The sequence below is a fragment of the Nothobranchius furzeri genome, chromosome 15 (genome assembly GCF_043380555.1).
Source record: "Nothobranchius furzeri strain GRZ-AD chromosome 15, NfurGRZ-RIMD1, whole genome shotgun sequence".
In the NCBI taxonomy this organism is placed as follows: domain Eukaryota; kingdom Metazoa; phylum Chordata; class Actinopteri; order Cyprinodontiformes; family Nothobranchiidae; genus Nothobranchius; species Nothobranchius furzeri.
The window spans coordinates 24,817,938-24,939,004 of record NC_091755.1 but is presented as its reverse complement, the minus strand read 5'-3'; the positions used below and the strand labels follow the sequence as shown (position 1 = coordinate 24,939,004).

Sequence of the window (121,067 nt, the reverse complement as noted above, 5' to 3'; positions counted from 1 at the left end):
TACAATTATAAATTGTGAAAGAGATCAAACAAAATGGAAAGGATTGAAGACTATGCTTATTCTGTCCATTCCAAGTATGTGCCATAAAATTATTTGAGATAAAGGCTAAAAAATAAATGCTAAAACATAAATAATTTTTTTATATATAAAGCTAAAACATAAAAAATAAAAATGCATAAAACATTTCAATCCAATAAAAATATCAAAATGTTAATGGAATAACAATTGAAGCATAAAAAATAAAGCTAGGCCAAATAGCAGAAAATTAGAGAAAGATACGGTGAAGTAAATATACATTTATACTGCATAAACTGTTATCAAAATGCAGATGTGACCTTGTAAAATTAATCAAATCAAAAGATTCACATTTAAATACAGATCATTTAATTAATTTAATAACTTAACTTATGATGGTGACATGTTAGACTTTCAGTCTAAATCAAATATCAGTGTGTTTGTCAGATTTTGTTGATTTATTTTCTTTACATAGAAAAAACAGCTTTACATAATATTAAATATTAGGATCTATGATTGTATTCAGTACCTGTGGTGACCACATGAGAGCAGCAAAGACAGATTTTTTTCTCTTTCGTTGTTTATTAGCAGTTGTTACTTTCTTTTGAATTCATCTCATCCATTAAGCAAATCAAAGAGACCTTTAGCAGCCAACCTCTAATAAATGTCAGTGAATATTAAGGTAATAAAGTTGGAACCAATTTAAATTACATTTTATTATCAGTTTAGAAAAAAATAACACCAACTTCACTTTTGACATTGAAAATCAATCAAATCCTAAAGGTTTACCTTTAAATTCAGATTATGTGAATCATTAAATTACTTAACTAATGATGTTGATATGTTTGAATCAGTTGTCAACATGTTTGTCAGGTTTTGACACTTTTCTTTCATTTAAGTGGGAAAAAAACCTTTTGTAAGTCAAAATATGACACCACATGTATCTTAAAATCTTAAAATTAACTCATTGCTCTGAGATATAAAATCAGAAATGCACCTGATATTCAAATTAAACATAACAAATGTAATATTTTAATAACACACAGTACCAGTTATTTTGTTGATGAGAGAATGTTCCTCCCCACCCATTCACTCATTCACCCCATACTTTTCACCCTCTATGACTTTGTAAATTACTCAGAAACTCCTCTCTCATCTACATCAGAGCTGCAACAGCAAGCTCCACCCCCTTCAGCACATCTGGAGGAACTCAGCAGGAAACCCACACCAGCAATCTGCTAGAGCAACCAGGATAAAACCACTGAGGACCTGGTTTCATTCAGATCCGCTTAGATCTGGGTTTCTGGTCTCCTGCACACACCCATCGCTGCTCTGAGACAACCAAACTTTACCCTGACCCTTCATCGCTCACCTCAGCCCTTTCTCAGTCAAGGTAAGACACGTGACTGATCTTCCTGCTTCATGTTTGCTTCTAGCTGTAGACAACGTCTTAGTGTTTTCATGCATGTTGAAAAAAAGCACACTGCTCTTTTCTGTTATGATGTTGGAGCACGCAGGTATGAGGTAATTCGTTGGAGTTCATAGGAATACAATGTGGTTATGTAACAGGAAGATCCTGTGAGCAGACAAAGGGGAATGATCTTAGTATTTGATGTGATCACATAAAAGTTACATGTGGCCACATCTAACTCAAAGGTAAACTTCCTAATTTGTAGGAGTTGATCGTCGTCATGCCTCCCTCACACATTCCTGTCCCAGCATGTTTAAACCTGCAGAACTGCAACCAACAAATACGCTAAAGGAGTTTCTATAATTTAGTCCCTACTGATTTAGTGTTTCCCTTCATGGGAACATCAGCTGCTGTTGTCTTCAGCATTCTATGTTGTAAATGTTGCATTGTTTTTATCATTTATCCTATTCTTATTGGTGTTGATTTACATATTTTTGTCTTCTTTTGGATTTTTTTGGTACTTGATCCTGAAGCCTTGGGGTGGAAATGATTTGTTTTATCAGCACTGAGCTCAGTTAAAGATTTTTTAGCTCCATTTGGACTGTCTAGCAGCAGAAGATGAAACTTTTTTTTGTTTTTTCGGGAAGCTCTTAGACATTATTTTAGTTAAATTGACGAATGCAAAAACACTTCTGCTTTTACAGGAATACATCCAGTTTAACAGCTCACAACCACAAACTGTAGTCTTTGCATTTAGCAAAACACTTAGAGACCTTTTCTTTTCAAGTTTCATTTCCCATCAACACTTCTCAGTTCAAGTCATCATTTTAGTTTTTTAAGTGAGAATTTGATCATTAAGAAAATGTAATAAGTAAAAACAAATACAATAAACTGCAATTTGTGTTTTATTTTTACTTCAATCAGCTACAGTTGCAGTCAAATGGTATCATATTCATGTTGCTTTAAAGAACAGGAAACATGACCAGCGGTGATAGGAAATGAGCAATCTGTCTTGTTAGCGTTGCTTTCTGAACTGATCTGAGAATAGGAACTGATCTAAATGCAATTTTAGCCACTTATTTTAATATTTTTAACTAAGCAACCACTCCATGCATAAGACAGTCTGGAGTGGAGACGTAGAACGAGACTTGCTGGCGGGTGTTGTGGTGTAAACCAGTCAGCATAGAGGTGGGAGGATCTTCACAGACAGGAATGTGGAGAATTGACAGGGTGGGTCAAGTTGGGAGACTCGCAGGAAAGAAACAAGTAAAATTTCATAAGAGTTTCACATTTAAACTTTCTGTAACACTCCTCAAAGAGTCGTGGTTTCATTTTAACGTCACATTGACTCCTTTTACTTTTCAAAAGCAGCGGTTTTCATCTCTTTCCCTGAAACACGAGACTGAATTATCCAATGTTTCCATGAATGGTTTTGCTGGCTCCTCACAGAAACCAAAGAAAACTGGAAAACAGGAAATTATAGTGCTGGAAAAGCCAGACTCCCTACAATGGATGTTTAGATGATCTCAAATTCTGCAGGGTGGTTTTTGAAAGGTTGTTCACTGGTCTTGTGCTCTTTCAAAATATGTTTTCTATTTTTCAAGTTAATTCATCACTATTTACAAAATTTAAAGCAGGTTTTTAAATGTTTTATAGAAATTTTATCCCATGATAAAAGAGATGACAACACCTATTTTTATTCAATGTACAACGTTTTTATTGTTTATCCTTCTTGTGAATCTACTTTGCTGCTTTTACACTAGAATTTCTCCACTGAAGGACAATAAAGGTATTTTCTATTCTTTTCTAGTCTTGTTTACTTTCATTCTTTTTCTAACGGCTGCACATAGTTTTTGTTTAGGTGACTTCGTGTTTACAGACATGATCTGGAACAAATAAGACTCAAATTATGGACATCACACCACTAACCATGTGTTTACGTGTGTTTTATGCATTACCATAGGATGCCTTTAGGAGGAGGAAACAAATGTGGCCGCTGTTCGAAGACAGTTTACTTTGCAGAAGAAGTACTCTGTGATGGGCGGAGCTTCCACAAGTCCTGCTTCCTGTGCAGTAAGTTTCCGGTGATTGTAACCATGGAAACCACTGACCTTTTCACACTTGTCATTACAGTCATTTCCTAGAATTCAATTCAGACTCTTGGTCTGTTTTAAACCTTCATGTGTTACAAAATGATCATTTTAGGACATTGGTAGCTGTGTATCTGAACTGCATCACACTTGGGACTTGTGATGCAACAAATTAAAAGTGTAATTTTATTGATTAAACAGAAAATATCTTTCTAAATCGATTTTGCCATTTCTTGCAATTTTGCAGAGAAAGAATAGTTTGAACACAACCTATAAACAATGTAATAATCTCTGCTTTGGTGACTCTACAAAACATTTTTCTACATGATTCGATGTCAATAAAATCTCCACCTCAGTGTGAGTTTTTCCATCAAGACATATACAAGAGAGCAGAGGACAGAAGAGAGGGTGAGGCCTCTGATTACAATTTGAACTCTTTGAAAATCACCTACAAAAAGCACAATTGCAGGTTGAAGACATGCATTGTATATTTCTGGAATTCTGTATCTTTGCCTCAGTAAAAAAGGAGTTTAAGTTCACGGAGCTCTGGCAGAGATTTGGCTTTCTGTTTTACATTCCTGCCCTGGAATTCAGATGAGAATGTTTCTTTAGTAGAATTGCACCATAAAAGGCAGCAGTTGTGCTTATCTGAACACATTAAGTAAAGTAAGTATAGTTTATTTATATAACCCTTATCTCAGAAAAAAGAACCACAAAGTACTTCACAAAGTGTCAGGCGTTCTGGTGAGTGGAGCGGAGGTGAGGATCCACACGCTGGGGAGGAATCAGGCAGATAAACTAGAACAGGTAAAAGTCTTTAATGAGGACAACTTGCTGGACACTGAAACAATGAGCCAACAAGAGACACAGAACTGAAGGGGTTTAAATACACGAGGGCTGGGAAATTGGGTGATTGGAAAACGAGAGGCAGGTGGGAGCAATTAACAAAGACACATGACTGAACAGAATGGGGAGACAGGACAGGGTGTGACAGTACCCCCCCACCCCACCCCCCCACCTCTCCCCCCCCAACCCCCACCCCCCCTTCCCCTCAAAGGGCGGATCCCAGACGCCCATAGGAACACAGAGCAGGGCGGGAGGAGGGGGACACGGAGGGAGGGCCGAGGGGGACCGATGGAGAGGAGGCAGGGACCAGTAGAGTCCAGGGGCCTGCGTCTGTGGCAGAGGACGAGGCGACAACGGGCTCTGGGGGGCCTACATCTGTGGCAGAGGAGGAGGTGACACTGGGCTCTTGGGAGCCTGCGTCTGTGGCAGAGGAGGAGGTGACGACGGGCTCTTGAGAGCCTGCGTCTGTGGCAGAGGAGGAGGCGACACTGGGCTCTTGGGAGCCTGCGTCTGTGGCAGAGGAGGAGGTGACGACGGGCTCTTGGGAGCCTGCGTCTGTGGCAGAGGAGGAGGCGACGACGGGCTCTTGAGAGCCTGCGTCTGTGGCAGAGGAGGAGGCGACAACGGGCTCTGGGGGGCCTACATCTATGGCAGAGGAGGAGGCGACAATGGGCTCTTGGGAGCCTGCGTCTGTGGCAGAGGAGGAGGCGACGACGGGCTCTTGGGGGCCTGCGTCTGTGGCAGAGGAGGAGGCGACAACGGGCTCTGGGGGGCCTACATCTATGGCAGAGGAGGAGGCGACAATGGGCTCTTGGGAGCCTGCGTCTGTGGCAGAGGAGGAGGCGACGACGGGCTCTTGGGGGCCTGCGTCTGTGGCAGAGGAGGAGGCGACGACGGGCTCTTGGGGGCCTGCGTCTGGTGAGGGCAGGACTGGCAGTGACCGGAGGCAGAGACGCCTGAGGGGACGTCCTTGACTTCTGGACTGGAGGTGGCGGCGGCGGCGTCTGGACTGAAGGCGGCGGCGACGGCCACTGGAATGGAGACGGCGGCGGCCACTGGACTAGAGGCGGCGGCGGCCACTGGACTGGAGGAGGCGGCGGCGACGGCCACTGGAATGGAGACGGCGGCGACGGCCACTGGAATGGAGACGGCGGCGACGGCCACTGGAATGGAGACGGCGGCGACGGCCACTGGAATGGAGACGGCGGCGACGGCCACTGGAATGGAGACGGCGGCGACGGCCACTGGAATGGAGATGGCGGCGGCCACTGGACTGGAGGGGGAGACGTCGGACTGGAGGGGACGTCGACCTCTGGACTGGAGGGGGAGATGTCTTACTGGAGGGGACGTCGACCTCTGGACTGGAGGAGACGTCGACCTCTGGACTGGAGGGGACGTCAAACTCTGGACTGGAGGGGGGGTCAACTTCTGGTCCAGAGGCGTCGACTTCTGGACCGTCGACTTCTGGAGTGGTGGTGCAGGACTGGGTGCTGACTGAGCTGGTGGCGCCGGTAACTGGGAAAGCAGGGTGGATAGATTGTCCAGCTGGAGCTCCTGGAGACTGAGGCTCTGATGGAGTTGGGCCAGCTCAGCTCGGAGACCAGCGAGCTTTGCTGGGTGGACTGCGGGCTCGATCCTTTGGCCCAGAGACGAAGGAGCTGCTGACCGGACCGAAACCTTCTCCTGATGATTCGGGGAGGATAGGGTGTCCAGCTGGAACTCCTGGAGGCTGACGAGCTGACGGATCCGGCCAAGCTCCGCTTGGAAGCCGGCGAGCTCTGTCAGCTGGGCTGTAGGCGTGGTTCCTCCACTTGCAGATGACGGAAGCGCTGATTGGACTGGAGACGGGACTGCTGGTCTGACTGGGCGCGGGTCCAAGCTGGCACGCCGAGCCGGGGCAGCGGCGTGCTTGCGGCTCCGTCTTGGGACGAGGGGTGACGGTGGAGCCCAGCATCCTTCCCAACACCGTGGGCCAACTCCGGGGGAGCACACAGCCAGTCTGGTGCCCACATAGCAGGAGCGGTCCATCTGCGCCTCCCCATCCAACTCTCCATCCGGCTCCGGGAGGGTGGAGAGGATCGCCGAGGCCCGGGCTCGGCGGCGGCGTCCGCGGCGAGGCGATGCCGGAGGAAGAGGAGCCAGCCGGTGGTCCGCGGCGAGAAACTGGAGCAGGTACTCCCAAGGGATCACCTCCCCGCTGGATCCTTCTGTGGGTTGGCTCATTCTGTTAGGCGCGCTGGTGAGTGGAGCGGAGTTGAGGATCCACACGCTGGGAGGAATCAGGCAGGCAGATAAACTAGAACAGGTAAAAGCCTTTAATGAGGACAACTTGCTGGACACTGAAACAATGAGCCAACAAGAGACACAGAACTGAAGAGGTTTAAATACATGAGGGCTGGGAAATTGGGTGATTGGAAAACGAGAGGCAGGTGGGAGCAATTAACAAAGACACATGACTGAACAGAATGGGGAGACAGGACAGGGTGTGACACAAAGATCAATAAAACAAAAAGACCATGGAGTCAAAAACCACAAAATATCATAAAACAAATGAAAGATATTTAAAAAGAGAAAAGGTCATTATACAGATGAAAGAACGCAAAAGATTTTAATAAAAACTATTTTAAATAAAAGGTCTTCAGCTGCCCACCGAGTCATGAGGTCTTTTAATTAAGGTGATGTGATCAACAGTGTTAAAAGCTGCAGATAGATCCAACAATACAAAGACTAAATTATCTGTTGTCTGCAGCCATCATGATGTCACTGGAAATTTTAGGCAAAGCTGTTTTTGCTTATTGTTTTATGAAAACCAGATTGAAATGTATCAAAATTGTTGTGTAGTTCCAGAAAAAGTAATAAGTTGATTGGCCACAACTTTATCTAAAACTTTAGCAATAACGGGCAATTTAAAAGCATTAAAGTGCTGAATAACTTCTTGCTCAAAAAAGGCAAAACAATAATATATACATGTGGGTTTTTTTTCTTTCTTTTTTTTTTTTGTAGTGGTGTGTAGGAAGAGCTTGGACAGCACAACTGTTGCTGTTCGTATGGATGAAGTTTACTGCAAGTCGTGCTATGGCAAGAAGTATGGACCAAAAGGCTACGGCTACGGCCAGGGAGCAGGGACCCTTAGCATGGATGGAGGACAGTCTCTGGGCATTACTCCTGAAATGTGAGTGTCATATTAACAAAAACATTTCTTTACATATAAAAACCCTTTATTCATATTTTATGTGTTATTCCCATCAGGCCTGCTGCTCATTCTCCTACCACCAACACAAACCCGTCCAAGCTGGCTCAGAAGTTTGGATGCTCCGACAGATGCCCCCGCTGTGGCAAGGCTGTCTACGCTGCTGAGAAAGTTATTGGAGCTGGGAGTGTAAGAAAAAAATCACATATTTATGCACATGTCCGTGTTAGATGTAACACTTTTAAAATGAAACGTCTGTGGACCACAGGCCTGGCATAAGACGGGATGTTTCACCTGTGCCTCATGCGGGAAAAGCCTGGAGTCAACCACGCTGTCCGACAAGGATGGAGAAATCTACTGTAAAGGTACAGTAGTGATGGATCCCGAGAGAAAGCATGGTGATAAAATGAGTTATAACAAATAATGACTTAGAATTAATACAATATATAAAGATAATCTGTGCTTATTGTGGAAGCTAAAACTAATCTAATAAAGATTATTGTAAAGTCAAATCTAACCTATTTTTATAATGAAATGTTATCATTTTTGTTGTGAAAACCATCTTTGGTGTGAATTAAAATCTGGCTATATGGGTTTGTTTAGCTAAACTGCTATCAATGAGTGATCTGGAAAATCATGTTTACTTCCCAACAGGCTGTTACGGGAAAAACTTTGGTCCCAAAGGTTTTGGGTATGGACTTGGAGCCGGAGCATTGGCGCACACCCAGTGAAGTCCACCATCCAGGTCGTTGAGCTGCTCTTTGCCAGCACCAGGGGGCACCCATCTACATTTTACAGGATAGAGACATTCTTCACACAAAGCAACTTAACAGTCAACTCTACAGCAACACAAATCGTTTTTATTTTTAGATAGAAAATAGGCTTTCCTCAAACTAGAAATGGAAGAAGGTTTGTAAAACTCAGATAATGGAATCTGCCTAGAAGATGCTGATTGGTGCATTTTCTCCTCTTTCTTTTGGGTTAGGGTTAGGGTAATCATCGAGATTTTTAAATGGTCCCCAACATTCTGATCAGAGGGGTAATCAACAGGTGGATTGAACCATTATTCTTTATGCATCTATTACACTATCAGAATTCATAGTTTGCATCTTTGCTTCAAACTTATATAAATGTCAGGTAGTTTTTTATTTGTATTTTTTTTTTGTGTGTGTTTATTTTGCCAGAATTGCCTGTTTAACACATGCTTCCTGTATAGGATGAATCTGATGATAATAAAAATATGTAAATGAAATATCATTAAATTAGTGATTTTGACTCCATGTTATCAGGTAGATTTCTGGAAATTAAACAGTCATCTTTTGGTTTTGGTTTCAGAAAATGACACAAGCACATTCTTATAGTTTACTTCATAACTTTGCGATGACACGCCTCATGAAATCACCAACCTGCATCGTGTGAAAATTTGGGGAATAAACAGCTTCACGAATAACCGCTTCTACACAGGAGGAAAAGAAGTTATAATAGAATTAAGTCAGAATTCTAAATTCCAAATTAAGAAAAAATCAGGACAATGAATGGTTGAAAAACTAAGATTTAAGCAGGTCAAAAATATTTAAACGTGGTTTGATTCATAATAAAAATATTCTAATTGTGGTTTTGTTCACTTTTTAAGCACATTTCAACAATGCATTGTTATTTCTCTCAACACTGACACATTACAGCATTTCCAAAGCAAAAATAAATTCAATAAAAATTTTGTATATTTTAAGTCATGTAAACTGCATTGCTGTGGCTCCAGAGGATTTTTATCTTGACACTGTAAAAGTTTGTACGTCCATGCATCACAGCTTCCCACTCACATTCCATGTCAAAAAGATTAGGCAATACTGTAAACTTGTGTGTGTGTGTGTGTGTGTGTGTGTGTGTGTGTGTGTGTGTGTGTGTGTGTGTGTGTGGTACCCTTTTATAAATCAAAGTGAGGACCAAAACAAGGTTTTTACCTGCAAACTGAGTACATGGGCTGCATGGTGGCGCAGTGGTTAGCACCGTTGCCTCACAGCACGTTGCAGGTTCGAAACTCGGCTGCGGCCTTTCTGCGTGGAGTTGCGTGTTCTCCCCATGCATGCGTGGGTTTCCTCCGGTTACTCCGCTTTCCCCCACAGATCACAACAAGCCCTATAGGTTATAAATTGTAAGTCACTTTGGATAAAAGCGTCTGCTAAATAAATAAACATAAACATTAGTAGCCACGTGAGGACATTTTGCTGGTCCTCACTTTTGTACAATGTTACAAAGCTCTATACTGGTTAGTCTTAGAGAGGTATGGTGTGAATAAGGTTTTAGTTAAGGTTAGGGTAAAGAGTGGACAGGTTATGGCAAGGGTTACGGTTAGGCCCAGTCCAGTCACTAAAATAAATAGAAGTCAATGATCGTCCTCACAACGAATTCTAGATTAATGTGTGTGTGCATGCGTGTGTGTGCGCGCACGTGCGCGCATGCGCTTGCTTCTCTTTATAGGTTTAAGTGGACAAACTTTAACCTGTAGTGTGTGGGCATTTTTACATTTTGTGGGGACATTTTGATGGTCCAGACAATGTGAAGCACCCTAAATCTTGGTCTTAGGGGTATGGTGTGCTTTAGCTTTTAGTTTAGGTTCACCCAGAACTAGAGAGAGAGAGAGAAAGTTACGACACTCCAATAGACTTCTATGGAAAGAATGGAATGCGGAAGTCATGTGGTTCACGCAGCTTCAAAAAGTTCCAAACAGCCCCGTTGCTGCATTGACCACAGTTCATTTTTGGTGTTTCGGAAGGATTTGCTCTGGTAAATTGATGAATTGTCATCATTTTTTTGCATTGTGAAGTGCTAGCTAATCGCTTCGTACCAAAATAATCCAACAATGACATTTTATGTTGCCAGTTTTAGCTAGATAACCTTTAATGAGCTAATTGTGTGCAGCTTGTTGATTGTGAGCAGGAGGGGTTTAGACAAACTTGACGAGATGTAGACGGGTTTATTTCAGTTTGTTTGATTCTACGTTTTAAAAATATTCCCCACAGTTTGAAATAGGTTATAAACTTTTTACATCATTAGTTTTATTTGGGATTTTTTTGTACAATACGTTACTGGTTGCTGTATCAACACGAAAATGCAATAGAAATGGAAGCACAAATGGAGAGACCAATAATAAAGAAAATGTGATTGTGAAGACAAGTAATTATTTAATATTTTTCAGTTAATAATTTTTCCGGATAACACTGACTGCTGAAGCATGAGACAAACAGGATTACGAACGTAAGAAGATATGTTGTTCTATTTTGTGTTCTCAAGTAATAAGAATAGAATTACGACATTTTCATTTCCACTTGCTTTATAATATTAGGATTTGCACTTTTGTTAAGTAAGGAATGACAAGAAATAAGAATTAACAATAACAAAACTATTTTATTTTATTTTTATTTTATTTATTGAGAACCTCATTAGCTCCCACCATAGTGTGAGCATTCTTCCTGAGGTCTCTTTCAAAATTGTATTTTAATAATACCTGTGGCATTCTGAGCCCTGACGTCATGAAAAACCTATGATTCTCCATGAAAAAAAAACATCTTCTTCCCACTTTTCTATTAGAGCAGTGTGTTGCATTACTACATCAAATTTATTGCTATAATATATTATAGTAATGTATGTGGTCTAAATGTGTTCTACAATGCGTTAGGACTGTCGTATTCCTGTAATGTAGAACAGTCACGGGTGTCTGTCTTCCTACAAATGCCCGGAAAAACTAAAAAAATAAATAGGCTATTGTTAAGGAATTACGACATACTATATAATATAATATTTAATATTATTGAATAATTACCAAAAATCGCCTGAGGAAATGTCACATATTTCAATTTTTGTGATTTGTCCCACGCCGTTCAAACTGACTTACGGCTGGGATGTTTGGGACTATTGAGAGCTCCACGTACCAAATAACCCTGAGTCGGCGAGTTCAAAGCGTGTCGTAACTCTAAATCTATAGCTCTGGGTTCAGGCGTTGCAGATTTTCAACGTTAAAACCTACCTACCTGGTTACTCCACATAGGCCTACGTATTTCATGAGCATTTTTTAACTGAAGTACCCCTGAAAGACTTAGTAGTTTGTCCTTTTATCAAAACTTATGTTGAGCCGGAGAGGGTTCTGGGTATCGGTTAGGGTATGAGTTAGGCATAGTGGAGTCACCAAAATGAATGAAAGTCATTGGAGGTCCAAACAAACAAATACAAGTGTGTGTGTGTGTGTGTGTGTGTGTGTGTGTGTGTGTGTGTGTGTGTGTGTGTGTGTGTGTGTGTGTGTGTGTGACAGGCTGACTGAGACCTTCACCTGTACGTCCGTTCAAGTTCTCTTTTACGCGCACCCGACTTTCCTGGGCAGCCTGCTTCTCCTGCCGTCACTAGCCAGGAGGCGGAGGTCCGCGGAGGAGCCGGGCATGTCCGAACACATCCAAACCGACCAGCCAACCTTCCCGGTGCGCTGTCATTAAAGAGGCGTTTCTGCTCTTGAGCGGATATGTTCTGGTGAGTGGCACTATGGATCTATCTGCTGAAGACTGACCTGCTTTATTCTTTACTGAACACTGGTGTTCTGTCCAGTCGCCATACCTTGTCAGACTGTCATACAACACCGGATCAGAGTCGGGATGTCTCTGTCGGTGAAAGTGATCAGAGACGGTTTGTTGGAGAAGCGCAGCAGCGGACTGCTCCAGCTGTGGAAGAAGAAGCGCTGCGTCCTGACGGAGGAAGGGCTGCGCCTCCACAGCTGTAAGGGTGGCGGCGTCGGGGATCCCCCGAGCCCGGTGTGGAGCTCCAAAGCCAAGGAGCTTCGCTTCGAGCTCATGGAAACGGTGGACTGTGTGGAGTACAAGCGGGGGCTGGTGTACTTCACCGTGGTCATGGCCACGGGCAAGGAAATAGACTTCCGGTGTCCGCAGGATGGCACCCTGTGGAACGCCGAGGTGGCTCTGGGGCTCATGCGTTTCAAGAACCTACGGGCCCTGCAGACGAGCCGGAACCGACATCTGTACTCAGCACATCTGGGCAGCACAGGGGAGGATGAGGAGCTCTAACTCCACCGTAAGTGCCCAGTCTTAGTTTTGTCATGCTGTTATTGTTATTATTCCTTTAATTCCATTTCCCTCTTGGATTTTTACATCATTTTAAATCTAGATTTAGCCCCCTTGTCAACAATTTATTTAAACTAATCTTTTTACCCATGAATAAACCCAGTGAGGGAATTGTGATGCAGTGAATCAGCTGAGCAGCTCCAGGGTGCAGATACAGATATGTTAAATTGTTGTCATTTTTAGGAGGGCATCATCTAATTTAACAGTACAGAGACATTAATGAATAGAACGGAAACATTTCAACACTTGGGAACGAAGTGCTCATGTCTGACCATCACCTCCACACTAATCCTGAGCCGAAGGTTATTTACAAGACCTCCTGAGTGTTTAGATGTTCCACTGAGTCCTCATCCTTTCTACTGCAGCCTTCCTTCAACACAAACCACTTCTCCCTCCAGGACATAATTACAACGCAATGTGAGCCTTCAAAATAACATCTGTCTGCCTCTCCCCTCACAGAGGGTATTTTTAAACACCCAGACTTCTCTTTATGCATTCAATTTAAACACACACACACTTTGGACATTTGGAGCAATCGAAAACTTCAATGTCTGTTTTATAATTATATTTTTTTTATTATTTAGATGCCACATTTTAAGTAATTTACTGGAACTGCTGCTTGAAACCTGGAGTGACCCAAGAGTATAACAAGTCTGAACTATGAGTTCACAGATCAGGAATCCATGCTTCCTTAAGAGAGCCGCAGAGGCCAAGTGCCCAAATAAATTCAGTAGCTGTGGTAACAGTCACTAAATGCTTTGTTGATCATATCAAATACTACAAAATTAATAAAATGTTTTTATTTCTTCAGGTTTGCCTGAGAAGAAGGAGAGAAGAGATCAAGAAGTCTGTGGACTTGTTTCTGGGTTGCTCTGCATCTAACATAGATCAAAAGACAAGAACTTTTTTAATGTGACCATGGGGTCAGATTTAATGACAGCTGTTTTCTGTCATGGCTTGGGGTTAACATGGAAAATCAACTATCAAACTTGAAAACATTTGACCCTCTGTGCCTTGCTGTTTCGACACCATCTCCTACTTACTTATCAAAAGCCTTCCTTTATTTTGACACAGCTGAGAGAAAAGTCACATGATTTGTTTAACTAGATCTGTGGGACTCACTCTAGCTGGATTATGAAGAATGGGTGTTTTGATCACATTTGTTTCATTTACATTAAATGTATTTTTGTCTGAAACCATATACAGTATTATAAATATGAGAGCATTAAAACGGTTTAAAGAACAATATGCAAACCTTTCTACTTTGGTTGGCTCTTTTCTAAGCTCATCTGTTTGTTGTTGTGGTGTAACCGTGTTGTTAAAGCCTCTGGAAAACACACACACACACAGTATGAGTATTGCGTGCCTGCCAGAGTTAGGACACCTTTTGTTCTGAGCTGTACGCAGGACTAATGAGAAGTCCTAAGAGCCTCAGGCGTGTGTGCACAGAAACATCCACCCACACATGTTCACCTATGGCAGCACACCCTACATGATATTCAGCTGGGCCGAAGCGTCAGCGGACTCTCATTAGCGAGACACAGCTGATATTGTTCATTTAGTGGGTTGTGTGTGAGTTTTTGAGAAGTCTGTGTGTGAGATATATTTGTGTATGTGTGTGTGTGCTCCTCGGGAATAAAGGGTTGGCTGTGCTGCAGCTTCTCTTGTTACAGTGGAAAACCCTAAAGCCAGCCACACCAGATGAGTCAGCAGTAGACGAGGAGCGGTAGAAGGATTTGTGATGGATCTTTGTAGTGTCCTGTTTGCAGTGAGGCTGCAGAGGCAGGTGTTAACTTTGTGCTTTTTATGCAACTTTAAAATTCTGTCCTGTGTGTGTGTGTGTGTGTGTGTGTGTGTGTGTGTGTGTGTGTGTGTGTGCATGTGCGCATGTGTGTGTGTGTGTGTGCGTAAGTGCGTGCATGTGTGTGTGTGTGCACAGTCCACAGAGGAGATGGTGAAAAGCTTCTGGTTCACTCAGAAGATGACAACACAAAGGGATGTGTGCTTTCATAAACAATTATACATATGGTCAAAGGAAGACTTAGCACTAAGCAGGAATGGGTGAATACGAGGGAGTGTTTAATGTCTGAGATAAAATTTTTAGATTCAACATTGATTTACAAACTAAAACTTCTTTGTAGGCCATCAGACAGAGCTGCAGTTTATGGGTTAACCACTAGAGGGCTCTCTGTCCTCTTAAATATTGAAAGCTACTGTATGTGGTTAAAGCTAAAGCATAACATTGGCTCCAGTTTCCCTGATCCAGATGAGATATCCTATATGGTCCTCTTTCATCAAGGTTTCTGAATTGATTAGTCTGACCCTGTTCTGAGGCCTGTAAGCCGTGAAAGACTCTGGCTGTCACTGAACCCCCAAGATGGCCCTCGTAGGGAATCACTGAGTGGTTCTTGACTAGATAAAGTGGAATGCAAATCTCCACTACGGTCACAAGATTTGGATTGTGACTTGAATGGCTGGAATGTCCTTTATTTAGAAAGACAGAGATTAGAGCCTCAGAGATGATCTGAGAAACTTCCGTCAACCAAGGGAAGCCCAGCGAAGAGCTGCTGCTTCTCGTCAACAAAGGAAACAGATGAGGTGGCACAGGCATCTGATTAGAATACCTCCTTGTCACCTCCCTCTGAAGGTTTTTCAGACATGTCCCATACCAACGGGGATTGGACAGGAGAGCGTTGAGAGGGATGTCAGGATTTACTTCTTGATCTCTGCAACCCAACATTGGATTATCATAAGAAAACATGGTAAAACACTGTAAAGTTTCTCAGAGACATACAGGTTTAAAGTACTACCTCAGAGAAAAGCACATAGCCTAAAAATGACCATAATGATGACCACAGTGTCAATTAGAAGTCTGTAAAGCTAAATCTTCAAATAAAAGTTCTTTAAAACCTTAAATAACCTCAAACAGCAGTTGTTTCCTGTTTCAAAATGGCTTTTAACAGACAACCTCTCTCAGACTCCCTCTTGTGGTGTTTGATCAAATCTCAGGGCTACAAATGAGCTTGTGTAAGGCTGATCATGACGAGGCTTGGTTAATGAAATTACAAACAATAGCCTCATAAATCCCTGGCTGTTATGTAATCAGATACCTGCAATTCCCTTGTGGGATGTTATAAGAAACTAACGCAATTAAGATTGAAAAAATGAGGTTATGAGGCTTTCATTCTACACTCTGCAAAAGTGCTGGCTTCAAAAGCTGACAAGTGAAGAATTCTAGAGTAACAGGAACAGTTTAACGCAGAGTACTACCCCCGTGGGTCGTAGGAAGTTCATGATTGCTTTCTATATCTAGTGAATTAAACAACCCAACTCCAGGTTTAAGTGCTTACCCTGGGGTTAATGTATCTAATCTATGAGAGACAAATGGAGAGGCCAAGATTAGCTGATGGATGGTCTAAAACTATTATTAGCCTTGATGAGCTCAAAAGAAAGAGGGAGCCAGACAATGAGGGGCTGAGATAAATGGAAGGGTACAGAATGGTTGGGCTCATTTCTGATCTGCCCTCCCTCTGCAGTGAGTGCTGCTCTTTCTGCAGTCTCCGGTAAGGTCCCTTCAGGAGTTTAATTTGGAAACTTTCTAGATTAGGATTAGCTTTAGTGTTCATCAATACAACAACAGAGGTCATTAGTTAGCTTTTGTAAATTCGGCGACTTTCAGTCAGGTTTGCTTTGATATGTGGTGATATTAACTTAAATCTTGTCATGCAGCGTAACTTTGCTTTTTTTATTGTTCTAATCGAATATCAGACTTTCAGCAGGTTGAATTGGGTTCATTCTGCACCAATAACTGTATCTGTTCCGATTTGAGGCCTATGCAAATTTTCCAAAGCAGCTGGGGTCGTTTTCTTTGCATCGGCAAGTCGACTTCCCCGCAGAACCCCACAGGAATTTCTGAGTAACTCTTGCTCAATCCCCAAATGATGCTGGGCAGCGCCAGAGCTCACACAACCTCCACAGCTGTCTGGTCTATTTGGGGACACAGGGCGCTCCAAATTCCTCCCACACAGATAATCTTGGGGAGTATAATGGGGATGAAGGATGGAAGAGACGAGTGCGGAATGGCTCTCATTCTGGAATTTTCCAAATCCAGTGCAGATTAGTGTGGAACGACAGAATATGAGGAGGTTTGGTGTGTTGCCATTTACAATTCAGTAATGAAACTGAAAGAGGGATGATGAGATAAGGTCAGATGGGGTGAGAGCTGTTTAGTGCTTGATAAAGAAGAGAGGGGGGTCAGACATGGGGGTCAAGGTAAGGTGATAAAATAAATATCACAATTACAGATTTGTTAAATAAATACCCATTTTGACTTGCGTGAGCTACTTTTCCTGTTTCACTTATTATTATTTTTTATGCATTCATGCTTTAATCATCCTCCTGGAGGATTTTGATGAACCATTTTACTTTATTTCCCTCTTAACTTACTCTTCTTGTGTAATACTCAGGAATATCAAAAACCTTTCTATAGTTTTTTTGTTTCTGTTAGAGAGAGAGAAAGAGAGAGAGAGAGAGAGAGAGAGAGAGAGAGAGAGAGAGAGAGATATTAATCTCTCCTGTATCTCTTCCAGTAGGACCTCTTCAGCAGGATGCCTGAGCATTTGTGAGTGGCCAGACGTTGTTTTCTAATAATAGATCATTTAGTCATTCAAAAGCAGATCTGCTCATATTTGGTCTTTTTGATTTAATGATGTCCCTTCCTTCTCCTTCAGCCCAGAGGTAAGTCCATTTCATCACTCTGATCATCTCTTCACTCGATGCACAACATTGATAATTCTGTTCTGTTCATATAGAAGAAACCAAAGATCTCAGCTTCAAGGAAGCTGATGCTGAAGGTGAGAAACGGTGACCTGCTTCTTCTAGCTTTGCATCATGCAAAATCGATGTTTGGCCAACAGAGGGCAAGAAAGATGTACAAATAGCAAAATGTACCATTTCTGAATCTACGCTCAAAAGCTGCCATGTCCTTTGCCAGCACTTAAGGGTGATTTTTATTCATTTATTTTTTGTACAGAGTCTGATGGTAGCAAAGGCAAAGGAGGAACTGGAGCAAGAGATTCTTCTAAAAGAGGAGGAGAAACAGAAATATCTTGCAGAGAAATCTCCGTCTCTGAACATCAGCGGCCTCAGCCTCGCTCAACTCCAGGTGACCTCTCTGTTTTCCTTAATTCACTTCTCAGTGACTCAAAGCCAAGGAAGCAGGCTCAAAGTCCAGGTTACCTGCTGCAGATTGTGTTCATACTTGCTTTAGAACATATATCATCCACCCATACGTCAGTTATCTTTCACCTATACAAGATTATCTCACAGAGTAACCATGCTCCACTTGAGGGTTTCTAAGGTGTTCTCAGGTCAGAGAGGATATATAATGTTAGAATAAGTCGACCAGGGAGCCAAAATAATACTCAAATCACTTCAGCTGACTTATTTCAATGTAGAGGAGCAGCAGCTTTACTGCAGTGATGGAAGACGGTCATTTCAGCTGCTTCTTTCCACCATGATTGTAGGCAGACAGTAAATCCAGAGGTTTGTCTTTTGGCTCAGCTCCATCTTTACCACAGCATCTCCCACATGGCTGCAGATGATGCTGTAATCTTTATTTTTTCTCTCTCTGTTGAACACAATACTGACACCTAAACACCAGACATGAGCTGATCCAGTGACCATTGAAGGTCATGCATAGCTTGAAGACAGCAACAGAACCTCATCGTCTGTAAAAGGTGAAAAAAAGACCCTGAGGTTCCCAAGTCAGACGCCATCGTTTCCATGACTACACCATGAGATCTTATCTATGAGCACATGATCAGAGTCAGGGGGCAGCACTGGCAGGGTCCTGTCCACATCTGGAGAAAACTTGATTTGATGCCAATAATTCAAATACAGCTGTTGCTTTGAGTTCTTCGTAGGGTTCTCATCTTTATTCAGAAAAGGGCCCTCTGCCTTTCAGTATCAAGTAATCTGTATATCTTACAAATGCATACAATCTAATGCATGTGCATCTATTGAATGTGTGAAGGATCTCTGCAGGGAACTCCACTCCAAGATAGACGTGGTTGATGAGGAGCGATATGACATTGAAGCCAAAGTCATGCTCAACACACGTGAGGTGGGAGCACGTTTTCCCAGCTCGCTTTCAGTAATACAGGAAATCATTTCAGGATGCAAGCTCATGAGAACCTCCTGCAGCTTTAACAGTAAAATGTCCCAATACTCTTTATCTGCATCAGATTAAAGACCTCAACATCAAGGTGCTGGACCTCAGGGGGAAATTCAAGAGGCCTAATCTTCGGCGCGTTCGTGTGTCAGCTGATGCCATCCTTCGCTCGCTGCTGGGCTCCAAGCACAAAGTCTCCATGGACCTCCGAGCTAATCTCAAGTCTGTCAAGAAAGAAGATACGGAGAAGGTGTGTGCGGATGCTAAAGCATATTCTGACACATAAATACCCCGTACGCACAGAAAACCATGAACCCTCCTCACTCAGGCTGTTGACATGGATGCAGCTGCAGATTTTCATGACGTCAGGGCTCAGAATGCCACAGAACTCTTAAAGTTGTGTTTATAAGTGTGTGAAAGGTGTGTTTGAGCTGTAAGATATTAGACCAGTACAGGGCAGTGACGGTGTGTGTGAGAAGAGGTGCAGCGTACAAAACACAAAACAATGATCCCATTGTACACAGGAGAGTAGCTTTTGTAGCATTGCTCACCGGCCAGTTTGTGTGTATGTGTGTGTGTGTGTGTGTGTGTGTGTGTGTGTGTGTGTGTGTGTGTGTGTGTGTGTGTGTGTGTGTGTGTGTGTGTGTGTGTGTGTGTGTGTGTGTGTGTGTGTGTGTGTGTGTGTGTGTGTGTGTGTGTGAGAGAGAACCAGTTAAACGGGTATGGTTATGCAGATCTCTGAGGGGATTCTGGTTCTATGGAAAGGCTTTTAATGGCTTAGGGAACAACAAGGAGAGTCTCTAAAGCCGTTCTTCTTTACAAGTTCAGATAAAACTGTTCTTTATTCGTTATCTGTTCTATCTGCAGAAGAGGCCAGTGGAGGACAGCGACTGGAGGAAGAACGTGGAGGCCATGTCAGGAATGGAAGGAAGGAAGAAGATGTTTGATGCTGCCAAAGGTTCTGCTCAGTGAAAAAAAAACATTTTCTTCCCACTTTTCTTTCAGATTCTGTTTCTATTTCATGGAGAATCATAGGTTTTGAGCCTGTCATAAAGTAAAACACAATATTTTCATTACTTTGTGTGTAAACAAAGTGAAATGATCTGGATTCTCTCCTAGATGTGGCGTCTCAGTTAAAGATGATGTAATCATTTTAAATCGTATTTGTGCAATGAAATGTCCAGTTAATTTTTTTAAATGTTCATCTTGAAACTTGGACAGTCTTCTATCATGATTAACCCTGTCATGCATAGTGGTCGCTAGTGGGCAGCTTACTTTGGTATCACTTGTAAGTCGCTTTGGACAAAAGTGTCTGCTAAATACATAAACATATAAAAATATTTTTTATCTGTCATATTCATGTTTCAGTCAAAATGCAAGTTTGAAATCACGTATGTTGCTGCACAATGAAGGAAATGTCAAAACTGATGTTTGTTTTTAAAACCAATTGAGTTATGAATTTGTTTGTTTATTATGAAAAGCTCCACAGTGCAAATAAAGCAAAACAAATGTCCAGGTTACCTGTTTTTTCTTTTTGAGACAAAATGCAAATTATTTTCTTTAGTTTTTCTCCTTCAATGCAAAATAGATTCACATGATTTTAAAATAATTTATCTTTTTTATTATTTTTTGTTAAAGAGATATTTCACCCATAATTGAAATTTTGTCTGTAGCCATATTTCCCAGCATTAGATAAGTAGGTAAAACAGTTTTTAACCAGCCCAGTCGTTCTCCTGACCCTGCTGTACACCATTTGCTTTAGGTTAGCATACAGCACACAGTAAGTGAATGGATCTAACTAGAGTTGTGAGTAGAAAAGACCGTAAAATCACTCTGTAGTGATCCCAATTCTGTGACCTAAATAATCAGACTGACTGCAGGTGAAAATAAATAGTAACCTAAAGGAATCACAGATGCCAATTTAGACTTGGGACTACTTTGTGGCAAATCACAGCCTTAGCAGCAAAGACACCTAGACACGTATGTACAAATGTTAGTGAACTGAACCCCCATAACTCTCTCACACACACACACACACACACACACACACACACACACACACACACACACACACACACACACACACACACACACACACACACGCACGCACGCGCACGCGCACACACACACACACACACACACCTATCAGTGGAGCTCCAGGAGCTCCTGTGTGCAAATGTAATGTGACTATTTGTTCTCTGTCACTGTGTGTGTGTGTGTGTGTGTGTGTGTGTGTGTGTGTGCGTGCGTGTGTGTGTGCGTGTGTGTGTGTGTGTGTGTGTGTGTGTGTGTGTGTGTGTGTGTGTGTGCGTGTGTGTGTGTGTGTGTGTGTTAAATGTTTACAACAAGCAAAATGCAATGACAATAAGTCTCCTTTGACTTATTTTGATTTGGTTCTTGTATTATTGCTAATACTATTAACTCATCGTGCACGCATCCTCCTTGGTATTTTCCTTTACAGATAATTTCAGTATTAATCAACAAGACATCAAGTCTAAAATGTGTTCCACCCAAAAGTGAACCAGGACTGTAACTGTAGCTCAGACGTTGTTACTTAATTCTGTAAAAACAAGCAAAAGCTTTCTGATGAGAAACGGCACAAACTGACTTTCTATGTAAACAGACGATAATTGAATTAAATGCAAAAAATAAGGTTAAAATCTTTATATCTGATTTATCTGCACCAAAAATGGATTTTTAAAGGAAGCTCAGAGCACAAATGTTACCAAAGCAAATAAAGGCAAATTGCAAAACACAAAAAAGAAGGAAAAATTAGCATCAAATCAAGAAATTCATGTTTCTGACACAGAGGCACTCCTCATGCCTCAGAGAAAGCAACATGTCTGAACATTTCAGCAGATATGCTTCTACTGTATGTCACTTATCCTCACAATCATAAAACAGTTATCTTCTGATTGTTTTGCATGACCATAAAATACAAAACTTTCCTCTTGCATGCTCCTTATCTATGCATTTGTCTTTGGACAATTTATATGAAACTCTGAAAATAAAAGCAAAAAGATGATTTGCTAATTACTTTCAGCTCGATTGGTGCCCACTAATAAAACAAAGAAAAGTCAACTGTCAAAGTATTGGATGACAGTCTGCAGGGTGATGTGCAAAGATGATCGATCAGATAAATCCTCTAAATATGAAGCAGGCTTGTGTTTGAACACAGAACAGACACTTCGATGTTCATTTTGATGCAGGAGGAGGTGTGATGTATACATATATTTACATATAGGAGGCTTGTGTGTGTAAAAGCAGATGGGGTGGACATTTTATGCATGTGTGGTTGGGACTGATACTGGGTCAGAGTCCGATATACAGCAGGGAAAAGGTGTGGCTTCACACCAGAGCAAACACTCTGAGTCATTGAGGATAGACTACTTGCCACCTGCAACAAAGATGTTCGTTAGAAAAACACAAACACACACACACACACACACACACACACACACACACACACACACACACACACACACACACACACACACACACGCACACACGCACACACACACGCACACACGCACATGCACACTCCATTCACATTCCCATCAGTTGCTGCACTTCCACCATAAAAGGAAAACATGCTGCCTTCCCCCTCCCTGTCAGGTGAAGAGCTCACCTTTGTGGTCATGTGATCCCTGACTGAGCTTCACCCGACTAAAGGTGGATACCTTTGTGCTGCACCGACTGTAACGTTTCCTGCTGCTGTCAGAGGCTGTTGACTTTTGCCTGTCATCTGCGACTAAAGTGGAAACTTGTTATTTTTTCCCTCAGCATGTCCATCAGTCGGAAAAACTGGTTTGCTTTGTCCAGGTAAGGTTAAAGCTGTGAGACGTTAGTGACACTTGAGCTTTGGAGCATCGTCTTTAGCTGCTGCTTTCCTGATGGCACACTTTCACCTTAAACCCAGGATGATCACATAGAAAGTTCATGCAACAAGTTTTCTACTTAGAACAACAGTTTTGACTCATTTTTGGTGGAACTGTCTCAAAGTAACATGCACTTTTACCTTCCAGATGATTCTATGAACAGTTGACCTCTGAGTTGATGTGACTTTTTATTGCTTTACAATCATGTTTGGTTTTTCTTTTAAATTCCTGGTTCTTTAACATGGACGACAATAAGTTTTAGCAGGAAAGAAAAACATATAAAATCTGCTGCAGGTTGTCACTATTTTGAGTAGATTTATCTTTGTTTTTGCCCCCGTGCATTTTGACTCAGCCTTGCACGACAATGGACGATGGAGGACGAGGAGGAGGTGGAGAGGGAGAAGAGGAGGAGAGGGAGGAGCAGCAGTACTGCTGACCCAGATGCTGACTCTGACTCTCTTCCCAGAACTCCATCCAGCAATGGTGGCACATCTGGGACTAAACCTTCCGGTGACACATCTCTGGATCTCAGCAGGTTTTTACAACTTATTAAAATAGATTTGCCAACACACATGTGATTCTGGTAGGAGACTATCCATTCCTCCCTTTTGCTTATCTTAGACAGTTTTCATCCCTTTATCAATGTACAGTATGCTACAATAATTGGGTTTGACAGCCTTTTTGGAGGATTGATTAAACAACGATGGGAGGTATGCCATCTTAATACTGTTTAAACACGAGAAAACAACCGACACCGTAAACCATTAAAGGCTTTCGAAAACACCAGCAGCAGAGTCTCTGGAAACAAAAGGGAGAGAAAACCTGTGGAGGTTTTTATTACAGAAACCTGATCTGACACAGATCTGGAAACCATTCGTCATCAATATGAGAATTTTTTTATGTTTCATCAGCGTTGAGCAGCTTCAGGTAGACTTTGTGGAGATGCTTCGAGCGCGAGATGAAAAGAGGAGGATGAGGCAGGTGGAGACGCTGAGACGGCAGAAGGAGGAAGAGGAGGGTGATGAGAAGGAGAGAAGTGGAGAAGAAGGAGATGGAAGGGTCGTGGTGCTGGGGGAGTTGGATGAGGGGAAGGACAGCGTGTTCAAACCACAATCTCCTTCAAAAAGTACCTCTGAAAGCAACAAATTCAGCAGGAAAGCTGCAACATCAAGCACACTGGTGAGTTAGAACCTTTTAATGTTAAAAATCTGCTATTTTACCTGATTTTTGTTTAAATTAAAGTCTATTTATTACATAATGAGGTGAGTCATGTCACCTTTCTGATTATTAAAAGAGAAAGTTATTAAAGTGACAGTATACTGTATATATCTCTGGAGACATTTCTATGCAAAACACCCACAGATATGCACGTTTTATCATCCTGTGGTTATCTTCCTGCTAAAGAAAGGGGCTTATTTCTGCGCACCTGCCTCTAAATGTACCTGTGAAAAGAACTGTTTATTTTTCTCCAGTTCTTGGGCTGCAGGTGAAAGCTGCAAGTGCCAAAAAAATAAATTCTGAAATGTTCAGAAAGTGAGATGAAAAACGAGGAGTAAATGAATGGATGTCGACATTAGCTAGATTTATTAAATGATCAATAAGATGTGATATTCCATATAAATATGAATTATTAATCTAATTAGTCTTTGACTATTTGATTTAATATTATCTTAGGTTATTTGGACTATGCAGGGAACACACACTTCATATTAATTCAGACAGAGTCAAAGATATGCTGTACACATGACAAAAACCTTGTTCTGTTCATTCTAACTCATAATTAGAGCAAATTGAAAATAGATTATTGAATATACTGATATGTACTCATATTCATATTTTATTTAGTTTTAATTGGCTCTAAATGGAATTAAAACATCTCCAGGAGAAGATCCTGGAGACAAAATGTGTTTATTTCTGACATGAAACACAAAATGTGATCAATTTGAAAGATAATTCATCCTTATCATAGTTAGAATAAAGGCTTAAGAGAAGTGTTTCATTAAAATACAAAGTATTTAAATATAGTTGATGATGTTACTAAAGTATTTACTTTCTTGTTGGTCGTTGTCAGAGTTCTAGTTTGTAGCCTTTTGTTATTTATTTATTTTTTACAGTTTAGCTCTAACTGCTTTGATGATTACAAAGAGCTCAGTTTATCTGCTGCAGCCATAAAATCATGAACGTGTCATGAACAAACAGCCTATATCAGTTTCACTTTAGAGCAACCCTGAAGCATAAACCTTTTCCCACATCCAGTTCATTAATGCTTTACTAAGTTGTAACTCACAAACAATGACTCCTGCTGAGAGGCTGATCTTAGTTAACTATTACCCCACGCTGGGGGAGAGGTGTGTTAATCATTCTCTACTTAACAACAAAACTCAACACATTCCAGGCTGGGAGCTACTTCAAGCCATTTAAGAAGGAATTACATCATTATGTTGAATTCTGGAAGCAGCTGACCTCCACCGAACTGGTTCTGGTTCAGTACCGGTGACTTGATTAGCTCTATGAGCTTATTAGATCCAGTTTGGTCAAAATTAAACAGTATAAACATATTTGAAGAAATTAGGAAGCATCTATGATGTTCAGGTGAAAATATTTGTATCAACTGGTGTAACTGAGCCCTGTTTTCTCCTCTGGTCTGCTTCAGGTAGACCAGATAAAGCCAAGAGTTTGGGTTGAGTTATAAAGGAAACATCCTTAGTGTTTATTTCCTGCACTTTCATTGGAGTTGCATTGTTTCTGGGAATTAAGCGGCCAGGCAAATCATCTGTAAAACCTTGATAAGATGTGCTGAAGGTCATCATTTGAACTTTATCTTCAGCTCCAGTGTATCTGCAATGAGCCCATATCCAGTTATGCATATGGCTTATGTATGACCCAGGTGTCTCATGTTTATTTGAACTAAAGCTTGTAATCTGTGTGCACATGCTGACTGTTTTCCACCATATTTTTTTTTCAGCATGAAAAAGAAGAGTCATTAAAAATGGACCCTGAGTCTAAACCAGAGCCCCGTCCAGCTCGCAAGTTTGTCAGGTTAGCAATGGCAGTTGTTGATAACCAACGTCTTTTACAGTTAACCATAACAGACTGGTTGGTTTTGTGTGTTTGGTTCACAATTCATCTGTTTATGTGTATACACAAAAAAAACTGCTCAGAAAGGACATTAGTAACCAATCTGCAATGAAAGTTTTTATTTTTATTACATGTGCTTGCAAAGATCAATTTATTATTGTTATTATTTGATGTATTCTGAAGGTTTCTGAAAGGTTTTCCTTGGACTTTGGCTGCTTTCTCCACACACACACTATCCAGTTCTTATACGAATGCCAGCTTATTCTGAATTATGCTATAAAATGTAGAAACATAGACAAGTGGAGGACAACAGAAGGCACGATCTAAAGAAATCTTTTCGTAGCCGATGAACACAATCTGAAAGTCTTTATGAAACAGAAGAAAAAAACAAAGACCAGAAATAACTTATTTAATCTGCTTTAGCTCTTTACGGCTAAAAGCTAACATCTCATATTGAGCCATTAGAAATATTTTCTTTTCTGAACAGAAACAGGAGGATCTAGTGTATTTCTGACAGGCTGCTGGCAAGAACGTGCCTGAAGATCCAATCAGAAGTTAGGTTTTAACACTTGTTGAGTTTGTTGAAATCAAATCAAAGCTCTTAGTTTGTCTCCCTTGGGAGACATTTGGTTTTAGACATAGGGGGTTTCACTGCACCATACTTCACACATCCAGAACATAAACAAAATAATAATATTAATTAAAAACATACTCAGATTAATGATAATGAGATTAAAATAATAGACAGAAAAATATAATCTTTAAAAAGAAAATGCACAAGTTCAGTTATCACCACATAGTAGGCCAATTCACACCCACCTCCCAACCTCTGGATGCAAACTTCTGGACTAAATTCATGTTTACCTGCCTAGGTAAAAGCTTGTTCTAATTGACATGTTCATCTTGTGTTTTTTTGTTCATTGATGACTTTAACTGATAATGGGAGAATGGAATGTTTGCACCGGTTGTGATTACAGAGGAAGATTCTCTATCTTGGTTGTGAGTTTAGTAAAATATGTTCAGAGTGTAGAAAATGGGAGAGATCTGTTAAGAATCAATTTCCCTGCTTTAGGATGGTCTGTTTAAACATCTGTTGAGGTGTTAAGGCACCAGTTGAACACAATATCTTCCCAGCCATCTTTATCAAAGTGAAAATCTGAGTCTTTGACTTAACAGTGAAGTTGCCAAACCAACATGCAATGTTATATCTCACAATGAACTCACTGGTCGCTCTTTAGAAAATCATCAGAGCAACAATTGAGTCTATTGCGTTGAGTTGGACATTTTGAGACCTAACAAGTTTAACGCAATGAATGATTGAATGAAACATTTCCTCTCAACTGTATGTTTTTAGAAACCTGTCATAACTCCTCTGCTATAGTTGAAGATCTGGTGTGTGAGACCTTAAGTAAATGCTGAAGCAAACCAGTACCTCTGGTTTCCTCTATGGAGACAAAAGGTGCTTCCGATCTTTTTATTATCTGGTTAAAAAAAGATTATGAAGGCCTTTACATTTCTTGTCCTGCCCTTTCCTTCTCTTTGTGTGCATTTAACTGAGCGCACAGATCTGCAGCCATCTAGTAGTTTTCTTTTACTGCTTTGAGCATCTTTTTGTGATTTAAAAACATTAATCTGTTTCTGTTGTTGCAGTTCTGTGTCCATCTCTCTTGACAAGCCTTCCTCAGCCAGCAGGAGCTCCACTTCCATGAGCCCTAGCTCTCCGACGACCCCCTTGTCGCCACGTGATCACTGGCCTTCACCCTGCATGAGCCCGTCACCTCATCAGCCTCAAAGTCCAGTAGAGAACAGACACTCACAGGAGGTACAAATGTACAGACATACATGATTTACAGTTTTCTTTCTAATTCATCCCAAATTTTTGTCAAGCAGAAGCAAAAAGATTAACTTTTTGATTTCCTGAACTATAAAGCTTAGAAGACAGAAACAGCGTCCTCTGGTGTCTGAAGGCTAAAACTGAAGGAAAATATTTCACTGAAGCTCATTTAAAGTTTAAACCGGAAGATTTAAATATTAGTTATTTTCTAAAAGTTCTCTGTGTTTGATTTTAGACCTGCACCAATGGGCCCTCGAAAGATGGAAATTTTGAACAAACAACCAAACCTGCCTTTGCCAGACAGAGCTCCAGGACTTTATCCTTCAGGGTAAAACACACACACACACACACATTCCAAATGTAAATATTAACTTTTGCCTATTTTACTTTTACAACACATTTAATCTCATATCAGTGTATCAGCTCTAGATAATTTGCTTGCTGAACTTGATCTCTGGGCTCATGCTAACAGCTGACGGAGTATTTACAAGCTTTTATTGCTGACTGACTGTTTCATTAACGTCCAAACACATCACGAGACATTTGGGACATGAGATGCTGCTGTTGAGACACCTGTGAGGACTAACACTCTTGCTTTGGGCTTCTTCTGACACAGACCATGAAGAAGAAAGAGGAGGACAGCTCGCCACTGCAGCGAAGGTCCAGAGACATTTTTTCTGTATATTTTTAGGTTTATAGGTTTCTACCTCCTTGTGTTTGCTGACATTTTATTGTGTTGCAGTGCAAGTGTGAGGATAGCCTCCAAGAAGTTTGAGACCAACACAGTAAGATGATACATCTATCCTCCTGAATTATGAATTGTTTTCTAGTTGATTTTTTTTATTAATTGTGTAATCAGTTTAAATTGTCTAAAATGAGCATTTCTGCTTGTGACCAGGACCAGGATGGAGATGAGGACAAAAGATCATCATTCCAAAGAAAGTAGGCAAAAATTGTGTGTTTCCACTTTTGCTTCTAAATGTTTGATAATTTTATGTTGGGGGGGGGGGTTAAAGAAATGCATATAAGGATTATATTTATTTTTTCAGCTCTAAACAAAGAATATCCTCCAGATCCATCAAAGAAAAGATGGAGTTACTGGCTCGAGCAGCACAGGTCAGTGAATACTTACTTACTTAGTTGGTAAATGGTAAATGGGACAGCAGTAGCTCAGGAATGAGAATGGGTTATCAAGTAATCTGAAGGTTGTAGGTTTGAGCCCAGCTCCAACCAGAGAATGCTGCTGTTGTGTCTTTGGGCAAGACACATAACCCACACCTGGTGGTCACCTCTGTCAGTGCACCCCAGGGCAGCTGTGGCTACATTGTAGCTCATCCCCACCAGCGTGTGAATGGTTTAATGACTGACTGGGTTGTGAAGCGTCTTGGGGGGTTGTGAAAACCTAAGCAGGCACTATACAAATACAGGCCATTTACCATAACCAATGCTGATCTATTCCTAACTCTAACCTTAAGTAAAACTTAAGTCGCTCCATACGTTTTCAAAGTGAGGCTAACAAAAATGTCCTCACTTTCAAAAATTACCTCACTTTGTTGATTAACACCTCATGATGGTTCTCGGTATGTAGTAAGTACAAGAACAGACACTAAAACACACACAACCTTGTTTGTAAGCTTTTGCAGTCAGGGACTGATTTGATCATGCTTCTTCGGGACCAGCCTTTCTGTGGGGTTTATACAGGAATTTGAGGGACCAACCTGACTATTTGGTTATCTCACTGAACTTCTTTTCATTGAGATTAATGCAAACGTTGTGGGGACTGGGGACCAAGGTTTTGGTCACCACAAAAATTCAGTCCTCACATCGTGAGAATGGTGTCTGGCTGTGGTCCCCACAAAAGTGCAAAGACACACATGCACACACACATACAGCCATGTTTATAGGCATTTGTAGGGACTCAGAATTTGATCATGTTTCTTCGGGACAGGCCTTTCTGTGGGGTTTTACAGGAATTTTGGGGACCAACCTGACTATTTTGTTATCTCACTGAACTTCATTTCATTGAACCTAATGCAAACATTGTGGGGACCAGGGTTTTGGTCACCACAAAAATTCAGTCCTCACATTGTGAGAACGGTGTCTGGCTGCAGTCCCCACAAAAGTGCAAAGACACACACACACGCTCATGCACATATTTATATGTTTGTGTTTGTCTTAGTGACTCCACTGTGCCTTACTGAACTTGACAATGCTGCTCTGTTCCTAACCCTAATCTAAATGAAAAAATTGTTCACACCGTACCTCTAAAACCGCATTTTAAGGTATTTTGTTATTGTGTGGAATAGCCAAGTGTCCACATTTTTAACCTATAGTGACAGATTTAAATTTAAACGTTAAAATTTGTACACGCACACACACACACACACACACACACACACACACACACAATTGGGTGACTGGGAGTACTAATCTGTTGCCTAATGCAAGAAAGACAAATCAAAACTACAGTAAAATATCATTTAAGTCTCTTTGAGTGTGTTTTAAGTTACAGTTTAAAATGCTGTAGCAGTTGTGTGACTTTACAACTTTTAGTGTGATTAGTGCCAGTACTTTTTTCATCCGTTTTGTTTGATTTTGTTTCTATCATTAAATATCATTTGTCTTTTCTTTTTGGGTCTCTCACTGCAAACAAATCTTTAAAACAAACAGTCAGAACCTGGAGACTTTAATTTTCCAATATATATTTTAATTTTGGTAGATGTTTGTACATTTTCTTTTAAATAAGGTAGAATGCTTAACAAAGCCACAAGTACAGGTTTAAAGACAAATGGGCTCAACGCACGGGAGGCAACCTCTCCTCCATTCATTTTGAATGAGGCATGTGCAACAAAGTGATAATCACAGGTCTCCCTCCTGCTAAACAAAAAATGTGCATGTAAAATTTTGTGTTTGTGCATGTATTGTGCACAGGTGAGCCAGCTACGCAATCCCAGAAAGTTTAGAAAATTTCAAAATTTTCATTGCTGGCACTCGGACAAGGACCAGTCAGCGGAGGTTTCATTGACTGGCCATTGAGCAGACAGGATGATTCTCAGTACATCTCCAGGCAAATATGAAGGGAAAGCTGGGGAAAAGTTAATACTTGCCATGTCGGATTTCCCAGAGGTGTACAACATTTCTACAAACTAATACAGAAATCTTCACAAAAAGGCAGTGGCATGGGAAACTGTCAGTGAGTTGTATTGTTGATGTAGTCTCATAATCATGGTTTCTTTTTCTATTTGCAATATGGGATTAATCCATTCATGTATTTTTCCCTTTTGATATAGTAAAGTCAGAAATCAGACTTCACTTAACTCTAGCAAAACCTTGTGAGACTTCATATCTACCAATTTTTCAACTCTGAACTGCTTCAATAACCCAACATTCCCTCCAATCTGATGGGGAATAAAAACAATGGAAGACTCACTATTCGCTCTGGAACAGAGCGTGTCATTGGCTTTGCCACTGGCTGCTGCTGCATATCACCTCCCGTGTGTCAGGTTATCAGTGCGATAGCAAACATTTGGCTGATCTCAGTCGTTTGTTGCCCCCTGTGTGTTGAGCCCATTTATGCATTAAACATGAAACCTACTGATAGGGGATCAATTTAATTTTTTCATTACGACAAGAGTCGTCTCAAGAAACTTCACAAAGTAATCATTCCAATACAGTTCAGTTCATTAAGCCAATCAGTAAAAAGTTTCCTACATAAGGAACCCAGCAAATGTCACCGAGTCACTGACTAGTGTCAGTATCTTTGCAGAAATCCTCATACTAAGCAAGCATGTAGTGACAGTGGAGAGGAAAACTTCATTTTAACAGGAAAAAAATACTCCAGAGGATCTTGCTCCAGATGAGCAGCCATCTGCCTTGATCCATCAAAGAAAGTCTACACAAGATACAGAATAAACAGAGATAACACACTGTCAGTACATGCAACACAATCCGACAAAGAGCATGAGAAATTAGGGAGTACACATACAGGGAGAGATGATTTCTGAGTGTGGTTAACTAAGGAGATGACAAAAAAAAATGATAAAGAACAAGTGAAGGAAAACTAACAAAACATGTCACAAAAACCTCCAAAACACAACCTTCACGTCTATTCCATCATTACTCTTGTGTGTTCTCAGAAATCAGAAGTGACCCGATCTCCAGATGTGGCCCAGAGGACCCTGTGTCTGTTGGAAGAGGTCTCCAGAAAAAGAAGCCTGTTTGAGAAGGATCAGGAGGCACAGAGCCCGACCAGCCCCGGAGTTTCAAGACCAGTAAAATATTCATTTTTTAAATCCATTTTAGCTCTGGATAAAATGTATGTAAACTTTTAATATTGAGCAACTTTTATACATGTTTATTTTTTCAGGATTTCCGGAGCTTCACATCGGGAATGTCGGACCGGATCAACGTCTGGCTAAATAAGACCAACCAAGCTGGATCCTCACTCAGTCTGGTAAGGTTTCTCTTCATCCAGTCAGTAAACAGTACAGCGGCAGCATCAGGGCACCAGGGGGCAGCAGTACACTACAATGTCCTCTGAGAGAGTTAGTTTTCATTTTATGTAGTATAAGCATTTGCCTTTTTTAGTTCAAAATCTATTTCTCTTTTATCAATATATGCATGAAGTCCAGCAAATCTATTATAATTTTGTTGCATTTCTGTCTTTTCTGTGTGATAATCTGTTGGTTTTCTGTTTGCAGGACTTGAGAAATGTGGACATCAACAGCAAGAGGAGTCTGTTTGAGAATAGAGGGGAGGACAGTGTCTCCAAAATAAGTCCTGCACAAAAGTTATAGATCTATAATTTATCATTCTCATTGGGTAAGTCCAATTTTTGATAAAAGACAAGATAAAACAGCAATGCAAACATTTGAAAATAAATTTGTTTTTAAATATTAATAGTATTTAGGAAAGAATTATAGTTCAGGATGTGAAATGAATACATTTGTGTTGTTGAAAGACTGAACATTTCTGTATTTACAGGGAGGTAAACTTTTGGATGATTATTGAGCTTTCATGCTACTTCAAGAATTTTTCTTCACTGCCAAGGCACACAAAAGGAAAGGCTGGAGTTTCTGCTGTAAAGAATGAAACATGTGTTGTTGTATTTTTTTAAACAGGAAGCTTTTCTCTTGCATTGATTCTTCAAACTTGTACTTGTTTTACAATTCAGAACATGGAATCTGGAGAAATATGAATGAAGCAGTAGAGCAAAGAAGAAGAAATAATTTGTATACATTCTTCAGCCTTCTGCCTTATCTTCATTTCTCAAGCACTTTAAACAGGCAAGAGGCTTCAGGCTAATTAAGTTTATTGAAAGGTGGAATTGTAATTAAATAAAGTTTTGTTTTATCTTTGGACATGCTGACTCGTTTGTCTGAGGAATAAACTGTTTTACTACAAATGTCTGGATTTGTGGTTTTATTAGCGTTTGGACTGAAATTACGTAATGGTGGCTTTACAAGTAAACACACAACTTATGCAATTCAAAAACAGGTACAGACAGAAGCACAAGCTTATACCCCCCCCCCCCCCCCCCAACAATAAATACAAAAATGTTTCATTTTAGTTCTTACTTTAGGCTTTCTAAACATTTTATACCCTCAGAGATCATAAACACTCTCTCTGATCTGGAAATTATATCACATCCTGTAGCTTATATAGAGGGAGGGTGCAGATAAGAGTGGCATGCCTGTGTTTTATCACAGACGGGTCTCATATAAGGATGAGTGCATGCACGCGTGTGTGTGTGTGTGTGTGTGTGTGTGTGTGTGTGTGTGTGTGTGTGTGTGTGTGTGTGTGTGTGTGTCGTCTTCTTTATCTAGATTGTCTCGGCACTTCAACACTGCGGTCATGCTCACAGTGACCTTCTATGGAAGAGAACATGCTATCTAAAAAAGTTATTAATACCACAACAAGCTAAAACTTCTCCCCCATGAGGCATTCAGATCTGACTTTTCCGTGAGGAGCTGCACATCCACTCTCTTTCGAATCCACAGGTAAGACTGAGAAAACTCTCAGAAGCATCTAAAGCAGATGGTATATAGTGAATGTTTGTTTTTAACACTCAGATTCACCCAACTGAGTCCAATCATGTCAGACAGCGAGGAGATGGTGGAGGAGTACGAGGAGTAGGTTCTTCTTGTTCTGTCGTTTGTTTGAATGCACACACCTGCAGCTTTGATGGTGCAGACATAGTTTTCTTTACACCTGCTGTCAAAACAGTAACACGATGACAGACTGTGACGTAGTTCTCCTACGAGCGAAGTCAGTGACAAACTTTTTTTGTTTTTTTCCAGGGAGGTGGAAGGTAAGACCTTGTGTGACTGGTATGACATGCTGTTTGAACTGTGGCTGTGCCATGTAAGTCAGTGGAGCTTTGATAGCCACAGGAACCACTGACTGATGAAGGGAACGTTACACAAACATGACCATGGGGGTTAAGCCTAGGTAGGAATAACTGAGTCTTAATGTGTACACATGATGTGCCTTACAGCTCCACATGTGACTGTTTTTTTACAGCAGCTCTTTTTTCCCCGATTTGAAAACATAAAAGAAATAATTCCAATATCTATATAAAAGAAAGTGAACAAAACCACATTCTGATTGTATCTTTATGTGGCTCCATTCTGTGTGTTTCCACGCCATTGTGATTCCATAGAGGAGGAGGAGGAGGAAGCCGCCGAAGGTATTTACAGTTTTTATAGCTCTGATGTTGATAAATGAGGCTCTGAGTCTTTAAGCTATATATCAATCACTATCATGGCAACATAGTCATCGCTGCTCCTGTGAGTGTATTTGCCTGTTTTTAGCATATTTGTGACTGAGCTGCTGGCTGCACTAACTAGTTATGTGATTTGTTCACCAGTAGAGCAAGAAGAGGAGGAGAAGGATGAGGAGGAAGTGGAAGGTACAGATTATTGCATTTACACTATTTAAGCTGTGTGTGTCCTTCTCCCACCCGATTCAGTAGTTGAGCATGTTTTCCATTTTTGGTGATTAAAAATGGATTAAAACCACATTTTGAGCAAAGAAACGTCTAAAATCTGCAGGATAAAAGGACTGAAGTTTGTAGTTTACGTCTAATGGGACTGACAAGCTAACTGCTGGTCTGAAAACAGCTACAACCCAAGTGGATTACTGTCCTTTTAAAACAGACCAAGTCTACAATTTTTTAAAGAATTTAATGCTATGTTATTAAAAAAAATTCCACTAGCAATAATTTTGCATTTCACAATTATTTTGGAAAAACTACTGACTGAACCAAACTCCTTCATTTGCAAATAACCATAATGTTCCAGGTAAATAAAGCTAAACTGATGTTGGTGCAAAGGTCACTGTGAAAAATGCATTACAAAACTTTGGTGATTATAGTTATTTAAGATGGAAGCAATCCACTTTGTTCCTTGCTGTGCTTGAATTAGCCGTTAGCTTGTCAATCCTTTGTTTCTCTAAACGGGGCCCGTTGAGGAAGCCTACAACAAGATAGTATTTATTTAAACTTCAAAATGATGTAAACCATTTTTCACCGTATAGATGGTAGCTTGTTAGTTTTCTTGTCTAAGTTTGTCCACATGTGAAAAATGGGAGCAATTTTAATCTTTTTTAAAATTATTGATCTGCTTAAGGTGGCATCCTAATTACATCACAACACACACTTTACCAGTTAAAAGTGTTGCAAGATTTAAATAGAGATGTGGAGCTCATTTTGAAATAAGTACTAATGAAAATTCGACAACGTGAGCTTCTGAAACTTTGCAGGTCAGTGCCAAATGAGAGTGACAGTTCACACAAGGCAATGAGTCAACTTTACACCTGGTGACAATGAAGATCTCTCATTGATGTCATTACTTCTCTCTGTGCCAGCAGAGGCTGAACAGCAGGAAGACACATCTGCTGAGATCAGTGCAGAGCAAGGTGAGGACTTTTTCTTTTTTGTTGTTGTATTTATTGAGAGGGGGGAATTGCTGTAGGGTTGTTTCTGACTGTTTGACAGGGATTAACAAACAGAACAACATCAAAGTCTGGTGCTGTGTTGGTCATGTGCAGACAGCTAAATGATGATTAATGTTTCCACCCATAACCAACAGTCACACCAGACAAAGATAATCTGCTGTCTAGGTTAGGTTTCAGTCAGGTATGTGACAGTCAGCAAGTCCTGAGAATTCATACGGACATGTTGACTTAGTCAAACCAGACACATCTTCTATCCCTCCCTGCCCTCAGGTTCTCAATCACAATGCTAAATTGGGAGGTATGATTGAAAAAAAGCTTGTCCTTGTGCCTCATCTTTATCTTATCATACACCCTGTGAGTCACCCCTGAGTTCTCCTCTCTGTGTTGCTCACAAAAAGATTGGAGAAAGTGACTATTTTACTCAGTCAGCCAGACAACTGTCCTGCAATAAAGCCATTATACATTGAAAATGAACCACATCAGTGAACCCGCTATCAGCATGAGCAAGAGACAGACAGCTTTCATTTAATCATAAAGTTCCTTCAACATCAACACAGACACCATAACTTTCTTCAAAAGGCAACTGCTAGCATGCTAATGTACAATAAACACTGGGATGTTAACATTGTCACTGTGACCTTCAGTAGACTAAAGACAGGTAGATTAAAAATAAAAAACCTGAACCTGAAAAGACAAAAACATATAATTCTGACATTTTGGCAGCATGTGGCATCGTGCCAGTTGGTTGCAGACACCAGGCAATCTTCGGAAACAGACTGGTTTTTATCTCCGGCATTATGGAATGCAGCTCATGCCTGACAAATCAAATGAGCACACACTACTGTACCAAACTAATGCCGGTCCCTTTTCTTCTAATGGTTGCTTTAGCTGAGATTTCCAAGAGTTAATCACAAAGTTTTACAAGGGTTTTTTTTTTTTTTGCACATTTGGTTTCAGGTGGAGATGAGGAGGGAGAGGAGGGCGAAGGTAAGTTTATTTATGAAAAATAAATTCTGGCACACCTGATGCTTTCTGTGTTTGTTTTTCTTGATACTCTTCCTTTGACTTGTGCCAGAATTTGAAGCAGGAAAATTTCCTGCTAAATTACCTTTCCATCAGCTAAAGAAAACAACAATAAAATAAGTTACTGTCAATACTTGGTTAGGTTTCCTGGCAAAACACTAAAATGTCCTGGTGTGGTCCTGGTGAATAAGTGAATGTGTGTGGTCTGGATTGGCTCATCTCTTTTTTTTTTTCCCTATTCTTGTTTTCTACTCAACAGAAGAGGAGGCCAAACCAAAATTCAAGTGAGTAATGCCCATGGATGAGCATGTTTTAGAAACCCAATAGGAATGTACTTGAAATAATCCATAATTTTTTTTAACAATAACCAATACTTAAATCCTAGCTATGCACCATGTAGAACAGACTGACAGAGAGCACCCAGAAATAGACAAGGGGGAAAGCACTTTTTCTGTCCAATAAATGAGACATACAGTAATTGTGGAAATTTTTGGATGTGGGAAAAAATAATAGTGTCCAAATCAAAGAAAATATATGAGAACTGCAGTTTATTTTCATGAGCAAAGTGCAATTCAATTAAATTAGCCTAGAATTAGTGATCACCTGCAGTTTGGGAGTCAAGAATTAATCTGTGTCTTCTATTGTTTTGTCTTTTATCAGGTGTTCTTTTATTCTGTTTTGCCCATGCTAAGAAAAATGTATATTACTCTGATGTACATAAATGGCCCCAGTTAGAAGAAAACGAGAATGTACATCCATCAGGATTTACAGGCTAATGGATAGTCTGGATGCAGCTAAGACCAGAGTAGACTGCTGCCATTTTAAAATAATCCTCTTCTTTAAAAAAAAAAAAAGTCTACTTTGGTTACATTTTTTAGGTCAAGATTAGCCGCAAATGCTTAATATTACAGGCAAAATATTTGTATAATGTGAAAATGATAACTTTCTTTAACAAGTTTTTTGTGTGGTAAGGTTCTTTTCTTTTGCCATGGGCTCATCCACCCATTTTTTGTCTGCAGATGTTATCAAACTTTCATATCGCTGATGACAAAAAGGATTGTGCTGTTTTTGCACTGACAGACTGTGTTGAACAATATGAATTCACATAAAGCACCTTTGGCTCCATTTGACACTAAATACATGCAAGTTAAAGCTATGCACAGTGGCAGACCAGGGAATTTTCTAACTATGGGGCCTTTAAGGGACCCCAATATTTATAGACGGGCCAGTTTTGGTAAGTTTACCACCCACATCATGTTGAAGCACTGTAAAGTGATTTAAAATACATTTTACTGTACATAAACATGATACAAACACACTTAGCATTTATAAAATTTCAGCATTGTATTCACGGGTTTAAAGTCAAATGTTATCAATTTAAAGTTTATTAGTGGGAAAAAAAATCACCCAAATTTCTATTTGGCTCACTCGCACCACTAGTGCTTGGATTTGTAATTGCATCCACTTATAAACTGATCATCCAGCAAAGTACAGATTTGAGGGGCCAATTAGATTTCCACAGGGGCCAATTGTCTTCTGGCCCCACCCCCAGAATTGCCAAAGGCTATGAGTTAGCTCTTTGAATCCATAATGTGAACTTTAAAAAAGCATCAGTGTCAAAACTATGCTAAGTGAAAATGCTATGCTTTTAGCAGCACTCTTCTGAGGTTTTAGCAGGAAAATTTACAAATTCCTTTCAATTTCTGCTTTGAAATTTGAGCTTAAGTCGTGTCAGCTGCTACATTACAGTGAAAGCAAAGAGAAAAGAAGAGGTTGCCACTTCTGAGTGATACCAACCTGCACAGGCCATGACGTGCAAGAGAAGCAGTTCACCGAAAGGACATTCACTTGGCATCGACTAATTGATTTAGATCTTTATTTCACATCAGCAGTGATGTCAAAAAACATTTCCTATTATTTTTCTTTCCATATTTTTCTCCTGACACTTTTATAGTCTGACATTACCTCACTGTTGTGGCTGTTATCTGATTTCTTCTAGGCCTTTTATCATGCCAAACCTCATTCCTCCTAAGATCCCAGATGGAGAGAAGGTGGACTTTGATGTAAGCAACAAATTTTTTCCTTTTATCGTTTAATTTGGATCAAACCTGCTTTCTATTTCCTCTATTTCTATTACCTCTATTTCGGTTTATTTAAGACTCAAAACTAAGAGGTGCACGATCTGTGACGCTCCATGGTTAGCATACGTGTTTGTGTGTGTTTCTGTAGGACATACACCGTAAGCGGATGGAAAAAGACTTGATGGAGCTTCAGACTTTGATTGAAGTTCACTTTGAAAGCAGAAAAAAGGAAGAAGAGGAGCTAATTAGTCTTACAGACAGAATTGTGAGTATGTTAAAAGGCAACATTTAACAATGAAAAGATGTTTTATGACTGGAGGGAATGATCTGTATTCCAGGAGAAACGCCGATCTGAACGAGCAGAGCAGCAACGGATCCGCAGCGAGCGTGATAAAGAGCGTCAGAAACGACTTGAAGTGAGATCTTTTGGCTGCTTTGATCCAGCTTCCATGAATTTATCCACATTTTATTTATTTTTTAATTTATGTTTTTAGGATGAGAGAGCTCGCAAGGAGGAGGAAGAGGCGAAGAAAAGAGCAGAAGATGATGCAAAGAAGAAAAAAACCCTGACCAGCCTCCACTTCGGTGGCTACATGCAGAAGCTGGTGAGTGTTTGACGCTGAAGGTTTTGGAGTTGTTTTTATGATAAAACAAGCAGAATCATGCATTGTTGCCCTTTTATAGAATGAAAAACGGAGTGGTAAGAGGCAGACGGAGAGAGAGAAGAAAAAGAAGATCCTGAGTGAAAGACGCAAATCTCTGGACATTGAAAACTTAAGTCAGGAAAGACTCAAGTGGGTGCACAAAAATCAAGTCATCTAAGGTCATGAAGATAGAGCCTGTTTGAGAATATTCATTAAATGTATGTTTTTTTCCGCAGGGAGAAAGCTAAAGAGCTGTGGGAGTGGATGTTCCAGCTGGAGGCTGAAAAGTTTGATCTACAGTATCAACTCACCATGCAGAAATATGAGGTGTGTGTGCAGCACTGCGCAGCATGATTCATGAGGAAAGATTGGAAGGGTAACGTTTTACATGCTTTTCCTTCCAGATAAATGTCCTGAGAAACCGTGTGAGCGACCACCAGAAAACGTGAGAATTGATATTCTTTTATCTGTTGCAAAACCTGTTAATCATCCCGACATGTTGCCCTCAAGCCACACCCTCCTGAGCCTCCTCAAGGCTTGTTGCATGCTTAGCTGGTTGCATTGTTTAATTTGCCAAAAAGTACATTTACTGCACTTTTAACAGAAAAAAAAATCTCATTTATTCACGCTCAACTGGGTGACAGTTTCTACTTTTTTATATGTTTAATAGGAGAACAAGCTGAGCCTGAATCTTTGACCTTGTGACCTATTCTGTGATTTTTCTACAGATCTAAGAGGACCAAAAGAGGCCTAAGGAAATGAATGTCGAATGTGTGAAGTGAGCAGTAATTATCTACCGCCTCCTGGAGATTTGCCTCTAACTAAGGCCAGGCTTTCCTAGCACACCCAAGCCCCACCTACATCCCTGTCTTTAGATATTTCATCCAAATATTCCAGCTTTCTCATTTTCTTGTTTTTACTGTACTCTCCCCTTTTTAGGAAATACCAGTAAGTGTTTAAATATGTAAATTAAACCCCACTTTATCATCACCAGTAAGTGCAGGTGTACATTAATTTACCAACACTAAAACAACTGCCTCGAGAGGAAAAAGTGACTCAAAAGTTGTTAAAAGCAAAGTCAGGAATAGACAATCTCCCGCTGGGCGACAGGCTCAGACATGAGTGAAGCTGACACGATGCTTCTTGGACGAACACCCAGATATCCACCCAGTATTCAACCACCCCCGCACACACACACATGTATAAACTCACACACAGTTGAAAGAGAATGAATCATTCTCATGTGCATAATCCAGGTGGGAAAATCATTTTACAAGAGGTGGAAAACTGATTTTCAAAGCTTCAATTGTATCAAAATTATTTTTTTCAATGGCTTTTTGAAAGATTTTGTTTTAATCAGATGTGACTGCAAAAGCTTTGACTGCAAATTGGTCTTTGTTGGAAGTCTTTTTTTTTTCAACCAAACGACTGTCAGCAGTAATGTATAAAACAGCTCACAGGTGGACCCTTCAAATGGCACAAAAGAACTGATGGTGCACATTTAAAGAATGTGGTAATCTTTATAAATTTGAAGAAAAAAATAAAAAAACTTTCCTGTCTATCCTACATAGCTGCTGTCTTAGTCACTGATGGGTATGCGCACACCACAAAAACTCTTGGAATGGAACCCAACGCTTAAGGAGTTGAAGATCTGAACCAGTAAACTTGGGTCGAAGTCCCCTGACATGACCCATGTTGCGATGACAGAAAATATACATTTTTTACAGAAAATGTAAATTCTTTCTCTAGTATCCCCTGAAGAAAAGCACAACCCTCAGTATTGTCTGAATATCCTTTTTTATTGCAAGCATGACAAGCAATGCGACTAATAAAACAAAACACACACAGTTCTCCAAAACGATCAAAGCAATACTGACTTTGAGCCTCCTTGAGGCAAACAGACCTCAAAATAGCCAAGTCTCAATAATTAACACAAACAAAAATGCATCCACTGACTTTTGCTTTGTGGGAACGGTTACCAAGCTGTTCAATGTTATGTAATCTGTGACATCACCAAGTAGGAGCGCTTAAAGAGGATTTCAAGCCTGTTTTCTCTAAACAAGAGACAGTAATTATGTTGTGAAAGCAGAGACCCTGTGTGACCTTTTGAAGCTGTAAATTTACAGAATAACTGACATGAGCTAAATTAACACATTTTAAGTTTGAAGCTGCTCCTCCAGCCCGAGGATCTGAGCAAACATTGTAATTTAATAGGATTATTTAAAATGGGGCAATGCCTCTTAATTATCTCTTAAGAGTTCAGTAGAATTAGATCAAAGAAAAGTTACAGAGAAGAGTCATCCTCACACACTGGCTGTTCCACCCACTGTCTGTCAGCTAGTGACAATGCTACCTGGTTATTTATGGTTGCACCAAATATTTACATGTACAAGAGTGAATTATGCATCCCAACTCTAGATATGCTCTTTCATTTTGAATGCAAATTTAAAAAAAGAAGAAATATAATCACAAACATACAGTAAAGACAATTTAACATTTGCACATTTCATCATGTGGGTTAATGAGAAAAGCAGTGACATGACAAGGTACTCAGCTTTGCAACTTATAAAGATATCCCAGATTTGGGAATACCTAACAAAGATGGCAGATACGTTATGTTTGCTTAGGCAACATGAAGCCAGGGCCAGTAGCGAGTTGGCATAAAGACTGAAAACCACAGCAAATAGAAACATATTTCTATTGCAAATATGATTTTTATCTAGTTAAAAAAGTGCAAAAAATAAAAACATATAGAGGAATACATTTTATCATGTGAAACCTAAAAAGCACAACAAGGTTTTTCACAATTCTGTTTTTGTAAAATAATGTGCATGTAGATGAATGATGTCACCGTTGTAAGGAGCGGTTTGTGCTAAAGCATGGCTGCCATAGACATAAATACGTAGACATCCCAATGTGCACTAGAGAGCATAACAGCATCGCCACCATATTGGATGGGATCCTCGCTCTCCAAACCCAACAGAAATCAACGCAGAGTGGGCAACTATGTCCATTTTTGTGCAGCCTACAGTTCCAAAAACCGGTGTATTTTTGAAAACAGATCACGTGGGATTACTATTGACTTTGCTAGCCTACCTGATGGGATTTTATATTTTAATTATTTAATTTAATTATATTATATTTTACCTATTTGTTGAATTTTGTAAAAATGCATAAAGTGTGTATATATATATATATATATATATATATATATATATATATATATATATATATATATATATATATTCTTTTTGTTGCTTGTGTAAACACCTTCCTTAGTAGAATTAAATGCACTGGGCCATACAAGATGGCGGCCGGCCACTACATTAGCACTAATAGGCAGCACAAGTCCATGGACTGTCTACGTATGATGTCTGATGGGTGCAGCTTCATACAGACAGAAATTTACAAAACAAACAAATGTTCACCTGTTCTAGGAGCTGTTGCACATTTCTGCTAACAAATGTTTTTGTTACTTGGGATTAGGGGAAAAAATTACCTTTAAAATATACCACTCTTGCTGACCTTTTTTCCCTTTTTCTTTAAAAAAAAAGACTATAGTTATAAAAAAAACGCTACAAAATAATACCACAAATATCCATTAACCTCTGAATAAACAAGCATTTGTGATTAAAGCAAAACACATTTTAAATTATGTCTTTTCAACATTATCAAAAGGAACAAAGATTTTTTAAGATCAGCTGATTTTCCATTTGTTCACACTTTATTTTCTTCCTTTTCATAAACTCCTGCTGCAACTTTTGGACTATTCAGTTCAGAATGGCACTGGTAGGATTTTTATCTTCCAGCCACTTCAAGCAGACACATTTAACAGTGAATGCATTCAAATGTGTTTGAAAGTAACGTCTCACTGCTAATAACACTGAATTCTCACAACAGGGGCAATGTGTCATACAATCTGCAGGAGCTGGATTACACAAACACTCACACTTAACCAAAGTAACACTCACTTTTGTACAAACAGCACAATTTTCAAATGTAATACATACATAACGTGAAATTTTAACTCATTTGTATATATACACATACCAAGTATGCCAAAGTCGTAATTAATAGGCTCTTTCAACAAGGGTATCGTTGGAGCTGTTTTAAAGGGTGTGGCCACAGTTCTCTCTAATTACGCTTGGTTTCCTTCTGCAAGTACAGACACATAAACAGAAAGAATAAGTAAAGAAAAAAAGATTTAATCCTTTTCAAATGAATTCCTCTTATTTTGCCCATGTACAGACAGTAATCTGAAGGAGACAGCTAAAAGCATTTGGAAGCAAACAATTACCTCTCAGGGATGTCATTTATTTTCAATCACTCTACTTGTTATTGCTTGTATTTTCAACCAATTCGTTGTTTACTTCTTTGGTTCTGTCATTCACAAACTGATCTTTATTCATTCCTTGCTGTGAAGAAAAGATTTGAAATAAATCAGTTAAGAGGTGGTTCACAGAAGCAAGAACATACATGCAAAACAACTCTGCACTGTAAGGCGCTGTCGGCAACCAGGAGGAGCCTCTGGGAAAACATGGTAGAGTGAAACTGTCATGTTTTTGTCCTCTAACCAGCTCTACTCATCCGTCATTCTTTTTCTTAATTGATAGCCATTGATCAATTGTGTGGTATTCCAAATATAGTGACTATTACTCGGACGGGACTCCTATCCTTTACCAGATCAACTTTTGAAGCTTGCTAACTGCACCACTTCTTCATTAGTTCCCTTATTTCACTGCTAGTTTTCCCACAGCAGAGTAAGCCCTAGGAGCCTGTCTGTCAGGATTCCAAAGTTATTCTCATTGTGCACGCCAAAGTGTTGGGTGTGGTAGAGAGGAATGGGAAAGTGACTCCGAGTCTACGGTATAATAGTAAACACCCACCGGTTTTATTTGTGCCTTCCCCACTGCTCGTGCAGGACAACGCACACAAGTCTCATGTACCATCAGCTCATGTCTTTTGTGAAAATTCAACACAATCTCAGCTCTATGATTAGTCAAAAATCCAATTTCTAATTTACCTTTTTCAAAAAGCTTTGCAAATTGGTTTCTTTCCACATGCTATACAGCAGCAGTGAGGCTGCCTTGCTTCCTTTTACAAAATTCCTATAAAAACAGAAAAGATTATCAGAGAGGGGAGTAAACCAACAGTTTGTTACAGCAGAGAAAAAAAATAGACTCACCCATTGAGGCTGATGGATGTTATAGCTTGAACCAGCTCTGGATTGATGACCTTCTTGCTACCCTCGCTGTCTGCCAGCATCAGCCTGTTCATTGTGCTGCAAACTCCTGTAACTGTTTGATCGGAGTTTCCCATTTCCTCAACACCAGACGTGATAAGTTTAGACAGCGCAAACATCATCTCCTTTGCTATAACGAAGGTAGAAAATTATCTTATTAACATTCATATTCAACTATGTAAACATTTAAATCATAGCATGGACTATAAGCAGAGGTGCACATGCTTTTTTACAAGTACTCCAGGGCTGAAGTTTGGAGTGCAACGCCTGTGCTTCAGTAGAAATCGCAAATACAAATCAAGCCGGGAGCGTGCTTGTAACAATTGTGCATGTTTTTTGGCCACTTGTGTAGTGCAGAGCAGTTGGAGAAACGCAAATCAATGACCGAATCGATTGAAAAACTCATGCAATGCCAGTATTCAAAGGAGTGTTGTGGCAAAGGAACTGGTGCCCAAGCGTTAATTCAGGCGCACATGTGCATCAGTTATGTGCACCTGAATGTTAGTACAGTTAATTCATACAGACAAAATATTATAGTGACTCATCCTTTGTGGACATTAACTTGTTTCTTACTTATGATGGGCTGCAAACCGCTGATGCGAGACACATTACTCATCATGGCCACAGCACTCGCCTGAAGGGTTTTATTCTCTGAACTCAACATAGAAGGCAAGAAATAGGTGATCTTCCCCTTGTCTGAGAAAATCTGGCTCACAGTGCTGGACCCCTGAAACAGAAGATGAAGGAAAGACAACAAAATCAGCTCTTTGTCCCACCACACAAAGGCCCCCCAATGTATGTCACAATGAGTCCAACTTTTTATAATGTAATAAAATATCATTGCACAAACTCAACAGTACAATATATGAAAATAATCATGACAAATTCAAAGCCTAACAACGATCTGAAGTACTAACAATTCCTCCTCCAGCACTGATGTTTTGCAGGGTACCACAGCACGCCTCTTGAGTCGCTCTGTTCTTGGAAAACTCTATTAATGTCAAGCAGTGTCTGATGGCTTCGTCATGGAATAACAAGTTTACTCCTGATGGCTTTTCCTGCTTTGATGATTCTTGAGGTGACTTAAGAGATTGCTAAGAAGAAAAAAATACATTGTTCAATATTGAAATCAAAAGAGAATTTGGTTTTAGAAAAGGATGATGTCAATGCCCACCTTTGCTTGAACTTTGCTGCTCCTAGGGCTGAAACATCCAACTGTAGAACTTTTCTTGCCCTTTGCATTTTCCTCATCGACCCCTCTTGGAGGGTTATAGGTGCTCTCTTGACACCTCTCCAGTTTGTAGGTCAAGTTCTGAAAAACTGCTGCACAGTTTTCCAAAGCCTACAGAGGATGGGACCAAAGACCAATGACCATTTTCTAGAAGTCTGGTTGATACTCTCTAGTATCCAGTTTGAAATATGTTGTAAAAGCTGCAGTCCAGGAATGGGAGATGCAGTTATGTTGTTACCATGGTAACCCTGGTGACTGGCAGCTGCTTTGACATTTCTGTTATTTTTGGTTCTCGTCACATTTCTTACAAGAAAATAGTATATTTTTTCATAGCATAGATTATTGCAAAAGTAAAGCCAAAATCATTATTGGACTTTAGAAAATGTAATGTATGCTGGAATTTCATTCTTTTACATTTCCTTTGGAAAAAGGTTAAACAATAGTGAATATTTTTTTAATAAACTGATGCCATAGTTTAAAAATTGAGCATGAGCATTGTTGTCAAATTCTGTAAGTCAGGGAGCGTATTAAAAATTTATTTTCAAAAATAAAAGGGAAATATGCTAAATAATAAGAAAATAATCATATCAACTGACTGGTAGCATTCAGTTTGCAGATAAATGTACTGACACTTACAGTGAAAGGGAACTAAAAAGCATAATGGAAAAATACAAATACAATTCATAAATGGTGACTTTAAAACCTCTTTAGAGAAATTACCTTTTCATCATATTTTTCCTCTGCCACGCACGAATCAATGTAACTAAAGAGTGAGTCAATGAAGCCAGGGCAAGCTCTCATTTCCTGACGATTTTCATCCGAGCTGCTGCTCAAGTTCCTACGGGAACACGGTTAACATTGTTAATTATTCCTCAATGCATGACATCACAAAATTCATATCACCTCATGTAATTTAATGCAATTCCTTCAATCCCAGCTCCAAACATAGCTCTGTATTCTACGATCATTGCTGAAAATCGTAAGCTTAGTGCATTCAACTCACAGAACATAATTTATAAATCTGAAAAACATAATAAGCAGATAAAATAGTAATGCGTTAACCTCATGACACTTGTGGCGTAGAGGAAGACCGTCTGGTCTACATGCTTGACGCCGTTGCTGTCTGACCCAGTGGTGTACGGCACAATCACATGTTTTGTCAGGGAGGGCAGCGCTATTTTTGTTAATTCATTCTTCATCTTATCATCAGAAGACAGGTTCCACAGGAGGCCTATGTGTGACATGCAGGAAGTGTACATTTACAATTACAACAATTTTATAAATCTGCTGAGCAGATGTTATTTTAGGACAAATTAATGCATAATTTAGGCATTTAAAGTCTGCTTCTATTAAGTCTATTTATTTTCTACTTTGAGATATAACTGGGAAACAATAAATGACGTTCCTACTGAAAACAAAGGTCAGCTATCATGAGGTAAAAACTTTTATATTCTACATATTCCAGAAATAAATACCAGTTTAAAAGCCTCATTTTCAATCACAGGGCCTACCAGTGATTTGTCTTTGGGTTTCCACAGAATTTGTTTTCTGTAGAAGCTGCAAAGCCTTGCCAATACCAGCACACTCTTGAACTTTCAATTTGTTGTCCTGGTTTTTGAAGACAAGGTTCCTCAGAGCCCCGGCAGCCGCTTGATTCAACTTTGGGTTGGGGTTTTCCAGCAGGGTCACCAGTTGTGCAATGCCATCAAGCTGAAGTACCTGATACAGCATTGTGGAGTAAAGAAAACAAGAACATGCTCTTAGAACTAAACAGAATTTGTTTTGAGATCATTCGCATCACATGTGTGTTGGATAAAGTTGCATGCATGTTGTGTCAGCAGCGATACACTGACAACATTACAAACACAAAGAAGAAGTAACACATTCTCAGGCTACTCAAAGATCTACGCAGATACAACTACTACAGCACAGACTAATAGATAATCCCAACACAAAGAATATGTGAGAATAACAAACAGCACAGTAAGTGTATTTAAAGAGTGTTTGCTCGATGCGTCTGGTGGTCACACCTCTGTTTTGGCACCCTCATCAGTGTAGGTGGCATGCTGGATGAATTTGGCTCCACTCAGCTGACAGTTCTCATCTGACATACTCAGGTATTTCACAGCTAATGGTAGGGTCATATCCGATGAGCTCTTTACTGAGTTTACCCTACATAAACAAGAATCAATTAGCATTTATTGAGAAAATAAACATAAGACGAGGCAAATAAAGAATAAGGAGGTAAAATGAAAACTAAACTTACATAGATTCCTGCTCTAATCTGGATGTCTTCATCTGTTCCTCACTTTGAAACTGCCTGGGCTGAGTGATGCACGTCTGGCTGATGTGAATCGTGCCATTTGCAATGGAAGAGGAGCTTTTATTAGCTCCAAGGGGATATTGTCCTTTCAAGCTCTAAAAAAATACAAGACTTTACAACATTGTTTTGGAATTGCAGGATAATAGCATTTTTATTATTTTTTATTTTTTTTTACATATGTTGTAAAAAATAATGAAACGTGTACAAAAACTGATCACCGTGGTCGATGCCAGAGCAGGAGAGAAAGGAGCCAAAGCAGGGTCACTGATGCTGGATTTCAGCCCATTGGGTTTCTTTGGCAACATGGATATGTTAGCTGATGTGCTGATGTGTTTTTCTTTAGTAGACAGACTGCGACTCTTCATCTAAAAGACATAGTTGAGAAGATGAACTCACCCACAGCTTTTCCACTTATGGTTTTGCATGACTGCACAACAAATGTGGTGTTTAATACCCTCGTAAACTGTTACATAAACACAGTCTAACACAGTAATTCCAAAACGTTTAGTAAAAGTCACAATAAAAAGTTTCAGAAACTCCTGAAAAATCCTAATTTGAGCAACAAAACAAAAACAAATTTTTAGTGTGAAATCATTTTGTAATCCAACACGTCTCCTGTTAGTTTAGAATTCAGGCTAAAAAAATGGGCAGAAAATAGCTTTCCACATATTTTTGACACACTGAAAAGTAAAATGGAGAGAAGGGAGGTTTTGGGTTTTGAAAATCATTTATCAAAGCTCAGATAAAGGCCTGCAGCTGACATGCTGACATTTTGACTTAGGTTGTTCATCATGAAGGAAGCCCGGGTTGTGTGAAACTTGGAACCTTAGACACACAGACGACGCTCTCCTGCTTTCAACTGGACAGGTTGATTATACCTATATATTAGCCACCCTACTTGGCAAAAGAAGTGCCTTTCAATCTGCCAACAGCACCGTTTGACAAGAGTGTTTACTTTCACTGTGAAGTACACTCCCTTCGCTTCTGCCACAAACCTGAACTGCCCCCTAAAGGGAAGCTCTTAAAGCAGCCTAAAGCGAGAATGCTTTCAATAAATAAAAAAGTCCGTCCTAAATAGTAGAAATATATTATTGGGGCGACGGTGGCACAGGAGTTAAGTGTTCGCCCCGTAATCGGAAGGTTGCAGGTTCGAGTCCCGCTCAGTCTGTCGCTGTGTCCTTGGGCAAGACACTTAACCCACGTTGCCTGCTGGTGGTGGTCGGAGGGAATGGTGGCGCTAGTGCTCGGCAGCCTTGCCTCTGTCAGTGCGCCCCAGGGCAGCTGTGGCTGCATCGTAGCTCATCCCCACCAGTGTGTGAATGTGTGTGTGAATGGGTCAATGACTGATTGTGTTGTAAAGCGCCTTGAGGGGTTCCATGACTCTAGAAGGCACTATATCAAATACAGGCCATTTAAATATATTATGTATAAATATGTGGTCTTAATGAGGTAAACTTGCAAGAATCAAATCAACAGCAATAACAGAACACCTATTAGTGCTATTGTAATGCTTTTGCATCATATCTATATGATATATCATGTATAAAGTCTCATTAAGGAGAACTTCTGACTTTTACAATAACAGGAAATTACAGTGATTTCATCAACTTAAACACTGTTTTTACCTTTATAGCTGAATTTAGCCCTGCAGGCAACACGACAACTGAAGAAATAATGTTTGATTGTAGTAATGTGGTGTTTACAATATTTACCAAACTTATATAACAATCATGCAACAAAATGAATGGCACAGATGTATTACATTTAAATAGACGTATAAAAAAAACAAAAAACATTTAGCACTTCACCGATGAACACAGTGAGACTAATGCTTCTCATGATGTGATGATTATGAGTCTTCATCAGCCACAAAATATCAACACATACTCTAGAAATACCACAACTCTATGTCACCAGGTTGGGTCAAACCAGCGTAAATACCTACACACACACATACACACACCCACACTCAAATATGACACTCACGTAAACACACAGCTACTGTCAACACAGCTTATCTTTGTGGTCTGAAACAGAACTGGACTGCAAATGCAATGATGATTATTGACACAGAAAAACATTAAAGGGGCATTATGGAAGTTTGACAGCCAACACATGTATAGAAATAATAAATTTCTTGTTCATACATTCTCCTGCAATGCCCTGGTCCTGTAGAATGAGCCCTGGCATTTTTACTGTGATGTAAAATCACAGAAAAAGAGAGCTGCTCGGGTCGAGCAGGCTGCTTCATGCGCGTTCACGCTCAGGCATAGCCCGTAGCATTTGCTATCAGTAGCTTTAGCAGCAGAGAGTGAGGTAGTGCCAGCTCAGCGACTTTGTCGCTGTTCCTAATGCCCAGTGATGAACCTAGCTACATTTCTGAGGACCCTTAGCTACTTTCTTCTAGATATGTCCTGCAAATTAGCAACAAAATAGTCATTTTCGCTCCGAACCGTTTCAGCTGTCATCAAGAATATAAATGTTACAGATACAGAAGACGTCATTGGCGCTTTAGCTCACGTAGTAAGACGTCGGACTCTCGTGCTGAAGACCCGAATTCGAATCTGGATGTTAACATAGTTTATTTAGAGTGTATTTTTTTACATTAATTGTATTTTTTTTTTTACGGTAAGATGCCCAAATTTTATTTGAGACTCGCCGAACGGCTTTGAATTCGCAGATAAAAAATATGTGGGTTCAACTTTCATTTTGGAACAATTTTTCAAGCAAGGGCATGATCTGAGCATGCAGGAAGACTGACCCATCATCAACCTTTGTCGGCTGTGCTGAAGAGAAAGGTACAGAACCAAATTATTTAATTAATTAGCTGCGCGTTCTCCTGTCCTCTGTCCTCCGGGCCACACACACACACACACACACACACACACACACACACACACACACACACACACACACACGGGACTGTCTCAGCTGTTACTTTCGTTAAGGAGTGTGCACGTACAGCATGCACAAGCCTACTATTGAAGCTGCCGTTATGCTTTTGGCCTGAGGGGGCAATCGCTAGCATAAAAATTCAAAACTCAGTAAAGTCCCTTTAAGTTCCCTGGGCATGTAAAACAATCCCTCACATCTAAATTAACCAATTAGATTCAGAAAGACTTGAAATATGTGCAGAACATCAACAAGTTATATAACTTGTTTTATTTTATTTTATATATATATATATATATATATATATATATTCCATGCCTCATCCTAAAGGTTTCTTATCAACAACTTATGTTTAATAAAACACCCTTAAACTATCAAATAAATCTCAAATATCAAGTGTTGTTCCTTCAGGATTTTGCATAGACTTAGCTTTAGAAACTCATGTGATAATGTCATGATTTAAGTTTGTAGAAAGCTCCTTTCTTGTTGGACCACCTCCAATGACTGGCAGGCTGTATGAAATATACACCAACCAGGTTATTTGCGTGATGTTCCCTCTGTGGACTTTCCCACTAACCTATTCAATTCTGATGATGCTGTCGCTTAGACTCGGTTCTTACCTCTGTCATTTGATTTAACAGGATTCATGTTAAAATTGTTTAGTGTAAATTAGACACATGGAATAAACATCTTGGAAACAGATCGACAATTTGCCCAAGTCGAAAAAAATGTAAAACACAATTTAAATCAGCAACTTTGCAAAGCACCAGGCACCTACAGGTTAGCATTAGCAAACTGGCACATGTCTTTATAGCTTTGATGCACTTACGGTAAATACTTGTATCAGACTGAGTCATGGTGTTAGTCAAGCTTTCATGACTCAATTTAGATAACATAGAAAAAGTCTTGATCCAAGCACTCATCACTTAGTCAAAGTGTCTAATACAACTGGACAAGTGCAGCCTTAGAATTATTTTAAGTACAAATCAACAGCTGCAACTGAAAGCAAAACCTGATCACAAAGTCTATCTTGTATCATGTTTTGTTTTAAAATCAAAATATTAAGATATTATTGCACGTTATACAGTAGGCATTCAGGAAAAGTTTGACTTATTTTCTAATACATCACTGTGGTCATCTGGTCCAAGACAGCATTGAACTATTTTCAGGTCGAATAAAACAGTCTATTGAAATGTGAGATTGCAGTTATTTATTGTAGAGTTTGTAAAGAACATGCTCTCTCGTTTTCAACAGATGCTGAGCAGAAAAAAACAATTACCCCTTTGGTGTAGCCTGATGTCATCATGGAGCTGTTGCGAGTGAAAACGCCATTACTTTTAAACCTGAAGGTTCCAAACTCATTATAGTTTGGTAGAGATGTTGGGTTCGGGCCTGTAGAAAGAGAAACAAAGTGAGGAAATTTTAAAGAAATACCATAATATACTGAAAAATGTAAATTTTCAGACTTTTTATATTAATATGTAACTTTTTTATGCTTAAAGAACACATACTAAATTAAATTAAATTATATTATATTATATTATAGCTCATATTGGCTTCCCTAATCACCTGATTAAACATTGGGTCTCTGCTACTATTTTAATCACACAAATACACATGAAATGATTCCTGGACACAAATGAAAGAAAATGTAAAATTAGGGATTTTATCGTGTTTCTTATCATACTTTTTCAGTTTGCCTAGTGGGATCTTTCACCAGAAAAATCTGCTCATGCTTATTTTTTATGTTTTATCTTTTGACTTAAAAAAATATTTTTCATCCACGTATGTACAAAGAATACATATAATCACTTTTCCCAGAATGACAAAAGGATCATTCAATCAGTAAAAATGACCCATTTTCACTGAACACTTGCTTATTTTCCAAATACTTCCACATAAATAAAGTCAGCTTCAACATGTTCTCGTGGCAACCTACCATAACCCTAAATACCGGTTATTCAGTATAATTCACAGACTTGTCCTCACTGTTCTGCTGAATCCTGATTAAAGCAAAGCTACATTATGCAGGATGAAATCACACTAATCCCCTAAGTTATCTAGGATATTAGCTCATAGCATAAATATTTGGCTTGATGCGATTGAACACTGTCTTGCAAAATGTTTATTGTCACCATATTTTGGATTTTGCAGACTTGCAACCAATTGCTGTTTTGCTTTTTGGAAAAATTACAAGTGAAATGACAAAAACTAACAGAAACCTGTTACTTAATAAACCTTTTGATCACATTTTAAAGCTAAGAGCAACTTGACCTAACCATCTGACCCTATAGGTGTTACCATAACATGGAGTTTTAAATATCTGCTCAAAACTTGCCTCAAATTAGTAAAAAAGGACAAACAAATGTTGATGATCACACACACAAAAAAAAAACAATAACAACAACAGCAACAAAACCCACCATAAATGGCCTCCGGGTCACACGTCGGACATGTCTGCCTTACAGTTTTTTAGTTTGTTTTACAAATGCCTGGTCATTGTTCCAAAATCCACACGCTTTTTTGCCTTTTGTTCCACATATTTCTAAATGGGAATTTTTCTGACGTATTTAAAAATTGTGAGTGTCAGTAAAACTGTTAGAGTGCAGGTATGTTAAAGCCACTAATCCTGTGTTGCCTTAACAACCATAAAGAAACACAAGGTGCTCTGTTTTCTCAAGTTACAAAAACAGTTCTCAATCTAAGAGATGGTTGTGTTATTTTAGACGTCTAAAATTAAATTATCAACGTGTGTGAGTTATTTCTTTATTTCAGTAACATGTGTTTGACAATGTCACACAGTTTGGCTTCAAAGACTATTTTATTCTTCATGGCTGCATCATTTCATTAAAAAACATTGCCTGCTCACCTGCTACGTTTTTATTTTCCATGGAGGCTCTCACTTTCCCACACTGTAGTTGCTTTGACTGCATGAGTTTCCTGAATTTTCAATCTAGAATCATGTTTAAATACTGTAATAATGAGGCTATAACAAAGCTGACGCAAGTACACTTTTTAATTCATTTGGAGGCAACTTGTTTGGCGCAGTTTTTTTTTTTCAGAAAACAAGAAGCTCTGCCCCGTATATGAAATAAATACACAGCAGAAATTACCACCACCACCAATATAAAAATACAAACATTGACATGTCTCGTTTATAAATCTGTTTCCGTACTTGTAGGAGACGCTCCGTTGCTGCTTTGTTTGGACTTGCTCCGTTTAATGCTGTGAACCTGAGTCAGGACGCGCTGCTGCCCTGAGCTCAGGCTCTTGTCAGACGGCAGCGCTAGCGAGGTGTCCTCCGCGTTCCCGACCCGAATCGTTCCCGACCGCAGCGTATCCGATACCATCATCTTCCCGACTCGGCGTCCCCGTCTCTCCCTGAACAGATCGGTTGAACTAGTTTTCCAAAAGAGCAGGACCGGAGATGAGCCTCAGGACCGACGAATCCAGATGAACTGACAAGTATGCAGATAGTTTAATGTTCCTGGAGCTCAGCCGCGGTGGACTCCACCCTTGGGACCGCGCCCCTGCGTGGAGAGTACGGGTGTGGGATGAAGGGTGGAGCTGAAGCAGCCACACAAACTGTAGGTATGTTACAATTCGCATGATCACTTTTAAGCTTGTCAAATGTCAAAATATCCACGTTTGTTGCACGTTCTTTCAGGATCCACACACTGTGCACACTTGTGTGTGTGCGTGTGTTTCTTGTTTATGTACTATAAAGAGGACCGTCAGAATTTTGAAACAAAGACTAAAGGCCTTTTTGGACAGAGAGGACATTTTGCATGGGCAACACACACACACACACACACACACACACACACACACACACACACACACACACACACACACACACACAAAACTCAAATAAATTGGGGCAAAGGCCCATTTATCTCAGTAAATTACATTAGACTAACCCTTTAAAGGCCCAAGAACCCTTTGCAGGTGTGTTGGATTAATTAGCTGATTAAGGGGGGAAACAACTATATATAAATACACATTCCCATCTCACCCTCCATGGGTGGACTCATCCTTTCAAGCTTGGGTCCTCTGCCAGAGACCTGGGAGCTTGAGAGTTACGTGCAGTATTTTAGCTGTTCCTAGAACTGCACTTTTCTGGACTGAGATGTCTGATGTTTTTCCCGGGATCTGCTTTAGCCACTCCTCCAGTCTGGGGGTTACTGCCCTGAGTGCCCCGATGACCTTGGGCACCACCAATGTCTTCACTCTCCAGACTTTTTTAAGTTCTTCTTTGAGGCCCTGGTACTTCTCTAGTTTCTCATGTTCCTTTTGCCTGATGTTGCCAACACTTGGTATTGCCACATCAACTGCAACAGCTGTCCTCTGTTGTTTGTCTACCAACATGATGTCCGGTTTGTTTGCCATCACCATTTTGTCAGTCTGGATCTGGAAGTCCCACAGGAGCTTGACTTGCTCATTCTCAACCATCTTAGGGGGTGTTGCCCACTTTGACCTTGGGGCTTTCTGTACACTATGCCAGCTACTTGGTTGTAGCGTTCAATCTATGCTTTCCCTGCCAGCATCTTAAACACATGTAGTGGATTGTCTCAGGGGCTTCTTTGCATAGCTTACAACTTGGATCTTGTCTGGTGTGGTACATCTTGACCTCCATTGCTCTGGTGTTCAGGGCCTGTTCCTGTGCAGCCATAATGAGTGCCTCTGTGCTGTCCTTCATACCAACTCTTTCTAGTCATTGGTAGGATTTCTTGATATCCGCCACTTCAATTATCTGTCGGTGGTACATCCCATGTAGGGGCTTGTCCTCACATGATGGTATTTCCAGCATCTCCTCCTCGACTCGCCATTGTCTGAGACATTTGGGATGGAACCCTCCATGCATAGTTAGGAGTTTCCGTGTCTTGACATCTGTGGTCAGTATTTCTTCGTTTGGCCAGCTTATTATTCCAGCCGGATATCTGATTACTGGCAGAGAGTAGCTGTTATTTGCCCAGATCTTGTTCTTGCCATTGAGCTTTTTAGGAATTGCCTTACTCTCTGTAGGTATTTGGCTGTGGCTTATTTCCTTGCAGCTTTATCAAGGTTGCCATTTGCTTGTGGGATTCGATTCAATTCAATTCAATTTTATTTATATAGCGCCAAATCACGACAAGAGTCGTCTCAAGGCACTTCACATAATAAACATTCCAATTCAGGACAGTTCATTAGGCCAATCAGAAATAATTTTTCCTATATAAGGAACCCAGCAAATTGCATCAAGTCACTGACTAGTGTCAGTGACTTTACAGCAATCCTCATATTAAGCAAGCATAAAGCGACAGTGGAGAGGAAAACTCCCTTTTAACAGGAAGAAACCTCCAGAGAATCCTGGCTCAGTATAAGCAGCCATCCTCCACGACTCACTGGGGATCGAGAAGACAGAGCAGGCACACACACACACACACGCACGCACGCACGCACGCACACACGCACGCACGCACGCACACACACACACACACACACACACACACACACACACACACACACACACACACACACACACACACACACACACACGACAAAGTAATGTGTCTATAGTTATATTGTGATTTCTTAGTAAATATTCTATTTGGTGAGATAAACTTTATTGTATTTATCCTAGTGGTTCTCTAATTAAATGGGTAAACTAGCAGTAGCACGTTCAAAGTCAAGGAAAGCAAAACGTTATTATCAGGAGAGGGAGAATGTTTAAGTGGTTAGCAGCAGTGTGCTCGACGATGGCCCCCTCCATGAGGCCACCACAGCTCAGCAGAACATCATTGTAGCTTCTTCTGGGGAGAAAAACACTTAGAGAAAAAGTAAAGTTAACAGCTGAAGTTGCAGAAAATAATACAGTTAAAGAGCAGGTTGTAGAAGAAAGCAGTAGAGTGTGAAAAGAGGTCAGTGTATCCTCCAGCAGTCTAAGCCTATAGCAGCATAACTACAGAGAAAACTCTGGATAATCTATCCTATTTAGATGGAAGCATGTTGGAGGCAGGGCAAGGGAGAGCCGTCTTTACCGACTGTACACTCCACCTCCTTCTACTCCCCCACTTGTCCAGATTTAGGCTAACATCAGATTTTAACCATAGGCCCTATCAAATAAACATGTTTTAAGCCTAGTCTTAAAAGTAGACAAGGTGTCTGCCTCACGGAGTAAAGCTGGGAGCTGGTTCCATAGGAGAGGAGCCTGATAACTAAAAGATCTGCCTCCCATCCTAATTTTAGATATTCTGGGAACCACCAGTAGACCTGCTGTCTGAGAGCGAAGTGCTCGGTTAGGAACGCATGGAACAATCAGATCATTGATGTATGATGGAGCTTGATTATTAAGAGCTTTATATGTGAGAAGAAGGATCTTAAAATCTATTCTGAATTTAACAGGTAGCCAATGTAGGGAAGCTAAGACAGGAGAGATATGATCTCTCTTTTTAATTCTCATCAGAACTCTAGCTGCAGCATTTTGGACAAGCTGAAGACTTTTAACTACATTCTGTGGACTTCCTGAGAGTAATGAATTACAGTAATCCAGTCTTGATGTAATAAATGCATGAACTAGTTTTTCAGCATCACTCCTGGAAAGGATGCTTCTAATCTTAGCAATATTCCGAAGGTGGAAAAAGGAAATCCTACAAACCTGTTTAACCTGGGATTTGAATGCCATGTCCTGGTCAAAGATTACACCAATGTTCCATATTTTGTTCTCGGAGATTAATGTAATGCCATTCAGGTCAGGTGATTGACTAAGCAATTTCCTTTTCTGGATTTCTGGGATACAAAGGTACTTGAAGCTGTCCTCAATGTCTGCTATTGTTCCTTCTGGGAGTAAGACCACTTCTATGTGGACTACTTTCCCTTTCTTAGCCACCATCCGACCACACGTTTCAAGTCTGATTGACATTCTGATATCAGTGCTGTAGATCCTGGTGGTGTGGCTCAGTGAGTTGATGTCTCGCTTGCTCTTAGTGCTCAGCTTTATGCCATTCTTGCAGAGGAGGTGGCTGATTGCGGTTCCATTCTTGAGTAAGTATCAATAGCCAGTCTTGTTGATTATTTGGCAGAGGGGGTTCAGATTGATGCAGAATAGCAGTTGGGACAGGGCGTCTCCTTTGTTATATGCCACATTTCATGGATACTTGTGCAATTGGCATGCAATTGGTCTCAACGGTGATTTTTCACAGCCCCATTGAGTTTAACATGAAGGCTGTCAAAGCCCTGCTTATGCTGTACAGCTCCAAGCATTCAATGATCCATGAGTGTGGTGTTGAGTCATCCTGTAATTAATCCAGACCGTGCACAGGTTGATGTGTTGGACTTTGCAGTCCTGGGCAACTTTTCAGTCTATCAGCAGCTGGTGTTTGGCTCCTCTGGTATCTTTGCCGATGCCATTCTGTGCTGTGCTTATTCAGAGTGAGTCTTATTCTTAAGCAGCTGGCAGCTCCTTTGCACTTCCAGGCGCTTATGAAGTGCAGTGAGCCTCTTCAGCCAGTAGGCATGGATCATGTTAGGCCCCGGTGCTGTCAAGTTATTTATTTTATACGTGTGACTCTTTCTTATTTGTCTGCCACAGTGATGGATTCTGGGTTCTGCTCAGGGAGGTTGCTGTCATTTTCTCTTAGAGGGGCTAGTTACTTTGCATCCCTGTTGTGTGATGCTTTATTTTCCCATTTGCCCTTCCAGTACTGTTGAGTCTCCAGCACTGGTGGGTCTGCCCTGCTGTTAATACCCTGCCACTTTGGCTGGCTGGATTGAGAAGAACCGGTTTATTCATCTGGCAGTCATGGCAGTTTCCAGTACTTCACATATGGGTATCTGGCTATAGCTCAGGGGTGGGCAATCCCAGTCCTCAAGGGCCGCTGTCCAGCAGGTTTTACTTGTTTCTCTGCTTAAACACACCTGGTTTGAATCTACTAGTAATTAACAGGCTGCTGCAGAGCCTGATGAGCTGCTGAACAGGTGATTCATCCAGGAATCAGGTGTGTTGGGGCAGGTAAACAACTAAAACCTACTGGATAGTGGCCCTCGAGGACCAGGATTGCCCACCCCTGCTATAGCTCTTAGGTACTGCTTTTCCCATTGTACCTTTCTGGAGCTGACAGTTGGTTCACTTCTCTACGTGCTGCCTTGATTTTGGCCTCCAACCTTCTTTTCCATGGTGGGTATTGTTTTTCATGGTTGCTCTTATTCTTATAGCCAAACATGTCAAGGATCACTGCTGCTGAAGTGTATATCAGCTCATTGGTTTCAGTGAAGGTGGTTGTAGGAATTACTGTCAATGTTGCATCCACATCTTCAAAGATTTCTGATGGCACACTCAGCTGTTGTAGTTGGCGTCGGAGTTGCCTGGTGCTCATTCAAGTTGCGATCTTATCTTTCAAGTCAGTTGCTGCCTCGTTCAACATTATCCGTACACAATCTTCAAATATGCAGGGGATGTCAATCCCCCTCTGACCTATATATACATATGTATGTATGTATGTGTGCGTGCTATTCTATTTATTTTACAAAACCAACCCCACCACACAGACTTGATGGATGCTTTTTGTCCATTATTAACCCTACCTTTTGTCAAACAAACAATTAAATCTTTAATTGGAATACACAATCTGGAATTGCATTCAAAGGCGATTTCTCTAAATCTTCACTTGAATGTAGCAGTAAAGGAATAGAGGAAAATGATATCAGCTCTCTGCAATCCTATTCAGAAATCACACAGCATTTTACTTTACATTACTAAATATTGCTTAAATAAATTTTAATGAGCATCGGCATGAAAAGTGGCATATAACTGGACACTAATGCAGCAACCATTTGAATATGCCACATAGTCTTACTCGTTAAAGTTTAAACTCCCTTCAAAAGGTCATTTAGAGGTCTGCTGCATGGATCATATCTTAATGTCTGAATTGCTCAAGAAAGACTGTAATCAACCTGGGAGGAAAGAAGAAAAAAAAAACAATCAGGAGCATGAAAAATGGTTGGAACAAGATGAAAGGGAATACGACTGAGAAGGAAGTAATGAGTTAAGAATTTGATTTGTGCCGGACTGTTTTGGCAAAGAGTCTTCTGGTTGCATTTTCCCACCACACCTTCTGCCTGCCTTGAACACAGCCAAGGCAATACATTCTTGGTGCAGTGTGTCAGAAAATGCATAAATAGATATTTGGTCATTTCGATAACAGAGTCCATAATTTAGGATCTGCAACACAACAAAAACTTGAGGATGGAGAGAATGTTACCTAGACTTCTTCTCTGGCCTTGAATGCAACTGGGACTCTGTGGAAATGTGTGTTACATTGTTCCACAAACTGGACACATAAGGACCATCCAGGACATGTGACTGTTCTACAAAACTCTAGGTGTGGGGTTGGATGACTGCTTTTTTCGAAATGTCTGTGGTGAAAATGTAAACCCTTGAAAGACTCAAGAGACATTTTCCTGAAATTCTTCATAGTTTGATAACATCTACGTTGGTCTGACTTATTGAGATTGACACAAAATTCATAAAAGTTGCCCTTTCTAAACTATTTGGACCATATTACAGGCTTTAAGAGCAGGAATGGGTCTCGGTTAACAAAAGACTTGTTGCCAATGCTGCCCCAGCCATTTCTAATTTGACAACATAAATTAATTATTTAAACATCTTGTTTGATTAGTTAGGAGCTTTGGACTAGATCACAAGCTAAATTGAAATCTCATTTTGTCCACAAACCAGATCTGGTCATTTTTCTTTACTAAATGTCTGACACATAAAGTTAATTGAAAGTTGCCTGATTGTATCAACTGTGTCATGACCAGTTAGTTTTTATTTTTATTTTACGATTTGCAGCTGGGCTTGGCATAAAACACTGAATAAAATATGTCAATAGAAGTTAAAAAAGATTTTGCGGTCACTGAATTATTTGTACTGGTTGTTTTATAGACTGTCACAATAAGTTTTAATCAACAGTAGCCAACGGTCTGTTTCCTATTGTTAATTTATATATTGAAAACACAACCCCTCCCCCCGCCAATAAAAAAAATCAAATGTCACTATCAACGGTGTATTGTAAAAAATGAAAACACACACAGATAAAGCCATATATGTACACCAATCACACAAACCATGACAAATACTTTGGAAGGTTGCCAGCAGTTATACGAGATAAATAAGTTTATCTCACATCTTAACAGCTTGAGAGAAGACTAACCTTTCTTGTATTTCTTGCAGAACTTTGAATGTGAAAAACTCCCTTAAATAGTTCAGGTATGACATTTAAAACCGTTCTTGAACAGGTTTGCTGTTTTTTTAAAAATAAGTCTAAGATAAGTTCACACTAATAGCATTGCAGGAATGCAAGGAAATACCTGGAGCTGTTTAGCTTCTGGTAAACAATCTCAATTATCTAACCTGGATTGTACTTAAAACACACACTTGGGGTGACAGCACCACCTAGCAGGAAAGATGGTAACTGCAATGTCAGAGGCATTTAAAATCAAGTTTGGAGGGAATAAGGTGTATGAGATTGATTGCGTTTAGTTTAGCATAATCCATTTTGGACAAAAATGGCTATAGACAAAAGAACTTTAATAGCAAATCTGCGCCATGTAAATAAAACGCATTTGAGAGTGGTGAGATACACATTTCACTTTCTTGAAGGTTTAGCAGGTAACAACTGGACTTTTCTAAAAACCATATTTGAAAACATAAAATATATGTGTCTGAGGTCTCTTTGCCATTAAAATCATGACAATGGTGATCAACCACATAGATTAAAAGTTCGGAATTTAATTAAAGTGAAACCAGAAAATATTTACTTTTTATCAATTTATTAAGAATGACATCCTCTCAGTCACTGTGTGATGTTATTGGCAAAACATAAAGGCACAAAATGTTATTTTCCACGTAGATTTGACTGAAACAATTGAGGCAAAGTCAGAGTACACAGATAATTACAATAATGATATAATGTAACACTTCTGAAGGACCCCACCATAAGGATTAAATGACAGCTTTGTTTCAAACAGAAGCAAGTCTAAAGATATGATGTTCCTCCTTGAGTTTAAAGGCAAACCCCTTAAGCAGAGGGTGTGTTGGAGTCAAATAAGATAAAAAAAAAGGACAAGTTGGTAGCCATGTGCACCAGTAAACACAAGAAATAATACAAAACAGAAACATATCAGTTGGATAATGTGGTAGTGTCATCAGGCAAAAATGTGCCCCAATGCATTGTGGGTGACATGATGTAATTTGTACCATATTTAACAACCAAAATATCCACTGTTTAGTGTTTACTTTTCTTGATATGAAAATACAAAAAACCCTTACAAAATGTCTACTAATCTCAGTTTGGTTTATAAACAACAGTACCATTACTAATGTAGTGTCCTATACATCAGTGCTTCTCCGCTTTAAGAATCAAAGCACATCCTTATCTCAACTCATGTGGAGGTAGAAATACTCCAGAAAGCTCAAGCAGTCACAATACAAACAGTATTGAAGAACGTCTCTAAAAACTATGACATAAATTTGAATTTGTTTAAAAACAAGTATGAGCCGATATTTTAATGCACATTTGAGATTTTTCTCCTCTTCACATAGTGCACCAATAAAAATCTTTTAAACAACAAATACTCAAAATGTTGCACTTTTTTCACCCCATGATAGTGTTATAAAATAAATACAACATGCACATCTCTACATGCAGTGCATTATTTTTAAGAAGAGGCAGACCATTGCAATTTATGATTGTATTTAAAAAAATTGAATGTAGTCCACATTTTCACACAAAGCTGTAACACAGTAGCCTGGCAAGCCAGACTAAATAAATGTATTATTTAGTCTAGCCACGCTCCATTGACAGCTCTCGGTTGTGGGGCGGGTTCTACCGTTGTCTTTCAAATGATCTCCGCATTCCACTGGACAATGAATGTGACATACTCTTGTTTCACTCTGTTGCATCATCCCACCCACCAGGCATTTAGAGTGCCCTGATTGGCCCACAAAGCGGATAAAGCTCTGTGATTTGTTCACTAAGCAGATAGAGCACTATGATTGGCCCACCATTATGGACCAATCACAGCTCTTCCCTCTAGAGAGCTGTGATTGGCTAGCCAGAGTCCTGGTAGGAGCTGCGGAGGTTCCAATGGAGCGTGCCTAGACCAAACTTTGCAAAGCAAGAATTTGGTCTAGTTCACTAGGCTAGTAACACAGGATATGTACCTTTTAAAAATACTATAAACTGTAGAATAGCCACGGTGGCAGGTTACAATAACACTCATTAAATGATCTGAAAAATTATATTCAAACTCGTCTCACGCCAGTCTTACCTATGAACCATGTGCATCAAATGGTTTAAGACGCTTAAATCCGAATAGAAAACTTCAGCATAGTTTGGAGCATTTCTGATATGAAATGTCTTTCACTACAAAACATTTCTGATTTAAAAAACAAAACCAACACTGATATGATTCTAATGAGAAACAGGTACGACTGCAGTGTGACGGTTGGTCTGATTAAAAAAAAAAAAAAAGTGAATGTGTTCAAAGGAGTGGGGGGTGGGGGTCTGAGTGTTCTGCAGGAAGTCGTGTTTAAGCAGTTTGTATGAAGAGTTCTGAGTCTCTGCGTGCACGCACACATCATGCTGCTAGTCATTAACCAGTCGATAAACGTGGTACTGCGCTCCATGTTCGCTCGTGGACACTTCAAATACGAAGGCAATGCACAGCAGAGTCTCCTGGGTTTCTCTGTTGGACACCACCTGACGAAAAACAAAAACAACATAACGGGACACAATCAATCATTAGCATTTGCAACATTTCAGCAAATGCGTGAAACAATAAAATCGCCATCACTACTGTTGTTGCTACAGCTATAAATACAAGTAACTTCGTGTTGATGTTAGCAGCTAACAAGTGGTAATTTGCCTACAGAGGTGACCGTCCCTCTTTGTCCTTTGCCATAATGTGCTTCCTTTTAAGGTGTTCATGCATCACTGTTGTCCTCTTGTGAAAGAAGAGCTCCACTTTGCAGATTTTGCACTGTACATGCTTCTCTTTTATCTTTGTAAAATGCTCCCAAACTTTTGAGCTACTTCAACGGCTCGCCATGATGTCTTGTTTTTTCTGGTGACGCGACGGGTGACTCGGATGGCCACTACTGCACGTGCCTCAAGCAGAAAGATAGAAAGCAGCAGAAGGTGCTTTCAGAAGAAGAAAAACAGAGCTTGATAGAGTAAACGACATTGACTATTACATTTATTGTTGACTATTTTGTTTGTCGACATCATTGTGACAAACCGACTAATCGTGGCAGCATAACACCAGGCATCAAAACTACCAACAGAGAAGGTAACTGCAGTAAAAAAAAAAAGCTTTCTAAACACTTGAATGCATTTGTGTGTGTGTGTGTGTGTGTGACAGTAACCTCCGGCTAAGCACTGTAAAAACAGCAGTGTCAGATTACAGCCTAAAATCCACTGAATGAACAAGTTTTAACAATAATGTTGTGAACACTGCCCATAGACATTGTGTTCAACAACATTAGGTTCCAACAACTGTGAAATACCTGCAGAATAGTGAAGTTCTCCAGCACGCTGTTCATCATGTACTTCTCTGGCAGATGCTTTAGCTTGTGGATGAAGTTGATCATGTATTCACACATGGGTGAGCGATGGATGCGGAAAACATACTTTCCTCCTTCTAAATGGGCATACTCTGTCTACATGGTGAAAAGCCACACATATTTACAGTGGTTAAAACTTCTCAAAAAAAGTTTCCTTTAATAAAAGAATTGGCTCGTTCTCTCACCTCAACCTTCTCCACCACCTGTTTGCCAAAAGAGCAGACCTTCGTAGACACACTGATGGTGATATTTTCTGTTCCACTGTACTGGCTGCTCACTAGGTAAAACGCATCAGAGCCCTCCTCAACTTCGCTGCTCAGGTCCGCCTAAAACAAAGAGCAAAGATCCTCTTCCTATAATCCAATCCTTCCATGTTTTTTCCCCCTCAAATCTCAGGGGAATAATGGTTTTGTTCACTAACCCAGAACTTGACGAGAAAGAAAGCATTGTGTGGTCCTTTCTCATACAGCTCTTTCAGGCCGCCTTTCTTTTCTGAGAACTTGTCGTAAATCTGCCTTACATCTATAGACTCCAAAACAGGGTCACTGTAGACTGGGTTCGAGGGGCCGATGTGAACAAAAAGGTGTTTGTGCTGCAGGAGGAAAAGAGAAAAGTGTTATCAAGGGGAATAAAACAGATTACTTTTAACAACAAGCACAAATACCATCTCTCGGTCTCTTTGGGTCTCCATAAAAGCAGAGAACTCAAGTAGGCGTAGTTTTGCTGAAGAAATGGTTCTGTCCTGCCAGACGGGAGCAGCTATGGCTGCAGGCCGGGGGGGTGGCAAAGCCTCATAGCCTGTCACACATTTAAACAGGGAGACAACAATTACCTCACAAGATTAACACACATGTACAAGAATTAGATTTTTTTATGCTTACTGATGGGTGGTGGAACAGGGGCTGGTAGTGTGGTGTATGGAGGCTGTGCAAAGGGCTTGATGCTGATATAAAAAAAAAGCACAAAAGGAAAAATGGGAAGCAGTCCCAAAACACCAAAGCACCTAATCTGATAGTGATACCTACTCCTGAGAATGTCCAGGTTGTCCTGGTACCGGGCCAGGCCAATACTGAGCAAACCAAGAAATAAAAAATACAAAATAAAAAAATAAATAAAAAAATAAAAAAAACAGATTAGTTGGTAAATCCTCAGACTTAAAAAGAAAAAATATATAAGTTCATCACCATCTACTTAAAGCAGGATCTGTTGATACAGATTATCAACTGCTGTGTCTATGGTATGTTAGATATATTGTATTTTAAACAAATACAAATAATTATATCTTCATATTGCCGACACCATTATTGGCAGAGATATAAACACCTTATTTTGAAAATGAATGGCTAGAGCTGTAGCATTTTCCCAGGGACATTGGTTTTGCATTTGTTTAGTTTTGATTCTGTTGTGCACAGATGAAATGTGGAGGATTAAATAATAACATTACCTGTTGCTAAACCGAAAGTAAATAATGATCCTGATTCTGTGGCTGATCTGATCATAAACATGCTTTTTGTCCTCACATTACCATCCTTTGAGAATAATCACTGATATGTTTCACTACTGTGTGATCCAATGGAAATAAAAAGCACCCAGAGCTTGGATGCCCTCTAGTGGACTATGTAGGTCTTTACACAAGGCTTCCTTTACTAAAACATAAGATTGTCTTTTTACTGATAAATAGGTGGACCAACAGTTTATGTCTTACTCTGACTGGTGGAGGGAAGGAAGTCTGAGGCTTCATTACACTGGCAGACACAATCTGAGCTGATGAGAGGTTGGCCACAGTCTGGAGTGCCTTGTCTTTGGATACCTGATCCTGAAAAACAATGTAAAAAAGACAAACCAAAGTAATACATAATCAAAAACATTCTAGCATTTATCTTCAATATAAGTTACCAATGTAGGTTATAAGTCCAAGTTCAGCCAACTTTAAAATGTCACTTTACACAGCAAGCCAGCAGATATTTACTGAACTTCAGCATGATGCAGTAACTATGTACGGTAAGAAAGGAAAAACAGCAAAGCAGACCTGAGAAGAAGCAAAAGCAGGAAGTGTAACAAGCTAGAAGAGCTAGCCATCACCAGCACTCAACTAATGCCGCTAAGAAAAATAAATAACAAACAAAGCAATGAGATTTAAGTCTGGCAGTAATGTGATGGCAATCGCGCAGCACAAAGCCTGAAGCAGAGAACTGGAGTTGTATAACCAAAACTTACCAAATTCATGGCCTATAGCAAAAAAGACATGTAATAAACTTAATTTAGTACATTCAAAATGTAAGTGGGGACAGATTCACTGTTTGGCAACAAAGGAAAACACCATCTCATGTACTTCCTTCACTGGAAAGGTAGGGGTTGAATACAAAAAAGAAATATTTCTGAAATTAAACTAAAAGATGTAGCTCATAGTGAAAAAAATCAATAAGGTGAGAAAGTTAAACAGTTATGACAAGAAAGATATCCAAGTGAAGAGCTTTCCTAAAACACCAAAACCTAACTGAAGAGCTTTTCTACTAACTTCAGATCGCCCTTTCAGAAACGGATTACTCCTAACTTCATAGACAGAGTCTTTGCCCTACGTTTTACACATTTACAGTAAGTTAGGTTTTTGTGATAGACAGGGAGGGAACTGTAGGCTTCCCTTGCACTAAGAGCCTGTTCAGCACCAGCAGCTGTCCAAAGTGATCTGATCACATTTTGGATGACTAAATACCAGTGTTAACACTCAGTATGCATTGATGACGTCTTTCCTGAATCTACCTTTGGGCGTGGTCTGGTACACTTGTACCAGCATACATTTGGTTGTCTGAAAGAACACAATCGGAGCCATGCTGACGAGACTCCACACAGGCAGCAGATGTTTATAGTGAAGTTGTGTCGAGAATAGCCGATTCTCAGACAAAAAAATATAAAATGACACATGAAAACAGACACTGCAATTATAGCTTGATGTTATTTTGACATTTGGTATTATGGCTGATCTTTATCAACAAGCATACACACAGAGCGATATACCAAAGTCTGTAACAAACTTAATGTTAAAGGATGAACTGAAACTCTGGTAAAAGTGATTCATCTGTTTACATAGAAATTATATGAAAGAACTGTTAAAGTGCAAACTTATTAAACAAATGTTCCACACACGATTCGAATCACATCAGTCCATAAAGAAATATAAATAAATGGAGCCATTGAAAAATCCATATTGGTTGACCTCCTTTTTGACTTTTTGTTTCTGCAAATTAACAAAAATGATGACCTGAATCTATGATTAGGAGTCATTTGAAGCCTTCTCTACCTTTCTGTTCTGTCAGGAGGCGCTGACCCTAACCCACACATAGCCATCACACCAGAGTGAGCTGGTATGAAATTTTAATTTGTATCAACAACAACGTTATACAAATATACTGTGATACCGGATAGGGTTAAAGGAAAAGGAAATAAAAATAACATATAAAGAAGTAAAAGATTGTTTAAGTACAGAAACAGAGGGTTTGAAATGTATCAAGTCTTCACTATTTGCCTCAGTACAGAGAACATGAATGAGTTTTTGCTTGTCTGCACTCATAAATGCACGTTAATGAAGCCAAACACATTCCTCAGTAAAAGATTCTCATGCAACAATCGTGTCTAAGGTCACAAACCTCTTGAACTATACAAATGTTCAGCATGCATCAAAAGTTCCACCACACACATGCTTTCGTTGTAACCACTGCTAACAAAGTACTACATGGACAGCATGTAAACAAAGACGTGTAAAGCATTAACAAAATTCACTAGACAGCATCAAAGACCACCTAGTAACCATTATGTTCATGCAGCTAAATCTCACAAACACCAATCGCTAGATATCGCCACTAAACTAAAAAAGGGGAAAAATAAACTCTGACATAATGTCCAAAAGAAGCTTAAAAAACCAAACAATGTGTCCAGCATGTCTCTATCTAATGACATGTGTCCAGTCAGATTTTGGCCACATGCAGAACAAAGCTGCTCGCATCACAGTCAGTTAGCCTGTGTACCTTCAGCTTAGACTGAATCTCACGAGACTTTCTTTTGGCCAAGACCTGCAGGTGACTAGAGACCTGAGGAAGGACAGGATGAAAGGGAAAGGATGGGAGAAGAAGGAAAAGACAAGGAGGAGGAATGTGACTACAGAGGAAAGGGATTCTGTGGGAACCCACCTTGATGCTTGCTTGATATTCTCGCACCCTCTTACGTGCCAAAACTTGAATGTGACTAGAAACCTTTGGGGTCAGGGTTATCCCCATGAAAACAAACATAATTACAGGATGATATTTTAATTTAAACAGGCCCAGTCAGTTATGTCACTTCCTGGATAGAAAAGCATCATAAGGTAAATGAAATACATGTATAAATTAATGTCACAGATAACAGGACTGCTCACAAATGTTGATGCTCACCTGCTTGCGGGTACGCGTCTTCCCCGTTCGCAGTTTTATGTAGCGAGCTATCAGCTCGTTTCGACCTAACAGTGATAAACAAATGGACAAAATCAAAGAAAGCGCAACAACAAACAACTTCTGTTGATCTTAATAAGGTACTAGAAAAACACGGATCATTTTGGTACAAGAAATTCTGTTTTCTTCTTCGAGTTTTCTTTATTTCAGTTCAACCAACTGGCTCTTATCAACACATTGTTTATGCATTAGCAGCGTGTTCTTGAAGGACATTTTCATCCATTCAGGGAAGTGTCCCTGTGTAAAAGATGCAAACATCTAGTGTGAGCACAGCAAAGTCCATAGTTTTTTCTGACATTTTTAAAATAGCTCTAATCTCAAATCAAATAGTTCTGCTTTATTTTCTAAACGTTATACATCTGCTGTTTGTGCGTTCGGCAGTTATTATCAAACTCTTACACGATCATGGTTCAAGGAGGAGCGAAGATCCAGATTTACCAGTCGAGCTACGTTCACGCCCTTTATCGTTATGAGCTTTGGGAAAGGACTAGAACCACTGCTCCTCCACTCTGAGAGGAGCCAGCTGACGAGGTTTAGGCATTGGGTCAAGATGACCCCTGGATCACAGTGTGGGAGGGAAGATGTTGGTTTTCACAAAGCTTCAGAAAAACATGTGCACTTACTGCGACAGCATTTTCTATGTAATGTATGTGTTTTATATCAGGATGTACCATTGTGCCATTTCACACCACATCATTAAAATGACTCAGGTTAAACCCATATGTGGTTTTTGAATTTCCTCATTAAAAACAGCAGTGGTAACTCAAGAGAGATTTGGTGTTGCTCCAGAATTAAATATGAAAAGTAGAGGTTATCACAGATTTTCTATTCTGTCCATGCTTGTTCAGCTCTTTCTTTCTCTACCTCCCCTCCCCAGCTACAAATTCTGACGGATGACCGGCGCACCTCTGCTGGTAACTAATGAGCAACACTTGGTTTACCAATTCTCCTGTAAGGTCAGTAAATAATGGTGACCAGACTTAAATCACAGCTGGAAATGGCTGATTATATGCTGTAAACAACATCAACATCTCCATCTGGGCTGTTGGGAAATGGTGAGACCCCATAGAGACTTCAGATGAGTCACACCAGTTAAATTACCCAAACACAGAATTCCCCAGAATCCACAAAAGAGGCTGACTCAGACAATGCAGTCTGCTGCAAAAGAAAAAAGAGCTAATTCGTCTGTGCTGCCTACCACAACTTCAATTAATTCAACTAAATCAGTTTTATTCCCCATCAGGTGTAAACTATTGGAATAAAATGATCTGTGACCCTAACCATTAGTTGGTTTTTACTCATTGCCTCATCTTTCTGTAGCCGTTTGGTTATCTTTTCTCCTCTTTTACAGATTTTTCTCCCAATATTTTCAGGTCTCATCAGTTAATGTAATAGTCTCCTAGGTATTTTGTGTATGCCACCCCTATCCCCACTTTCACAGCAACAGAGGTGCACTGCTCTGCACCACCTCCTCCTCTCTGTCCCCTGGTCTTACGACAATCAGATGCCCGCTGCACATGTGTGCGCGGCGTGCATGTGCGCACATACGCACATTTTGGCATTTTTTAACAGCTCCAGGGCCTGTGGGTACAGTCTGCCACTCTGCGTCACTAACATTTGACTCCTCTAAGAGGGAGCTGGCTCCTATCGGTCACATCAACGAGCTCTGAGATCTGTTTCGTTCATGACTGACACGAAGAAATTGGATAAGTCAAATAACACCTGTTCTGCTCATTAGAGGACAAAAAACACCAAATGATTTGTAATAATACAACAAACATATAAAAGTAAAAAAATAAATAAATAAATACACCGTATCTCATACAACGTATGCAAAAACTGATGCTGGACGTCTGGACTAGCAAACAACAGCAACGTCCTAATGTTCTCTGGGATTCCTCAGGGTTCTGTCCTCCATATGTCCATATTTACATATCTCAGCATCAGCCAATCATGAAGAACTTAAATGTACGCCCACCAATGGTGGGCACCCCCATGGGTATATAAGTGGAGCGACTCCACTGTTCCCCTCCGATGGCTCTTGGTCCTGTCAGAACCAGTGGGGCCATTGGCTTAAGGGCTGTGACTAGACTCATAGAATCTGGGGTTACAATACGTAACCAACGTTCTATTTCGTCTAGTCTTAGCCCTTAAGCTAGCTGTTATTGGAATTGCGCAGCTGGATGAGTTTACGCCACACTTGTTAGCTCAAACCAAATGGGCACATCCAACATTTCTCTTCTTAAAGAGGGTCGCTCAGCCTAAGCCTAAGGGCTTAGAAGGCTGAGGCAGCCAGAAATGAAGAGTGGGGTTCCCACTAAAATGATCTTCCACAAGTGGATGAATTTAATAATCCATTGATGTAATCACTGGCTCATGTATGAGGGGTGATAAGATAATAAGGAGCCCAGGGTGACAAGAGGGCAATGGATTGAATGGGACCAGTTATGAGGGGAACATAGGTAGTGATCGCAAACATATCCATCTGGATATGTATTATTGTAGTAAAGCCGATGTGAGGCCGTAATGTTTTCACTCAGCCTGTTGGTGTTCAAGCACTGAACGAGTGATGGATCCTGAAGAAACGTCTCGTAAGTAATAATGTGTGTAACACCCGTCCCACTTCTATTGAGAGGGGCTCTGGGTTCCTGTTGTTACTTTCCTATCGATACTCCCTTTATGGTGCTTATGGTATAAAATATGCAATAAAACCACACTATATAGGACAAAGAAATCACACACAAGCAGGTCAATTAAAAGTTAACTCCACTTTAATGAACAATTAACACGGCAACAAAAAATAAGAAAAATCAATTAAGTTTGTTGAACAATAGTATGGTATCTACTTCAATATAAACAAAGTAATCGAATAATATTATGGGCCCACACGCACTCTCACCAACACACACACACCTCAAATACTACAGTCTTAGCCCACCCCTCGTTGCAGGCCTGGGTCGTGGCTCGGGTGCGTTGGGACCTAAAACAATATGGTCGCTTCACTTGTTACCAAGCAGTAAAAAAAAAACGTGCACACAGTACTCACACCTCCTGGCAGTTTAAGGGGACAGCCGGGGAAAGCTGAGTCAAGGCTACCAGCAGGCTGCGGCAGCAGCACTCAGTCGTCGTCTCCGCGTGCTCCCAGGTGAACACATAACTTCAGCACACCAGCAAAGGGGACCTCTCCGACACGCCAGCAAGATGTCCGTCTCTTCCTCACAGTATCACACAACTCCGCTCACAGTAGGGTACAACAGTTTCCACTCCAGTTAACATCCGTCAACACGAAAATACTTCTGTCGCCCTTCTATGAACTCTGCGTTCACTCCACACTGTTCAGCTCTCGTCTCTCTCTCGCTTCTTGCCGAGTGCATCCGGCTCCCCCCTTACTCCCGCCCCTCTATCTGAGACTACTTCAGGGTTCACTGGAATTGTAGTACATATCAATACCATATCACAAATAATGGCATAAACCTCAAAATACAAAAACTGTGCATTAACTGACACACATCACATACCTTACAGGCATTTGTAAACATTCTTGAACACATTAAACATTTGCAATTAACCATGAATACAAATTAACTATTTAAATAACTGACCTTTTTATATAGCCAGGGCTACACCCTCCCCCTTCTGAATGTCTGAATGTCCCCATCAGACCTATTTTCAGTAGGCCAGTTAAAAACTCACATAACATTTAGGAGTCTGGGTCGCAGCAAATCTGAATTACCATACCTCGGTAACTAATAGTCACAGGTCTGTCAGTGGGCCTTCCAGGTTCATCATAACTGAGACGCAAAACAGGTCTCACCCTCCTTTTCGTTTGGAGGTCATAGGGTGAGTCAGCATCCCCCACAGAAACACTAGGTGCGGGAACATCCCTCTCCTCCATCTCTTCAGCCACCACAGAGTCTTGGTGTTGTTGTAAACATTCCTCTGTCTGATCTACTGCTACTGAGAGGTGTTCCCCCAGTTCCTCCACCTCAGACAATTCATGAACACTGGGAAGATCACTTTCCATCTGTTCAGGAAGGCTCACAACCTCCTTTTGCTTAGTCTCCTCATTTTGAGGTTCAACACGGTCATGAAAGGCTAAAGGAGGTTCATAGTAGACACACTGTTCTTCAGACTCTGAGGACGAATCATCTTCACTCAGATGCAACAAATCTTGTGTCTGACTTTCATTTTCACAACTCACTTGCTGTGCCCTGGTCCTTGGTCTCTCTGGTCGCACTGTCTTTTCTGATGGAGCAGACATCCTGACCATGTAACCAATGGGCAGCAGGTGATCCCTATGCATGGTCCTTACTATACCAGTTCCTCTCTCTGGTTTTACACGATACACCGGGAGATTGGGTAACTTGGCCATCACTATGTAAGGTAGTGAGTTCCACCTGTCTTTTAGCTTGTGCTTTCCTGTGAGGCCCAGATTCCGAACCAGCACGCGATCACCTTCTTCAAGTGTCTGATTCCGAACCCTCGCATCATACAGTCTCTTGTTTCGTTCATGGTTCCTGGAAGCTGCATCAGCGGCTAGCTGGTAAGCTTGTTGAAGTTCTTTTCTCATGTTAACCACATACTGGTGGTGCTTTAAGTCATTTTCTTCATCTGACCCCACACCAAAACACAGGTCAATGGGTAGTCGCGCCTCCCTTCCAAACATGAGGAAGTAGGGCGAGTATCCTGTGGCATCATTTCTAGTGCTGTTGTAAGCATGTACTAGCTGGCTTATATGCTGGCTCCACTTTGGCTTTTTAGCTGGATCCAGGGTGCCCAACATTGCCAGTAAAGTACGATTGAAACGCTCAGGCTGCGGGTCACCCTGAGGATGGTAGGGCGACGTTCTGGACTTACGAATGCCCAGCAGGGTCAATAGCTCCTTAATGAGCTTGCTCTCAAAATCTCTTCCCTGGTCCGAGTGAATGCGAGCAGGCAATCCATAATGCACAAAGAACTTTTCAAAAAGGACTTTGGCAACAGTCAGAGCCTTCTGATCTTTTGTGGGAAAAGCTTGAGCATACCTGGTGTAATGATCAGTGACCACCAGCACATTAGCTATACCTTTAGAGTCAGGCTCAATAGAAAGAAAGTCTATGCAGACCAGGTCTAGAGGGCCATTACTGGTGATGTGCTGTAAAGGGGCAGCTTTCTGTGGGATGGACTTCCTAGCTACACACCTTCCACAGTTCTGTATGTATGTTGCAACTTCAGATGCAACTCTGGGCCAGTAAAACCGGTCTTTAATGAGCTCTGTAGTTCGTTCTGTGCCCAGGTGACCAGCATCATCATGTACTGACTTTAGTATCATTGGCCGATACTTAGCGGGCATGACGATCTGACTTACTTCTCGACCAGAGGGTCTTGTGGTGACTCTGTAGAGAAGGCCACGCTTAACCTTTAACTTGGATCTTTCTCGCATGAGCAACACAACATCTGGGTTCGCATGTGTAGGAGCTGAAACGCTTTGGTTTCTCTCAACTTGAAATTTCACCACACCTACAACGGGATCAGAGTCTTGGGCTTCTGACAGTTCTTTCAGGCTTAGCTGTTCCAGCGGGCTCACTTCTATTTGTGTGAAGTTTGCATATAAAGCTGGAATGGCGTCTGGCGCAACACCCAGCTGGTCAACAAATCTGGTGGTTTGTTCTTGAAACCCATTGGTAGTGATCCGATGACACACAGCTTTTACTCCAGGAGGTGGGATATCCACCCATCCACCTGTGGTGTCCTGCGGACTCCTGGACAGTGAATCGGCATCCACGTTTTCACGGCCGGGCTTATATTGAATGTTGAAATCATAGGTGGAAAGTGCTGCTAGCCACCGATGACCTGTCGCGTTCAACCTGGCAGTGGTCAGGACGTAGGTGAGTGGGTTATTATCAGTTCTCACTGTGAACTTAGCCCCATAAAAGTAGTCATGGAACTTCTCCACTACTGCCCATTTCAGAGCCAAAAACTCCAGTTGGTGAACTGGGTAGTTCCGTTCTGCATGACTCAACTTGCGGCTGGCAAACGCTACCGGGCGGAGCCCTTCTGGGTACTCTTGGTTCAGGACTGCTCCTATCCCATCCAAACTGGCATCAACATGTAGAATGTATGGTCTGGTTGGATCAGCAAATGCCAAAACTGGAGCATGTGTGAGCTTGTAAACAATGCTCTGAAAGGCGTCATCACAAGCTGGGGTCCACCGATCACCAAACGGCTCGGCAACTCGAAAGTAGCTATTTTGCTTTCCTTTAGCGACACCCCTTTTGCTACCCTGGGCAGGAGGATATCCTTTGGTCAGTTCTGTCAAAGGGCGGACTATGGCGGAGTAGTTTTGGATGAACCGCCGATAGTATCCACAAAATCCAAGAAAAGATCTTAGGGATTTCAGATCAATGGGTTTCTTCCAGTGGGTCACCGCACTCACTTTCTCAGGATCAGTGGCAACTCCTGAGGCAGAGACAATGTGTCCCAAGAACTTCACCTGGGGTTGGCAAAATTGACACTTGTCAATGGAGACTTTGAGACCACATTCCTTCAGTCGGTCCAGGACTTTAAGTAGCCGTTCGTCATGCTCCTCCAGTGTCCTGCCAAACACAATAAGGTCATCCAGATACACAAGGACTTGAATCAGATTCATGTCTCCAACTGCTCTCTCCATTAACCTTTGGAAGGTTGCGGGTGCGCCAGTAATGCCTTGAGGCATCCTCTCAAACTGGAAAAACCCAAGAGGACAGATAAAAGCTGTTTTCTCTTTATCAGCCTCAGACATCTCCACTTGGTAATAGCCACTTCTCAGGTCCAGTACAGAAAACCACTTGCTTCCTGTCAGGCAATCCAGTGCATCATCTATGCGGGGCATAGTGTACTGGTCTGGGATGGTTCTGGAATTCAGTAGACGGTAATCAATACACATCCGCACCTTGCCATTCTTCTTCCGGACTATGACAATCGGGGAAGCATACGGACTGCGTGACTCTTTGATTATGCCGGCTGCCAGCAGCTCTTGTAGATGGCGTCGGACATCTTCAATGTCAGCAGGTGCAATTCTGCGAGATCTCTCCCTGAATGGCCGCGGGTCTCTCAGCCTTATGTGATGAGTGACACCTTTGGCTAAGCCAACATCCCACTCCTCCAGGGAAAAGACATCTGCTCTTTTTGCTAACTTTGCTGCTAACCTGGCTCTCCACTGTTCAGGGATAGGAGAATCTCCAAAGTCAAACAATTCAGGATCAATGGACCTTTCTTGGGCAGAGGTCTTTGTTAACTCAGTGACAGTGTCCACCAAGTACACCTGAGCTAGCACTGTACCGGTGGGGACAATAGTTTCTCTTTGGGTCTCATTTCTTAGCAGAATTGTGAAACTGTTAGTATCCATCTCAGAAGAAGGTAGTACCACAGATGGAACCAGCACGCCAGCTGGGAGGTTTGTGGATTCACCTACCTCTACCATTAGAATACTTTTGTCTAATGGCTGCTGTTGTTCCACTTTGCACACTGCATACTGCACTGCACGAGGAGGGATAGTGATAGGCCCGGGACCCTGCCACTTCACATGACCCACCACGCCTGTTTGTTTGGTGATAAGTGATGAGGGCTGTTCTGAGGAGAGCGTATTTATCCTCAGTGAGCGGACCTCATCTTTTCCTCCTACCTCTTCACAATCTCTCAGCAGAGAATGCAGTTTCTGGGAGTTAGTGCCAATGATGACAGGAACAGGGTCTGGGCTCTTTGGGTCTGGACACACCAAAGCCAAGACTGTGACTGTTTCTACAGCTTCCTTTGAGTTGGAGGGAAACCCACCTCAACTGCAACATACCCCTTGTATGGGTAGTTGGAATCACTCAGTCCCCATATGGCGAGATCTTTTAAAGGAAGAATGGGCACATTGGGGATGAAACGGGAATACCAGCCCTCAAATATAATGGTGACTCGAGAGCCGCTGTCAAGGAGAGCTCTACATGGTTGTCCCTCTATGGTCACCTCGGTCATCATGGATGGACCATCCAATCCATCTGGGAGTCCACACTGTGAGGATGTGTGCACGGAACTTTTCCTGATGGAACCGACCTGTGTGGGCTCGGAAGCGCCACCTGTAGCCCCTTTTTCCTCTCTGCTCCTACGGAGGGCTCCGAGTAGCCTCTGGATTACTTTGGCAGTGTTTTCAGGCGCCATGCAGCGGGTGGCAATATGGCCGTTCTCCCCACACCGGTAACAAAAGTAGCTTTCTGAATCATTGGCAGCATATGGTCTGTTTACTTTGCTTCGTTTGGCTCTCCCCTCTGTCTTTGTTGAGTCCATTTGGGTTGAACCCTGTGCCACTGCCATAACAGTCAGCTGGTGTTGTAACTGTTCAACTTGTTGCTTTAACTGCTGGACTTCATTCTCCGCCCCAGCCTGAGCAACTTTCTTGGTTTGTTTCGACATTAGCTCGTCATCTGAGCGCTTGCTTGTTAACTCTTTAATCTCACAGCGTAACTCTTTGATCTCGGCCTTGAGCTCTTGAACCTCGGTTAATTTGCCTTTGGTCTCTTTGCCAACATTCACTTGTCTAACTGTGGTGTTTGACTCATACCTCACCCTTGCATGGTCTTCTTCTTCTCGAATCTCACTGAGCAGCCTCAGGAAAGTAGGTGGTTCCTCTTTCCTCTCTCTGAGTCTTAGCTGCAGTAACATCATCTCTGACTCAGTTGCACCCCGTATAAGCTGGTCAATACGGGCACGGTCGACTCGATGGCTAGGCAGACCCCCTCGCTGTACTACTTTGGTCAAAGAGTGTTCCAATCTTCTCAGAAAGTCTGACAGCTTTTCACCTCGCAGTTGACCCAGGCTCCTGAAGGCGACGTACAAGTCTTCGCCAGTCTCCAGGGATCCAAATGCACTTTCTAGAGCCTCTACATAGCTCTCCGGGCTGGCATCAGGATTATCTCGCCGTACAGCTTGGATGATTTCCAACGCTGGTCCCTTTAGGCTCTCAATTACTCTCCTTCGCTTCTCTCGCTCAGAGCAGTCGCACTCTTCAATCATCAGGCGAGCCTGCTCAACCCAGCTATCAAGGCTCTCTTCACCTGCTGGCGTCGGAGAGTGGCCAGAAAATGTCCGCAGACGTCGAGATGCAGTATTCTCACTGGTAGGTCGCATAGTTTTCGCTAACAAGTCTCCGACTGCCCGAATGATGGCTTCAGGGGAGTTTTCCTGTGGGGTTGTAATAGACAACAATGCAGTAACATCATCAATGGTTTTACCTTCTTCTACCATTAGTTTCTTAAGCTTGGCTGAGAAGTCATCAGCTGACCTCACAGATTCAGTGAGGAGAAAAATTTTCCAGACAGGACCTCCGTTCAATGGCTGCACATGTGGTGGTATGCGGTCTGGCTGTATATCCTGGCGGCATTCACACAGCACAAGGTTATCACCTGTCTGGGTGTCTGTTAGTCTATCTCTTACTTTTACTCTCCCAAAAGCTTTTACTGACTGAGCGGTCTCTTCAATGTCTGATAAGTCAAAGTCAGTAGGAACATCATGCAGTACAAAAGCCCTGTTTGGGTCTATACCTGCTTTACTGCACCAGCTACTAAGCTCAGGTGCAAATTGAGACTCTTTTTGAGCAGTCATCCTACAAATCTTAATACTGGTGTGCTAAGCTGTGCAAATCTGTAGACAAAATATCCCTCTAAAGAACAAACTAGAAAAGTTAAGCACGGAAGTATCCCAGCGGTGCCTCCAATTTGTGTAACACCCGTCCCACTTCTATTGAGAGGGGCTCTGGGTTCCTGTTGTTACTTTCCTATCGATACTCCCTTTATGATGCTTATGGTATAAAATATGCAATAAAACCACACTATATAGGACAAAGAAATCACACACAAGCAGGTCAATTAAAAGTTAACTCCACTTTAGTGAACAATTAACACGGCAACAAAAAATAAGAAAAATCAATTAAGTTTGTTGAACAATAGTATGGTATCTACTTCAATATAAACAAAGTAATCGAATAATATTATGGGCCCACACGCACTCTCACCAACACACACACACCTCAAATACTACAGTCTTAGCCCACCCCTCGTTGCAGGCCTGGGTCGTGGCTCGGGTGCGTTGGGACCTAAAACAATATGGTCGCTTCACTTGTTACCAAGCAGTAAAAAAAAACGTGCACACAGTACTCACACCTCCTGGCAGTTTAAGGGGACAGCCGGGGAAAGCTGAGTCAAGGCTACCAGCAGGCTGCGGCAGCAGCACTCAGTCGTCGTCTCCGCGTGCTCCCAGGTGAACACATAACTTCAGCACACCAGCAAAGGGGACCTCTCCGACACGCCAGCAAGATGTCCGTCTCTTCCTCACAGTATCACACAACTCCGCTCACAGTAGGGTACAACAGTTTCCACTCCAGTTAACATCCGTCAACACGAAAATACTTCTGTCGCCCTTCTATGAACTCTGCGTTCACTCCACACTGTTCAGCTCTCGTCTCTCTCTCGCTTCTTGCCGAGTGCACCCGGCTCCCCCCTTACTCCCGCCCCTCTATCTGAGACTACTTCAGGGTTCACTGGAATTGTAGTACATATCAATACCATATCACAAATAATGGCATAAACCTCAAAATACAAAAACTGTGCATTAACTGACACACATCACATACCTTACAGGCATTTGTAAACATTCTTGAACACATTAAACATTTGCAATTAACCATGAATACAAATTAACTATTTAAATAACTGACCTTTTTATATAGCCAGGGCTACATGAGTAAAGGAACATGGGGAAGCCCATGAAGCAGCTAGGCAAATGTCTTCCATTGACACACCACTGTGGAGCACCACAGAAGAGGAAATACCTCTGGCTGAGTGAGCCCTGAGTGTCTCAGGAGGACCCCGCCCTGATGATGTGTAAGCGAGTGAAACAGCGTCACATAGCCAGTGTGAAAGATGCTGGGTCGACAGCACTTGCCCAAAGGAAGAGTCTCTGTAGTGTACAAAGAGGCTCTGTGAGCGACGAATCCCTGAAGTGTGAGACACATATCGTGCGAGCGTGCACACCGGGCAGAGAAGGTGGGAAGCCGCCCCCTCATCAAAATTATGGGGAGGAGGAAAAAGTCCAGCCAATGAAAGTGACCTGGATTTGAAGGAAGTATAAATGTTTTTGGGCACAAAGGCTGGGTCGGGGCATAAAATAGCAGACCCGCCATCTTCCCTGATTCTGAGGCAGGCAGGAGCCACTGAGGGCGGTTAGGTCGCTCACTCTCTTGACTGATGCCAGTGCCAGAAGCACAGCAGTTTTGAGTGACAGGAACTTGAGTGAGACCTGGTCCAAGGGCTCAAAAGGGGCTTCAGATAAGCCGTGCAGAACCACCGTTAGGTCCCACTGGGGAAATAGCGGGCGGGACACAGGTCTGTTCCTTCTGACACCTTTTAGAAAACGTTTTGTGAGGGGATGATTGAAAACAGATCAATCTCCAAAACCTTGGTGACAGGATGAGATAGCTGCAGCATATGTTTTAATAGTGCTAAATGCGAGGCCCCTGTCCAACAGTATCTGCAGAAATGATAGGACATCCGTCAGCTGGTAGGAGAGTGCTTGAACATTCTGCTCTGTGCACCATTTTTGCAAAGCTGCCCATTTAGCAGCATAAATGCAATGGTAGAGGGCACGTGCGCACTCTGAATCGTGTTGACCACATCACGCGGCAGCCTAGAAGCCTCTAAGCGTGACCGCTCAGCGGCCAGACCCACAGCCATTGGCCTATTTCTGGAGGATGTTTGATTATTCCTCCCGCCTGGAGGAGGGCGTCCTTCCTCCATGGGAGCCTCCACGGGGAGCCGGACACCAGCGCTTGTAGGTCTGGAAACCATGACACGGACAAGCGTCTGGGAGTGACCAGAATCACAGAGAACTGTTCCGACCAAACTCGGTACAGGAGTCGGGGAATCAGTGGGACTGGCGGAAACGCATACAGGAGCGTCTGAGGCCAGGGCTGGTATGAGAAGGCGTCCGCTCCGTGCGGGGGTCCGTCCCGTGGTCTCAGGGAAAATCACAGGCTACACTGTGCGTTTCCGTGAGCCACGAACAGATCCACAGATGGCTCCCCGAACCTGATCCAGATATGTGATATCATTGCGGGATGCAGACGCCAGTCGGAGTCGCGGGGTCCTCCTCTTGACAGGATGTCTGCTGCCACGTTCAGGACGCCTGGAATGTAGATGGCTTTGATGGACAGCAGGTGGACATGTGCTCAACACAGTAAATCTGTGGCTACGCGCAATAGTGGGAGGGATCGAACTCTTCTAAGAGAACCGGTTCTTATGGCTCAGCTCACTAAATTGAACCGGCTCCTTTGACTCTCAAATGGCTCCTCCATTATTGTTTCCTAAATGAATTAATCAGCAGAAATCATATAAAACTGTGTGTAATCTGAATTACTATCTAAAAATATCAAATGTTTTATTATTTAAATAACTTATTTTATTCAACTTGAAGCAGAGTGCTACAAAAACACATTTTAGATGACAAAAAAAAAACTCTGCATGTAAACCCTTTGAACCATTAGAGCCTCTTGGATATATTTGCCATTTGCATATTCCACATTCTGCTTTAAAATTGTCACTGTAGTTAAAATGTGTCAGTGGTGCCTGTCCTGTTTTTACTCATTGCCTCATCTTTCTGTAGCCGTTTGGTTATCTTTTCTCCTCTTTTACAGATTTTTCTCCCAATATTTTCAGGTCTCATCAGTTAATGTAATAGTCTCCCAGGTATTTTGTGCATGCCACCCCTATCCCCACTTTCACAGCAACAGAGGTGCACTGCTCTGCACCACCTCCTCCTCTCTGTCCCCTGGTCTTACGACAATCAGATGCCAGCTGCACATGTGTGCGTGGCGTGCATGTGCGCACATACGCACATTTTGGCATTTTTTAACAGCTCCAGGGCCTGTGGGTACAGTCTGCCACTCTGCGTCACTAACATTTGACTCCTCTAAGAGGGAGCTGGCTCCTATCGGTCACATCAACGAGCTCTGAGATCTGTTTCGTTCATGACTGACACGAAGAAATTGGATAAGTCAAATAAAACCGGTTCTGCTCATTAGAGGACAAAAAACACCAAATGATTTGTAATAATACAACAAACATATAAAAGTAAATAAATAAATAAACAATAAATAGCTGTATTTTGTATGTATGCACAATATATCGGCATCAGTATTAGTTTCAGCTGACATCAGTCATATTTTTACATATCGGTATCGGTCTAATAAGAAAAACTGGGCAGATATTAACAACTGATATTTACTCAATCGTGTTTCCGTTTGTGCATCTCTTTCAGAGGGTGAGGGGGTGATGATGTGTAATTTTTTAGTCATGTGCCAGTGATGGTAATCATCTCAGAAGCATAAATGTGTGTGGTGTGTGTGTATACTGCAAATTGCACTTAATAGAAATAAAGCCAAACAATCAAAAATGCAGGTTGCATAATTTATACAAAATTAGCTAAGTGTCAGCGTGTAAATTCACATCGGTATTGAAAAATTCATATCAGTATTGGAAAATATCGGTTATTGGCCATAAAAGTGATAGTAATATCGGCCAAAAAAATTGTATAAGTGCACCTTTAGTATTTTTTTTAATAAAGACTTTATTTTGCAGTGAGTGAGAGACATGTCCTTTGAGATGGGAGAAAAATGTGAAACTTTTAGGTAATATGAGCAGGGGTGTATTATTCCTGGTCAGTTCAGCTTTTACATGTGATTGTGTGCACCAGTGGGAATACTGCTGTTTACCAAACTAGAAATGTGGGAGGTCAACCCAGTTAGTTAGCACTTCCACAAAAGGAGATAATACTGCAACGCTGAAACAAAGTTTCTCTTTCTGTCATTAACGTGATCGGTTTCCCCTCACTGCACACCCTGAAACAAACGCTAATGCATGACTAGAGCTGGGCGATATGACGAGTTTAGACCGTTTTACGATCTACACATCTGACGGTCTGTCATTTTTGAGAGACCTTTTTATCACGATTCACAGCTCTGCTGTTGAATTTCCACCTCTGAATGAAAAGGGAACTTACCCCAGGCGAATGACACGCCTTTGTTTGACCCTTAAACAATCAGAGTGAGTCATAGTAATATATTAGTGCCCCACTTGTTTTTACCTGTGTGTGAACAAACATGGCTTCGGCCGCGGCTGTGAGCGACAACGAGGTTTTCGTTCCGAAGAGGAACGCCTCGTCCATTATATGGAACTGGTTTGGTTTTTCACCAGATGACAAAGAGCAGCGAAACGTCATTTGCAAAGTTTGCAAGGAGAGCGTCAAGGTGTCTGGCAACACCACAAACTTGTTTAATCACTTGAAAAGAAATCATCCCAAACAATACAATGAGAGCCAGCTGGCAGCTAAAGCTAAAAAGCCTGTGGCTGCGCTAGTGCTTCTTCCAGGCAGCAAACGCTAACAGAAACACTCACAAAACTCACTCCTTACGACAGAGACAGCAGACGATGGAACAGCGTGACAGATGCAGTGACGTACCACTTGGTTAAAGATTTGTGTCCCGTGCGAACAGTAGGAGTGGGATTTAAGAAAATGATAAAAACATTGGATCCGCGCTACGAGTTTTCCAGCCGCCAGTATTTTTCGAACACCGCCATTCCACGCATGTACGCTGAATGCAAAGTGAGAGTTGCAGAAAATATTCAGAATTCGCAGTTTTTTGCTACCACAAGCGATCTCTGGTCCAGCCGCACATCAGAGCCGTATTTGAGCTTAACTATCCACTACATGAGCAACTGGGAGCTACATAGTATTTTGAACAAGTTAATGTTTGCACAATACGTTTGCAATTGACATGTTCGCACTTAAAATATGTTTACGATTTTAATTGATGTTAAGTTACTTGAAAAATGAGAAAAACTGATTTTTGTAATTGTTTCTCTCAGGGCTTTTATCATCTCTGCTGTGTTTAAAATATAAGTGTGTTAGCACTGTGTTGATTATCCCTCATATGAATAAATGTTTGTTTATTCAATGTTTCTCTTCTTTAATACGCAATTGAGGTTATGCTATTCATGGATAAAAAATCGTGATAAAATCGAAATCGCGATAAAATATTGGAAAAATCGTAATATTCTATTTTTGCCATATCGCCCAGCCCTATGCATGACACAGGCTGCATGAGAAGAAAGAGCACAGCTATTTGAAAAAGCCCTAAAACGAACACAAGTACACACAATACAACTCTGGTTAATCCAATACACAAATGTAAACAGATCTTTAACCAATCAGAGCATAAACAAAGCAATCAAGAAGCTTATTTACATGTTAACCCTGACTTGACCTGAAAGGTCAGCTTTGATCCTCTTACTGCTGTCTGCCCTCTGACCCCAGAGCTAAATAGTCCTCTCCCAGAATACCTGCAGGCAGATATCTAGTTCAAACTTAGAGACCTGTGAAAGAAGCACCAATAACCAACAAACATTCAAAGTTCAGTCACCTGATCTATGATTGTGGTGGGTCTTTGGAGAATCAAGGAACCAGTGTCAAAAATTATTAACTCTTAAAAGAAATTTAAGTTTTTGACCATGTGGCTGGTTAATAACTTAGTTATTTGTTTATTTATCAGTTTATACCCATACTTAACAATTAATCTACTCATTCATTTTCAATTTCACAACATGTAATACAAAGATGTACAGAGGAGGATTAGGGCCACTGAAAAGGAAATATATAAAAGAAAGAGAATTCTGACTTTAATCCCAAAATTCTAAATTTAATAATTCTAAGAAATCAGAATTCTCATTCTTTTATTTATATATATATATATATATATATATATATATATATATATATATATATATATATATATATATATATATATATATTTCAGTTGCCCTAATCCCCTTCCGTAAAGTTCAAACTTCTAAATAATAATAAAACTTTGATCATTATTTAGAGACACAACAACATGGGACAGAGCTTTGGGTAAAAGTTGTGTTTCAGTTCATATGTTACCCCTTGCATTTTAAGAAGTGTGTATCTGTAATACTTGGAAATATCATGTTCACATTTTATTTTATTCCAAGAATTCTCACATATAAAGTTGTTTAACAAATGCTCCAAAGTCATACCAATGAAACTTTGTAAAGGCTAGTACAAAAATTTGGTTTTCCTCACCATACATCTTCCCCTCATCTGAAAGTATGATCTTTCGCCTGCCGCATGGAGGGTAGATGGCCAGGGCTTCCTGAAAGCTTTGTTCGATGTCTGGACTCCACACGCCTTCAGGGTCGCCGTCCAAACCACGATCTGCCCCATCTGCCAGTGCATCTCCATTGCCACTCTCCTCCTGAGCCCCGTCAGGGCTGCTACGGCAACTCCACTCCGACGCAATGATGACGGTTCCAGCTACAACTCACCTGGTTACAAAGATGAGATAATTACTGTTGTTTTGGTTTTAGACATTTAGACATTTTTGTGATTAGTGATCATCAATGTAGATTATAAGTAATAAATGATGCAATAATTCTCCTGAACACTGGTTTTCATCTGGATTTTTTCCCACATTAAAGCGGTATGAACAAAAATAGCACCAATAATCAGTTGCATTTATCTTTGCAGCTGGTGAATTTAGAGAAAAAAGGAATAAAAGAAGTTTCTCTCTAGATTCTTTGAAAACAAAGTTTAAATCAGCTACAGTATATAAAAGACCTTAGTGTCAAGCCAGTGTGTACAGGTTAAAATATACAAAATATGGTAAATGGTAAATGGCCTGTATTTGATATAGCGCCTTCTAGAGTCCTAGAACCCCCCAAGGTGCTTTACAACACAATCAGTCATTCACCCATTCACACACACAATCACACACTGGTGGGGATGAGCTACAATGTAGCCACAGCTGCCCTGGGGCGCACTGACAGAGGCGAGGCTGCCGAGCACTGGCGCCACCAGTCCCTCCGACCACCACCAGCAGGGAATGTGGGTTAAGTGTCTTGCCCAAGGACACAACGACAGCGACAGACTGAGCGGGACTCGAACCAGCAACCTTCCGATTACGGGGCGAGCACTTAACTCCTGTTAACTCCTGGTAGCCGACGTGTTGCTACCAGACGTACAGTGTGAGTGCTACGAGTGAAAAAGTCGCACAGTGTACGCCCGGCTTAAGGCAGGAACTAGCATTGTATACCGTTAATTCAGTTATGGAGTTTCAATGTCTTTATTCATTCTGTGGTTGACCCAATCACAAATATTCAATACCACCAATTAGGGCTGCAACAAACGATTATTTGGATAATCGATTAATCGGATGGGGTCTCGACACGATTAATCGATTAATCGGATTACATAGGGACATTTTTAAAAACTGCTAGGGAAACGTTATTTTTCTCCTTCCTTCACTTTATTAAACACACCATTATTAGAAAACAGTTCAATAGCAGAAAAACAACATGCCATCACCTAAATTGTCTTATAAGGTGTATAGACAGAGACCCTAAGCTACACCTATCTGTGACCTAAAATGCTTGGTCCAAGTTAAACAGCTTAAAGAGCAAGTCAACCCCTACCAGAGTCTAACTCCACTCCCGCTTCATGTTTGAAAAATGCAACACATGCTGTTGCCTGGCAGACCGAGAGGGCGGAGCCACTAACAAATACACACACACACTCAGGCTCACGACAGCATTGTGACATCATAATGTACCAGTTTACATCATAGCATACTTCTTAGCCAATAGCGGTGGCAGATTTAAATTAAAATACAGTGCAGAGTTTTTACCTGACAATGGCACAACACTGCCAGTTTGAGGCAGAATATTTAAATTTTAACTAAGATGCACTGAAGTGCCAAATTATTGACGACACGTGTCTGCAGCACGATTAGACACTCGTTTATTTAGTTTATCAGCAAAAAAAGTTTATTTGGGGGTGACTTGCTCTTTAAGGGCAATTCTCATCTGTTTTGTTTGATCTCATCTGTAGACATTTATTATAATTGGGGATGTCAAACAACTAATTTTTAAATGTAATTAAACATAGGCTGTGAATTAATCAAAATTAATCACTATTTCCAAAAATGACTGAAACAATACCAAATAAAACAAAAATAAATGAATGCCATCCTCCTTGCGATGATGCCCTGGGCAACTGCCATAAAGTCACATCAAGAAATGTTGCTGATCATTCCAATGATCCCAAATAGACTCACATTAGGCCACATGAAAGCAAATGAACCCAAAAATATATTAACCAGTATATAACTGCACTCTCACACAACACGCCTGCAGCAACAGTTAGGACTCCTCCCTCCCTTTTAAAAGCGTTTTTGCTTCTGAGAACATTGTGGTTGTAAAGCCACATGTTAGTAGTCTGGCCCCGGTGTAATCAACCAGTTTCTGCGGAAATGTGACGGCGGAACCGGTTCGCAGCGGCGCGAGTCCCCCCCCCCCTCCCGCCTATCTAATAGCGTCGCGCTTACAATTTTATAGACTTTTTTTAACGAGCTTAGGGCATGTCTAGCGTGTGTAATAATCCGGGGCTTGGGTGAATCACTTTTGAAAAGTTTTTAACTTACCCGGACACCGAGCTCTCTTATTCCTCGCTGATGATTCTGACATGCTTGCGTTTAAGACGCTGCATCATCACCGTAGTATCCCCGTGCCATGCTAAGTCTGACCTACAAACGTTGTATGTCTTCGCCTGATTTAACTGAAAATGCTCCCAAACTTTAGAAGTTTTTACTTTTTGGGGTCTCGCTGCTTCTGCCATGTTCCTCTTGCAAACACCTGCCGGCTCTCCACCGGTCTGCGCGCAACGGCGGGCGGGAGGGGAGGGGGCTTTTGGAAGAGTTGCGCAACACAACGAATCGATGACGCAATTCGTTGCCAACGCTTTTAGTAATCGATTTTCATCTAATTTATCGATTCGTTGTTGCAGCCCTACCACCAATCAATAATGGGACAACACCAATAGTCATCTTAGAGAAAACTTTGTTGGTAAGAAATCTCAAAAGCTGTCTAAACTTCCCAGAAGTTGATTTGTAAGACTTAAGGAAATTACACAGGTTGTTGTTTTTGTTGTGGACTGTTCAAGTTTCATATGAGTCTCATGTGAACGTTGCGTGGAGTGTAATGATTTCCAGAGTGTGGCAAACATGGTCCCTGCCACAAAACTCTGAGCATCAGTGTGGTCACCCAAATTCCCCATACTGCAGTGGGCTTCCACTGCACACTGTGTTGAGCCCTTTCAGATTCAGTCACTGCTGACTAGGCTGAGCAGTTTCCATAGTGACGAGACAGGTCTGGTGAGGTGGCAAGGAAAAGCAATGGCCTCAAAAGTTTTACGGAGTTTACACTGGTAGCTAGTAGGGCCTGCACGACTTTATTTTTTTTAAAGTCGACAGTCAAGTAATGAAAGTCGAGTCGACTTCGACTAGTCGTTGATGACGTCATACGCCGAAAGCGGTGGCCGGTTGGGGGGGGGGGGGGGGGGGGTCGGTGGGTAGGTTCGCTGGAGTTTTTGACAATTAAAGTTGCGCCCACATTTTCTAAGTTAACACATCTCTTTTAACAACGGTAGTTTCTGCATCCTACTTCAGCCCTCTCCCCCCTCCCCCTGCGCAGCAGCCGCAAACTCACTGATGTGCCTGCAGCCTTTCCTGCTGCTCTAAACATTAAAATAATTATTTCATTTTCTGTTCCTCACTTCTGATTACCTTCAATGGTGTCTGTTTGTTGCAACCACCAGGTACAAAAACTAACTTGTTTTTATTTGACTATTTTTCTGTCCTGCCTGTTTATTATCTTCCTGCATCTCCTCTCAGTCCTAAAGAAAAACTGCTACCTGCGTTCATATATATTCACCTTATGAGTTACCTTTGAACTACAGTTCTAAAAGATCTACCGACCGCAAAAACAGCGGAGTGCCGCTGCTCGCCGGCCGACTACAACGGGACCGTTTTTGCTGCGGAGTTCATGCCGGAGCGGAGCGGAGTGGAGATAGTGGAATCTTGGGGTTGCGTCAACGGAGGACAACAGGTGATGCGCCTCGCTCCGCAGCAGCGAAATGCATCAGGCACAAATAACAGACAGAAAACATGAAAGGAAATGAGCCGACATGAACGATCGCGTGTTTAATTTGTTTTTGAGGTGGTGACACCTGATTTGGCGGTGCTCAGGACGCAATGTCTGGAGCGCACGTCAACGATCAGAGCTTTGCATGCGCAAACTGGTTAAGATTAGGACGGGGGTGAGGGGAAGGTTAAATTGCAAGAGGGAAAAGGTCACAGTTTGGTTAAATGTCCGTTTTACCGCCGGTGTCAGTACCGCACAGCGCGTCGCCTCCGCCTCGATCCAGACGCGCAGGGGCTCATCACCTGCTGTCTTTTCCGAGGACTGCATCTTGTCAGTCATTATCACGTGACAGCGACTAGTTGATGACAGGCATAAAAAGTCACTACTGAGCCGTGAAGTCAACTAGTCGACTAGTTCGTACAACCCCTAGTAGCTAGACACTCAAGTTGATTTAATAGGGGTGTGTACTGGCAAGAATCTGGCAACACAATAGACATCGCAATACAGGAGAGACAATATGATATATTCTGATACTAAATGCCAGATGATGTTTGCAATTAGTAAGACTGAACTCAGACGAGACCCTTCCAAGACACATCCAGTGTTAATGTGAGATCTCGTAGTTCTGTCAGAATGAAGACGGTAAAAACAGATGCCTCCTAGCAGCCCGAGTATGAATTGCACTACATAAATGAAATACAATAAATGTTTGCATGCAAGTTCTCCATTACAAAATTAGATACATTTCTTTTAAAAATCGATTTAGTATCAGAACGTGAAATATCACGATTTGTCAGCGTGTCAACACTTTCATACATCTCTATGATTTAACTAATATTGATATATCAAACTCATCTCTTCTCAAATAAAATTAAATAACTAAAATATAAGTATTTGACTTAAACAGGAAAAACATACTTTCCTCAGTGTTTTTGTCATGTTTATAGGTCTGGGCAGTTTGTCAACATACTGAAAACTAGAGAGGGGGGCTGATCAATTTCAGCACAACTAAATCCCAGCAAGACTAGTTAGAAAACAAAGTCGCCTTAATCTGAAAATAAGTTAAATTCAATAAATGTGAAACATTTTTACTGATTTTACTATCACTTTTCACTGTGTCATGGCATTATAAAAAACCCTCGTTCTGCTTCACTGACTAGGAACAAAGCACAATCGTGAGTTTGTCATAGGCCGAGTTATCATTCATCAAAAGGGCTGGGAAATCTGAGGACAGCTCCTGAAAATCATGTAGCCCATGCTCACAAACTGAAATCTATCTCAAATGTCTGCACAACGCTTAAGCAGGAGAAACATAATCAAGTGACAGAATCTTAGTTCTCCCCCCTTATGATCTAGCACTTAGTGACTAATGAAGCTCTACACCAGACATTAGATCCTAAGATTTAACACTTTAGCAAAGCTGTGGTGATGTTAGGACTCAGAAGGCTCGTGTAGCCCTGCCAGCTTCAATATAGCTCCCAGTGGCCAAAAGGTCAGGTGTTTAGTGCAGCGAGAAGCCAGAAAAGCATTGAGCTAAATAAAACTATGAGCTCAGCAAACTCTGAAAGGACACATGCAAAGAGTACAGGTTGCCTTCTGCGCCAATGGGAGCATCAGGGACATGATGATTACTCAAACTCTGTTTCATCACAGCACTTCACACATTTCCATGGCAACTTCAGCTGAGTGCTACTAGTTTGGAGGAACATTTCGTATACTAGACGATCTGATTAATGATTTAAGTCAGATGTAAATTAATAAACCGGAATCATGGTGGCGGAAAAAAACAGCTTCTGTTCTGACTTCACCCCAACATGTTTTAGAACTTTTAACTAGCAGCTAGCATTGGAGTTAAATCACGTCGATTGGTTAAAAAGCTGTGAGTTGGCAAAATGTGCCTGGATTTGACATGTGAACTTCCACATAGCATGTCCTACAAACTTTTAAAATTTAACAAACAGAAGTAGCAGTGCTGTGAACGGCGTTGCCAACCTTTTATTGATCATGTTGAAGGTGCTAATGTTCGCGAACTGGTATGCTAGTTGCTAGCTTGGAAGCTAATACAACTGTAACAAACAGCAAACTAAGTCCGAGAGACCGTAAAAAAGTAACGAGTTACTTCGCGGACGGTGAGTTAAACACAAGAGAGGCTGTCTGATACACACACGAAACTCCGAATCAGCAAAGCCGCACCGGGAAAATGCAAAATATGTCAAAAATCCCAAAACTTCCAGCACACACGAAACAGCAGCTGCTGTGGCAGCGTGAAAGTTGCTGCTGCACACAACAAAGAAACTATCTGGGAGCGCACTCACCTCTCAACGGCGCCCCTGCTTTGTTGCTACAAACACGGGCTCCTCTCCTTATTAAACTGCAGCTTTGGCACAAATCGTGTTCCGTGACTCAAGGACAAAAACAACAGTGTCTGACAGGGAAAAAGAAGGAATGCAAAGCATGACTTTGGTATGAAATCAACGCTCGGAGAAAAACGCGCAGAGGCGTGGCGTCGAAGCCACGCAAAAGTTTTGTGGCTTCCGCGCAAACTCCTCCCATGACGACAACAGCACACTCCTGGAGGAAGAGCTGAGGAGCGAGGAGAAGTGTTGGAGTTTTCTGTTGTAGTTTTAAAAAGCAACACAAATAACACACACAAAAGAAGAAACGTTCAGTCAATTGTTTGCGGCCAGGTTGGAGTTGTACTTTTACAAACACAAGATGTTCCTCGTCTTTTGGTAAACAACCCAACGCTACGGAGCTCCACAAGTAAAATTAAAAATACATTAGAAATTTAAATGAGTGCATGAAGTTGCGGCGCTTTCAAGGCTGCACCTCCCCTGTGTTGAATATTGCAACGTAGATGTAACTATACTCAGTTAAAACCACCAAATTGTTCCCAGGCGCATGCAGCCACTGCTGCAGCCCACCACTCTCCACAGGGGATGGGTCAAATGCTGAGGTCAATTTGTGTGTGATGATTAATGGGACTTAATAATTAATTGACTTGTTAGGATTTTATATTTTACTTTCTTTTATTTAAAACATTTATATTTTAATTATCATGCCATACCATATGTCTGGTTTTGTTAAATATCAGAATAAAATGTGTTTTTTAGTTGGGTAAACACCTTCTTCAGTAGAAATAGAGGCCCTGGGGGCGATTGAGGACCCATCCAAGATGGCGGCTTGCAGCCTCAGTCCATGTAATGTCTAAATGAACTGGATTTGATGATTGTGGTTTAAAAACTCACATTTGTTCATTATGTGTAATATCTATATTTCATTAGCCTTGTAAGCCATCCTAGATATGTAAATAAATGAATATAAAAATTATGTATATGTTAATATACGACCTGCAGAGCAAAATCTTTTTTAGCTATTTCTATAGCTTGGTCTAGATTCCTTATTTTATTCTTTTTCTAATCATTATCACTACTATGAGGTTATTTGGTGTACATCATAATTGGTATTGTTGATAAGAAGGGGCCAACAGTAGCTCAGAAGGTTGAGCGGGTTGTCCAGCAATCGGAAGGTTGCAGGTCATTTATCATTCATTAATCAAGGAGGCAAACAGTTTTTTTTTACCACACTGATCCTGTTATTTTCTTTGTTCTAAATGAAACATTTCTCCATGCAGAGCCAAACCGATTGCAAAGTAAATCACTTCAGGGAGCCCAAGTCTCCTCTTCTTCCACTTGGCTCATGGGTCCTAGGAGCAAAGAAAAAATGAAAGTAAGTGAACAGTGCTATAAAAGATATTTTCTATAAGGCTTTGCCTCATGCCCTGAATCACATGTATATTGTACTTCAATTTAAGTAAAAAAGTATGTATTTGTGTTTCAACAATGTCTGTCACATACTTTGAGATATATTAGCTAGTAAAAATTTGTAATTTAAATGACTACAAATCAAATTTCACTTCAAACGTCACTGCAGAATCTCCTGCTATATTGTAGCTGCTACTTACCACATGACCAGATTTGTTGTGGTTTTCTCCAAGTGTAATTCTCTTTCTTTCATCCTGAAATAAGGATTCAAAGCTCGCAAAGTTCACAGACATTTTCCTTCTCCGTGTCTGGTTTGATTATGTCAATTTGGTGGGATGAGCATTTGTAGTCTGTAACATCTTCTCACACAAAATCTGAAATAACTTTTGCCACTGTTCAAAAATAAGCTCTTTCTTGGCATCAAAATGTGCCATTAAAATTCATGGACATCATATGTTAAATTCATGCAAATCCATTATCAAACGGGATATGAAAATAACTTGTATTCACTCATAGACTCCCATTCTTTTTTTATTTTTATAATTTTTTTTTTGTTTTTTTGTTTTGTTTGTGTGTTTTTTTTCTTTTGCTTTTGCTTTTGGCAGTTGGAGACCCATGGCCTGGATGTAGATGAGCATGATTTTGGCTCCCTTTTGGGAATGAAGAATTAACATGGCAAGTCCTGATTGAGTGCCCATAAAAACAAAGCATTCCACAAAACAATTAGCAACCACTAGCATCAAAATATAAAATAGAGTCACAACAATGTACTTTTATTTAATGCCAACAAACCTGTGGTTCACTCTGTAGGACACACACATGGTTATTTCACATTGTTACGTTCTACTTTGTGTGCTGCTGTCTATGAGCCATTGCTTCAAAGGTAAAATGCTCATGGAACTGAAGCCAACAGAAAAATAAAAAACACTTTCTGTTTAGATGATCTTTCTGAACTCCTAACTGTGAGTAAATACATATTTTCATTTGCCAAAATCTAAAGCTTAGAGATTTCCAATTTTTGAGCAACTCTTACTCTCCACAGAAGTAAGATCATACATAATTTTTCTAACAAGCTTGATGAACTTAATTAGTCCATCGCCAATCAGGATGGAAATAAACAGGTTGATGAACAAGCTATTTGATTTATGATACATGCCAAGATGATAGAATGTCATAGAAACTGAAGAAAATTGTGTGATCTGATGAAAATAATTACAACAGCAAACATCTTCAAATACCTGAGAATAAAACGTTTCCTACTTCAGAGATAGCCGTCAGAGCCAATGGGAGAAGGAAGATCAATGTAAATACTGAGTTCAAGGCGTCATAATCTGCATTTACAAACATTCACCACTAGATGGTGCCCGCCCCTTTCTAAAGTGAATGGCTGTACAACATGGCAGCTTAACCACAACCGCCTATTATCTAGTAAAGCGCAGTTTGACTCTATTTAACGGGACCATTGAAGCAATGAAGGTTTAAAGGACATATTTATAGCTTACTTATATTGCTAAATCGTTTGATTTTTACCAAGTGACAGTATCTGACCTGATGAGCATCTCCTGAGAGAACTCATTTCAGGACTTTTATTTTAGTTTTTCTTCTCACTCCCAGTTGTGTCGCTAACAGGAAGAAGAAATAGTTTCTCTCAGCAACACACACAATCGAATAATTTTGTGCCTTTTGTTTCCAGTTGTGGTGCTAAAGGTGTAAACCAGGTGAGTAAATGCCTCTAATTAGTAAACTACATGTTGTGAATTATTCTAAGTGGATGTAATTTGAAACTTTTATTAAACTAATATTTCAAAATATGGGTGAAGAGCAAAAACAATAATCAAATGCAAAAAACAAAATATCGACTTGTGGTATGATTTACCCATCGAGGCTAATTGGTCAACAGAGTTTTTGATAAAAGATAATGATGTCATTATTGAAAATGTTTATGCAAATTTCAGAGGAAAAATTGTATGATTTTTGTTTTTGATAACTACATAAAGAACTGTGAAAATTAAACACAATTTATTTAGTTGAATCGTTTTTACAGCCATTGACAATTTACACCAAATTGCAGCTCTAAATTTAGACGTGTGATAATGAAACTTATCAGAAGGAAACAGACAAAACATTTTTTTTCCAGTTTCATCCTGCTGCCTTCAAAAAGGGCCTCTATATCAGTCTTTTTTGGACAGAGGAGTATTAATCATACAGAAGACTACACAGATAAGGCTGTGAACATGAAAAACAAATAGGTTTAGTTGGGTTAGATATGTTTTTGAGTCACTGAGGCACCAGAGCTGGCTCTGGAAAACACTGATCCTGATTTATTTTAGACTACCACCATTTTTAGTGATCTTCCTCTATTTCAACAAAAGAGGAAACACATCAAAGATCACCTTGTCTGAGCAAAAGCTAAAGAGATATTCCACCCCTAATTGGAACTTAGTCTGTTGCCATATTCCGCAGAGTTAGATGAGTGGGGAAAAGCATTTTGCAAACAACCCCACCATTCACCTAATCTGATAAGGCAAGGCAGCTTATTTGTATAGCACATTTCATACACAGAGGCAATTCAAAGTGCTTTCCTTGAACAAGAACTGCTAAATCAACGTGAAAGCATAATTAAAATACACAAAATAATTTAGATCAAATTAAATACACAAATTAAATTTAGATTTAAGAATCACATAAATGGCAACGTTAAAGGGTGAGCAGTTACAGTGCAGAAGGTGCAGCATAAGAAACATTCATTCATAGGCCAGTTAATACACAAAAAGTTTCAATTTTGCAGATCTTTTAGCCATTACGCTCCTCTCTTGTGGAACCAGCTCCCAGCTTTAGTCCGTGAGGCAGACACCTTGTCTACTTTTAAGACTAGGCTTAAAACATTCTTATTTGATAGGGCTTATGATTAAATTATGATGTTAGCCCAGATTGGGACTAGTAGGGGAGTAGAGGGAGATGACGTGTACAGTGGGGTCTACAGGTAAAGATGGCTCTCCCTTGCCCTGCCTTTCACATGCCTCCATTTAAAGGGCTGGGTTATCCAGAGTTATCTCCATAGTTATGTTGCTATAGACTTAGACTGCTGGAGGACCTACTGACTACTCTCCACATTCTACTACTTTCTTCTAAAATGTGTTTCTAATTGCATTATTTCCTACTATTTCAGCTGTTAACTTTATATTTTATCTAAGTGTTTTTCTCCTCAGTAGAATCTACGATGGTGTGCTGCTGAGCTGTGGCTTCATGGAAGGGGCCACAAGCTGGCACACTGCTGCTTAATAACATTTTACGTTCTATGACCTGGAATGTGCTACTACTAGTTCACCTGCTGAATTAATTATAGATTCACTAAGATAAAGGCAATCAAGTTTATCTCTCATTAATAGAATATATACTAAGAAATCACAAAGTAGCCATAGAATTAGTACTTGGCATATATGTTTTTCGTGTGTGTATGGGTGTGGGGTGTGTCTGTGTGTGTTTGTGTGGGTAGGTGTTGGTGTGGGTGTACGTGTGAGCATGTGCATGTGTCTGCTCTGTCTTCTCAATCCCCAGTGAGTCGTGGAGGATGGCTGCTTATACTAAGCCAGGATCTTCTGGAAGTTTCTTCCTGTTAAAAGGGAGTTTTCCTCTCCTCTGTCGCTACATGCTTGCTTAGCATGAGGATTTCTGTAAAGACACTGACACTAGTCAATGACTCAATGCTATTTGCTGCGTTCCTTATATATGAAACGTTTACTGATTGCCTGGCTTAATGAACTGACCTGTATTGGAATGTTTACTTTGTGAAGTGCCTTGAGTTGACTCTTGTTGTGATTTTGCACTATATAAATAAACTAAATTGACTTATTCTGAATAAACTGCAGTTTCTGCACAGCCTGCTGGAGATGAATACATGAATGAGTTTCTCTAGGTCCTGTCTGGACATGAGACCTCGCTAATTGATGAAGCTCAGGTTTTTCAACCTATCCATTTCCAAAGACAATAATTTCAATCTTGTCTTTGTTTAACCTGATTCAATTCAATTCAGGTTTATTTATATAGCACCAAATCACGACAAGAGTCGTCTCAAGGCACTTCACATAATAAAATTTTCCAATACAGGTCAGTTCATTAACCCAATCAGAAAAAGTTTTCTATATAAGGAACCCAGCAAATTGCATCAAGTCACTGACAGGTGTCAGTGACTTTACAGCAATCCTCATACTAAGCAAGCATTTAGCAACAGTGGAGAGGAAAACTCCCTTTTAACAGGAAGAAACCTCCAGAGGATCCTGGCAAATCCGGATGAAGCTTGACCTCGTCCAGTCATTAATATGCTCAAAACACGGACAGTGAGTCTAGGGGACCACAGTCACTAGATGATAGAGCTTGTAGATCTGGGTGTCATCTGCATAACTATGATAGACAATGTTGGTTTTGACCTGATCCAGGGGGAGCATGTAGAAATTTAAGAGCTGTAGTCCAAGAATAGAACCTTGGGGGACTCCATGCCATGGTGATCTGCTTTGATCACCAATTGAAACAAGATATTGGGGACCTCAATAATCTTATTGATTGCAAAGGAAAATAATAAGTAACACACAGGTATTACAGAAGACACTTTAGATTTGGGACTACACTGTACACTACGGCAAAGTATTGCTGTAAGCTGCAAGGTGCAAGGACATGACGCAGCAGCCATAAAACTTGCAGTTCACTGTAATAAGGGTGAAATGTTTTAAACGTTAGTACTGTTACTCTGGATTGCTTTAGCTCAAAGAATATCTATGTGTTAGAGTGGCCCAAAGTCCAGACCTAAATCCCACTGAGCATCTGTGTTTTAGAAATTGCTGTTCTGCAGCGAATTCTGCGCAAAATGTTTTGTATCTTGTTGTGCAAAGCTGGTAGATACATAACCCAAAATAGTTGCAACCTTGATTTCAGTGAAAGGTGGCTCTACAAAGTATTGAAGCAGGGTGACTGAATACAAATACATGCCTCAGATTATGATTTTTTTTGCTTTGTAAAAACCATGAATCAGTTTAATTTCACTTAGCAATTATGTGCTACTTTGTCTTGGTCTATCACAGGAAATCTCAATAAAAGTATTGAAGTTTGTAGTTCACATTCAAAATTAGATTTGGGATATTACTTTTTAATTTTGGGGAGTCAATTAGCTGCTCGTTCTTGCACACAAATCTCAACACTAAAGTTACATATAATAAAAAGGGGCCATAAAACAAAAAAGTAACAGCACAAATCTTCCAAGCGGCATGAAAGCCAAACCAGGGCACACATCTTCAATCGAAAAAAAATTAAGATTACCAAAAGAAAATCACTACAGTCGCCAACTTGAGCAACGCTATCCTTGAACCATTCTATGATCTTGCATCTCATGTCAAGTCTTGTCCACAAGTACTTTCCATTTGTTTACCAGATTGGAGATAAGAATGGCTAAAAGTATTCTAATTTAAAAGCACGAAAATCTCTGCACCAAACTGGTAAGGGACAAACTAAAATGAGTTAAGCTAGTTCGTGCTTAACTATGTTAGAAATGCAAAAGTCAATATTTTAAAGTACATCTGCCAACTGATTTTGTAATTCCCAAGTTACGTTACCGACCTGAACCAACTACAGTATACCCCTCAGCGTAAAAGAGGCAAAAGCAGTCTACATCAAAGTGGTTTGCACACACACTGGGTGTGTTTCCAATGTCAGAACTTCAGAGTAATTTTACTAGAACTTCCCGGCTTGTGCGTGGTTCCACTTCATCAGGCCGACAAACGAGCCATTTTTTAGGAACAGGGGAAGGTAGCCTACTCGAAATGGCCCGGTGGAGTCGCTGAGCAAAAGTTTTGGTTAACCCATCCTGATTGGTTGTAACTCAGTAGGAAATGACATCAGCAGACATCATCCAAAACAACCGACATTAGTAAAATTAGAAGAGCTGCTTGTGAAGCAGAATGGAAGCAATTAAATAGACACTGATCAGGCTGCTTTAAAATCACATTACTAAACTGTTAACATTGACAAATCTGGCAGAATTCCCCCACAACATAATTCAAGGGTTTTGTTGTCTCACAGAGTGCTATAATAATTGAAGCTTCTTCCGGTCATTGAACGCCAACCTTTACATCACACAGCTGCTCTTGTCCTACAAATGGATCCAATTTTGCTGTACTTTGACAGAATAAAACCTTTAATGATATTCACGTTACTGTGGACACTTTTTGGCACTGATCAGTGATATCAGTCACTGCCAAAGCAGTTGTGATATCCTGATGTCTGTGTAAAGTCCGGAAAGATCTGATTTTTGAATGGGGTCAATTTCCTCGTCCCAGGATTTACCCTGACGTTCAGACAATGGAAACACACCTACACTACTTTTGTCAATTGTTGCTGGGAACTCTGTTCTGTGTTATGTCTCCATTCATCCATTCTTCAATCTGTGGTGTCGGCACTCCCGAGTAGCAGCATAAGCACAGAAGCCCAAACTTCCCTCTGCCCAGCCACTTAGGCCAGCTCCTTTGGGGGAATCCTAAAGGATTTCTAGGCCAGCCGATAAATGCAATCCTTCCACATATCCTCATTCCATCACTCAGTAAACAAAAATGTCCAATCCTCAACAATTTTATTAGGTGGGTACTCAACAGGTGAGGGAGGATTCTATGCTAGTTTGATTGTGACATCACAATAAGGAACTTTTTGAACTGGCTCATTTTAGGCATAGTATATGTATCAAACGCTGACAGAAGCGTTTTGTTTTTCAAGTTTGGAATTTTCATAAAGGCAGTAGAGCGGAACATGACAGCACAAAAAAGCAGAAAGTTACAGTTACAGAAAGTTAATTGGTCCCCTTTAAAATGTTTTGATTTAAGATTGTTATATTTTGTGATTGACTCCATCAGTTGTAGATGTTTATCCAGAGATGACTTAGTAAGAGTTTCATTAGATTAGGTCTTGTGACTCATGAGCTGTTTACACACACACACACACACACACACACACACACACACACACACACACACACACACACACACACACACACACACACACACACACACACACACACACACACACACACACACACACACACACACACACACACACACACACACACACAAGATGAAATGTATTTTTTGCCATTTGGCCGCAGGTAACAGTGCAAGAAATCTAGTTTTATTAATAATAGCCACTGTCCATAAAATAATATTAGAGTGCTGTTTTGGTTGTGAGCCCTCTAGCCCAGAGCTGAGTCGCAGATTCAGTCATTTGAAATTACTAAGAAATTACTAAGAAATTACTAAGAAAAAGAAGCAGACATTTTTACCAACAATACTTGCATACACCATGACCTACTTTTGATTTAAATAAAGCTGAGTAAATCAGTACCCTGTTGGTGTATGAGTTTTTTTGTGTCTGTTCTAGGAGTTTGAAACAAAGCCCATCTAGAAATCATCTCTGATTCAAATTAATACAAATTGTAGATACTATAGAGGCTTTTGTGTGCTCATGTGCGCATGACCCTATTTCCAAGCAACTGAGCTGCTTTCCTTATTGATACCAGGAAAAATGGACAGTCAGCCAGTTCCTGTGTGAACTGGGTGTGAGCACTAACACGCACACGGACGCAAACACACACACACACACACACACACACACACACACACACACACACACACACACACACACACACACACACACACACACACACACACACACACACACACACACACACACACACACACACACACACACACACACACACACACACACACACAGTTATCACATGAAGCTATCAGGGCCAGTTGAAGACAAACATCACAGTGTCAGACAGCTTTCTGAAACTGTACTTTACTGTATCATGTTCTGCACAGTGTTTCCTGCTGAACCGATCCTAATGCCTAGTGGACATAGGTTTGAGGTAAAGTGATATTCGTGCATTCAGAGTGCATCTACCTCTTTGACTTTATTGTACAGTCTAGCTGTGACTATATTTGTCCTCTCTTCCTTCTCTTGCCGGCGAGGGGGACAGGAGAGTCGAGAGCTGGACCGCTGCCAAAAGAGGCCGACCCACCGAGCAGCTGAAACTTTTACAAGCCAAGCAGGAAGAGACACGGTGAGCAATCAAAGAAGAAGAAATGGAGGGGGGACATGAGTGAGAGACATCTGAATTCTTTTTTCTCTCTCTCTCACCTCTCCCGTCTCTGTGTCTGCTTTGGCCTCTTTTCTTCTCTGTACTCCTTGTTAAAGTTATACTGTATTTGCCCGCCTCCATTGGCAGGGGGTAAATGTAGGGCTCGAGGACAGGATGGGGGGCGGGCGGGCAGATATGGGAGGGAACGGAGGGGGGCCTAAGGGGTGGGGTAGGACTTTGGGTTCAGAGAGTTCAGCTGAGGAGAGAAATAAATTCATAAACAACAAAAGGAGACGTGACGTCAGGTTGAGAGGTTGTCCAACCTGCTGGCTGAATCCGAGCCTCAAAGGAAGAACCAGATTGTTCTCATCCCATGTGTTTGTGTGTATGTACAGTATGACTATGTGTGTGTGTCCACTGTCCTATCTTTGGTGCAAAAAATTGAACTTTGTGCAGACAACTCAGACTATTGTGGAGAGATTTGCCTGTCTTTGGGAGTGTCTTATCTGGAGTTTCAGAACTTGGTGACGATTATTTCTGCAGGTGCAACCAGGAAGATACTTTTTAACTCTCTTACTTTGTCTTTTCTTGCCAAATATTTGAGGGTGAGTGGGATTTTTGTTTTAAAAGGGATCTTTTTAAAGTTACACTTGTTTTTGGAGCACATTGTTAAAGTAACACAGTCTCAGTAACAAGCTCTGATTGCTTGGCTTGTTTGGGATACCAGCAGCGACTGGCTCAGGAGATCGAACAGAATCATCTTTTCTCTACATAGAGATCAGGCAGCAACTTGCTGATTCATGATTGGCTTTGGTGTTCATTATGGTGTAAGTTTGCAGAAAGAAAAGTTGCATTCCTCAACGCATCCATCCTCGTTGCCTATTTATTCATTCCGATGACCCCCTCGCTCCCCACCTTTCTAAACTCCTCCCACTCCATAGGGCTGATATTATACCCAATGGAGGGAGAAGCGAAGAAAATTAGGCAGAAAAAAGACATCAGAAAAGACAATGACTGCGGCGGGACTCCACTTAAAGACAACTTGGAAAAAAAAGAAACATTCAACAGTTTAGAGTTTTGGTTTTGAGCATTTTGGGCCTTTTTTCATTCTGTTTGATAAAATGTGGTGAGATAAAACAACAAGGCAGAAGTGTCCGAACCTGCTTGTCTATCTTGCCATCTGTCTGTTGCTGCTGTGTACTATAGGTGGAGTAGACGGCGAGGTGTGTATGGTGTGTGTGTGTGTTTATTTGTGATGCCGGATGATTAACATGCCGGCAGTCCCCCTGGCTGCTGCTGCTGGCTCACTGCTTTGTGTCACCATGTCTGCTCATGACAGTTCACGCTTCCCCTCTCTCTTTTCTTCTGTTTCTGTGGCACACTGTCTGTCTTAACTCCTCCTCTCTCTGTTCCTCCTCTCACTACAGCATGTCCCTCCCTTCCTCCTTCTATGCCTCTGCACCCCCTGTTCTACCCTCCCTTTTCTCTCCTTCTCTCTTGGCAGCGGTGCCAAAGTGGGCAGGCAGAGTGAGGCTAACGCATCACAGGGCAGAGCTGAGGGTGATCCAGAAGGCTGGCGAGTTGATCACGTGTGTGTTTGTGTTTTGACCTATCCTCTGTCTTTGTGTTGGCGAGTCAGACTTTTTGGTCACACGTAAGTGTAAGAGTTGTGGGATCTGCTGAGGTTCTGATTCGGATGGCTTCCTGCTTTGCTGTGCACACTGTGCTTGATAATGTGGTTTTGTGTGTGTTACAGATTTGTGTGAGCAGACGTCCCTCTGTCACTCCGTACGGACAGACGCACTCACGCCAGTAGGAGGGGATTGTGAGAAAGGGGTGTTGCTCTCAGAGGGTGTGCTCTACTCTTCTCGTTTCCCTTCTTCCCGCCATCACGGCCCTCTTCTCCACCAGTCCTCCAAGCCCAGCCCGCCGCACACACGCAGGCTTCAGGTATTTTTCTCTTTTATCCTGCGACACCTCTCACTGTCTTATTTACTGCTCTTTAATCTGTCTTCTGCAGTCCCTATAACCTTCATCTCTGTCCTTCGCCGTGGTCTTACTCATGTAAACGCGTTTGCTGTCGCTAGTTGCCACACCACGCCGAACTTGCCGCCATTTTGGCTCAGTGGACGTGACCAGAGAAACTTTTCTTGAGCCGAAAGTGACTCTTTAACTCCCTGCTGACCATCCTCTTCCTCCTCCTCCTCCTCTTCCCTCTTTGCTCTGGGACAGCAGACTCCAGTGGGTGCTGCACACAGTCTCTGTGGCTTTAGAACCAAACAGGTGTCTCTTTTGAGATGGGCGGGAGGAAAAGCGGGCCTTTGTGGTTTCTGTCTGACACCAGAGGGTCACACTGAGCAAGACAACTGGTTTTGTGCTCAACTTGGCGTAAGTGTGTCCAAGATCTGCTTCAACGGGGTAAAAGTTTATGCTTGTCACAGTTTTTCTCTGCACCGCCGTGATACACAAGCAACATTTACTCCAGTATTTATTATCTTCTCAGACTGATTCCACTTTCTGTCACTGTTAAACCCGGGTAAGAGGCAGTTGTCTCAGAGACACGTGTTTGTGCAAACATGTGTTAAGTTTTATCTCTCTGCTCTCAAGGGGTGTGGCAGTCTGCTACAGGTAGTGTTTGTCCAGGAACACTGAGTCACAGGTTATGATGTATACAAATATATGACATTTGGAGCAGACCTGAAACCCACCAGGCAGTTGATGGTGTCAGGAAAAGTCCAGATTGATCCAGCTATATTATTCAGTTTTGTGTCCAAATATTTTCTCTGATGTTCTGTTGAAGCAAAGAAAAGTAATTCCTGTAAAATAAGCATGATGCACATTTATATGCATGTAGATTATTTTACTGCATTCAAAATAACACCTCAAAACAAAATCAAATACCGATGTTTCTACTGAGTTTGATGAAACTAAAACTGCAATAAACCAACAATTGATTCTTCTGTTGCGCCTCTTTTTAGAACATTTGTAAAGTTTTTTGCATGTGCACTGAGAAGCCAACTGTAAAATTTACTGTATCTTAGTATAAACAGAGGTTGGTGTTAAAATGGCGCCTACGTGCCACGTGTAAACACGAGCAGACCCTTTCAACATACCCCTCACAATTCGTGGCCATGCCAGTTTTTTCTTCACCAGCCCGTGTCTGAAATTGCTCTGCTTCAACCTAAAAGCCAAATTAATGCTTAAAAGTACCAACAACTTTCCTTTTTCTTGCTTCATAATACGAGAGTAAAGATTGAATACAAGATTTTGATTGATAAAGAGGGGTATATCTGAAGAAAGAAGCATGAGAGAAATGGAGAACAAGCGTTACTGTAGAGAGGCAGACATAGAGGTAGGAGTGGGAAAGCCCATTCCCCGCCCCTCTCTTATCCTCAGATGAACTTATCGTGTTGCCTCATAATGTTCCTGAGCTTTTCTCCTAGAGGCAGTCAGGCTAACTTCCTGTATTCAGCCTCAGTGCTGCTGATTGGCTGATATCTTGGCTGACCGTCTGCAGTGTGCAGCAAGGCAACAGGAAGTTTCTCTTCTCATGCAGGAAGCTGCAGCTGTTTTCATTCTGACATACACCACTTTGCACTTTTGCACGCATAGCCTCGGTAACACAAACATACACACATGCACTTTTTTAAGAGGGGTATGCTTGCATCTGCGTTGTGTGTTTGTGCTGCGTGTGCATGCATGTTTGTAGAATTAGCAAACACTAGAGAAGATGTGGGCGTGTAATAACACGTCAGATGGGGTGTTTAAGCAATCAGAAACATTTAAATCCATGGTAACAACAAATCTTATCAGCAGATATTTAAAAACATAAATAAACAGAGATGGAAAATGAGTGATTAATGATGCTTTCTGCCGTCTTCCTGTCTCAGCTTTCTGGGTATTTCCATTATTTGACTTTACTTCAGATTAAAACTTATACACATTTCAACCACTTTCTAACTAGGCTGAATATATAGAACTTAATGAAATTTACAATTCAGAATTCCCACTGCTTGCATACATCAATATTAAACTAAATGTGTTAAGGGGGTCATTTGTTTAAAGAGTGTTTCTCTGAAAAGGCTGGGAACGATTCATATATCACTTATTGTAACTGAAGATTTAAAAACGAAGACAATAAATACTAGTTTAGACCTGACAGATGGCAAGTGTTTGTCTGGGTGGGGTTACCTCTTTGTAAAAATGGCTAGAGCTTATAATTCTGCTAGATTAACAAAGAAATGCAAACTTTTTGGTAAGACAACGTTTATTAACCGGTGTGCACACGGCTGTGACATTAAAATTTGTTTCAGACACTTTTTAACTGGAGCCATTTTGTCATTAACTTATTTTTTCTGTCAGAACCTATCTTTTTCCTCCAAACTGAAGTTATTTAAATAGCTACCTCAAACACCCTTACATTTAACTATAAACTAGTCATTCCTATGAAGAAAATCCATGCTTAATTCTAATTTTTTTTTGTCTGGACAGTCATCTCAGGAGGTTCAGTTGAGTGCAAATATATGAAAGTATTCTGAGTAAATTATCAATCAGTAGCAGCTCACAACTGAAGTGCTGCCTGTTTGTTTGTTTGTTTGTTTGTTTGAATGCAAATGCATATGGTGGTACATCTCTGAGCACACGCACACATATGAGAGTGAGCCACGTGAGCGTTTCTCCTGGTTAATCAGGATGTTAAGAACATCGGAGCGGGCACCATGCCAAGTGGGATGTAGGAGGCTCAGCGCTCTTCACTAATGAAACGTAGGAATGAAGCGTTTTTTGAAGGGTGCGATGATTTAAAAAAGAGCTTGTTTAGATGAGGATCTAAACACCGAGTCTGGCTAAGACCAGACATCCGTTTGCATCTTTTATTATCTTTTTGTCATCTGAGAGATTTCTTCATCCTGCCTTCTATTGTGCGGCATACGTCCTCTGCCAACGCCAGCTCCCCCACTGCACCTCCTCTTCTTCCCCCACCACCTCCTTACTCCCTTGTTGAAATTCTGCCTGGCACAGAGACACTGCCCATTCTTGGCACAAAGCTCAGAGACAAGGAGAGACAGAGAGTGAGAACACACACACACACACACACACACACACACACACACACACACACACACACACACACACACACACACACACACACACACACACACACACACACACACACACACACACACAAGAACCTGTACCAATCGTCTCGTGCCCCCCCCACCCCCCCACCCCCACGGCATCTGTGCCAAGCATTCATCCTGTCGCAAGGACGACGAGACCAAGAAAGCCAATAGGTATTTCCCTGCTTCTGCTTCCTGCAAATAATCTGCTCCAGATTTGAGTTTACTTGGCAGCTGAATGATCTGTGTGTGTGTGTGTGTGTGTGTGTGTGTGTGTGTGTGTGTGTGTGTGTGTGTGTTTAGGGGTTTGCTAATTAATTTATACATAATGTGAGGAATGAATCTAACATACTGCGCATCCAGGACTGACAAGGAAGCTAAGGCCTCCTGTGTCTGTGATATTTCCGGCTTTCCTTTAGTTTGTTTGTTTAAGATGTCTTTTCTTTATTTTAACACGTTTGTACCAAACGGGAGATTTCTATCAGTGTTTGTTCAACTTTTATGAATTTTGGTCTAAATTTATGAGATTGTGAAAAAAGTATTTAGTGTTTTAACTTTATTCACTACAAAGACACATTCATTTATGTTTTAATTCTTTCTTAGAAAAAACGGGATTTGACAACTTTCTGCAAAGGAGATTATGAAGGGTTGAAAACTTTACTGTCCTGATCACAGAAGATTTTACTAAAGCAGGAAATTACCTCCATAAAAACACATCCTGCTCTGTCACAGCAGAAGCGCATTATCAGAGGACAAGAGGGGACAAAGTTCATGTTTCTCGGTTTACTGCTGATGTGAGTATACTGACATTTAGTCATAATTCTGCAGCAACAGTTGCATGGACAGTCAGATGGACGGATAAGACTCACTCATCAGGAGCGTATTGCTGCCGTTTGAGCTTAAGGAGCATTTACTTAGAAGCAGTAGATAAAGAAAGTGGTCTGCCCTACTAATGAGGTGAGTCATCAGTAAACTGACCCTTTTTTAACCATGCTGTGTCAGATCATTAGTTTGTTTGTCTCGTACCTCAGAGCAGCTCCAGTCAGGGGAGCTTGGCTCTTCGTTCTGTCACTAGCTTGGTGGCGGAGGTGGGCATCATGCCAGCACCCCCCCATCCTCTGTCTGGTCTTCTGTAATCAGGCTAGTGGGGTCGACTGCATACTAACTACAAGCTAGTCTGGACCAACCCTCAGGGGGTTGTGGCTGTATGCTAATTTATGCACCTTCTAACCCATTCCCTTAGCCTTCAAAGCCCAGGCCTGGCATTTAGCCTGGCACTCGTTAACCCCTCACATGCTGCTGTGACACATTTTAACCTCCCTCCTCTTGTCTAGTTACACTTTAGGAGCTAAACCAGGCTGCATGTGATCAGGCATCTCTTTGTTAACTGTCCAGCTGATATGACATAGTACCCCCCCGTTTTGGTTTTCTGTGACTGAGTGCGTCGTCTGGGTCCGTTGGCTTCGTCTCAATGCTTGGCACGAGATCAGCTCTTTTGATATTACAGCTGTTCTTCCTTCGTCGTGAGACAGCAGGCTTAAAGAAAAAAAAAGTCCCGAAAGGTGAATTTTGAAATGTTTGTAAATCAGACCTAAAATGGCTGATGTTCAGGATGCCATTTTGTGTTTCCCTGTTGTGTTTTGGGGGGCAGAATCCCAGCTTTGTATTCCACCAGAGGCAGCTGGTGGAAGTCGTTTTCGCTGGCATCTGCGAGTGTGTGTGTGTACCTTGGTCTGGGAGGCAGCAGCCAACTACAGGGATGGCCCACTGCAGTGAGCTGTGTTTTTTTGGCAAAAATGGAGGATTCCTGGCACAAAGTCGAGCGGCTTGTTTTGTTTTTTTGTTCCTCCGTTCGATCACATGCCGCAGTCTCAGGAAGCCAGAGTGGTTTTGCTTTTACACACCTTTGTCGAGTTGCCTTTAATTTTCTTTCTTCATACATATATGAATGCATATGCATGCATGCATATATATATATATATATATATATATATATATATATATATATATATATATATATATATATATATATTGTCCTAATTGTGGGTATGCAAGCCCTTACATACAAGCAGTTAGACATTTTCCAGAAGAAAAATATTTGAAAAGCCAAATGTTAGAGACTGGATTTGAACAAATACATCTTTTATCAATTGAAAGTCAGACCTTCTCTGTGTATCCTTGCTTTAAGATAACCCTCTCCTTTTGTTTCTTTATTTCTTTTTGTTCTGTAGGAAAGTTGCCTCAGTGGATCTTTGCTATCCGAAGCAGGATGGATGCTATCCTTGGGGCTGAGGTAGTAGATTGAATAGTTGTGGGGTTTTCCAAACTCTTTGTCAGCTAACTATACAATCTACTGTCTTTCCCAAGGAGACAGCTGAGCCAGCAGGCGTCCCGTTGTCTCCAGCTGCTTGCTTAAATGAAACTCTTGTTGTAATTTCTCACATGACAATTTTCTGATTGTTTTTGCTGTAACATCTTAATCAGATTTAATGTTCTGTGATAGGCGTAGCTGTGGTGCCTTTGAATGGGGCTCTGTCAGGGTGAGGTAGTAGGTTGTATAGTTTGGTGGGTGGGACTGCATCCCTGCTCAGGTGATAACTATACAGTCTATTGCCTTCCCTGAGGAGTTCACTGGACTCTTACGGATATCTTGGATTGGAAGAAACATAGAATGGAGCAAGAACATCCAACGTTCTCCTGTATAGACTTGTTTTTACTTGCATACGTTTGTTTATGTGCTGCGTATATCTCAATAAAAATGATACTTTTCTCAAATCACGTGTCCAAAACTAAACTCTGAATGGCATTACGGTATTTGTTTCAAATGCAGTGAAGTTTTGATTCAGACAAGTGCATCTGTTAAGTTTGTTAACATACATCACCATCTAGTGGAGCCTTAAGATATTGCTCTGACTAAAGGAAATTATGCATAAATAACATGGGTGGTAACACTTGAAAACTGTACACTTGCCTTATTTGAATAATGAACAGCTGCTTTTAGAGAGTCAGTGATGGACACAGTCGTAGACTTTCTTCTAGCCAATAATGAAAAAAAAACCTTCACACACCTTTAATCCTTTATCTCAGTCTCATTTGTGTATGATCTGATTATTTGTTATTGGTTGCTGAACTTGCTTGTTCCCACAACAAAAGCCGAGCTTCACGAAAAGACGACTCCATATTTGACCGTAAGCCAGTTTGATCCTTGGGATGCGATACGCGTAGACCACAGGGTTGACTGCCGAGTTGGCATGAGACAGGAGGATCCCTGGGGGGAAAAGTAGTTTGTTACTGTCACATCTGTCTGTAAATAATGCTTGGCTAAATGTGTCGGTGGGAACTGTAACCTGCCTGCATAGAGTGTTCCCTGTGTCACTGCTTGAGGACCTTGGATCAATAGAAGACAGTTCATCAGGTGCAGAGGAATCCAGCAGCTTGCAAACAAAATGAGAACCAGAGACAGGGACCAGGCTAACCTCCTCTCTCTTAGCAGAGACTGCTTCACTTGGGGACAGCTGTCCTTCAAGCGTTTCTGCAGGCTCCAGAAGATCGTAATGTACAGAAAGGTCATGATCAACAGAGGAGCCATGACACAGGCAAGAAAGTTGAAGTAGACCATGAAGGGAAGGGAGATAACAGAAAGGAAAGTGCACTGTGAAGAGATGAAGGAAGATGTGTTGGTGGAGTCTGTTGAGGGATGATTGTGCCATCCAAGAAGAGGTGTGAATCCAAGAAGACAGGAAAGCATCCAGCACACAGACACAGACAACCATGTGCGCCTCTGTGTCACGATAGCTTTGTATCTGAAAGCACAAAGACAATGTTATTCCAACAAATCATATTTTTGTTCTGCCTTTTTAAAAGTCTGACCTCAGAGCTTTGTGTAGCTTCAGGTATCGGTCCATGGCAATGGCCAGCAGCGACAGCACAGAGGCCTGGGTCAGCACAAGAACCACACAGCTGAGAAGCAAACAGAGCTTTGGGCTGAGGCTCACCCATCCGTCCAGCAACACAGCAAGGGGCACAGCAGCCACACCCACTAGAAGGTCCGCCACCGCCAAGGACACCAGGAAGCAGAAAGTTGGCTCCCGAAGGGAATCCCGAATTCCAACACACACCGCACAAACCACCAACACATTGCCAAGGCAACACGCAACAGCAATTAGCACTTCAAAGCCTGTGTAAATCACCCAAATCAAATCAGCCATCACTAGCTATAAGAAAATCACAGATTGGCAACCAATTTCCTTAAAGCTGGTGTAGAAGTGTGTTAAATCCCAAACAAAAGCATATCCTGGCTTGCTGTTTAAATAGGAAGTGGCTTCAAGTGACTTAGAAAAGCAGTGACCAGATGCTTTTATATGCAAACATGCATCCGCCTGGAAGTGCTGCAACACACTGAGTCCATGGAGACGCCATCTGTATTTCATCAGTACGTTCAGATCCTCCTCAAACTCTGACAAGTATGTCCCACGAGTGATTTAGACAAATATTTTTCACTTAATAGGTGGGATGTTGGAGATCAGACAAACTGTTTTTACTTGTTATTTTTGAGACGTTATCAGTCACACTGAGTTTCACATGCATGCTGAATGTGAAAATAGTCCTCTTCCTCTAGAAAACAGGTGGGGTTAGATTAGGAAAGCCAGACAGATCTATGTCACACTGAAAATTTGCATTTATGGACTCACCCATCTTTGCTCACAACCGGGAAGGCTGTGCTCCCTGCTGGAAAAACCAGCAAAGACCAGCATGGCTTACTTGCTAGTCTATGCTGGTTACCAGCTATGCTGGTCTATGCTGGTTTTTCCAGCAGGGCTGATTTACCATCCAGAATAGAGCAGAGTGCGTCTTGGCTAGTAGAAGTTAATAGTTAGCATTAGCAACTCCAAAGCATGGCAGAACTCCTTCAGGCTTGTGTTATTTGTGGAAATAAAACATCAATGTTGCAAAACAAACAGAGTCAGTGGTAGAGCTGCATTTCTGTTAGCCAATGAGAGGACACAGACGTCTGAAAATCAGGAAATAAGACTCCAGATCCTGCCATCTTCTGTTCTCCTGTCTTTGGCAATTTTTTACTTCCTGAAACAGGAACACCAAAGCTTTTCCCTCACAGAGATTGACTCATAAAACATTCATTCTAGAGACCACTAAAAATGTGTTGGAAAAAAACAAACAAAAAAAAAGCGTAAACTTGGTATTTATGACAAGATCCATGTTTGAATTGTCCCTACAGTAGTTGTTATCTCATTGTTGCAACACATTCTCACTCCCAAAGCGTCAAAACTGATGCTGAGTGACCAAGCATTTGTTTCAGACGCATTGGGACTCCCAATGCAACAGAAACTGAAGCTCTGTGTCAGAGCATCAGATTCCAATGCCAATGCCACCAAACAGCCTTAGAAGCAACATAGACACTCCAGCTTCCTGAAGATAACCCAGACTAGAAGGGTCATACTCTGAGCTGTGTAGCATTTAATACATATTAATAATGACCAATAAAATGTGATATTCCATACAAATATGAAATATCAATCTGATTGATCTTTGAATGTTTAATCAGAAGATTTTAGGGTTCTTTGCTTATTCAGGGACCATAAACACACTTCGTATTATTTCAGAGTCAGTATATAGTTTATAAAATGAATTTAATTATTTTTCCTAAACTAATGATACATGACAAGATATGAATAAGGAGATGTGATGTGGTGGATGTGAGGTGTTGTGATGGAAGCTAGATGTTGTAGCAACCATTCTTTGTATCTGAGAGAAATTATGAAATCTGGGTGTAAAATAATTTGTTGTTTGTTATAAACTAGAGTGGTTTATTTATAAACCTCATCAGACACTAGTATGCAGGCTTACGATACCCTGGTATGAGTTGCTCCCACGGCCTGGAGGTTTGCTGTCAGAGCGGTGAGGTCACCGGATGTTGAAACCACAATACTCAGAGCTTCCTCTGAGTTCAGCTTCCCCAGCCATGAGATGCAACCCGGGGTCTGCAGATTAGGTGTGAAGTAGCTCCGAAAAGAGCTGTTGTGTCTGTTGTGTCACTTGCAGTGTCGCAGAAAGGTTTTGACTTAAGGTCAAAGGAGATTGTTTCAAAAGAGGCTTCTTTCCCGATTTGGCCGAATCAGGGGTCAGCTGGAAACTGAATTAATCGGGAAGTAAATCCTGTTTTATTAAACTACTTTGTTATGATTTCTGGCCAAATTTGGCAAATCAGAATTTGACACATTTCTGAGTATTTATCAACATCCCTCAGAAAGCCACGCCTTCCTTCAGATACAAAATTCTTAACCTTAATATGTATCTTATTGTAATGCATATGAGTGTAAACACTGATTAACTTGTTAAATCAAACACATAGTGATTTGTGATATAAATGGATCATTGTAAGAACAATATTCATTTGAAATTCAGTGATTTAAGCACAGATTATTTAAACATTTGATTTAAACATCTTATCACATATGATTATTGTAAGTCTATGAGTTGTAAAAGTCATGGAGTCTTCACTTATTCAGAGTGAAGAATGTTGACATCTGGCATTCATGTAGAGTGTAAGACCTTGGGAGAGAATGTTTGTCTGAATGTTTTGTCTTCATGGAATGTCAACACGCACTAAACAGAACCTTCTGGTTCTGGAAGGCCAAATAGAAAGTGGATTTATGCTGTAGATGAAAGATTATTATTTTGACCAATATATAGGTGAAAACTGACCCTTTTGGACGTTACAGCTGTCTACGAGTTCCGGTGCCAGAGGTCCACGCCATTGGCAGTGTCCATCTCGACCCCCTGGATCGCTTGGGGGTCTTCACACAAGGGTGCATAGACCAACACAAATTGCATTGGATGGTTTTATAAATGAAGTGTAGCTTATCAAACCATACAGCCAAATTGATTTTACAACCAAGACTTCACAAGCTCAATCTCAGATACCAACAAGATTCTGCTAAAATATCTAGCTTCAATTTCATCACTTCATGAATCATCTAATATCTGGATAACCATGATTTCATTTACACTTTGTCATGTACAATCATTAAGTTTAAGAAAATAGAATTAAAATAATTTTAATAACTATAATCTTGACTCTGAATTAATGTGAAGTCTGCATGTTCCCTGAATAAGTAAAATAAACTAAAGTCTTCTGATTAAACATTCAAAGACCAATCAGATTGATTTTTCATATTTATATGGAATATTACATCGTATTGGTCATTTTTTATATATGCAGTCAATCCTTAACGCTACATCTGCAAACTGAGGTCATCCAAAGAGTTATTAGCAACAGGTAAGATATTAAGTATTTAAATCTGGAATTTGAAATAATACTGATAATAATCTACTTTGTAAACAAACTATTGATTAGCTAATGTTCATATAACAACTATATAATAATCAGTTTTATTTTATTTTGCAATCATACAACAAAATAACAGGCATGAAAAAATAAAATTGGCCCTTGTCTCCTGTGGATCCTCCACCAGACGGCAGTAGACATGTAGAGGATTGAATATACCAAGGTTTTTTTATGATAGTACTAATACTAATACTTCATTTGCACACTTTGAGGTCAAAGGGGTTTGATATTGAAGGAGTTAACTGTTACTAACAGTCCCACAGAAAATATGTTTTATTAAATGTATAATAATAATAATAATAATAATAATAATAATAATACATTTTATTTCAACAGCGCCTTTCTGAACACTCAAGGACACTTTACAGAGATAAAATACACAACAATAAAATATAAAACAGCATAAAACAAACAGACAGATTGGAGCAAAGAGATGAGCTATTGGAATGCTAGACGGAACAGGTGGGTTTTGAGTCTGGTTTTAAAGAGAGTGAGGGAATCAATGTTATGGAGGTCAGGAGGGAGTGAGTTCCAGAGCTGGGGAGCAGAGCGACTGAAGGCCCTGCTCCCCATAGTGACCAGACGGAAAGGTGGGACAGAGAGGTGGATGGAGGAGGACCTGAGGGAACGGGTGGAGGTTGAAGGATAAAGGAGGTCTGAGAGGTACGGTGGAGCTAGGTTATGGATGGCTTTGAATGTGTATAGCAGAATTTTGAATTGGATTCTGGAAGTGACTGGGAGCCAGTGGAGCTGCTGAAGGACGGGGTGATGTGGTGGAAGGAGGGAGTTCTGGAAATGATGTGGGCTGCCGAGTTCTGGAGAAGTTGGAGTTTATGGAGGGATTTAGAGCGTTGCAGTAGTCAATACGGGAAGTGATGAGGCTGTGGACAAGGATGGTGACTGAGTGAGTAGTGAGGGAGGGGCATAGGCGGTTAATGTTACGTAGATGGAAGTGGGCAGACCGGGTAATATTGTTTATGTGGGACTGGAAGGATAGTGAGGAGTCGAGGATGACACCCAGACTCTTGACCTGAGGGGAGGGGAAAACCAAGGAGTTGTCGACAGGAGGTGTAAAGCAGTGGACTTTGGATAGTAAAGATTTAGTGCCGACAAGTAACATTTCTGTTTTATCACTGTTGAGTTTGAGAAAGTTTGATGTGAACCAGTCTTTGATTTCAGATAAACAATTGGTGAGGGAGGAAGGAGGAAGTGAAGAGGAGGGTTTGGAGGATACATAGAGCTGGGTGTCATCCGCATAACAATGAAAATGGATGTCAAATTTACGGAAAATATTTCCCAGGGGAAGAAGGTAAGTGATGAAAAGGAGTGGACCGAGAACAGAGCCTTGGGGGACGCCAGTAGTGACAGGGAAGGGACGGGAAGTGAAGGATTTGAGTTGAATAAACTGAGTACGGCCAGAGAGATATGAACGGAACCAATCAAGCGGGGTATGAGAAATGCCAAGGGAAGACAATCTATGGAGGAGGATGGTGTGAGAGATTGAAGTTACGGCGAGACCCACGATGGATGTATCTCCGGCGGGGAGGAAGGACGATCTCCGGGTGGAGCTGTAATGCTACCGGCGGAGGCACAGAGAGATGCCCGTGTAGCAGGAGGAGATCAGCCGCCGTGTACTGGAGCAGAGCTGCCCCAGGTTGGAGGAGAAGGGACAGGGCAGACCAGAGGAGGGTCAACCAGATAAATAACTTGCAGGCCCACATGAAGAACAGCGGTGGGAAGCTAGCCGATAGCAGCGGGTCAACAGCCGGGAGGAGTGAGAGGTAGGTTAAGTCCGCTTGTACACCCAAACAACAAAATGACAACCAAACAGGATCCAAGGGAGGCAGAAAAAATATAGCACCCACTTAGGAAAACTATAATCTAGTGCTCCATAAAAATGTAAAACATGATAAAATCACGTTAAAATCACCGGTGAGCAGCGGCTGCAAAAACACGCCAGCGTCCACTCCAGGTGCAATTGTAGAACCAGCTGTGGCTGATGGCTAAGCTGTTTTATTAAATGTATCATTACTTTGTTTTTATGTTGAATGAATAAAATCAGCAATGAAAGTCAATAAGTAGGAATTATTATCACTTGTGTGAGTCATAGTGTTTTAAAGTTATACCTACTGTTATTTTTATACTGTAAACATGGAGTTCATACTGGTTGGTAATTTTATGAATAAATATTTTATTCAGCGTGTGTGTGTGTGTGTGTGCTTGACATTTCTGTTTATGAGGGGGACTTTCTGGATGTTAATGATCAACAGGTCTGCTTGTGGCAGTTTTTTTTAGTGCACGCTTAGTTTGCATACACTTTTGGCTAGGGTTGTGTGAGTGCGTGAGAGAGTACTTGCTTCAAGCACATTTCTGTTGATGTGAATGGTGTGCAGAATACAATGCACCTTTGTTCGTGTAGACAGATATGGAACAGGCAGGGTGTTTTGGGGGTGTATTTATTAAAAAAAGATATTGCCACACAAACATATTTTATAACCTAGTTTTGTTAGAAACCCCCAGAAATTATAATCTATTCCTACTGTTGAATAGCTGCAACCCAGAATCATACAAAAAATAGCAAAATACATTTACACTGAGAAGGACTTCAGTTTTAAGCATGTTCTACTTATAAAGTAGATATTAGATGATAATCTTTCAGATTTACTTGGTGAATGCCATCTATCCTTACACAAAACCTGCTTCTGAAATTTACTTTCATAATTTTTATCATTTATTCCTTCAGTCCATTGAGGTTCCACAAAAAGCTCTGGCTGACAGCATTCCATACCCTGGATCTTCAAATACTTAGTATTTATTTGTCATTAAAATTGCCTTGGAGTGTTTGAATTGTCAGAAAGTACAACAAGCGAGTGCTTCTAGTGTTCGTTCTTCGCTGCCTGGCCAAAAAATAATAATTCACCACCTGGATTTCACTTAATAAATAGGTAGGAGCCTTCTATTAGTTATCTAACCTCAACTGGTGCGATAAGTTGCTTTTCATTTCTTAAACAACCATGTGGAAAGACATCTGGTGGTCGTGCAAAAGATGTTAGTCTGTTAGAGAAGGGTAAGCGTGGATATTGCAGATTGGATAATTCAAAAATGACTAAAATTGGGTTAAAAACTGTCCAACGCATTATTAAAAACTGGTCTGATGAGTCCAGACAGACCCTGTTCCAGAATGATGGGTGCATCAGGGTAAGAAGAGAGGCAGATGAAGTGATGCACCCATCATGCCTGGTGACTACTGAACAAGCCTGTGGGAGCAGTGCTATGATCTGGGGTTGCTGCAGTTGGTCAGGTCTAGGTTCAGCAACAGGATATGCTCCAAGAATGAGGTCAGCTGACTACTTAAATATACTGAACGATCAGGTTATTCCATCTTCCCTGATGGCACGGGCATATTCCAAGATGACAATGCCAGGATTCATTGGGATCAAATAGTGATGTGCTGGAGAAGGCTTTGTGCAGCAGTCAGACTCTACCATCATCAGTGCAAGATCTTGATGAAGCATTAATGCAACACTGGATGTATATAAATCTGGTGATGTTGCAGAAGCTTATGGAAACAACGCCACAGCGAATGGGTGCCGTAATCAAAGCTAAAAGCAGTCCAATGAAATATTAAAGTGTGCGCCAATGTCCAATCTCCTTCACAATGCCTAGAGTGTGTTCGAGTCTCCCTGTAAGCCTCTCAGTGTCTTCTCGTCAAAGCGATAGGTGAGTTTCCTCTTCACCTTGTGGATCTCTCCAGTGCGAGAGTAGTTTCTCAGTGCACGGGCCATCTTCTGATAGGTCATGGTCTTACGGTTGCCCTTTCGACGACCCCACAATTGTGCCAGGCTTTCCTTGTTTTGAGAAGAGAACTGAAAAGTTCCAGAGGAGGACTGGACCCACCAGATGCAACTCCTCATTGACGGCGTCTGAAGCATCTCAAAAAGGAACTGGAACAAGCGCTCCTTCCTCTTTCCTGCCAAAAAGGATGGGAACACAAAACCCCATTAGAGGTGACAAATTTTTGTTTTAATGTGAATAAATGAAAAGAAGAAGTTGTTAAATTGAGACTACTGGAAGCTTTTTTTTATTTATTCTTGTGTGTGTGTGTACGTGTGTGTGTGTGTGTGTGTGTGTGTGTGTGTGTGTGTGTGTTACCTGATAGAGGTGAAAGAGGCACATTCCTGTGCTTCCTGTCTTCCCTGTCGGAAGAGGGTGATGGAGAATCCTGGTAATCCTGATACTGGGAACTGCTAGACTGAGAATCTGAGTCGATATATACAGGAGTCGTATAGTATGCAATGTGTTCCTGGTGAAAAAACAAACAAACATCAAAATACCACCTTAAAGTGACTGAGTTTTTCTCAAACAGTCATACACTTTAGCGTTTATCAACTGAAAAACGTGTAATTGCACATCGAAGCCTTGTACTCACCCACTGGTTGTCGTGGGGACTTGTCCAGGCTGGATTCAGAACCAACTCGTCCTTGTTAGGAGTGTGAGAGACATAGTGCCACTCGTATGCATGCTGATCTGACCATCGGTTCTCTGTAGGAACAACCAATCAGAAGGTCCAGTCAGGATAAAGGTCTAAAGTCCCACAGCAACACTCCACAAGGACTTCCACCCACCCATGCTCGTGGAATCTCGATGGGTGTGTATTTGCATTTGTTGCTCCACGGCCATCATGGGTGTGTGAGCAGGCTGGACCTCCTGCGAGTGCTCCTGCAGGTACTCCTCAATGACTTCCAGGTCCACTTCGGGGAAGGAGGAGGGAGCAGATCCGCTCCAGGGCCCCCGGCTTCCACTCAGCTTGATCTCAGTCACATACGCCATCTGACAGACAGAACCCGGGACCCGCTTAAAATTTGTTGTCTCTCCTTTTTGTTGTTGATATTTAAAGCAAACACCATTTTGAGCACATGTAGCAAACTTTCTTTTGTCAGGTAGAGGCTAAGGTCATATCGGAAAGCAAAACATCAGTCATGTCTTTAACAATAAATATATCACTCTATTGTAGAGGATTCGTTAATTATAAATAAGCCTGGCTGTTCTATAACATATTGATTTTTAATTCTAGATTCAATATTTGACTCACAGAACTCATCATGTGAATTTGATCGGGTTCAACTAGACGACTGATAGATGCTCCTGATTAAATGAATGTGAATGAAAAATGATGGTAATGAGAACTCAGAACTGAGTCAAATATAACCCGATCAACTCTGCATACTGCAGGGACTTGGAAAACAGCCAGTTAACAACACTGAGACCATGTGTATTTTAGTTTGACTGGCAAATTTATGCAAGTGTTTGTGTTTTCATCAGCCTAGATAACATCCTCGTACCGCTGATGAATGGCTTAGGTTTTGCTCTGTATACTCTCAGGGTACACTCATCCGTTATGATCTCAGCAAACTCCATCAGCATAAAAATGAGTTTTTATTAATAATAAATACATTTAATAAAGCATCAAACTCACCGTCTCCAGTCCTGTCAACATGCTTTTGAAGATCTGGAGTTAGAAAAGACTCATCAGACACTAATGAAACCACAGAAACAAAGAAGTGAAATAGACGGTCACATGTTTCTCTAATTTCTCAGATAAAAGACACAAATCTTAATCAATAATGGAAAAATAAGGATATCTGTACCTTTTGGGTTAGTGGTAGTGCACCCTAGCACAGGAGGGTGGATCCGAACACACCTGTATGATACTCCTCCACCTGCATGCGCCCTCTCTTATAGCGTTCACACACACACACTCCTTCTTCTCCTTATTGGCCAGGGAGTGAGAAAGTGGGGGTGGTTTTCAAAATTTAGGGTCATCCTGGAAGTCCTCTTTGTTTTTGTCATTTTAAATAAAAAAGGCACTCCTGCGACCTCCTTTTTCACACAAACACAATAAAACATTAAAATTTGATCATAATGTGTCATTGATTTTATAAAAAAAAGAAAAGATTCCGCGATTCTTTGAGTTTGGAGGTTTTATTTCATGAAAATCAAAGTGTGAGGTGTATCTGTGGTTTCTTATCATCACACACACTAAACAGCAGGCTCCATTGAGAATGATGATGTGGCTTTTCGAGCTTTAACACAAGGACGAAATCAACTGGATGGGTACGGAAGCGTATTACCGTCAGTGCGGAAAAAGAATTAAGTATCATTAGCGTGATTTAAATCTTGTTTTAACGTGATGTGTATCTCTTATTAACAAGAACGTTTCTCAAAATAATGTGTTTCAATACTTGTAATACTGAGAAAGCGCTAAAGGTTGAAATGTTGAATCTCGCAGGATGTTTGAATCATGTCCAGAAGAAACAAAGTAAGATGGAGTCAGAGAGAACTTCTTTATGTCGTTCGAAGATTAAGTAACAAGTCAGAACATATTCCTTCATACTTTCGTCAGGTCATCCTCCACTTTGAAAACTATGGAGAAAACAGCCTGAGCCCTCACGATTTCTCATCAAAGCAAGATAGCGATACTTTGTAGTTAAGGTGTAGCTTTCAAAGTAAAATAAATGGTAATGGTAAATGGCCTGTATTTCATATAGTGCGTCCTAGAGTCCTGGAACCCCCCAAGGTGCTTTACAACACAATCAGTCATTCACCCATTCACACACACATTCACACCCTGGTGGGGATGAGCGACGATGTAGCCACAGCTGCCCTGGGGCGCACTGACAGAGGCAAGGCTGCCAAGCACTGGCGCCACCGGTCCCTCCGATCACCTCCAGCAGGCAAGGTGGATTAAGTGCCTTGCCCAAGGACACAACGACAGTGACAGACCGAGCGGGGCTCGAACCTGCAACCTTATGATTACGGATAAAGTTGACTTCCTGTTTGTGCTTTTTCACATTCACAAAATATATCCACAAAATAAATGTCCTGATATTACACTTGCATGTTCTCTCTGAGTGGGAAATCTGAAGGTGTTTTGATGCTATTTGCCTAGAATTAAAAGCAACCTATAGGTATGAAGAGCTGTCATTCTGTTGCCTTGGCAACAGGGTGTGCAGGGCGCAGCAAGCAGAGAAGAGAGCTAGCGAGCGTAATTTGTTGATTCAAGCACCGTTGTTTGGTGTTTTTACCCCGGTTGTTGTGCCACTGCTGTACTTTCCAAAGGTTTATTAATATCAAGAACTGGAATAGTTGCTTTGTTCATTCTGAGTAGAACTCCACAACGTTTAACCGCCATTTTACCGTTATGATCTGTTCTCAATATTAAGAGTTATTAAACGCATAATTTTGAGAAACGTTCTCATTAAAACAAGATTTATATCACTTTACGACGAGAAACATTCTCGTTATTACAAAATGCTGATTCTTTGTTTTTTCCCTGGACTGACAGTAATTTGCTTCCGTAGATGAGAATATCGTTGAGTATGTTAGTAAAAATTAAATATTTTAATACTAATTAAAGAATTTAAGATTAAATTAATGTAAAATATTGCTATGTTTGCTTCAGTTCACATTAATGTTTCACTTATTTTTGACAAATCTACATCTGACATTTGTAGCTTCTTTTAGTGAAAGGAATTTTTAT

General features: G+C 41.0%; 10 protein-coding genes across 18 annotated transcripts; 5 read left to right on the top strand and 5 right to left on the bottom strand.

The window, feature by feature from the left end:
- The first annotated feature begins 1,208 nt into the window (after positions 1-1,208).
- On the top strand, positions 1,209-8,804 carry csrp1a (cysteine and glycine-rich protein 1a). The gene is made up of 6 exons (XM_015967962.3): positions 1,209-1,408; positions 3,390-3,499; positions 7,366-7,534; positions 7,612-7,741; positions 7,821-7,917; positions 8,207-8,804. The coding sequence occupies exons 2-6, from the start codon at positions 3,391-3,393 to the stop codon at positions 8,281-8,283; spliced, it is 582 nt and encodes a 193-aa protein (XP_015823448.1). The 5' UTR covers positions 1,209-1,408; position 3,390; the 3' UTR covers positions 8,284-8,804.
- Positions 8,805-10,233: 1,429 nt separating this feature from the next.
- On the top strand, positions 10,234-13,937 carry phlda3 (pleckstrin homology-like domain, family A, member 3). Of its 2 annotated transcripts, XM_015967967.3 has the most exons (4): positions 10,234-10,336; positions 11,859-12,070; positions 12,146-12,625; positions 13,487-13,937. In XM_015967967.3, the coding sequence occupies exon 3, from the start codon at positions 12,193-12,195 to the stop codon at positions 12,616-12,618; it is 426 nt and encodes a 141-aa protein (XP_015823453.3). In that variant the 5' UTR covers positions 10,234-10,336; positions 11,859-12,070; positions 12,146-12,192; the 3' UTR covers positions 12,619-12,625; positions 13,487-13,937. The 2 variants fall into 2 exon arrangements, with proteins under 2 accessions (XP_015823453.3, XP_015823452.3); XM_015967966.3 differs by having other exon boundaries at positions 11,859-12,625.
- A 1,754-nt stretch (positions 13,938-15,691) lies between these two features.
- tnni1a (troponin I type 1a (skeletal, slow)) lies at positions 15,692-20,367 on the top strand. The gene is made up of 6 exons (XM_054745951.2): positions 15,692-17,412; positions 17,487-17,528; positions 17,708-17,839; positions 18,710-18,799; positions 18,921-19,097; positions 19,715-20,367. Exons 2-6 carry the CDS (start codon positions 17,520-17,522, stop codon positions 19,817-19,819), a joined length of 513 nt encoding a protein of 170 aa, XP_054601926.1. The 5' UTR covers positions 15,692-17,412; positions 17,487-17,519; the 3' UTR covers positions 19,820-20,367.
- Positions 20,368-22,504: 2,137 nt separating this feature from the next.
- On the top strand, positions 22,505-33,041 carry lad1 (ladinin). Its single transcript, XM_015967968.3, has 14 exons — positions 22,505-22,669; positions 23,078-23,260; positions 23,637-23,904; positions 25,691-25,764; positions 27,454-27,625; positions 27,873-27,965; positions 28,254-28,297; positions 28,380-28,422; positions 28,536-28,579; positions 28,687-28,753; positions 31,774-31,908; positions 32,004-32,090; positions 32,338-32,458; positions 32,621-33,041. Exons 1-13 carry the CDS (start codon positions 22,632-22,634, stop codon positions 32,431-32,433), a joined length of 1,344 nt encoding a protein of 447 aa, XP_015823454.3. The 5' UTR covers positions 22,505-22,631; the 3' UTR covers positions 32,434-32,458; positions 32,621-33,041.
- A 1,262-nt stretch (positions 33,042-34,303) lies between these two features.
- Positions 34,304-40,334, top strand: tnnt2a (troponin T type 2a (cardiac)). Of its 4 annotated transcripts, none has more exons than XM_054745962.1 (13): positions 34,304-34,325; positions 34,509-34,547; positions 35,507-35,554; positions 36,551-36,580; positions 36,876-36,900; positions 38,616-38,679; positions 38,846-38,962; positions 39,036-39,113; positions 39,192-39,302; positions 39,382-39,491; positions 39,578-39,668; positions 39,746-39,786; positions 40,070-40,334. In XM_054745962.1, the coding sequence occupies exons 6-13, from the start codon at positions 38,626-38,628 to the stop codon at positions 40,101-40,103; spliced, it is 636 nt and encodes a 211-aa protein (XP_054601937.1). In that variant the 5' UTR covers positions 34,304-34,325; positions 34,509-34,547; positions 35,507-35,554; positions 36,551-36,580; positions 36,876-36,900; positions 38,616-38,625; the 3' UTR covers positions 40,104-40,334. The 4 variants fall into 4 exon arrangements, with proteins under 4 accessions (XP_054601937.1, XP_054601936.1, XP_054601938.1 ...); XM_054745961.2 differs by having other exon boundaries at positions 34,506-34,547; XM_054745963.2 differs by having other exon boundaries at positions 34,506-34,547; positions 35,504-35,554.
- A 2,542-nt stretch (positions 40,335-42,876) lies between these two features.
- LOC107390950 (plakophilin-1) lies at positions 42,877-54,515 on the bottom strand. The gene is made up of 15 exons (XM_015967971.3): positions 54,205-54,515; positions 52,309-52,421; positions 48,356-48,502; positions 48,081-48,232; positions 47,845-47,986; positions 47,326-47,533; positions 46,877-47,045; positions 46,535-46,652; positions 45,758-45,925; positions 45,501-45,677; positions 45,157-45,310; positions 44,527-44,713; positions 44,365-44,449; positions 43,639-43,756; positions 42,877-43,496 (listed from the first exon to the last, which is right to left on the bottom strand). Exons 1-14 carry the CDS (start codon positions 54,380-54,382, stop codon positions 43,670-43,672), a joined length of 2,085 nt encoding a protein of 694 aa, XP_015823457.3. The 5' UTR covers positions 54,383-54,515; the 3' UTR covers positions 42,877-43,496; positions 43,639-43,669.
- A 7,306-nt stretch (positions 54,516-61,821) lies between these two features.
- Positions 61,822-91,962, bottom strand: tead3a (TEA domain family member 3 a). Of its 3 annotated transcripts, XM_054745952.2 has the most exons (13): positions 91,474-91,962; positions 85,266-85,507; positions 69,057-69,121; positions 68,817-68,879; positions 68,655-68,717; positions 66,338-66,448; positions 65,658-65,701; positions 65,514-65,575; positions 65,297-65,430; positions 65,054-65,224; positions 64,818-64,958; positions 64,576-64,728; positions 61,822-63,769 (listed from the first exon to the last, which is right to left on the bottom strand). In XM_054745952.2, exons 2-13 carry the CDS (start codon positions 85,270-85,272, stop codon positions 63,656-63,658), a joined length of 1,128 nt encoding a protein of 375 aa, XP_054601927.2. In that variant the 5' UTR covers positions 85,273-85,507; positions 91,474-91,962; the 3' UTR covers positions 61,822-63,655. The 3 variants fall into 3 exon arrangements, with proteins under 3 accessions (XP_054601927.2, XP_054601930.2, XP_054601931.2); XM_054745955.2 differs by lacking the exon at positions 68,655-68,717; XM_054745956.2 differs by lacking the exon at positions 68,817-68,879.
- LOC139063273 (paraneoplastic antigen Ma2-like) lies at positions 76,872-84,841 on the bottom strand. Its single transcript, XM_070544608.1, has one exon. It carries the CDS (start codon positions 78,714-78,716, stop codon positions 76,872-76,874), a length of 1,845 nt encoding a protein of 614 aa, XP_070400709.1. The 5' UTR covers positions 78,717-84,841.
- Positions 91,963-109,216: 17,254 nt separating the features above from the next.
- On the bottom strand, positions 109,217-111,329 carry LOC107390952 (adenosine receptor A3). Of its 2 annotated transcripts, XM_054745958.2 has the most exons (3): positions 110,032-111,329; positions 109,513-109,964; positions 109,217-109,429 (listed from the first exon to the last, which is right to left on the bottom strand). In XM_054745958.2, exons 1-3 carry the CDS (start codon positions 110,367-110,369, stop codon positions 109,251-109,253), a joined length of 969 nt encoding a protein of 322 aa, XP_054601933.1. In that variant the 5' UTR covers positions 110,370-111,329; the 3' UTR covers positions 109,217-109,250. The 2 variants fall into 2 exon arrangements, with proteins under 2 accessions (XP_054601933.1, XP_015823459.1); XM_015967973.3 differs by having other exon boundaries at positions 109,217-109,964.
- Positions 111,330-115,088: 3,759 nt separating this feature from the next.
- Positions 115,089-119,518, bottom strand: LOC107390954 (transcription factor Spi-B). 2 transcript variants are annotated; one of them, XM_054745959.2, is made up of 6 exons: positions 119,176-119,518; positions 119,004-119,063; positions 118,153-118,357; positions 117,957-118,069; positions 117,680-117,830; positions 115,089-117,497 (listed from the first exon to the last, which is right to left on the bottom strand). In XM_054745959.2, exons 2-6 carry the CDS (start codon positions 119,022-119,024, stop codon positions 117,190-117,192), a joined length of 798 nt encoding a protein of 265 aa, XP_054601934.2. In that variant the 5' UTR covers positions 119,025-119,063; positions 119,176-119,518; the 3' UTR covers positions 115,089-117,189. The 2 variants fall into 2 exon arrangements, with proteins under 2 accessions (XP_054601934.2, XP_015823460.3); XM_015967974.3 differs by having other exon boundaries at positions 119,004-119,036; positions 119,176-119,256.
- Between the last annotated feature and the right edge of the window lie 1,549 nt (positions 119,519-121,067).

What these genes read in the sequence shown, in the direction of transcription:
- csrp1a (XM_015967962.3), top strand. Translation starts at nt 3,391, where the DNA reads ATGCCTTTAGGAGGAGGAAACAAATGTGGCCGCTGTTCGAAGACAGTT. An exon ending in CAAGTCCTGCTTCCTGTGCA is followed by an intron (nt 3,500 to 7,365) that starts GTAAGTTTCCGG and finishes TTTTTTTTGTAG; the next exon opens with TGGTGTGTAGGAAGAGCTTG. An exon ending in CTGGGCATTACTCCTGAAAT is followed by an intron (nt 7,535 to 7,611) that starts GTGAGTGTCATA and finishes TATTCCCATCAG; the next exon opens with GCCTGCTGCTCATTCTCCTA.
- phlda3 (XM_015967967.3), top strand. Translation starts at nt 12,193, where the DNA reads ATGTCTCTGTCGGTGAAAGTGATCAGAGACGGTTTGTTGGAGAAGCGC.
- tnni1a (XM_054745951.2), top strand. An exon ending in TCAGCCTCGCTCAACTCCAG is followed by an intron (nt 17,840 to 18,709) that starts GTGACCTCTCTG and finishes GAATGTGTGAAG; the next exon opens with GATCTCTGCAGGGAACTCCA. An exon ending in TCATGCTCAACACACGTGAG is followed by an intron (nt 18,800 to 18,920) that starts GTGGGAGCACGT and finishes TATCTGCATCAG; the next exon opens with ATTAAAGACCTCAACATCAA.
- lad1 (XM_015967968.3), top strand. Translation starts at nt 22,632, where the DNA reads ATGTCCATCAGTCGGAAAAACTGGTTTGCTTTGTCCAG. An exon ending in ACATCTCTGGATCTCAGCAG is followed by an intron (nt 23,261 to 23,636) that starts GTTTTTACAACT and finishes ATGTTTCATCAG; the next exon opens with CGTTGAGCAGCTTCAGGTAG. An exon ending in GCCCCGGAGTTTCAAGACCA is followed by an intron (nt 31,909 to 32,003) that starts GTAAAATATTCA and finishes TTATTTTTTCAG; the next exon opens with GATTTCCGGAGCTTCACATC.
- tnnt2a (XM_070545110.1), top strand. Translation starts at nt 35,479, where the DNA reads ATGTCATTACTTCTCTCTGTGCCAGCAGAGGCTGAACAGCAGGAAGAC. An exon ending in GGAGGGAGAGGAGGGCGAAG is followed by an intron (nt 36,581 to 36,875) that starts GTAAGTTTATTT and finishes TCTACTCAACAG; the next exon opens with AAGAGGAGGCCAAACCAAAA. An exon ending in GTGGCTACATGCAGAAGCTG is followed by an intron (nt 39,303 to 39,381) that starts GTGAGTGTTTGA and finishes GCCCTTTTATAG; the next exon opens with AATGAAAAACGGAGTGGTAA.
- LOC107390950 (XM_015967971.3), bottom strand. Translation starts at nt 54,382, where the DNA reads ATGATGGTATCGGATACGCTGCGGTCGGGAACGATTCGGGTCGGGAAC. An exon ending in AGATTAGAGCAGGAATCTAT is followed by an intron (nt 47,987 to 48,080) that starts GTAAGTTTAGTT and finishes TTGTTTATGTAG; the next exon opens with GGTAAACTCAGTAAAGAGCT. An exon ending in AACCCAAAGACAAATCACTG is followed by an intron (nt 47,046 to 47,325) that starts GTAGGCCCTGTG and finishes TGTCACACATAG; the next exon opens with GCCTCCTGTGGAACCTGTCT.
- LOC139063273 (XM_070544608.1), bottom strand. Translation starts at nt 78,716, where the DNA reads ATGACTGCTCAAAAAGAGTCTCAATTTGCACCTGAGCTTAGTAGCTGG.
- tead3a (XM_054745952.2), bottom strand. An exon ending in CCTTCCCTCCACCAGTCAGA is followed by an intron (nt 65,702 to 66,337) that starts GTAAGACATAAA and finishes TGGTTTGCTCAG; the next exon opens with TATTGGCCTGGCCCGGTACC. An exon ending in TCTTTCTCGTCAAGTTCTGG is followed by an intron (nt 64,959 to 65,053) that starts GTTAGTGAACAA and finishes TCTTTGTTTTAG; the next exon opens with GCGGACCTGAGCAGCGAAGT.
- LOC107390952 (XM_015967973.3), bottom strand. Translation starts at nt 110,369, where the DNA reads ATGGCTGATTTGATTTGGGTGATTTACACAGGCTTTGAAGTGCTAATT. An exon ending in AAGCTACACAAAGCTCTGAG is followed by an intron (nt 109,965 to 110,031) that starts GTCAGACTTTTA and finishes TTGTGCTTTCAG; the next exon opens with ATACAAAGCTATCGTGACAC.
- LOC107390954 (XM_054745959.2), bottom strand. Translation starts at nt 119,024, where the DNA reads ATGTTGACAGGACTGGAGACG. An exon ending in TCGAGATTCCACGAGCATGG is followed by an intron (nt 118,070 to 118,152) that starts GTGGGTGGAAGT and finishes TTGTTCCTACAG; the next exon opens with AGAACCGATGGTCAGATCAG. An exon ending in GCCTCTTTCACCTCTATCAG is followed by an intron (nt 117,498 to 117,679) that starts GTAACACACACA and finishes CCTTTTTGGCAG; the next exon opens with GAAAGAGGAAGGAGCGCTTG.